Raw genomic sequence first — 144,179 nt, 5'->3', positions numbered from 1 at the left:
GGCCAGGGAATGAGCAGCTAGTCAATATTTTATCAGCCTTAATTTGGCATTTCCTAACTTCTGGGTGCTTGATTTTGCAACCTTATATTCTTTTAACATAGTGGGGTTTTTTTTACTGTAATTGATGTGTAAAGTAGTAATTACTCCAAAAGACGGGACAGATCCTGACGTGCTCCAACTGCTTTCTGCCACTCTGGTCATTCACAGAAGCCAACACTTTAACTGGCCAATATGAGTGCTGCAAAGCACCCTGAGCATACTGGTAAACTGGTGAAAATAAAACATTTTCATTTGTGTATATAGAATGATATATGTGAATTGATTACATTTTGAGTCAATGGGCCAGATTCATCGGCAGGGTAAAGCTAGGTAAGGAAGGTTCATTCAGATTTCTAGCTGTTCTGTGTCATGGGAACCTTCTGGTGAATATATTTGTAATAATAACTTTTCATTGTGTAGGAGAATATTTTCTCTGTATTATGCCAGGATGTGGCAATTATAACATTGTGAGATGCCAACGTAGGACACAGGAAGCAAAGGTATCAAGGCTGCCTCTCAAATCAATTATTTCATGCAGTTTTCAACTAGCTTTTTGTTTTCTTCTTTTCCTTTAAAAAACAGAATCAGCCAGCACTGCTTAATTGCAAGACCAGGACTTCACTTGTCACCTTGACCTGTGTTCTTGTCAGGTCATAGAAGATCAGCAGAGGAAGGCGTGGTCAATGCCTGAATGGGACCTACGTGGAAAAACCCAAATGCTATCTATAGGTGTTTCTGGTGCCTCAGTAGTTAAAATTCCTCTCTTAGCTGCTGTCTCTTAGAGGGGAGTAAAACAGACGTTTTAACCATCTCAGATTAACAAAAATTCCATGGCACTCTTTTTTCCCTAAATTCCCTACCCAAGTTCTCCCTTGGATAATCATTTCAGAGTAGGGAGGACAGTCTAGTGGGTAGGCCACTGGCCAGCACTGAAGAAACCTAGGTTTAGTTTCCGGCTTGGTCACATAAAACTAGTGTGTCCTAGGGAAAGTCCGGTAATCTCTCTGTGCCTTGGTTTCTTATGTGTAAAAATGGGGACAATATTGCCATAGCTTGCAGGGATATTTGTGAGGATAAATCCATTCATGATAGCGTGGCGCTGAGGACTATATACAAACTTAGCTACATCCTATCTGTCAAAAATTCCACCTGTGGCTTTAAATAGGCAAGTTGCTTTTTGTGTCTCTTAAAATTGACTGTGTTCAGCAGACCCCCATTTTGGCCTGCCAATGACTGTGCCAGTGGTACGGGAAGCAAAGTGCTTTCGAGGAACAGGACTATATCAATAAAAAGTATCAGCTGAACAATAGATACACACTTCTAATTCCTTAATTTTGATGGCTGTCTCCACTTAAATAGGACTATTACGAATGTGTATTCTGGCTAGGGGAGCACTTCATAGGTTTGCACTTCAGAAACTCTGACTCGGTTTTTGACTGTGAACTCAGTTTTGTGTGTGTGTGTGTGTGTGTGTGTGTGTGTGTGTGTGTGTGTGTGTGTGTGTGTAAAAAGTATCTGCTTTCTGTGGGGAAAATGTTGATCCTTTTCATCACAAAAACAGTGTCCCAAAATAGAAATTTTTCACTTTGGAAATCCTGCTATGGAGTGTCATAGAGGTTTCCCCATGTCCCCATTTATCCTGTATGGGTTGGGCTCCCCACCAAGGCTACGTCTTCCATGATGAACCATGACCAGGGACTCCCATGATGCACTGCCTCCCCTCAAACAGGAGAGATGATGATGCATCATGACAACTGTAGTCTGACCTATGGAAGCTTGAGGCACCGAAACTACAACGCCCATGAGATACTGGGGCAACATTTTGGAATAGAATTTTTTTCAGTCTTTGGCTGACATTTTTGGGGGGTCAGTATTCAAATTTCCACCATGAATCACAATTTTCTGGGACCTTTCCCCCCATTTTTCAATCAGCTGTACCAAGGAGTCTTGTTTTTGGTCAACAAAATGCAAAGCTCTGAGAGACAGAAATGGAGCAGGAGCAGTTTTTGCTGCACGTGACCTGTATGTAACTCAAATAAAAAAGGCATCACCTTGTTCCATGTTCTGGCTTAACTGCTCCTCTGCCACAAACAAAAAGCAATGGTCCTGCAAGGTGCTGAGTGCCCTTATCTACCAAGCTGAGCACCCTCTCTGCTCGAGTCCCAGCTGTGCGATCTGCTTCCTACTGCTTCAGCAACACATGCAGGGCAGTTGGTCATTCAGGGATAATGGGACTAAGGCCAATACACTCAACTGCAGCGCTGTAAGATCGCTCGTGTAGCCGCTCTGTGCCAAGGAGAGAGAGCTCTTCGGACGACATAGAACTGTGCACACTGGCGCTTCTGAAGAGCAGCCATCGCTCAAACACGTGGTGCATACTACCACCCTGACTAGTGATAAGCAAAATCCTGTAGGGAATCTTGAATTAGCCAGATTTCTCCTCAAGAAGAGAAGGAATCATACTCAGAACCTTGGAGGATTGTTTTGTGTCAAAACACAAAATGGGGGAGAGAGGCCTGCAAGTTTTTCCTTATGTAACCAAAGAAGGGATAGGAAAACTAATCAGTTTGTGAACAGGAAAAAAGGAGGGTTATGTGCTTGATGAATTATTCAGCCAGAGCCCTTTGTATTGAGTAGGCAACTTTGGGAAGAGGTGATGCTGTTGCAAACAGGCATATCTCCAGTGATGGCAGCACAGCTCTGCCGACATACCAGCTGAGGATCTGGCCCCATAGTTTTAAACTATTAGCATAAACATTCTCCTTGCGAAAGTGTCTCTGTTCTGGGGCTTTGCTCATTGCACTCCTTTATTTCTTTCCCTATCCAGGTATTTGTGTACAAGAAATTCTTTCTGATCTATTTTTTGGTTTTTTGCCACTTTTAATTTCTCTATTGACTTTAAGCTCTCCTTATGCTCACCAGCTTTTAACACTTTGTCAGTCGCAGGTGCTTGCCTGGCTCACTTTGTTCTAGAACTTTGGTTCATCTTTTGACTTGAACCATAGAAGCTGGTTTGATTTGGACTACTATCTATGAATGTCAGCCCATCATTCTGTGTATGTGGGATGAGAGTGGTACAGAAACAGCCTCCTCCAAAATTCCACACTGATTCTTCCCACCAAATAGCTATCCCCTTCCCCTAAGCTGTGGGTTCAACACCCCTGAAGACAAATAGGGTCCATTCCCCTTTGAAGCAAACAACAAAACTCCCACTGATTTCAATGAGATCAGGATCTGGCCCCGTAGGGCCAGGCAAGGTTGGGACAGAGAGAAACCAGCATGTTCCCTTCAGAAGTTCAAGTTCATCAAACTCAAACCCCTAAGAGAAGCTGCAGGTGTTGATGCACTATCAGTTCCGTGACCCAGACTGTAGGATTAGTTGAGTGAACTCAGCCCTGCAGGGGTCAATCAGCTGCTGAGTTTTCCAAGCTATCAGAGCTATAGCTGTGAAACTCAGAAAGCATCATAATAAAGGCAACCTGCTGTATCTCGGTAAAACAGAGATCAAGGCTGTTCCAGCAATATGCAGGAAAGCTTGCCAATGACTCATTCAGAAAGAGCATGAGGGGGTGTGTCCATTGACTCTCACACACGCACGCACAAGTTCTGGCTTGGTATAGCGCAGGTGCAAGAATTGTACCTTTGAAGGCAATGAACAAGGAATGGACTGAAGCTTTTGAAAAGGCTGATGCTATCGCAGAGTTCCTGAGAGAGTGCTGGATACAAAGGGAGCCCAATGAATGGCAGCTGTGGCAGTGCACAAGGAAAGGATTGTTGTTAAGAGAGGAGGATGAAGAGAAGAATAACGCTGTACATGGCCAGAAAAAAAAAGACAGGTTACATGAAACCCATGCTATCACTGGTATTAAATGAATGAAGGGGAGACTGGAGATGGTGTGTCTCGGCTTTTAGAATGTACTTTTTATTGTTCGGCTTTATTAAACTGCTTATAGTCAGAAGTATGACTGGCTCAGATTTCCCTCCCGTGAGAGCAGGGGCTCCTGGCAGGCAATTGCACTGTTTTCCTACCCTTAGGTAAACTGCTTTGGGAAGAGGGGACCTCGGCCCTGGGAAGGACAGCTTAGAATTCCAGCCAGGATTCTCTGCTGGGGAAGGTTGCCTGAGGAGTGTGCTATTTTTTAAGATTGTTATAGGCCCAATCGATATCGAGTCCACTGACCTGAGATGGAGCTATTCTGATTTACATCTGCTGAAGATCTGCCTCTTTTTGTCTTAGGACTCTTTAATTGTCCTTGCTATTGATTTCTGTACAGTTTTCAGGATTCATAAGTGCTTTTAATTTACAAATAAATAGTTAATCAAGCAGAAGTGCTTGTGTCAAACTGTCTCACTCTGTACATCTGCTCCCCACGTGTTACAGTAACATCTGCCTACTTTCCTAACACAAGCAGGTCTTTCTTCAGCCTTGTGAACAAACTAAAGTCAACATAACTATGGGAGGATCAGCTGGATGCCACTCAACTTCGTGCAGCAGCAGTAAAGAATGTTCAGTTCTGGTGGCCGAATCTTCATCAGCAGTGATGACAGAAGAGGCAGGAAGATCACGGCCTGCTCTTCCGCTCTGACCTGAGTTGGCACGAGCTGGCAGCGGGAATAAAAAAAACAAATAAAACTTCTGACTTGGGAACAGAGTAGATCTGGCAGGGGGCTCACTGAAAAGAATAAATTAACTCCACACTGTTACTTTCACCAAGTTATTTTTCAGAGCATCTGTTGGAGACGTTGGCCTCCAGGGGAGCCATGTTGAGATAGTTTAAACAGGGCAAACCGCAAAGAATGGGGTAGGCAAAGCCCTAAATACTGGTGGCTTTTCTTCCATAAGATAGACAAAGCCAGCAACAAACAGCTTCTGATCACCTCACTGGTCATTCAGAAGACAAAACACAGTTCTCTTAAAACGATCCAACCCTTTGGCTATCACCCAGACAGCCAAGTCAAATATGATGGGGATTACTGAAAATCTTTATCCATCATATGTAAAAAAGTTCTACCAATCTCAAAGAATCAGACACATTACCAAACAAGTCAATGAATAGTTCAGATCTTACCCAAATACACGCTTAAAGCCAATGCTTATTAACTAAACTTTTTTTTTTTTTTTTTTTTTTTTTTTTTAAAAGAAGAGAGTAATGGTTGAAAGATCACGACACATACACAGATGAAAATAAAGCTCTTAGGTCAGTTTCAAAGTAGAGATGATAACTGAGATACAAAGTTCTTAAATTGCAAAGTCTCTGAAATTACTTAAACAGCTTGGGGGTCATCAGTCCTTGTTTAGAGTGTCTTTGTTAGAAATCCAGTCCAGAGAAATGAAGACTAGATAGTCCATGTGCAGAGTTTGTACAAATTCTGTCATGAGAATTAGCAGGGTGATTCCAGACTGGTGCTGGGATCCCAATCTTGTGACCCAAACTTTTCTGGACAAGCTTGGACAGATTTGAGATAAAAAGAATCAGTCCACTAGAGGCTTTTATAGACCCATGCAGGCTGACCGATATTTTCTTGACAGCAGGTACCTCTTCGAACAATTAATACATGATTACTTGGGACTCTGAAGTACCATCTCCTATGTCCTGTGCACACCAGTACATTAGCACAAGATAATTGACCATTTACAACCATTCACAGGTATTTACCTCTTAAACTTCAAAGAGAAATAAAAACAATAGTATTGTTACATTCAAGTTCCAGCTAAATGTTCATATGTTCCTTTTGAACTCTCACGCAATAAAACAGTGATAGACAGGAAAGCAGTTTATCTACTTTGTTAACTTCTAACAAGATATACGCAAACTACATCAAATAACCACCAACAATACACTTACATATCAAAGCTCTAGTCTACTTGTAAGGAATGACCCTCACTATCATTTTTATTTTCCTTTAGTATGTCTTTAAATGTCAGATTTGGGACATGCAACTTGGAAAGTCGCTTAGTTTTTTGTGGCCCAGCATCACAGCATCACATCAGTTTGTGGTGTCTATGTCCTCCATTGTCAAAGAAGATAAAAGAATTCAAACAGGAGTGCTGAATCCTCAGTTGGTGTAAATCAGCATAGCTCCATCCATGGTCTTTTAGTAGGTGCCAATTTAAACCAGCTGATGCTCAGCTAGACTATTTTGGACACAAAGTATTAAAGTCATCATGGGGGGAGGGTCGGGGGGTGGGAAGCACTGGGCAACTCCTGCCAATCTCAGTCAGTGCTAAGAATGGGCAGAGCGGTACTGCAGGAATTGGCTCATTGCAGCTGGCATTACTAAATATCCCTTCTGATAGCTGATAAGTAAGTAAGGTGTAGTTGCAGTGTCCTCCTACCCATTTGAGAAAATCAGCTCTGGGAAATTTGTTAGACCAGGGGAAGGGCTTACTTTCAGTCAGGTGTGCTACAGACATAACCTTTATATCTTCAATTGCACTATCTTCTGATCCCTGACTTCATGGATGAAGGGGTTTACTCTGGACAGTTGCTAATTCCTTCCACGTTATCTTGAGCTGTGCAGTATAATAATGTCAATGCAACTGGCTTCATAGGTATCTTGATTCTTTTTAGCACCATATATACAAGATAACAATCACTTTGTGTAATCTATTAACGAGTGTGTTACAGATCTCCAGAGAGGATATGATATGTTACAGCACCCAGCTGTATAGCCTTGGCTTTTCAGTACTTTTGCAGTAGCTCATGTTTTTAGGTCCAGAGGTCCCCATTTCAATGCTTGGTTCAGTCACCCGAGATGGCAGCTGTCACGATCACAGTCTCAGATGCACATTCTGATGCAAGTGGTTGTGTCGTACGAAATTTGATCACGTGGTCCTGGTATATACTATGATCACTGATATCTGCCTGTCCATGAGATCAGTAACTCTCGGTTAACAACACACGCACAAAATACTCTCTCAACTCATTTATGTCTCTGTTAAAATTACATACAAAGGGATATGACAAGATCCAAACTTGTAGAGACGTATTTTTCAGCAGGTCTGACATCATTTGATCACTCCTGCCCTGGCAGTGACAATGCAAGATGGACTGATGACACTCTAAGTATTTTCAGGGCAGGCCAGCATAGTGCAGTCTTGTGAACTGTTAGGTTATCTAACAGCAAATAGGCTAGAGAGAGGCCGGGGGATGGGCAGTGTGACAGGGTTCTCTGTTTCAAAGGCAAAATCTAGTTTCTTCCTTCATGCTGTTCATGTCCGTTTTTAAATAAAAGCATTCACTAAGATGTGCTGATTGCTCAGAAATGCTACTCTGACAAATTAATACCGGCCTTTCATCTGTATATGGTCCCTAATGGACTTTTCTGTGTCTTCGCATGCAATAATTAGTAAAACTTAGCTATTGAACCTCATACCTGGGGGGGAATTATCTTAAAATAAAAATTAATCTGCAATCACTTCAACAATGAAACGAGACATTCTACCTTGAAACTAGGCTTACATAATTTGACTTTCCATGAATACAACAAGGTCATTGCCCTGTCAAAGCTCTTCTCACTGACCAGGCATGCGCAGCAGCAACTGCGTGCTATCTAGAGGTGAACCTTGGGTTTTCAGATGCCCTGCTCAGAAGGAAAGTCAATGAGTTGTGGTGCTTCCTCTTAGTTTTGGTGTGCTGTAGGCACAGCCCCATCTGCTGTTTCAAGCTGTGGCTTGTAAGGTCAGATCCTCACCTGTTGTCCAACTGAGAGGCTGGCCCTGGAGTGCTGAACCTCTTCCAGAATTTAGGCCTAACACACAATAAGGGCCACAGTGTGTGATTTAACCTATCCATCAGTTGCATGATGCACTCACTGCCCCGTGGGAGCTCTGTGCTGTAGGATGCACTTTTTCTGCAGGTAGACAGAACAGGAGACAGTGTCAAGACGCTGTGCCAGGGCTGAAAGAGGAGGCAGGCTCCCTGTGAACCTCCCTACACGTTCTAGCTTTATGTGCATAGTCCATGTAAAATACTGCATTAATCTGGTGATGGCAGGCATCACAAGGTGCTGCTGCTACTGGTTTTCAAGTTTTTTTTCTTAGCATGTCTCATGTCTCAGTCTTTGAAGCAATGCTCCCTTGTTAGTTGTGATGCAGTTATTTTTCAGGGAAGCTGCTGCAAACAGCCAGGGAGTTTTATCTCTGCATTAAGCTCTCTAAGTAGAGTTAGTTCTTCTGACAGAGTAGCTTCCTGGGAACCAGACATTGGTATGTTAGCTGAGAGTACTGAAAGGGGAGCGGGGGGAATTTCCTTTTTGCTGTCTGACTATCCCTGCTCAGGGATTGGCACAGAGTATAAATAAACCGTATCACTGATTTCTCCTTCCACGGGAAACGGGGCTGCAAAACTCTAAAACCCACTGCTGCTCGGCAGAAGAGTGACAGTTCTTTGATCCTGCTGTGCCATGCAGTTGTGGTAAAATGAAGGAGTTGTAAAAATGAAGCTGTATAAACTAAAGGGTATGATGTTCCCTTCGCACAGCAATGCCGCACACTAAACTCTCCAGCTGTCCTCCTCTCCATCTCCTGCCTCTCTTTCCCTGGCAAATCCAGCGAATAATGTAATAAATAGAATTTAAAGTTGCCTTGACAATAAATAGTCCTTTCGATAAGGCTGAGCTTCTGCCATGCTGCTTTCACATTTCCAGTTTATCAATAATTTGAAAATATTCCACCTTTGATATAGGAATTTTCTTTAAGAGTTCGGGCATCTTGAACATTTCATTTTTAAATTGGTCTTTGACTGAGAGTTCCACGACTGAGATTACAGGCTCTAAAATGGATTGTGCAATCACGAGACAGAAGTTAACCACTTCTGAACCATGTGCGTGCTCACTCTCTTTCTCTCTCTCTCTTTATATATATAATTCCAAACACATACACACAATGGTCAGCCATGAATTTGGGATGTGAACCAACAAATTATTCACTAGTGATGAGTATGTTGTGAATTTGCCTTATGTTTTATAGCATAATCATTTTCAATGTATTTTAGAGTTTTAACCAAAGTCATTGGGAACATTTCTTGATCTGTCTGCCTGTAACATTAAGTGTTTAAGCAGTCATGAATCTAAGCATTCAGGACTCTGAGGGAGACAAAAATTAAAGCTAATAGATATACTTTAAAGTCCAATATCCTACAGTCTTCCAGAGCTAGAAGCAAATGCTGTGTGACCTATTGAGAGACTACAGATCACCTTTTCTGATAATGTAAAGCTCCCACACAAGATTGTTTTCTCAAAATGACATCCTAAACTTAGATTCCTAAGTCCATATTTAGGCACATAAATGAATGGCCTGATTCTCAAAAGTACTCAATACCCAGCACCAGCCATGAAAATCAATAGATCCAGAGCCTTAGTCACAAACTAATCCTGGTGTAAATTCACCCTGAAGTCAATGGCCCTACACTAATTTACTAAGCTAAGAATCAGACCCTATCTTTCTAAGCCTTATGGTTGAGAAGAAAACCTTCCAAAAATAAACCCAGGGTAAAGGAATGCAGAGCTCTTTTACTGATCATGAAGACAATCCGACGCAATAGCTCAAAGAGAAATGTCAGTTGCTCCCCTTCAGCTCAGCGTGTGTTAACTCTGAAACCTGATGATGGAATCCCCAGCAGCTACCAAAACAGTCAGTACCCCCTCAGCAACACTGCAATTACATGATTTTCTGTACACAATTCTGTGAGAGAATGAACATTTGTGAGGCAGTTTTAAGTTATAATGAATCTGACATAAAATAAATAACACAAAATATACTGTACTCATTATCTTATTCATTTCCATATTTAGTTAAATAAAAGCCTCCAATTCTTTTAATTTCTCTGGTGTCTGCTGCAGTATTTGTACTCTGCTGAAATTAGGTACAACTGGGAAAAACAAAATGGGCTCAGCGCAGAATTTAGCTGCAGCTCCTCATGTATTTTCCGTGGCCTGTGTTATGCAGAAGCTTAGACTAGATGATCATAATAGTCCCTTTCTGGCCTTGAAATCAATGAATCCTGACCTTTGCCCACACAAAACATCCACCCCTTTAAGCAACAGAACCACAGACTGCAAATCTGAACTTGGCAGCCAGTTCATGATCGAATCTTAAGTTAGCTGTACCAACAGCATTAGAGTGAACAGAACTGAACATAGTCTTTTTGCTGGGGTTCACCACCAGGAACCTACACCCCCAGTGTGAGCAATAGGGCTCAGCCTGAAGCCCAGGTTCTAGGGCCCTGCGGGGTGGGAGGCTCCCAGAGCTTGGACTACAGCCCTGCTTCTCAAGCCCAGCTGGCACAGGCCAGCTGCAGGGGTCTAACTGCAGTGTAGACTAGACCCTAATTCTCGATGCTGGTTGATTTGCATGTAGGCTGTGAGAGGTCTTTGGTGTTCCCAAGGGCATTTTCCTGCCTTTACCCATTGGGAACGCTTCTTTCGGCTTTTTTAGGCTGTCCCCGGCTGCTGTGTTCTGTTGCCCTGTGTGACATCTGACACACAGCCAGGCAGTGGTTTCTAAAGTAAAGCATAGCAACCATTTCTTTGGATGCTTTTAGGATGCGTCGCCACCATAGTCCTCCATGTACCAGCTGCTGCAGAGATCAGTTACCGAGGATGAGTGTGTGGCAGTACTGGAACGGGTAAGCCTCATGGCTGCTTTTTAGAGACTTGGGAAGTTATTGATCTCCCTCTAGTCTTGGCCACAGAACAGAGTCAGTTAGCTCAGACAGTAGAGATTGATACTTTTAGAGTCAGAAGTCCCAGGGGTTCAGCATTACAAATGATGACCCATATGGGGATCAAACCCCTAACCTTGGCATGATCAATGCCACTTTTAATGATGTGCCCCTGGAACCTCTGAATCTAAAAGCCGGAGCCTCCTACTCATGGCTGTAGCAGGCTCATCAACCTCTCTTGGTGGCCTAGTCAGCACTACAGGGGGCAGAGAGTGGATGGGTTACACTCACAGCTGACATAAAAAAAAAATCCCTTGTATATCTGTGTGGCCAGGAGATCTTTTCCTGGCATCAGGAGCCTCATTCCCCAGCTCAGACTCTGCTGAAATTCCACATGATGTAGGCTGGCGCCATCATTTTAAATAACTCACATGCAGATATGGCTGGTAACGCCTTACCCATGGCATAGAATTGGCTTCGAATAGGCAACAGAATATGGAGTAGATCTGTGTGGGTCTGACCCCTGCTCCTGTTCCTGCCTCTCTCGGTCTCTCATGAGAAGTGTCCTATGTACTTACCCACACCATAGTCTCACGTGCAGATCAGAGATCAGAAATTACCCTCATGTGGGTGACTCTGACCCCTGGCTCAATACGATGTTCCCCGGTCTGAGATGCCACTAGCAATAGCTCTTCCTGGGATAGGCTTGCCTTCTTATTGGAAATGTATTGTTTGAAGAAAAAGTACAGTGCAGTGGCCCTTGATCTGTTGAAGGCACATTATTTTTCTGCAGCATTTCCCTGGCAGCTAGCCAGAGCAGACGTGATATGAGGGATTGCCCGGCCCCTACTCGTCTGAAGTCTTGTGTGTTTCCTGTTTTTTGTGTGTGTGCTTCCCAGGAGTCATTGCGGGGACCCTGCCTGACTTCCTATGCAACGCTTGGGGCCTAGAGCAGCAGAGGGATGTTTCTGCATGTAGCAACCACTCAGCCTAGCCATAACTGGGTGCCATTAATTACTGTGAGAGCTGCCTGGTGACTAGACTGCATTAGTCAAGCATTGAGGCCATTGGACACTCATATGAAGATTTCCCAAAGCCTCAGCGTAACCAACTCTCAGTTTTGAAAATTCTTCTGAATTCTGGAGCACGCAAACCTGACCCGTCACATTCCTGGCAGCGTGTCCAAATACCCCATTCCTTTGGAAGTCCCCCTGCACATGTCGTCTAATTGCTGTCCTGCATGCCGGCAGCCACTTGTGCCTGCAAAACTGTGGGTAAGAAATAAGAGACTGAGTATTCAGCTTATCTGATTTTTTTTCCAGAGCTCATCCAGTTTGCCTCGACTGCAATAGAAATTATGGGTGTTCATGACCTGTGAAAACCAGGCCATCCATCCGGTTTCAAAGCAGGGGGAAAGATTCTTTGCACAGTCCCATGTAGGGGCAAATCACCATCCGACCCATATCAAGTTTGTCTTTACGATCTGCTGTCCTGACACTAACTGCTTTTCTGTTAGCACTGGATCCTTCACAGGAAAAATCACTCATTAATTTTCTCTGGGTTATGTTTTAACCTGGAAAGACTGGTGTGATGGATAAAAAGAAACACTAGAAATGGCTAGTGAATCCTGGGGAGAGGGGACCCAAAATACTATGTCTCATGTCAATTGTCACTCAGGAGACCCCCAGCCAGAACCCTCACCCCTTCACAAACTGCACTCAGCTGTTTTTCTCAGTGCTGGAAGAGTGAGTCAAGTTCCTGATGCTCAACACTGCACTAAAGGGAAGGACAGACAAAGCGAGATCAGTGTCGCATGTGCCAAGTCAGTGCTGCAATGAATCGATTCGGCCACGCAGCAGTGATTTGTTAAGCCCTGTGCTGTGTGGGTCACGGTTTCATTGCAGCAACCAACTCGGCTGTGATTTGTTATCTGCGATTTACCGTGTGGCGCAGATCATAGCAGCTGTAAACATTTTACTTCCTTATTCATATGGGTTTATCAGAACAAGGTGATGGAACAAATGCATGCAGGTCCTGGGCACGTTCATTCGAGCAAGTTTCTTTCATTGCTGGAGCACATTGTCCACTTCAGCTGCATTTTTCAAAGGCATCCCCTGTTGTTTAGGCACTTATAAAGAGAAGCGGATTGCAAAATGTTTTGAGTGGGTGTCCCTGTGGAGATAGAAATTCCAACTCTGAAGGCAGTTTTAGTTTGCAATGGTAAACAGAAGGATCTGCTAATGATACTACCCAGCATCCTAAGGCAGGTGTGTTGGTTCTTTTTGCAACTTCAGTGGGGAAAAATGGAGTCTCACTCCCTCGTAGCTACTGAAAAACAATCAATAGTTGCCAGCATGGCTTTTCACCACCCTGCCAGGACAGCTCCTCTGAAACTGGGGAAGGGATTCCTAGGGGTAGAAAGGAAAGAAAAGCTTATCTCCCACAAGCAAATATAACTGCATATTAAGGGAAAAAATGAGAATAGCTTAAAAAAAGTTGACTGCAGCCTAATACTTCCACCAAATGCCCATGAGACACCACTGCTATTGATCCTCTCTGCATTATGGGGGAAATTCACCCTGTGCAGAGGGCCAGCATGAGACTTATGAACCACTTTAAAGCCCACATAGGCCTCAAAATAGGGCTCATTTGAGAGTGAGTCATAAATCTTATGCTAAATTTCACCAGACAGGAGTAGTCTGCATAAGGATTGTTTTTAGCCAATATCTCCATTGCCATCACAGGCAATCTGATAGTGTAATGGCCTTCTGCTCCATTATCTCTGCATATTGGTCATTGTTGTACATTTTCCTCATCTCTGGTATGAGAACAACTTTGAGAAGCAGAGGCCCCGATGCTCTGGTGTGGCCAAGGTGTACGTAGCATAAGTGTTGAAGTAGGGCGGTTGGATGTCTACAAGATCAGCCAGAGAGGTGCTTTTACTACCTTTGTACCCACCCCGCTGCTGGAGCCATCCAGCCACCAGGTCAATCCCTGACATTAATTAGAACAGCCTGAAGGCTGCTCTAACCTATGCTCACTGCCAGTGACAGACCTGCAAAGCATTTTAGCTGCTGCAGATTGCGCGATGTGAGGGTGCCCCAGCCATACCTCTCTTCTCCTGCTATGGCCTCTGCACTGATGGCTGGGAGGAGGTGATGAAGAATCATTGCAGTGACTCTCTGCCACTTGAAGACTCCGTCATGCTGGTGCAATTTTCTAATGGTCTCCTGGATAGGCTGGTGTTCAAGGCAGGATCTGGCCTGATGTGAGCAGACTGTCAATACAACGAGACCAAGTGGGGCATGCAATCAACTGACCCCTGTGTACTGTACATTGAGAGTGGCTCTTCCCGCCCCCTCCCCCCCCCCACTTTATTTCTTTAATGCTGCTTCCAGTGTAAAGTGTGCAACCACCGTGTGAAATCCCCTTTAAGTGGCATAAGGCTTTCCCAATTGTATGTCTCCGCGTAAAACAAATTGTACGGTCACCTAAATCCCTCGCAGGCAGCGGGCATCCATTCGCAGAGCCTCAAGATACCAGTTACCTGTCTTGCCTTCTAAAAGCAGCAGAAGATGACAAATATTTCTGATACAAGTTCATTAGGTCTGACTTCAGCCCTTGGGCTAGCTGGTGCGAATCGGCATAGCAGCACTGATGCTAACTGAGCTACACTCAGGTACATCAGCCGAGGATCTATCCCGCTGTGTTTATTCTAGTTGTACGATAGGGTGACAGTATCATATACAAATGGCAGTGTTGTGGAGAGGGAAATGAGTACGGAGATATGGATACTTTCACCTCTAGGTCAGTGCTTCAAACTGTCCCAGGTCAGTAAATGACCAAAAGTCATTTTCATTTGATGGCTGCTCAGTGGCTGATGTGAAATGGATTGCTGGCCTCATCTAGTTCCAAAAGGCAAAGTATTCACATACATCATCCCAGTTGGCATCCTAAGGGCAATCTCATTGGTGAGGCCAAGGACTGAATGGACATAAAGACCAAGCTGCCTTCTCACATCTAGCGATGGCCATACCAAAGCAAGGATGAGACGTTGGGGCAGGGCAGGGCGGGGAAGCTGGCATTATACTTCTCCTGTGGAGAGGCAGAGAGCTTCTTTCCAGGGCTGTCAATCTGCCACCTTTCTTCAGTGCTAAATTCTCTTGAAGACATTTCCAGGCTAAAAGGATCAGTTTGTTTGTTTTTAAGAAAGAACAAAACATCTGGCTAGTGTAAACTGTGAAGACTAAGTGGGTTATGCAAGTTAAGCTAGCAGATTGCACTGACTAAATACAGATAATACTGGTTTCCACAGAATGTAGACAGTTCTCCATCTGAAAGCTACATTAAAGCACTGCATAGAGAAACACCGCAGAAACAGTGGGAGTTATAAATAAACATGTCCTTCTCGGGGACTCCCCATAGACAAGAAGCTCACTGGCATCTCTGCCACTGCATCAGTGGCAGCCAATGGATTTTCCCCTACAGCTCAGTTAGGGTCTGATTCTGCCAGGACTTTACAGGAGGCTGTAGCGGTGGGTAAAAAAAGAGTATATGGATCCCTTCTCCCCTGTGCATTGCCCACCTAAGACCCCAGCAGCACTCCAGTCCCTGCAACCTGGGCATGCCTGGGAACCCAGAAGGGGCAGCAGGCAAGAGATGAGCCATGACACCCACTGTGCCCACCACACCAGCTGATGGAGTAGGACGAGCATGCAGGAAGGAGCAGGCTGGCGTCTTGTTCATCTCTGCAGTAATACACTCCTCTTGGGTCAGCAGTCCAAGTCTGTAGCCACAGGGCAGTCCTGAAGAGATCCTTGGCTAACATCAGCTGACTTCAGTGGAGCAGTGACAGCTTACACCAGCTGAGGATCAACCCCAACACCTCTCAGCCCCTCTTTTTCTCCCTGTTACTCCAGCTTGTTCCGAGACATGGTTATAACTGGAGATGTACAATAACTGCAGGATCAGATGTGCCATGGCTAGAGGCCTGTGACTAGGCTAGACATGGCTAGAGGGTTCAATCTGGACTGTTGAAAAGCCGTGTCCCCTCAATTCTCCGACCGAGGGTGCCTTATACACTGTTTCACTGTGAGAGCAGCCACTCCTGGTCTGCCCACATGCAGCCTCCAGCATGTAAGCCGCTCCAAGCTATACAGTACGAGTGCTATGGCCAGCCACACGCTTGAATTACGCTGCAGAGCATCACCAGCAAATTCCCATTCCCAGATGTGCCCCCAGAAAGGTGCACCTTGTACTGCCCAGCCCTCTCCTGGACAGCACAAGCTCATATAAAATCTGCTTCGATTTGCAAAAAATAAACTCCAAATGACGAATTTTCCTATCCTCAATGGGGTAAAGGCCAGGAATATTGGAGATCTGTTCTGGTTCTGAACCGCCCATTAATAGCACTGGGCAAAATTTCCCAGATGAATAGTTTGCTGAAAAATACACTTCAGGCTTGACCAAAACTATTCGCAAACTTGAGTTAAATTTAGCAAATGGTTTTTTCAAGAAATAAATGGAAAAAAATTGAAAAAGTCAGACTATTTTCTTTTGTCATTTCTGAAATGAAATGTTTCAGCTTTTCATTTAGAGATGATATTTCGTTTCTAAATTTAGCTGGTTTAAAAAAAAAAACATTAAAAACACCTAAAAAAATGGAAACAAAATAAAAAAGAAATTGTTTCAGATTGAACAAAACATTTTGTTTGCTCTGAAGCTGGTGTGTGGTGTTTGTGTGTGTGTGTATGGTTTTGCCCAGCTCTACCCATTGATTTTGACTGCAAGTTTCTCAGGAAATCCTTTTCCTTAAAAAGATAAGTGGCACAGTGGGTAACGTCCACTGCTAAGGACCAGAGTGAACAATTGATTAAAGATCTTACACTGAATGAATGTCTGATTACAGGTCTCAGTCCAAAATGGAGTGGATGATGTTAGTCTACTCAACAATCAATCTTGTCCATCTCAATGTGTTTCCCAGCTAAAAAAACCAAAGTTATAATTATCTGATCACATCTTTGCCTCTTTGTAGCAGTCAAACAGCTTGTATGCTAGGGCCCAGTTCTGCACACACTGAAAGCAGTGGGAGTTTTGCTGCTGACTCCTGCAGAGACAGGGTGTGTGGAAGATTGTCTGAAGTGCTATCTATACTAAAAGCACAAGAAGCCCTGGAAATGATACACTGACGAAAGCCAGAGATCTCTTTTCCTGCCTGGAGCTTGAGCCCCATAATGCAACTGTCCTGATGAAAATAAAATGCAAATAAAGGGGAAGGGGCACTCTGTTACAGTTAAAAAAAGTTTTCTTCTTTCACCCTATCCCACAACATCTGCACTTTTTTATTTGCCTGGCTTTCTGAAGCTGTTTACTGATCTGTCACCAATTAGCACTCATACAGAACTAGCTACTTGCTCATAGGACTTGACAGAATCCTAAGAACAGTTCTGAAGTATATGTTTTGTTACAGAGCAGCAGTCCTGTGCCTTGCATCCCTTACACACATGTTCCAAAGTGAAAGGGGGAGCAGCATCTTCTCTTGCTTTGTTTCTTTGATTTATTTTTCACTCCCTTGCTGCCTTTCTTCCTTCAGCGCTCCAAGGAGCGGCTCTTGCACATCCCTGTCAATTCTGAGTCTCATCCCCCCCAGTGCATTTCTCATTCCTGTGATGTTTCAAGTATCCCTTGATGCAGATGTCAAGCCCGATGATTTTATTCAGCTCGATCCTAGTATCTAGCATTTTTATGTTTGCTCATCTCCAGGAAAGTATTTTTCTTTTTGTAGTTTTCCTGTAAAGAACAAGAACCCCCCAGTTTTCCAGCAATATGCCCTTCTCTGGGTCCTATTTCTTCTTACCAGAGATTCATTGCTGGTTTGATCAGCCTCCCAATTGTAAAGATTCCACAGCTGGTACTGAGCTCCCCAGATTCAAACAAACCAACCATTCTAGGGCTCGCTGCACCAATGAGGGATCAGATTCTTGTGCCAACCACCTCTTCCAATAGACAAATGACTTCTTGACGTTGTGGGGATCAAGGGAGAGTGGTGGGAGAGTTCAGAGAAAAGCATCTCCAGCCTGTGGGCCTCCTGCCAGGTGCTGAGGGCCTCTGGGGAAATGCTGGTAAGCACCCTGACATTTCAGATAAGCCACTGGGAGCCCAGCACTCCTTGGGAAGCCCTTGGCACCTCAGAGTCGGGTTTTACATCCTTCACTCACAAAGGAGAGACGTGGATTTCAGAGCCAAAACAGATGAGTGGTTAAATTGGAGGAAATCAAGTGAGAACAACAAGGGCCACCTACATGGACTGTAGGAAAGGCAAGAAAATGCAGCTGCACAGTACAATGATCTAAACGCAGAAGGGTACCAGGATATGTGAAGGGCCTCAGCCAAGTATGGACGAGACATGTAGAAGACAAGGTGGCATCCTGTGGCACACTAAAGGACAGCAAACATGGCTGAAGGTAACTGATTGTCCATTAGAAACATTTTAACCCCTCCACCTTCATTGCCCAATCCCTAAATAGTCTACCTATTGCATATAATGATCCCAGGGAAGTTTCTGAACTTGAGTATTTAAAGTAGGACTGGAGATTAAGGGACTCTACAATGGTTGAGGGATGGAGTAGATGATCTATTTATTATTATTGTTACAGTTGCACCTGAGGCCCCAGCCAATGTCAGAGCCTTACGGACATTTCCCTCTCTAATTTCTATTCTATGTATTCCATCATCATAAATCTGATTTTCCAGAATATCTGGCCACCCTGAGCTCTCCCTTGAACAGCGACTTTTGTTAATAGCCAGGATCCCTCCAGGAGTCCCGCCACTGGAGGTGGCTGAGGGGTTTGCTGAATCAGCACATCCTTGGCCAGGCCTCCGGCAGTAGATGTCATTCCATCCTGTGCCTCTAGTACTCCTATGTTTTGTGCTCTGAGCTTTGAACCAGAAAAGTGTGAAGGGAGGGATCTGAATAAACACAGGGTGTGATGCCATAGCTCAGCCGTGGTCTCCATTATTGACCTTGCCCGACCTTTGCAACCAGACATTGTTGACCACACACTCTGCCCTCTCTTTCCATCAAGAACCACTCATTCTCTGAGCTGACTGGCCCTCTACATGGCCACCACACAGCACTTTCTACCCCATGACTTCCCGTGGTGGAGTTGACACCTTCAGGGATCGCGACTACATTTTATGCCTTCATGAGCCAGCCTAAAACCCAAGGGAATTGAGCCCATTTTCTTCTAAATCTTTCACTTGACCAGTAAGTTGTTGACATCGTTAGAATGGGTGATACTCTTTTATCAGAGCAGTCTCCTGCTATCACAGTGTGGCCAGCTCTCACAATTTTATCATGAGTCTCACACAATCTGAAATTTGTTTTAAAGCCCCAAGTGCTGGGATGATGAGAGTGCCTGCGAATCTCAGTATTCATTTAAAATCAAAAGGGAGTTTCTCACCTACCCAGCTGTGGAGAGCAGCTTGAAAACACGAAGCGAGTGCACCCCGAAGGTCAGAAACCAGCAGACGATTGAGAAGAACCCAACGTTTATTATTTACTTTCAAAATCTCATGGTTTTTGAGCCGATCTCATGAGTTTTGGGACCTGGCTCATGACTTGTGAACACTTGGGGTTGGTGATGCTGCTGTTTGTGCTGATTTTGTCTTCCCTGTGATGTGGGACAGCAAACAGCCAGGCAAAACTCCCATTGACTTCAGCAGAAGCCGGATCAAGACCACAGGGGCAACACTGTAGAGTCAGAGGCTGTTGTCCTTGGTATCCTGTGTTGGCCAAAATCTTGTTTTTGAAATATATGTAAGAACAGAGCCACAAACACGCCCCCCTTCCTGCCAAAAGGCACATCAGTCTGAATCAAAAGCTAAAACCTCAAACTGACTCTTACTGTTCTACCCTTTTAAATGTTAATTCAAGTCTGTCTGCACTTTGTATAATTTTAAGATTGTTTGTAAATGTCTGTACTATGTCCACTGGCCAGTTTATCTGTTAATTTTACCTGCTTCCAATATATTTGTAAAAATCCTATTCTAAGTACAAAAGCCACACTGTGCAATGTAATGTATCTATCTAATTGTGAAAGACACTGTCAAAAATGAAATAAGGTTTGCTCTAAAAATAATATGTAAGTTCTTCAGCTAGGAGTTGGCCCTGAGTGATTGAAGTGTGAATGGCCGAGCAATTGAGTTGGGTGTAGACAAAAAGAGTGATTGATCAATTGGTCTGAGTAAGGGATATCGAAACAGACATGAAGAAAACACCAGCCTCACCTAAAACGCTTGAGGGAAGAAGAAAGAAGCAAAGATGATCAAATGGCCTAAGAGGAGCCCACCCTGATAACTTTGGAGCCAGCCCATTTCAAAGGACAAAATCTGATCAGGCTTGCAAGAATGTGGGTGATTGAGAATCACACCAAGAATGCAGTTGCAGCATGACAATGCAAAACCCATAGACTGACATGGGGTCCTTTCCCTATAAAATGGGACAAGAAGATGAAGGCTGGAGGTTCGGGTCTACAACATCACATCAGTCAGGAGTACCGATGCGCATCGGCAGAACCTTGCCCCACATCCTCATGCTCTAATCACCTGGCCAGTGACTATCATGAGTACCAAGAAGCTGGTAACTATGACATCTGGAAGATCCCTGTGTATGTTTGTCTGTCTCCCTGTCTGTGTATGCCTGTCAGTCTGTGAGAGTGTGAATGAAAGCATCAATTGAAACATGTGTCTCTGTAATTGTAGTATTAATATAATGTTAATACTGTTTTCCCTAGTGTTTACATTATTATTAATGCTATTTCACTAAGTAAAGCACAATATTAATGTTATTACAGTGTTGATACTTTTCTTTTCTTTAATACTATTTACCAAGTTTCTGTGTTCACAATAAATGTGGCTTGTTGCCTTATCCCCTAATAAGATCATGTAATGTTTGTTATTTGGGTAACACCTGCACATGCCTCACATAAGCTTTCCCCTGATTTCAACCCATCTTCATTCTGGCCAGCACTTCTGAAAGAGAGTGGCTGCCATTTGCAGTCAGTTCTGGTGCATGGGAGCAGGACAGGTGAGGGATAACATAGCTGTGGTGGGCAATGCGCTCTGTCTGAAATGCTGCCCTCTGTCTCTGAATCTGGGGGACACAGGTCTTTTCACCATGATTCAAAATAGGAAAAGCTACAAACAGTATTGATCCTAGGCAACCTGCTCCTCCCCTGCCTTCTGATTAGATTCTGATGACATCCTCTAACCCCATAAAGTGCATCACAGCACGTTCAGTCTCTCATAATTGTTTTGTTGCATCTGAAAATATTCTTGTCCTCCGAATGCGGTTTTTCTGCTCAGCCTCTGATGAAGATTAAGCAAATGGAAGGAAAATCGTATTGAGCTGAAACTCATTCATGTTGTGTACTTTGTTGCTGCTGCTTTTCTGTGCAAACGGACTGAGCTCTTATCCTGATGTGAAACAGGACATTTAACTCCATGCAAGCTAAAGGCTGCTCAGCCCAAAGTTTCAGTTACTCCCTTGCCGTCTACCTGGTTGCAAATGTAACCCAGGCCTGCTTGGTGTGCTGCTATGTCCCCCTCTAGTGGCACCTAGACCATCAGATATTGATGAGTCTGCTCCAGAGCCATGTGGCTTTAGGCCATGCAGTAGAAGCTCATACATTAAGCTTCAGAAGCTCCAGGTTCCATCCCCCTCAGCGACGACTGGGATCTGTCAGTGTTACGCAAGGTCCATGAAGATCTTTCTATGTGGCCCTTTTCCCCACCTCACCCCACTTGAAAATAACTTGTAAGCAGGCCCCGCTCTGCTACCGTCGTGGCACAATGAGGGTGGGATCTGCTCACGAATCCCCTGCTGTTACATAGAAGAGCCCCTGGCAGCCTTGATTCCCTCTCCACAGCCCTGCGCTGAGGGGCAGGAGAGGAGAGCAGTTGAAGTGTGACATACTCTGGCTATTCCAGCTGCTCAGACTTGAGTCCAGGGGGACATGCAGTGAACTAGGGAAACATCACTGGCTTGCTGAGAACCCCATCCTCTGCTGCATGCAGCGGAAGCTGAGCACAGTAGAGAATCCGGCTCAATGCTCTTAAAACTTGAATTAAAATAACAAATTGCTAGCAACCCAGCTGTCATGGAGCATCCTGCAGTAACAAACTAGTGGGCTTGCCCAAGTAAAGGAATGGCTTGGTAAGGACAAAGGTTTCCATTTCCAAGGCCAGTGATTTTATTACCTAATGCTGGGAGAGCTATTTTTGGGGCAGAGGGTCCCAGACTCACTCACTTTAACCAAAAGAGTTTCAGATATTTGTTTCCTTTCATGAATGAGCAAATGATCCATTGTAAAAGATTTATTACACTGGATCTGTATGCTGCACTACACTAAATAAGTTGGCCTGATCCTCTGGCCACGCCATGTACGGGTCCCACTTGTGGTAAAACCATCTCCAGGTGTGGGCAATCTGACCAAATTAGCTGTTTGTTTTGAAACTTGCTAGTTTGTGGAAAACTGATAAGAAGATTGAAATGAGGAAAACCTGTCGCTGTAGCCCTGGTATGTGTGTGTCATGGGCAGCACGGGATCCCTGCCTTTGGGGAGGCTGGGCGGGGGAGGGGGACTCAAGTGCCCATATTGTAGCCCTGTTCCCTACTTCATCCTCTCTGCCTCCTCTCCCCATGGCCCTGCTCATGCTCCACCTCCATTCCGCCCCAGGCCCTGTTCCCACTAAGCCCTCTCCCCTGAGGCTTTCTTGCCCGCTGCTCCCAACTCTTCACCCCCTCCCCCGAGATCCCCCTCACCCGCTGCTCACCTCTCTTCACCCCCCACCACCACCATTTGTGCCCCTCGGGAAAAGGGCGAAGAGGAGCGAGCGGCGGGTAGAGAGGCCTTGGGCAAGGGGGCCGAGAAGGGATGGAGCATGGGCGGAGTGTCAGGGGGAAGCGGTGGAGGTGGGGTGGGCAAAGGAGCAGCGCGGGTGAGGCCATGGGGAGTGAGAGCTTCCCGGCGGCGACTATCTGTGGAGGCTAAGCCTTTGTACCTGCTGCCCATGTGTGTTGATAGAGTCATATATTTTAAAGTCAGAAGAGACCATTCGGTCATTTAGCCTGACCTCCTGTTTCACACAGGACACAGAATTTCACCCAGTTACTCTTGTCCTGAGAGCAATAACTCGTGTTTGACTAAAGCGTCTTCTAGAATGGCATCCCATGTGCTTTCCTTGGGCCAGCTACCTAGGCCCCAGCTCAGCAATGCATTCCTTTCCATGTTTCACTGGGTCAGGGCCCTTGCTAGCCTTGAAGTCACTGTTGCTCACTTTGGATCTGCGTTGGTTCTTTGGAAAAGCAGATTATGGGTGCCCTGTGCCACCAGAACCAACACACTAAGCATCCTTTCCATTGCTGCAGCTTTGCAGCCTGAGATACATTGGTAGAAGTCCCTGAATCAAGACTGAACATCACATGCATATAATAATACTGACTTATATATCACCTTCCATCTGAGGATCTCATCCCATGAGTTCTTCACACACATTAAATTATTTAGCCTCCTACCGTCCGTGGGGAAATCAAGGCACAGATAGATCAACTTGCCCAAAGTCACATACTGGAAGTCTGAGACAGAGCCAAGAACATCATGGTCTCTTCCCAGTTCTTTTCTTCCCGTCCAAGATAGGCTGATTAGTTTGGAAGAACATCGTGAACTGACTTACTGGCCTGGGATGAGGGCCATTAGGAAGTTGGGAATGTTCTATGCATTCACTTCGGTAAGCACTGTGTGTTTGTGTGAATAGAAATAGAAGTCAAGCTGAAGCTGCAGATAGGTAGCTTAAATTTAGCCATTTTTTTCCCCGCTTCTGCAAATTGCCTATTTGATCATCCCAGTTTTCCAGCTAGACCAATTCCACTTTTATGTAAACTAATTGGGAAAGTGTTGGAAGGATCCTGAAAACTACCTATGAAAGTTTGCAAAGCAAGACAATTCTTTAGTTTGTCTCAAAGAATACTACTATTCTAGATAGATTCTAAACCTTTGTTTTTAAATCCACTTATATTAGGGGAGTAAACACAGTAAGAAAAAAGTTTTCTCTCTAACAAATAATCCTTAGAGTTCTACATACTCTTAGTGATATAGTAAAAGATGTTTATGTTTTGAGGGGATGAGGGAAAAGGTGGCAAGAGAAGCACTTTCCGCTGGATTTCCTTCTGCATCAGGAGCAAAGAAAATTCTTGGCAAAGGACAAAATTAATTAGGAAAAAGCAACATTACTTTTAAACTTTTAAGATCATATGATAATGAAGTATAAACAACAAGGCTGGATTATTCAAAGGGGCCTAAGGTGGCCAGTTCTCACTGAAATGGGCTGGGTACCTAATTCCCTTGGGCTCTTTTGAAAATCCCTCCCCTGATATTGTAAGGAAAATACTTGAGTGGCAATACTCGTATTAAAAATCAGAGGCCCAGTTGTGAACGCCCATATTCCTATGAGTGGTACCAGTAACGTGACTGGGGTTACCCATGTGAGTGAAGGCTGAGCATACCCATGAGGGCTGACTGGATAGCAGAGGGCTGTCTCCATATAAATAGACAGCACTTCTACTCACTCTTTTTAAATCAGTATATGCTTGTTGTGTGTGCAAGGCAAGGCTGCTCTGCAGTGTCCCCTTCAGGGCCAGATGCGGTGCTTGGGGAAGGGTAGCCTGAGCTGGGAGCTACGAATCAGTCTCTAAACAGTCAAGTAACAAAACAGCAAATCAAGATTCAGCTCTCTGTATCTTGAAACAAAGAGGGGAAAAAAGCTTCCAAATGCGAGCACTTAATTGCAGTACTTAGAATAAGGCCCTGGGCTGGTTTTGGGTTATCCCCTGTGACCTTCCCCCGCTGCAATCTGGACTGGTATGCAGCTGTGTCACCCCGATTCCTCACTCCTGGACCCTGACTCACTCTGCTTTGCTGTGTGAACCACCCACTCCTGGATTGGCCCACACACAGCCTCCTGTGAGTAATCGGTCCCTGGCCCAGTGAAGGAGCGCTTCTGGCCAGCTGCTCATGGGATTGACCCCCAGCAAACACCCCCAGTCCCAGATGCAACCCTGGGCACTGCTGTCTTACAGGGTTCAGTGCTGTACACTGCACCCTGCAGCTCGTTTATATGTGTCCGTCAATTCATCAAAGAAATTGATATGCATCAGCTCTGTCCCTCTAAGGGAGGTCTCTGCACACACTCAATCCACATGCGCTGTTTTAGATAAAAAAAAACAAATAAGTTTATTGACTACAGCAGAATTTTAAGTGATCATGTCAGATTAATATGAATCAAGAGATTAATATGAATCAAGAAGTTGGTCACAATTAACTAAAAGGTAACTCGCATCCTAAACTAGACTTAATATTTCAATAGCTTTTCAGTCTGTGATGTTAGTTTACCCACAGTCCAGCTGAGATGCCTCTTGCAGCCAGCCTTCCCCTCCTTCTCCCCCCGTGGGCAGGTGTCAGTGTCCTTGATGTTGCTATGTAGATGGATTCCAAGGGAGAGCTCCGGAGACAAAGATGACTCTCTCTTTTAACAAGTTTCCTCGACCCCCTGGAGTCAGGTGATCAGTCCTGTCCGGCAATGGGCATGATTTCTTCCACTTGAGCCAAAGAGCTCAAAGGTTCTCAGGCCAGTCCATTGTTCCTGTATGCATGCCTCTGTGAGGCGTGGACCCTCAGCTCTGTGTTTGTCCGCATATAGTCAAGCCATGTGAGATACATTTGGGGGTATGACATAGCAGAGTTTCATATCTGTACATATATATGACATTGCAGGAAATATGCTACCATAACAATAATATTCAGTATGTCATGAGCATTCCAAAAATACCTTACATGACATGCTTTGCATTAGACAATGCACAGTTACTCTATAAGGTTGAACATGAATGATACACAACTCACACCATAAGGGTATACATGGGTACAGTGTTTCACAGCCCCGAGGAACTCTTCCTCTGCCCCTGAGCACATGTAGGCAAACCTTTTTAACTAGCCTGCTGGTTCTTGATTGGTCAGTATTTCCTCCTGACCTTTCTAGGCCTCTGGAGGACTGTCTTGCTGGTCACTCGTCTGAGTGGATTTTCCTTGGATGGAAAGTGTCAGGCTACTTATATCTCCAGCAGGAGGCAGAAAAGGCCTGATAGACCCCATCACATTGTGCTGCATCAACAGACCTGGAGCACAATTGTACCTTGTGAATGGGCACACTGAAATGAGAGTGAAGTGCCTCGGTGCTTTTGAAAGTTAATGGGAGTTAGGTACCTATCTGCATCTTTAGGAGCCTGAATACCTTTAAAAATCTGGGTCTTATTCTCGCTGTGCCTCAGCTCTCCATCCACCACAGGGGGATACTAGCACACCCCTACCTCAGAGTGGTGGTGTGAGGGTCAGTACATCTCTGTTTATTGTGACACTATGCTAATGGGGTGCTATATAAGCACCTAAGACCGATTCTGCAAGGACATTTTATGCACATATGCATTGCCATTGACAAAGGGTGGGGGAAAGGAGCTGAGACTACTCCTGCATGTAAAGTCAAATACATGTGTATGCTTCTTTGCATAATCTTTCACTAGCTACAGTAAAACTGTTTCAAAGAAGTAAGACACTGAGTTCCTACATGCACAGAGGAGCAATCATTAGTGTATATTCCAGAGTCTCCTTATCATCATTATTGTTATTTCTTATTATTAAAATCAGGCATTTGTCATAGCACTCCCTACCTCACAGGGGTGTTATGAGGGTAACTACATTCAAGACTGTGAGGTGCTCAGTTACTGTGGTATTGGGGGCAGATAATTCTTAAGATAGAGAGAGAATAACAAAAACTCAGCATCTCTCTATTCATTGGGGAAGGGGGCCTTTTGGGGACATCCCAGGGTTCTTGCACCTAGGCTGAGGTGCATTTCTAAGCTGGATCTCTTGCCTCCTCACCCCCCTTTTCTAATGAAGATAGATTGCCATGCTGAACCTCCACACTCAGGTGTAAACTTGTAGCCCATTGGGCGAGGTCTGTCGGGTTTCTCCATCTGTTGTTGGGGTCAGTGATAGGCATTTGGTGACACAATCCTTGCACTGGACTATTTTGTGTGCCTCATTTGCATATGTTCTGTTATCATTTAATAAAGTTTCAGCCCATTTGCGTAGACCATAAATCATGCGTGGAGTCTATTCAATTGACCTCTGAGGGACAATGTCACAATGGAGGCTGATTTATTATTTATTTGATATTGCTGTGTACTCTACAAGAGACTTAACCAGCAGACTGGCAACTTGTATCATGTGGAGTTACCCTACTGCTGCACACACCACCAGAAACTAACATGCAAATATAGGAATCGCCATAATGGATCAGAGCAGCGTCCTTCTAGCCCAGTATCTTCTCTGACAATGTCAGTACCAGCTGTTTCAGAGAAAGGTGGAAAAAACCCTGCAGTAGGTATTTATGGGATAACCTACCCCAGGAAAAGTCTCTTCCTGGCCTCCATTACTTAGAAGTTAGTTTATGTCCTGAAGCATGAGGGCTTATATCCCTCCTAAAACTGCTAACTTTTTAAAAATCCTGACTCTTACATTTGAAAGTCAATCCACATTCGGACCAGGATGATTACTCCCTTTCAGCCTTGTCTATTTAGACTGTAAACTCTATGGGACAGGGATTGACTCATTCTATGCATATGTGCAGCATCCAGCACAATGGATCCCAATCTTGGCCTAGGTACCACGCTAATACAAGTAATACAGAATGATGATATGATATTACATTCAGATTGTGGTTAATGTTTTGTTTTAGAAACCTAAGGGTGCCCCTATGGGCACTCCTATGGGCAACTCCAATTGAATATAAGAACATAATAACCTTCTTATGGAGTTTTTAAAGCAACCTATAAGGTTTTATAGCGGGGTTATAATTCTCTAAGGCCCAGATGGTTGCAGTCTAATGATCCTGTACATGGGAGAAAGGGGTCACTGAGGGCTGGTTCACACTGACCGCGCGATTCAGCGGCAGTTGACGGGAGTTACGCAGACTACGCAGAGTAGTTTGCGTAACTGACGTCGACTGCTCAGCTTCCCTTCTGCACACTGTTCACACTGTGCTGCGCCGACGGGAACAGCATTCCCGTCGACGCAGCGCTACGCTACTTGAGGGGGTTGACTTACTCAGTCGACTTCCTGATCGATTGAGCAGGTCTCACTAACCGCTCAATCGATCCTGAAAAATCGATCTGGCGGCAGCAATTTTGCCACCATCAGTGTAAACATAGCCTTAGTCACAATCAGCTTCCCATTCTGTTTCACAGGTGCTGCCCTCATACACGGGTCTTGTGGCAAGCTGCAGTTTGGCCTTACTGCCATAGGCTGCTTTAAAGAGAAAGAGGGAAGTTATCATTTGTCATTACATTTTGATTTTTGTAGTGCACTCTTCTGTATTAGTTTGGGGTTCCAACCAGTGTGTTGCGTTTTCCTGACATACAGTAGTTTGTTGTTTTTGTACAGGATTTGTTTAAATGTGCGGGGCTAGCAGAATTTAATGAATTAAGGGATCCTAGGACTGTTCCTAACAGATCAGCCTTGAATCAGATCTAATACAACCTCAGCACAGAAAGACAAAACTCATTTGATCACAAAATGGGCCAGGTGACGAGACTATTTTCAAAAATACTGTTAATATTCTCTTTGGATCTCTTCCCCCCCCTCCCTTCTGCACAGAAATCTAATGGTGATATATTCTTAGCTGTCTTGGAAAAAAGATTAAAATGCAGAAGCTTTTTTTTTTTTTTTTAAACCACGTTAAATCAGCACCTTGGTAGGCATTGGGCAGTAAATCTGTTCTTTGCTGGTGCATGGGAGAATTCCTTTCTATTATAGATTCATACTCAGTACCATGCAAGACTATTGTATCTGCCAGATAAGCAATAGAACTGGTGCATAGCATGGCAGTAACCCCAGAGGCTCCATGCAGAAAGAAAGCAATACCAGTGGTGCAAACCCAAGCAGTTTTTCATACAGGGAAACTAGATCCATCTCTTTTTCAATAGGAGAGTTGTATGCAGTATACACAGGGTGCTGCTGCCTTCAACGGCTGCCTACGCTGTGGTGTTTTCTGCACATGTGTGAGAAACTAAACAGCAAAAACAATCTAATCTCATCAGATGCAAATTAGTTGCAAAAGAGCCAGATATTAATGCTGAGTTCCACCTCCAGCGCTTGATTTCAGTGGGACCACTCGAAGAGCAAGGGCCTTTTCATTGTAAGTAAAAGGACAGGATAAGCTGGCCAAATAGTGGCTAAATAGGAGACAGAGTTACTGGCAGTCTAAAGCAGTTAGGCACATTGCACATTGCAGTGTTGACTCATAGCCTGCCTGCTACCTTGTCTAGAATACTGCAGTCCTTTTAATAATCACAGCAAAGGAAGATTCTAGGCACTGAAAGGCTGGACCCTTTGCCCTTACGGCAAAGCCCATGGCAAGGGACATGGCAAAGCTGTAGTGCCTGGGCCTAGGGAGAGCACCAGGAGTTCTAGAGCTTCCCGGCATGCAAGGACTACGACTCCCAACTGGCCTTTATGTGAGGCATAGGGTGCGGGGGGAAAAGGTCCTTGTCTCCTCCCTCTCCATTGCAGACCCGTGTAAGACACAAGCCCTCTTCAGGTAGAGAATCTAGGGCATGATCCTGCACCCCTTGAAGTCAATGGCAAAAATCTCCAGTGTTGCTGTCTTTCATGAATCTCCTGGTATCTGGTGTTTTTCCAAAAGCTCCAGCTCACAGAGCAGACACGAGAGCCCCCTGGTGAACACCCCTAGGGCAGAGACTCATGAGTAGAGCCAGCTCTGCCAGCTGTATGCTACCTCCACAGTAGCCCTAGGCACAGGGGGTGTTCCTAGGGTGGCTGGGGGAAGGGCAGAGGTGTGCCACGGGTGGGCCAGAGTAGGGAAGAGGCATGTCAGGATGGGAGGGGATGTGGCCAGGACATTCTCCCTCCCTGGTTCTTCTGCTATTGAAACAGAAACACAAATTAGGGCAGCCCCCAGGGACATCCACCTGTGAAACTGGCTCCCCTCTGTTCCTGAACTGATGAATACACCAGTGCAGGCCTGAATCTGGCTAATGATGTTCTCTTGATAAGGAGTCCTGAGAAGTGCTGAACAACCAGGGCGTCCACCCAAGGGAATGGGCGTTGCAGATGCTCAGGACCAATCAGGAGCAAGCCATCAAGCCATCACTCTTCTGACAATGAAAACAAATCAGACCGAATTAGGGGGCCAGGGATGATCCTGCCCTGTAAAATAAGTCACACCCTATCATGTTTCCAGTGGGAGGAGCTGACACTTCAATTTATGCGCCTAGCCATCCATAGAAACAAGGCAAGAGGAAAAAAAAAAAAAAGTAAAAGATTTGCTTTGCAATATTTATTATAGAGGCTTGACACACTTGAACTATTATAATAGTCAAATCTAAACATAATCATAGCTTAATGCTGTTTGTACGGCCACAGTGGAGTAAAATACTACATGGGAAGGAATGAATCACCTCAAGGAATGCAGGAGAAACTGCATGCTTTGGATCCACAGTTATGTAAGCACTATCGGTATTTGCAAAAAAGCAAATCCTGAGGCATGCCAAATGCTAACTAGTTTGAAATGCTAGACATGTTTCTGGGTAGTGCTAGGTGGAATTCAGAAGCCCTAGATTTAGATCTCTGGGCCTAGCATCATGGATTAAATAAAATGAGATGGAACCGGTACAGCATGCTCAGTGTGTCTGTGGTGTCTTCTCCAGAATAACTATAGTAGTCCGAAGTCCGCTATCAGTTACACTGTTACAAATCTGCAGTAATACAGGTGACTTCTAAGGGAGTTACTCCAGTATTATGCTGTTCTCTATTACGTTAGTCTTATGGCAATGCTCCTCCATTGTCTTAAGTCAAAACACTCCTGATTTATGCCCTAAGAGGGGAGCATCAGGCCAATTTTCACTTGTTTCTTCCCTGTGTTCAACGCAGAGAGCAGGGGAAGAGAACATGTTGCAAAAGTGGCTTTAGTCCTCCTCTGTGCTCCCTCTATTTTGGGGCAGTCCAAGGGCCAGCATAGCCTCTCTCAACAATCAGAGGAGTCACAGGGCTGTTCTAACATACACTTTGCTTCCTGTGGCCATCTAAGGAAGCAGAGAATAGCTGGGATGTAATGTACTGATATCACAACGCCTGCTGCTTTGCAGAACTGTTGCTACAACCCGGGACAAAACGTGCTATATTGGGACAAGGCTTTGGTCATGAGGCACCAAATCATGGATGTCCCTTTAAAATGAAGAATTACGGACACCCTACTTGCAAGGATGAATTCACATTTAGGAGCTGAAAACTAAACCCTCTTTGAGATCCTGGTTAGGAAACAAACATCCAAGCCACTCAGATTAGATAATTTGTTGTGGAGCAGCTGCATATTCTACATTACCTGGATCTTGGACAAGATAGCAGAGGCCATTTTGGAAGAGGAAGGAGTCTTGAATAACCAGCATGCTTGATATCTGAGATGTGTCTGATAGCTGGGGAAATGTACTTCCAGAAGAAATCTTCCACAGGAGTTGGATCTAGATGGCTTCTATTACCACAATCTTTAATGGCGGCATCCTCACAACAGCCACGGGGTAGAGAAGTGAGGCACAGAGAGGCTAAGTGACCTGCTCAAGATCACACAGTAAGCCAGGGCAGAGCATGGAATTGAACTCAAATCTCTTGAGGGCTCGGGGCATGCACTGGCCACTGGACCATCCTTCCTCCTACTAGTTGAGGCCTACTGGAAAAGTGGGAGAAGCCCAGGCCTTTTTGCCAGTTCTAGGCAGAGCGGGTGAGGGGAAGGAAGGCAAAGATTGTGGTTGGCAAAACCTACAGAGCTCTGTAAGTGCTAAGGAGGTTTTGGGGGATACCATTTTATTTATGTATTGTAGGGTGGTATTTTGAGGTGTTTTTTATTACTGTGAAATCTTGTGCCTTGTCTCTCTCATTAGCATGTGGAAGTTCTCATCATGCCTTAGTTTTGCTGACTGTAGGCTAGGCTTTTGCCATAGGCACCTGAGCGAGGGGTGGCGAGCGAGCTCTCGTGCTGCCCCAAGAGGCACTGGGACTCCGACACACCCCTCCAACGCACAACTGCTTCCTCCTTGCTCCCAAGGGGTAGTCATTTACTGCTCCTCTACACCAACCATAAATGCTTACTCCAGGCTGGCTAGGCTGCTCTGGGACACGTGTGGGGAGGATGGAGCTAGGAGTTTACCCACTGCTCGCCTGCTCTGGAGATAGAGTAAGTGAGAGATGACCCGGCGGGTTGGTGGAGAGTGGGTTTGGGTAGGCAGCTGGAATGGCAGGTGGACTAGTCTAGAAGCTGAGCAGGCTGCAAGACATAGAAGGGTTGCTAACCAGCAGACATGCCGTTAGTGTCCACCGCTATGCTGGATGGATGAAGAAGAGGTGGTGGTAGGAGTGGTGGGAAGAGATATAGGACTATTGGAGAGGGCCATGTCTTTGCTGTGACCTCTGATCTGCGTTTAACATGGTGCATCAGAACTAAAGGACCATGTGCAATTTTATCTGTAGATTATTTACTGCCCCTTTTATGTCAGGTCTGCGTCTGCCAAGATAGTGCTGGTCAGAGTGTCGGAAAGCCTCTTCTGTTATTCTAAAGCTCCTCTGAGCTTTCTATACACTTAAAACCATTATAAAGATTAAACCACAAATCCTCACATGTTAATTCCAGTTTAAAAACCAGATACACACCTCGCTGTTGTTAACCCTTTCAACGCAGAGTTGTGGCCATTTGTTGCCTCAGATCTTGCTTTTATTCCCAGCAGGTGTTCAGACCTACTCCCAGGTGTTGGTTTCTCCTCTACTGTCAGCAGATTCCCTTTTTTCCTACCTTGATGTGAATGCCAGCAGCCTGCTTCCCATCTCCAGGTTCATGTTGGTCCCTCTAACCAGCCTGTTTCACTGAACAGTCAGTCAGAAATCAGCAGCAGAAACCCAGACCACATGGATAGAGCACGACAGGTATCCAGGAGGTTTTCAAGTAGTTGTGAGGCAGTTCAAGGCTGCTTAACCCAAAAATCTTGACTATTCATCATTGGCATAGTCAGTCCTGGTTCAGGGGTAGCTAGGAAATCAAAACCTAAGAGTTAACATTCTCATCCTCCGGGATCAAAGGAAAAGATTGCTAGTGTCACATTGTGACTTTAGGCACAGGCTTGAGTAAGGAGTGGGATGGAAGCTGTACCACCCCTCTCAGTCACAATGCTTCTCAACGTCCTCGTGGCTCCCAGGAGCACAGTAATGTGCTATTCGCCTATACCAGCAAAAAAATGTTACATTCCCTCTGTGCCAGCTCTGCTTCTGGAGCCAGGAAACGGGTGGGATGGCACCAAGGGTTCACCCATTCCCTGCCCACTTCCAGCCCAGTTGCTCCGGGTAGAGTAAGTGCACAAAGGAGTGCCTCTCATTCTTGTGAAGCTGGATCCAAGGCCCAAGGGGCGTGGGTAGGGGCACACGAGAAGGCTCTGGTTCTTTTGCACAGGCACAGAGTTCAAGTGACAATCAAGCCCTGAGTGTGGTTACATCAACTTAAAATCACAATGAAATAACAATGAACCAAATATAGTATGACTTCCTTGCCAGTTGTCTTTGGGCTCCCCAGCCCCATCTTCATAAGTTAGGAATGATGGCTGTGAGCTGGGCTAAGGTAGGCCGCCCCAGGGCTATGACCATTTTGTCTTGTAGTGGTTACTGGATGCCCGCACAAATATCATCGCAGAATATAGCTTTCAGTCTCTCCAAAGGAGTATTGCCAGAAATAAGGCCCTCCCATTGGAGAGAAGTCTAGCAGGGAGGCAGCCATCTCAACGCTAGGCCTCCAAAGCGAGGCTTCTAGAATTACAGGCAGAGCCCAGACAGCCAACGGGTGAACTCCATCTCCCTATCACTCCACTCCTGTTAGGCTCAGCAAGATCCCTTGTGAAAGTAGATCCAGTTGTTCCCACAGGGCCTGAACTAAAGCTCACCGGAGTCAATGGGAATCTTTCTGTTGCCATCAATGGGCTTGGGATCAGGCCCTTGGATCGCAGGTGGCTGTTCCGTCACAGTAGCCAAGCAATAAGAGAATTTCTGATAATAAATCCTGTAGCTTTAAACAAACTATTTCACGTAACAACCCAAAGCATCCTTCAAATGTATATTGCTGCCTTAGGGCTTGAGGCAAAGCTCATGGAAATCAATGAAAAGACTCCCATGGACTTTGAATCAGGCCCCGAACTCATTTTCTTCATCTCAATTTTCTTGTTTTCTTCATCTTGGAAAGCACGTAAGACAATGCAATCAGGCACTGTCAAAGCTTTCTCCTTACTCCACTAATGAACTAAAAGCCTAACCTTCAACATTCCCTGCTAGGCCAGTTCAGGGCTTCTCATTGGCACCCATTGTCAAATACAATTACATTGAAGTGTTTGGTACTTGTGACGTAAAAAATGAAGCTAAGGCGTTAAGATGAGACCTCCTAAATTAATCTCTTTATTAAGCATTGCTGTTGCATGAACCGAATGAATATCAAAGTTATGCAACAAGAGTTTGTTTTATGCACACTGGATAGAGAGTTGGTCTTTGGTCAAAACATTTTTCATGGAATTTTTTTTATGGGAAAATGGGACTTTGGTTAAATGAAATTTTTCACAGAAAAGTGTGTTAGCTCCTCAACATTTTTTGATTTTCCATTGGAAAGTTAAAAACCTGAAAACTGGAGGGAGGGAAGTCAGTTTTCTGCAGTTTTTGACAGAAATATTTTCAGTATCCAGCTGTTTTCAAAAAGTTTGATTTTCATTTGCTGAACCCTGAAAAAATTTGTTTTCTGACAAAAAGTCAAAATATTCTGCTGGAAATTTTAACTAAAACAAAAATGTTGCATGTAAATTTTCCACAGGAAAAAAAAAGCACACTTTTTTCTCTCCCACTCACTTCACACTCCTAGCGCTACTGGAGAGACATGGGAAAAGCTTCATGCATAAAGCAAAACTGTTAGAATGTGCCTTTTTGAAAAACAGGTATAAAAATGTACTTTTTCCCCAGTGCAGGCTGGAAAATACTGTCATGATTATACTCAGCTTCAGATTTTAGTACAGATGTGGAGGAACCACAAGCTGTAAGATCCTATTCAAAATCACTGACATTCATAAAGCCAAATTCTTCTCTCATGTGCAGCACTGTAAATCCAGAGCAACTCCCTCGAAATCATTTGGATTATTTTGGATTTATACCCATGTAAACTGAGATTAGAAATTAGGTCACAACAGAAGAGTCCTCTGCTTTCTCCCTTTTTTAACTTTTCTCTCTCTTCTGGACTGATAGAGGGAACAGTGAGTTTACATAATTAACATTTTAAAATAAGAATGTTTCCATTTTTTTTAATAAAAAGAAACCTCCCCCTTGTCAATCTTAGAATCAGTTTTTGTGTCTTGGAAAATGGGCATGTGCTGTTGTCTTGCACGTATGGGCAAGAGGAAGCATTCTTTGTCAGCTCCCAGTCAAACAAAATGGGGATCACTGAAATGTGAGCAATATGAAGGCTGTCTTGACTTTAATCTCTGAGCATCCCCCCCAAAAAACAGTAGCTTTGTTTCCAACCCCTGCATCACTCTTACACCCTAATTACATTTCCTTTCCATTGTGCTTATTTTGTTAGTAATCAAAGAAACAATATCATCATATTTACAGAGGAAATAAAATACTTTTCAGCATATGAAGGAGGAAACAAATTGTAAAAATGTAATGCACATATGCAATGAAGGAGCGACTCACCATACTGTGTGGGCAACCTCCATTGTGGCCTTTCCTGACTTTTGAGTGCTTAATCATGCAACCTGAACATGGTTTTTAATGCCATATTACTATACTAGTAATATTTTAACATATAGCGTCTACTGCATTCTTCGTTCCCAATTTTCAATTGTATTTTTCTAAGTTGCCATTTTGTGTTATGCCTGTTTTCCTGAAGAGACAAACAATAAAACTCAGGAACAGCTTACATGATATGTTGCTATTATTTGTGTTAGAGAAGTGCCCAGAGGCACCAACCAAGTCTCATTGCTAAGCACCCTACAAGATGCAGTAAAGACAGTCAATATCTGAAGAGGTTACAATCTAAATAGAAAAGAAAAAAAAAAGATGAAAAGGGAAACCAAGAGGTGACTTGCTCAAAGTCACCCAACAGCTCAGTGGCAAAGCTGGGAATAGAAGCCAGGTCTCCTGAGCCCCAATCCACTTCCTAGTCCACTCTGCCTCTCCATGCAGCAAGTGAGACGAGAATTTGAGTCTCTCAAACACTGACAGGGAAAAGTACCATATTTAGTATGATGCATTAAAATCAAAGCAAGAGGTTAAGTTCAAATTAATAACAGAGTACTCCTGACAGCTATTTGACAACTTTTACTAATGTATGGTGGGCTCTGTGAAGAGGACAGGAGATTTTTAGTTCTTTTGGGGGAGTGTTACAAGCATAACACAACTTTCTTTTTGAGAAAAAGTTAATAAAATCTTGTCTGGCATATTGGCTAGGAATATTCACCACTTCCTTCTGAACTGCATATTCTGGATCTAAGAATGTTGCTTGGGCATGATCCAAAGTTTCTAGCTGGATTTTGATCTGTCCATCACCCAAAGTCTAGAGGTGTTTTGATTTCGGGTTTGGCCCAGTGAAAATATACAGGCAAGGCATGAAACACACATCTAGATCTAAGCCTGGATTGCAGCTCTCCCCACAGTTCAGATCCAGGATTGTGATTCATAGGATTATATTATATTATATTTATTATATACTTTTATTTTCTTTATCCTGTTGATTAGGACGCATCCCACCAAATCACAAACCTCACTGAAGTCTCTGAGACTATTCACACACTTATGAGCAAGCACATGTACTGCTAGACTGATGGGGTCTCTTGAGTTTTTCAGGCACTGAGCCTGGCAATCAGATGGGGAGCCATAGCCCTGTTATGTGGTGAGCAATAAGACCCAGATATTGGCTTATAGTAAGTTGGAAATCTTCACCTCTTTTCCTTGGTAGTTGCTAAAATCCCTGATACCACAGTCAACACTGTATCTAGAATATAATATCTCTCCTTTATTTTTGTATGTATGTATGATCCCTCCCCATTGCAATAATTTGTAAGCTCCAGTGAACCAAAATTTTTAAAAAGCCCACACAACTACCTTGCTTTCAGCTTGCTGAGTCACTTAGCCTCAAACTGAATTTTAACGACATGATCAGAGAGCAGCAATTGCTGTTTCAGCAGGGAGATTTTTGGAAGAGATGGGAAAGGAGGAAATTATGCCAACCAAGGAGTACAGTGAAGAAAACAACAGATTAGAATAGGGGGATACTTTCCCATTTGTTCTATTAAATGCTTCCAGGTTCTTCTAGAATAGGAAGAACAAACCATGAAATTATCTATTTCACCCTGTATGGTACCAAGGGAAGAGTGGGGAGTGTTGGAGAAGGAATGGTATGTGAGAGCAGCTGTAAGGAGAAAAATCCTACAACATGGTAGAAGGCTAGGAACAGGATAAATAAGGGTGACCCAGTTTAAGGAAGAGAACACGAAATGCACTCCGATCCACAGCCAGCATCCACCCAGCCTCCCACACACATTCACTCAGATTCCTCTGTAAAAAGGAAACAGCAAGGAAGAGGAGAAGGAGCAAACACAGCAAGTATAGCACTTCTTTGTGCTATTATCTCATCTCTTCAGGTCAAAGACGGCAAATGATCAGCACCACAGTGGAACAGGTTGCCTCTCTTGCTGGCCTGCTGATTCCCAGCGTGCTGAGGCAGAGTTGGTGGAGAGGACAGCCAGCAGGCCTGGGTGCATGACACAGCTGCACACCAAGGCAGAGGTGGATAAAAATGAGGGCCAGGGCCTCAGCTGGGGTAAACGGGTAGAGACTCATTGAAGTCAGTGGCATTAAGCCAGTTTTCACCACCTGCAGATCTGTTGCTCAGACATTTTAGTGAAAGCCATTCAGGGGCTTCTGCTCCTTCATCTGACAATGAGGAGGCATACAAGCAAAGAGAAGATAATGCTTTTTGTAGGCAGCCTGTGATCAACTTGTGGAACTCACTTCAGGGGGGAAGTTACTGAGGCTAAAAACTGAGCAGTATTTCAGAACAGTTAGATATTTTCAGAAACAACAACTATACCACCTCTATCCATAATATTAACCCTTAAAAATGCACTAAGCTACTACAGCAGAATGAATTTGTCCCTAGTGTGGCCTGTTCATATCTGATCTCTACTCACGCTCTCCCGGCTTATCCCCCTTGTTTCCCAATAGAAACAGGGGCCTAACCCAGCTCCCATTGGAGTTGGACCTCCATTGACTTCAGTGGAAGTTGCGGTGGTGCTTGAGAGGGGGTTATTTGCCTGCTTCTGAAGTATTGTCCGTGTGTATTATAACAATTCCTAGCAGCTGCCCAATTCTTTTCATCTTCAAAGCACTTTACAAATAGTAACTGACTAATTAATTATACATGCCAGTGCCACAGGAAGTATACTGGATTTGGGGCCCTACTCTGATATGGCAACTGCAATCTTCCTACCAATATTGGTTGAGGTCCTGAAGGGAGGTTTGTTTGGTGTTGTTTATAACAGCAATCTGACTACTGAATTCATACCTCTGTGAAGGAACCACAGGTTTTATCTTCTAGTCTCAATAGGAGAGTTATATTTATTTCCTGTATCTTTTTGTCCCTGAAATTTTTTTCTGAGCCCAATGTTCAGCTGATCTATATCAGCATGGCTCCATTGAAGTCAATGGAGTGGTTCCAATTCACACCAGTTGAAGATCTGCCCCGCATATAAGTTGCAATTATAAATGGAGGGGTATCCACATTGCAGTGTTAATTTGTTGTTCTTTGTTAGTTCAAAATCACAGGCCAGAACCTCAGCTTGGGTAAATCATTATCCCTCCCTTGACTTCAAAATGACAAGCCTGCAAACCTGGAACTAATTGGATGCTTCAGTTCTTGAAACCCTCTCACAGTTTTAAATGTCAGACATTCTAATAATTTTCTGTAAACTGTATCCATATAGACAATATGTATCCATAGCTGTAACCATATTTTAAGCAAAGACAGGCAAAAATGTTAATTTTTACTTGCTGAAGACTTAGGGCTTGTCTTCACTTACTTCCGAGATTTGGCGGCAGTCAACTGGAGTTACGCAAGCTATGCAAAAAACTTGCATAACTCCCGTCGACTTCTCTGCTTCACTGCACTGAGCCAACGGGAACCATGTGCCCGTGGACGCAGCGCTATGCCACTTGAGAAGGTGGTCTTAATAAGTCGATTTCTGAGTCATCTGAGCAGGTCTTCATTGACTGCTCAGTCGATCCAGAGAAATCGATCTGACGGCGGCGAATTAGCCTTAGTGGCAAAATTGGGCATTTGGTTGAAGATTGTGTTTTTTTACAAATATTTTTGCATTGCACTGCTGTCTTTTCATTGTTATAGTTATGCACAAGAAAGCAAATGGGAGAATATAACAGCTAATCGTGTGCATTATTACTCAATACACTATGAAATACAACAGAAAAGTAAAGAAGCCATAAAAGGACTAATTTGTATAGAACTGCCTTGAACTATTGTCCTGCATCTTGTCTTTGTCTTATCTATTGTAAACTCCTGTTAGAAGGAAATGTCTCTTAATGTTTGTAGTACACTATCAATTTCCAAAGGCGTTTAGGAGGGGCCAGATCCTCAGCTAGGGTGTAGCTCCATTTTCATCTCAGAGTTTGCAAATCCAAAATAACCCTACTGAAGTCAGTTGAGTCGGAATCTGGTCCTCTGTGTTAATGAATGTCATTATCAGCTTTTTAAAGGCAGCATTCTCAAGGAGAAATGAGTCTAAAGACACAGAAAATGATTATTTATTTGTGATAAGCCAATCAGAAAGTGGGTATTAGCATATTCAGTCAGATTAACCACAGACTAATCCAAGAGATAGTTTTATTTGCTGCAGAGATATGAATCAGGATACAGTCATTGGATAGGTAATCTCATTAGTTAGCATTGTACTAGGCCACATAGTTGACTATTTTCAGACCAGCATGAGGCAAGATTTTATTTTTTCCTATGTAAAAATGTTAGTTGGCAGACCCTATGACATCATCTCTAGGAATATCTTTTTATTCAGTGATGATAAACATCTGTTGCCTCCAGAAATTCAAGTTCAGATGTGACCTACGGTAAACTTCCATTGAAGTCAATGGGACCTGCATCATCTTTTGAGTGAGTACCCAAAGAAACTCAAAGGTTATACATTATACCTTGATGAAAATGGCTACATATGAGCTAGGTGGTGGTGTTATTATTTATTAGTGCCTGAGAAGTAAAACTCCCATTGAGGTCAATGGACGTCAAATCTATACAGTTTGCTTTTGCAAATCCCACCCTCTGGGCTATCAAAATGAAGAAATGCTCAGCTCTTGCACCCTTCCATGTTGTTTTACAAATCACAGCTGGAAAAATCACAGCTCTATTCTTCTAATTGGTATTTATATTAAAGTTGCTTTTCTGAGGTACAGCACTATCTCTTATGAAAAGCACTAAAATATTTAGGTTCTGGGATAGAAATGGATTGCTATTTATTATTAAGTTACTTTCTGATGCCTTTGAAAAAGCATGGAATTACGCGATCTGTTTCCCAGGGAGCTTGCAACCTACATTCTAGTTATGACACAGCAAGCCAGGGTAACTGTTACAGGAGTGCTGTATGTTTGTATATATGTAAATAGGTAATTTATAGGTAAAGTTCCAGAAGATGGCAGTCAAGAATACTTAATATAGTTCCTAGGTCTTGTAGGGCCAATAAAAATTGTGCACTGCAAATGGCTTCCTTTGTGCAACCTTTAAATGAGTTTTTTACAATGACAAACTGTAAAGGAATGGTGTGAGAAAGGGCAAAGGTTACAGTCATATGGTCACGTGATTACTCAGTTTAGACATATGAAATAAAATTTTAGTTTTACTGCCCTCTTTATATTCTCTAGGAAATCCATGATGAAATTGATTCACAATAACATCCCACCATTACTTCTTTAGGTTTCAGCTTATCAGAATTTCAAGCCTTGGACGGTCTGTTTATTAGGGTTGGGGCCTTCCTAATCCATCACTAAAAGATGGTTACTGATTAAGAGAAACATTTTTAAAGCATCTATCAATTTAGGAGCCTAAATCTCTTTGGCTATCAATGGGACTGAAGCGGCTAAGTCACTCAGGCATTTCAGGAAATGTTGCCCCATGTTAAAGCAACTATACGTAAGAGGAGAAGAATTTATAACAAACTATTATTTCTTTTATCATGAACAGTAGATTTTTAACCCCCCACCTCTTTTCACAGCTTCTTCTGTCATAAAACAGAGAGAAATAGAGATCCTGTTGCCTTCCCTCATTTATCAGTGTACTTTATGCTATATTTGATATATGTAATTCCCTTAATAGCTAGTGGGATTTGTCACAAGCCCACTTTTTATGTTAGTAATGAATGATGAGGGTATTATTTGTCTTGATGGTGCTCCAGCATTGCTTTGATTGCATTATGGTTATTTCTTTTTTATGTGTTTATTTGTGTTTAAGAAATGTTGAATAACATATGCTGAAGTTCATCATAATTGGAAAGATCCAAATTAAATCTGCCATCGTGCCCTGATTTCATTGACAATTATTCCATCAGCAATCCTATATTACAAAGATTGACTTGCTGAGTGATAGCCACTCTAGTCCTGCACAGATCCCGTGTATTCAGACTCTGGGCAGGATGAGTGCAGAGTAGCTGGAAATCTGAAATCCATTCCCAGCCCAGGGCTGCACCCCCACATCTGCTGTTCTTGCTAGTTGGACAAGTTACTTGGGCCAATGGCTAAATGTAATTGTCCCTGCCAGTGAAATCCCCATGCAGTAGCTTTGTGAGACATGACAGCAGATCACTTTGTGCTGACTTCTTTCCACATCACAAGCAAATTTTGCCATTTGTGAACTAACACCACTCTCACCTATAATAAAAGATATTGCCATCCCACCTTGTCACTCTCATCTATAGTCTTCCATATCGAAATTATGTTAGCAGTGGCGTTGTTTTTTAAGGTCCTAATCCTACAGTTCTTTTGGGCACATATCTCCCTCAAGTCTTTGGACACTTTGCCTGAGTACGGATGGCGAGACTAGGGACCGAGGACCAAAGCTATCTGTCTATTTTCAGGATTTATGTAGTCCTTATTACCATAGTATCTGAACCCCTCACAATCTTCAATGTACTCTCACAACACTCCTGTGAGGGCGGGCAGTGTTATTAACCCAGGGCTCGACAAACCCCAGGCACAAGGTGGCCATGGTGCCTAGAAATTGAAGTCTGGCACCTAGTGTGTCTCCAGGGGGAGCTGCTGCGCTCCAGCCAGGGCTGAGCCCACGTTGTCTGGCTCCTTAATTTTTGGGCTGGCTCCTAGCTCCAAAACAAATTTGTCAAGCCCTGTATTAACCCCATTCTACAGATGGAGAACTGAGGCACAGAGAGGATAAGTGACTTGACCAAGGTCACACAAGAAGTCTATGGCAGAGCAGGCACTTGAATCCTGGTTTTCCAAGACCTAAGCTAGTGCACTGTCTACTTGAGCATCCTTCCTCTCTTTATCTAGTGCCCGGAGAAGTCAATGGAAATGTCTTTACTGATTTCAGGGGGCATTAGATCAGGCACCAAGTTAGAATGTTCATTTTAAATCTCTGTTATATCTATCTTCACCAAATAAAGGTGGATTGAATCTGAGTTTACAGTCACAGATTCACTCTTTTAAAATATGGTTTTACTATATTGTTCTATATCTGTATATCCAAATGGTGTAAAAACAGTGCAGCTCAGATCTAGTCAGTGCTGCAATTTTTATCAAATGGAGCCTGAAGTAGGTAGATGCCTCTCTCATTTTTGTTTCTGGGCCAAATTTAGTGTACAATACAAAGCAGCTATAAGATGGATATAAAGGTTTTGATCCTGAGATGTGCTGATCACTCACATCTCCCTAGGTAATGCTCAGCTCCTTTAATAATCAGGCACAAAACAAGTGTAAGTGGCAAAGTAGTTCATCATATTGATGAGACAGTCAAAAAAAAGGGGAGTTGAATGGCTATTCTTTCAAAAACGTTATTTAATGTAGGCAAAATGTTCAAATTTGGATGTATAAAGTTAAGCACCTAAGGCAGCATCTGGGCAACTAAATAAAAATGGCTCAATTTTCAGAGCACTCCCAGCTCCCATTGCTCTTAGCAGCTCTGAAAACTAGGTCACTTCTATATAGGTGCCAAAATCTGTATTTAGTTGCATAATTTTATGCACCCAGGTTTGGAACTTGGCAGCCTGTGTGTCTTCAAACATTCAAATACTCTGTGAAAATTCACATTCCAAAAGAGGAAAACTCTCTCTCTCTCTTGGTAAGCAAGTCAGGAGAATCTATTATCAGCCTACATATTTTCAAGCACAAATGAATAAATCACTAAACAGAATATTTGTTTCTGTCATTTAAAAAATTCCTAGGCTTGGAAAATGTGGAAGTCTATAGCTGAATACCTTTGCAGCACACAAGCATTTTTGAGGCTGCAGATGAGGAGAGAGATTATTTGTTTTTTTACCAGCTAAATAGCTTTCACTATCTGAGACCAGAAATCTTTCTGATTTTTTAAATGATGTTTGAAACAGAAGCTTTGTGATTTTCACATTATCAATGTGCTACAGGCTCTGCATTCAATATCCTCAGTAGACTCTTTGACAATAATGTAGGAATCCTGTTAATATGATGTACATTTGCATCCAGCAAAGCATGTTAATTTTCTCATTACTCATGGATTGTGCCTGCATGTACTAGCTGTTCGGCTTGTTGAATATTTTCCTGAATAATTACGAGGAAGCTGAGTCATTCTTAGACCAGATTTCAGTTCCTATCTTCTGTCTCTCCTGCTACCTTGTTTTTAGGCCTTGTTTCCATCAGTTCTCATACTTAAAGAGATGATAAATTGGTATGCACTCCACTGGTTCATTTTTTTTTTAAACCAAGTTTCATCATATTAAGAGTGCTACCAAATCAGCTACAATTTGCTTAGTAGCATTTCTTTCAACAGAATTCTTAGTGCTTGGCTGCAAAAGGCTGCATCCTTGTATCTCTCAGAACAGATTATTCCATTTTTGGAAACAACAGATAACATATCCCTTTTCCATATAATTTAGACATATACACAAGATAGATAGCTATCCTCATTAGCACTACTGGTCATTGTTCATTATCTGTTTAATCATTCTCTCCCACTTGGTTTTATTAAAATATGTGGGTGGTTCAATGGGGCTTGTAAACCCATTTTATACCCCTAATCAAGTTTTCCTACAGTTGATCTTGTAATAATTTTTTTTGTCTGCATAATTTTTCCCCTTCCTTTTCCCTATGTCACAAAGTCTGCTCTTGGAGTTTCTTAGTTTTTATAACACTGAATTTTATGTTGCCATCAGCACTGTTTCCCCCTCCCTCCCTCCCTATTTTGTATATAATGGACCAAATTCATCCCTGGTTTAATTCCAATAGGCTGAAACTCTCCCCAAAGGCGTTTTTTGGAATGAAACCAAAACCAAGCAGGATTTTGCAGTGCTGCTGACTTAATCAAAGCAGCAGTTTATAACTTGTCTTTTGTTTCATTTCTTTATTGTTAATTATTGTGCATTATTAATAATGATTAGCGTTGCTCTATTGGAAATCAAACTTCATTTCAAAGTGCCTGCCAAATAGGCTAATTATTATTATTAGTTTTTTTACTTTAGATTTGTATTGCGAATTTACAAACTATAACAATGCACATAAAGACTCGGGTTTTTGATATTCTGGATTTTATCTAGACATCTGGAATCTTTACCTAATCAAAACAATGGGTAATATTAATACCTATACAATCTGGATGGAAATTGCTTGCTTTTCACAACTGGCATTTATGTTAATAAATCTTCTTATTAATTAGCTTTAAGAGGGATATTTTTCCAAATGTCTTAACTGGATACTTGAGATCTATACAGTCAGAATATATTTATATTATATTTTTACAGACCTTAAACCCGACAGGTTGTTTCTTTTCCTGAGTCTTTTGTGTGCATAGACTCTAGCATTGGATACTCTAATGTTTCAGAGATCCTCTCTTGTATGAGAAAATTTTAATGGTATAATTAGCAAACTTTTGAGTATCTTATTCTAAATGAGACTCAAGGACATATTTCCGTGGGAGAGGGTGCAAGCTGCGTGTGCTTGCCAGTCACGATCGACAATCACGTTTTTCTGTGGGGCACCACAAAGCACGGGAGGGGGAAATCACCCGCATTTCTCTCTGTTCTCCCACTCACTCCACCAGACAACCATAACAGGAGATGCAAATACAGCTGCTTAGCATTTAATCTCAATCCCGGTTTTCCCTGCCATGCCAGATGAATTTGACTAGGCTAAAATTATCCCTAACCGGGGAATAGCATTTTGACTCAGGGTTATCCATACTTTGCTTGAGAAAGCCTGTAAATTTAGTGTCAGGATTTAAGGTGTGCACTGATCAGTTACCAGATCGTTTCTGGTAACAAGAACGTCTGAGACTGGGAAATGAATGAAGCATCTTGGCTTATATTTGTTTTAATTGTAGGTCTGCATGGTTCTATAAGAGAACACACAAATCTGTATAGAATAAAGTGGGCACTGTAGTAGACCCTAATACTTTATTTAAAAACATACAACATTTTGTATGCAACCAAAGGACTCTCCTCCACATTTTAATTTCCACTTTTAAAATTCAAATTAAATAAGAGACAGCTCTATTTGTTCCAGATAGGACCTGCTCTGAAAGGATCATTCAATGAATTAGTAATAAAAAATACCGTGTTTCTCTTGGAACGGATTAACCTTTTTTTTTTTTTTTTTTTTTTTAAATCCCTGCTGGGGTGGGTTTGTTTTAATTGACGCTGTTTCCCCCAGACTGTCAGGCATGTGGTGTATCTTTAAATCTGGGGTATCTTTTGTTGGGTTGGTTTTGCTTCGAGGCGAAAAAAAATAAAAAAGATCCGATTGATACACATAGACCCTCTGACATGATGCTGTGGGGAAGGAGGGGGGAGGATGAAGAAGAAATCACACACAGCAATAGCAGCCCACGTAGATTGGCCATATATGGAGTACCAGAGACTTCACAGGGATACCCTCTTCGGCCCACCCCTTTGGCGAAAACAAATCGCTGCTACATTTTCTCCCTCTCCCCCTCAAACAAAAACGATTAAAGCAAAACTTCGCTCAGCAACCCCCCCCCCCCCCACACACACACATAATCACTCCCCCCCCCCCCCAGCTTCCCATCGGCACCCTGGATGAGCACAGCCCTCCCAATATGTTTGCACTCTGCTGAGATTTTCCCGGGGCTGGTTGGCTCTGGCGGATCTGGTTAGATGCTGGAGCGGGAGGCAAAGGGAGGGATCGCAGCGCCTGGTGCTACCGCAGCAGCAGCAGCAGCAGCTGACAACTCCAGGCTCCCACAGACTCCCCTCCCCCCCACCCCCGGACACCGCCGCTCGCTCGCTCCCCCCCCCTCCCCCCAAGGATGTCTATTAAAAGCTGCTGACGTGAGAGGCGGCGGCCATCTTTGATGAGGGCACAGCTCCCGGTTCCATTGAAGAAGGAGGCTCCGGGAGGTCAGGAGCGACTGTCCTTCCCTCCCCTCCGCAGCCGCAGCCGCACGCGGGGCCGCAGCAGCCCAGGTAAGGGAACGCGGCTGCACAGAGCCCCGGGGCGCGCGCAGGGGGCAGCGCGGCTGCAGGCTGGGCGGGGGAGCCCTCCCCACCCCCGGGTGGTCTCTGCCCCAGGCAGGGGGGCAGCTGCGCTGGGGTTGCTCGGGGCGCGCCCTCCCGCCCCAGGGGCTGCGGAGCGGAGCGGCGCGCGGGGGGGATAAACAGCCTCTGTTTCCCCAGGGGTCAGCAGCCTCCTCCCCCCTCCTCCTCCTCCCCGGGGCCCGCCGCAGTCCGAGGTTCAGCACCGCGGAGAGCGCGGCGGGCAGGCGCGGCGCCGGCTCCAGCTCAGCACCCGGGACAGCGGCGCTGGAGGGAGGGAGGGAGGGGAGCGGCGGGGCCGCGCCGGCTGGGGGCAGAAGGAGCAAGCGCCCAGCTGCAAAGGGCTGGTCCCGGGCTGGGGGGAGAGGGGGAGGCACCCAGCCGCCCACCCGCAGCCTCTGCCATCCAGCCGCAGGCTTCGGGGAACCTGCCCGCCCGGCTCGCATTGATCGCTGCCCGCTGGCGCACCCGCGCTCCGGGTGTTGGTTTGCACCAGCCGCTTGCTCTCCCCGCCCCGCTCCCGAAGGCCAGCAGTCCCCGCATTGCCTCCCCCCCATCCGGCCTGGAGGGAGTCTTGGAGAAGCCTTTCCCCACCTGCGTGCTGCTGACCGCCCCCACCCCTCCCGCGTGTGTGCGCGTGTGCACGCGCGTGCTCCCCCACGCCTGGGGCTCCGGGCTGCTCGCTCGTCCTTGGGGAAGGGCTGCCATTCTGGAGATTAATTAGCCACCCGGGCTTTAAAGCGGCGGCGCTGGGGGGGGGGCTCCAGGGCGATCGCTGCGGTGTGAAGACGCGCTCCCCCGGGATGGGCTGGTTTTCCCCCGCGGGGGAGGGGGGGAACCTCCCGGTCCCAGCTGCGATGTTCCCTGGCACTTTTGCTCCGCTCTAATAAATGAGGAGGCGTGTCGGAAGGAGGGGAGGGGGGCGCTCGCTGCAGTTGCAATGGCAGGGTCCATGGGGAGGGGGCGGGTTTCCACTGCTGGGGCGGAGCGGGGCCAGCCCCATTCCCGCGTGGGAGGCGAGCCTGCAGGGTGGCTCGGGCCCGTTGACGTGCGAGGTAACCCCACCGCCGAGAGGGGGAGCGGGGACCGAGCCTGCAACCTGCAACCCGCCCCCCTGCTGCCCACACACTGCGGAGCGCTAGTGGAGCGCGCATCTTATGCAACCCCTTTGCTGGCCCCCACCCTGCCTGCCTGCCTCTCCCGGAGCCGAGCCTAATGGCAAGGGGGAGCTGGGGACTTTGAGAGGGCGAATAAAGCGTGGCAGCTGCTCCAGCGGGGCCGGGGGCGGGGATGGGCTGCCCAGAAACTTCCCCGGGCCGCTCTCGGGCGGCACGTCCAACCCGCCCGCTCTCCTGCGTAGCTGCGTCAAAGGCCACTTTCTGGAGCGGCCGGATTGACGCGCTTGGGCATTAGGAGAGGGAGGAGGCAGTGCTGCTGGTTTGGCCCCCAAGGCAGCGAGTGGGAGGGACGGACGGAGAAGAGCGGGGGGAGGGGAGATCTGCAGTGGAGCCCATGGGGTGGGGGGGGGGAAGAGACGTTCCCGTTTTTAAGGGCGCGTTTGGGCTCGGAGGAGAAGCTGGGCGAATTGCGCACGTCCCTTGGCTCCCTGCTCCTGTAGGGGAATGAATGACAGCTCCGGGGGGGAGAAGGGGGCGCTTTCCCCGGGAGAGGAGAGTCAGGGCAGGTTAGGGCCTGGCGGAGACGCCCACGGGCTACCAGGGAAAAGCCACCATCCATCCATCCCCTGTTCACCGCTGGCCAGGCTCCCTGCATTCATTTGCGTCTTCCAGGCCGGCTCACCTGGACACGTGGAAGATCAACTAGCGCTGCTGAGCAGCTGGGGGGAGGAAGTGGGGCAGCTTCTCCTCTGCCGCCGGGCTTTCAGCTCCAGCCTTTGGACACGCTCAGGATCTGGCTAGAAGCTGCCGGTGTCCGCGCTGGGTTCACGTCCGGAGAGCGGCAGTAGCAGGACGGGTTTGCTCTCCTCCCCTCCGGGCTGGCTTTACGCACAGCAGGCAGGGCTTGGAAATGTACCTAGCAAAAGGCGGGCAACGGAGGTGCAGCGGCGGGGGAGAGGGTGAAGGTAATTTCCCCTTGCTGCTGGCCAGCGCCAGGGGCGCAAAATGCGGCTCAGAGTGGCCGGGAACTGCGGCTGGCCGGGTAGAAAGGCACGGAGTCAGTGCGGGCGGCCGTGGGGTGTGTGTGACTGCAGAGGGAGGACCGACCGCAGAGTGCTTGGAGGGGAACGCGCCGATCGAGAGAGAGAAGCAGAGAGCGAAAGGGAGCGAAAGAAGGAGAGCGGGGAAGGAAAAAGGAGAAGGGAGAAAGGAAAGTGTTGCCCCTCTGAAGAGCATCAGGAATCCCGGCTCGTGCTGGGTTAACTCCTGAAGTCCACAGACTGGTTCTAACACACTTCTGAAGTGTCCCCGTCCCCCTCTCGGCTGCTTTGACTGTCTTTTTGTGCCCGGTTCGTATTTCAAAATATTTTGCCAGGTGCTATAAAAAACACGGCAGGAAAATCCCTCAGTCGCGTTGCGAATCTTTAAAGCAACCCCCCAGACTCTTAGGCTCAATAGCATTAAGCGAGAAGGAAGAACATTCAGTAGAAATGTGTGTGTAAGACAGAGATAGGGGAGGGGACAATCTCTCCTTCTGCTTGGCCCCAAATCTTTGGCAACTTCTTTTTGTGACATTAGAGGTAGGAATTTCTTCAGTACGCAAAACACCAGCATCAGTGCAGAGCTAAACAGAACTGGGAGATTGTGAGGTTGGTACCTTAAACAGACACAAGGGAGAATCATTTCTGGAGTTTCAAGGGACTGTTGCAGTCCACCTTTAAAAGACAGAGCTGCCAAGATAGAGTTCCACAATGTCCCATCTGATTGCCAAAAGATACAAGCTGTGAAAAATAGAATGCAGTTATCTTTCTTTGTTTCTCTGCATAGTGCATACAAAGGTCAGCCAGGAGGACATTCCCTGCCTGTTTAATGACTGAGATGACTCACGAAAATCAGATGCAAAGGGATGACAGACACCCATCCAATCCAAAAGAAATAGCTAGCCAGATTTTCAAAGGTGCTGAACGCTGCAGCTCCCACTGAACTCAGTGAGAACTCTAGGGGCCTAGCACCTTGGAGAAACTAGATCAATATTATTTAACTTTCTTTGCCAATTGGAATGAATGTAAGGGTGGGTTTTTCAAGAGTGCTTAGTATTGGCCTAAGGCTGTTGCCACTGTACTCCTTGGGAGTTTTACCATTAATTTAAATGGGGGCAGAGTTAGTCCAATGCTGAGCCCTCTCAAAAATCTCAGCCTCAGGCCTTTCTCTTTAATGAGACAGGGAGGCGTTGCTGGAATTGAAAGCCAATATGCAGCGATAGCCTTAAGCAGTAAGGACCTGATCCAAAGCCTTTTGAAGTCAATGGAAAGTGTCCTACTGACTGAAATGGGTTTTGGATCCAGCCTTAACATTGTATTGTCCGGGCAACGTAAGCCTGGTCTGCATGCAGTTTTTGTGCTGCTTTAATAAGCTATGCCATTATAGGCACCTTTATACTAATATAACTGCATCCACACTAAAGGGTTGTATTGCTTTAACTGTTTCTTAACCAATTTAGTTAAAGTGGTTAAAAAAAACTGGTGTATAGACCAGACTTTAGAAAATAAAATCTATCCACCACAAAAAAAAAAAAGGAAAAATAAATTACAATAGAGTTTAGAGTTCAAAATTATATTTTATGTTTACTGATAAGATGCAGCCAATGTACAGTAACTAGGAATGTGACTTCTTTTTAATTAAAACCTAATTTAGGGTCTTATCCGGCACCATGAGGGTCAATGGGAAGTTTGCCAGGGTCAGATTCTTCTAGAACTAAATTAAGATTGGGAATTTTTTTTAACAGTTTGTTAATCATTTCTTTTCCCTTTGAGCCCAGGAACATAAGAAATTTCAGAGAAAGAAGAAGCTCTGAAGCTAATTAGGTTTGCCCACTCTTTTTACTGAGCAATTGTACCCGACTGCATATTTTCTGTTGAATTTCTGCCTTACTTCACTGTAATAGTATTTAAAATAGTTGCTCCTTGATCATTTAATCCCTGATTTAGCAAAACATTTAAGCACATTATTAACTTCAAGCATGTCTTTAAATCCTGTGAACTCCGAGTATACTAAAATTAAGCATGTGCTTAAGTGTTTTGCTGAAATGGTCCCTTATTTCTGTATTTTGTAACTTATTCCCTTTGGGCCTGATGATGCTGCAATGTTTGCTTGGGCACAATTCCCATTCAGTTCAGTGAATTGTTGACCGCCTAGAAGTGCACAGCTAGATACTTTATTCACTAGTTTTCCTGAGGAGCGAGATCACCAAAATTCTTTTATCATCTGACTCTTCTTTATCTTAAACTAAAATCTTTTAAAATGAACACCTTAACAACAACCTAACAAAATCAATAATACCAATACTACCCCATTTTAAAGATCTCTGTACTGCTCTAAAGACAGTGGGCTAGGTACCTCCCATTCAGTCACTCCAGATTCTCATTAGGGTACTTCCACTGATGTCAGTCCAGTGACTCTGGATCTACACTAAGAATAGAACAACCTACACTAAGCATATAACTTTATGTACAAGACCCATTGCTGAAATGCAGACTCCACTGGGGGAGAAATAAATCAGGCAATTCGTGACAACACCACTGCTCAAGTGTAGGGAGGTTAATGGAGACTGAATGATTGATTGTAAACAACAGGCAGAATTTAGGTAGGCAGAACATAATTTCCTATGGTGAGATGGAATTTGACTAGGGACACTACAGCAAACATGCCCACTTTTAGGGAAAGTCAGATGTGATCCTCCAGGGCCATAAATTGTCAGACATGTAGTTCAGCAAAGCACCTATCCATTTGCACCCACCTTCCTTTCATTTCTAGTTGATATCATCCCAAAGAGCCCCCAAGTCTGACAACCTTCTGTTTCTTACTTAGTGGCCTTGCAGATGAGGTTGCTGCATTGTACTGCAGCAAACGCTTTCCCAAAGTCCACATAAATTATATTCATGGCTTTATCCCATCAAGGCCATTTCTTCTTTCTGTGAAGCCTACTCTTAATCAAATCCTAACTTTCAATACCTTGCCCTCTCCTGTCTCATTGTTTCTAGCATTTTCCTCCATAGCTAAAGTCAAATTTACACAATTGGAAGTGACTGGTCGTCTCCTGATTTTGGATGATGGTAGTGATTCTCCACAGCTGAGATTTCAGGAGCCCTTACTTTATAAGTGCTATTTTTGTCTTCTTTCTTATCCTAAAGCATTTTTAAATGTCTGTGTTAAAAGTTTTCCTTTGTCTTTTGCCACTTTGTTTTAGCATTTTGGAATGGAAATCCATTTTGGCCTGAAGAATGTGATTGTGTTAATTTCTTAATAACCTTTTCAGTCATGATCATGGTTGTCTGCAACAATAATCAAATAGGAATCAATGGACATTATAATGAAATGTCAAATATGAGTTCAAATTTTAAGAAAGCTTTAAGATTATGGTTTAAAGAGAGAGGAGCACAGCTTTCTGATTTCGCAGTCTATGAAGGGCCTGATCCAAAGCATATTGCAATAATTGGAAAGACTACCACTGACTTCAGTGGACTTTGGACGAGGTCCTAAATGATAAGGCCATCAAGATTTTAAATCTTAATGATGAGAGCAAGCTAACAAAAAGATACCTTTCCCAAGAGCAGCATTTACTGACTGAATATATTATCCAAATGGTAACTGTACACACCATTCATCTTTATAGCAGGGCTTTGTTGCAAATATTAGCAATTTAAATTTTAAAAGGGCCAACAGAATGATCTGTGTATGCCTCATCTGAAATGTATTGTTATGCTGTAGTCCTAAAGAGCATAGCATTTATTATGGCTTTTTAGCTTTTCTTCATTGGTAATGATAGATACGGTATCTCATCTTATGCAGGAACGGTGGTCGGAGTCTAATCCAAATGGAAAAGAGAGGCACAAAATAATTAATCATAGGTGCTTTACTGTGCCTTTGGAAGCTGAATGCTGATCTGGCATTGACTAAACTGGCTGTTATGGCCATGTACTTGAGGAGCATTTAGGTTTTCGGTTGTTTTTATTATCGTTACAAGCGGTGATTAGAGTTATTGGGCTAGATCCTGAGCTAGTGTTGCTCAAATTGATGGATAGTCTGGCCTGTTGTGTATACACAACATTATTTTTTCAGGCAATATCTGCTGTTGAGTTTTAAATGAATTGGCAGTTTAGTCATAGGCTCTGAGACCCAGACTTTTAAAGGTATTTACTTGGGAACTGGGCACCTAAGTACCTTTAAAAGTCTGGTCCTAAAATCCTGCTCTTTTTTTTTTTTTTTTTTTTTTTTTTTGCATTAACGGTTTCATGAACTTGAAGTTTAAAACATTGATTCTTTAACACGAAGACTTGAAAAAGATTTTATTTCTTATAAATGGTGATGATTATGAAGATTGATGATGATGGTTAACAGCACTGAGTCAGGTGCAGTTATACTGATGTGAATCCATCTGTTTCAGCTGATACAGCTGGATTTACCCAAGTGTTCAGAAGGTCAGAATCACTGACCAGGATTTGGCCCTGGCCCTCTATAAATACATGCATACACAAGTAAATCTGTTCTTCTATAAAGGATAATGCATTTTAATTTCTTATAATTTCCTTCCATGTCAGTTTATTAGTCCTGTTTAATTCTTCAGTTTTGTCTTTTTTCTTTATCAAGGAGATTTGAAAAATATCTTATAAATGGCAATCCATATCACTGCCACATCATCAGATCTTTTACAAAAATGCATTAACCCTTTAACTCCCACCATTTCCTCATTCTACCAGTAGTTTGACTCAGCTATCGGTGGGCTAAAGTATAAGAAAATGTATCAATGAATGGCAAATCTTGCATTAATGTCAAAAATTGCATATGTTTTGAGCAGGGGGTTGGACTAGATGACCTCCTGAGGTCCCTTCCAACTCTAATATTCTATGATTCTATGATTTCTAACAGGAAGCAATTTTATACATTTTTTATAATTATAGTTTTCCTTGTGCTTTTAATATGGCAAAATTATTGTGCCCAAAATATACTGGTAGAAACTGTGGGCAATATTATAATTATCATAGTTCTGTGTAATTGCTAATAACAAAAATGTGTTTGCTAAACCATGATTACAGAAGGACACTTCACATATGCAATTTTTGACATTAATGCAAGATTTGCCATTTCTTGCTCAAAAACCTACCAATTAACAGGGAGGTGCATATTACAGCTAAAAACAATACAGAAGCACTGCATATATTTTACCAGTATTATACAAAGCATTTGCTAGGGCATATTTGTGATTCTATGTTGATTGCTTTCATCTAATACAGTAATAGCCTGATTCTGCAAAGTGCTGAGTGCTTCGTGAGGGATGGTGCACACCTTCAGTTCTCACAGAGCCTGACCCAAAGCCCATTGAAGTCAACAGAAACATTCCCATTGACTTCAATGGGCTTTGGATCAGGTCCATAGATATCAGAGTGGGATATGTTCTATAGGCTTTCAGCACTTCACAGCCTCAGCTGCTGACATTCTTTATAATATCTGTGGATTTGAAATACTTATAAATTAGAGGAAATTCTGGGCGATGTTTTTAATGGGTTGTGATATGAGTATACCTAAACGCCATTTTTTTCTTATACAAATAAATCAGTCATTTGTAGAATATGATAATTGCTTTTTAAATTTTTTTTCCCGAGGAAATCACTGTTTATAATGATGCCAATACACCAGCTAATTTATCACTCTGCTTATAATACATATTTGCTTGACCTACAGTAGAAATTTGTTTGAACAACAGAACTGATCTGTCAAAAACTGAATTACTATTCATAGAGGGATGTTTTAAAACAAAAAATGAACTCTATAGATTTTTATTCTTATTTAAACAAATGCATGCCTTTTCACTTGCTATATATTATGTGTATCCCAATAGACTCAAGGGTTAAGATACATCACATGCAAATGTTGCTCATATACTTAGCCTCTTTAAAAGGAAAGATACTGCAAACTGTTTCCTGCCAAATGTTTTAGTTGCATCTATCGGATTAATTTGTATTCTGCTTTGCCTTGTTTTTTGTCAGTATTAATATTTTAGGTCCAATCCTGCTTTCATTCATATCAATAGGAATTTTGCCTGTTACTTTAAAGGCAAATAGGACGAGATCCTTTCTCCAGGAACCAGGGTATTGGACTTGATCAGCTGGTGAGGGTGCTTCACAAATATATCCTACATTTCTCAAAGTTCAGGGTTTGGTTCTTGGACTATCCAATATATTATAAATCATATAAACAGTGAAATTTTGTTTCTTAGACATAAACATTTCTCTTTGCAATAGTTTGTTCTTGAAGGAAATGCAAGCAGTAAAGCTGCTATTAAAATACATTTGAGCCCATGCATACCAAGTATAATAGTCATTTTGTTATAGGAACCATAGTCTAGTGATTAAAGCATAAGATTGGGCCAGGAAACCTAAATTCAGATCCTGGATCTGCCATATGGTACCTGTGTGTGACCTTGGACAAGTTATTTTGCCTCTCTGTGCCTCTTTGTCTCCATCTGTAAAAATGAGAAAAATGGCCTACATTTTCAAAAAGTGATTTTGTTTTGGGTGCCTCAATTTTTGGCACCCTACTTGAGACATTTTAAAGGGGGCTGATTTTCAGAAAGTACAGAGCATGTCCTCTGAAAATCTGGTTCCTTTAAATTGTCTCAAGTTGGGCACTCAGAATATTTAGCCACTTTTGAAAATGCTTTCTGATGTTGGAAGGAAGGTTCAACAGCAGGACAAAGTACTATTATTGAACATTGCTATGAATGTATTGTATTTATAGTAGCATAAGAAAAAAACTAATGGGGGATGGGAAAAATGGGACGAAATATTTATGGGTCTGACTCTGATCTTACTCTGGTGTATATTAGGAGTAATGCCACTAATGTCATTGGAGTTAAAGAGGTGTTAAACCCATGTACATGAAAACAGAATTATGGATCCAGCCCTGACTAACTGACATAGTGCAAATTCCAAATTGAGAACATTGCAGTTGAATATACAACTTGAAATTTTCTTTGTGAATATTTGAGCATCTGAGCTTAACATTTGCTTTGTGCAAGTATTCATCCACATGACATGCTTGAAGGCTCTCAGAAAGCAAACCTAAAAGGTGCCTGAACACAATCAACTCAAAATCCACTATTGAATTGCAGCAAATATCCACCAAAAAGAGTACCCACTATTTGGTCACCTATATGAAAAAGATTGAAATATACAAATTGTCTCTGCACAGCTTTTTTATGAATTTCTTTAAAATCTTTAGCAGGAAGAAGTTGATCCAATGAAAGATATCACCTCCCCCCATTTTTCTCTTTAAGAAATGTTTTCTTGGCTTCTGCCACTCGCTTCTGCACTGGCTAAAAACATTTCTGTCTCCTAACGTAAGAGGGTGTTTTAAAGACAGACTGGATGTCTCTCAGATGTGGTAACTTTTGTTGTGGAGGCCTGTCAGTTTAGTGCGTTTTTGAGATGAGTACATCAGGGAAAAAACAGTGGGGAAAAAAAAACCTTACTGCTTTAAGAATATGCTGAGTATAATTCAAAGTGCTATATAGGCAACTTCTTTAATGTAACACAGCAGGGACAGTTAATCTTTAAAAATATATTCTTTATTAGCAAGGGATTTTGCAGTCATCAGATATTCTATACGTTCATTTCTTGATGATTAAATGTTATTATTATTAGGTGGTTGTTCTGGGAACAGGTAGCTAACTTGCACAGGTCATGCATCTCTTCTGAGAATCATTTGCTGAATGTGATAACACTGCACAAAGCTACTTAACAGGTTAATGAATAAGAATGCAAAAGGGCTGCATGGACAGTGAAATGGATGGTCATTACTGTAGTACCTGCATGGACACATTAGTGCGCAGGACATGTAATGCTAGTGTTTTAAGCAGTTTGGCAAATGGTAGTGTTATAGAACAGGCTAGTAGCACTCCAGGTTCTCAGAGGGCATCATCTCTGCAGCCTTTTTGTTTCTTGAAAATGTAAGGCAAAAAGCTACCCTCTCTTCCACAGTGCTTTACCCCTATTGATGTCAATGGGGGAGCCACACACGTAAGAGAAGGACTCATACGGATCCAAGATGAGAAATTTTAACAATAATACACTACATTTTTATATGATCAAAGCACTGTTCAAACATTAACCAACTAATTCTTCCAACAGCCGTATGAGGTGGGTAGGTTACTAGGATTGTCCCTATTTACAGATAGGGACACTGAGACAGAGAGGTGAAGTGACTTGCCAAGGCCATTAAGTGGCAGAACCTGTAGTACAACTCAGGATTGCCTGAACTCCAACCCTGTACTCATTTTTCCAGTAGTAAATGTTGATGTTGTTGTAGCACCCAGTGGTTCCAATCAGGATCAGGACCCCACTCTGTTTGGTGCTGTATACAGAAAAGACCATCACTGCTCTGAGGGCCTTACAGTACAAAGACACAAGCAAGATGCAGGGTGCAGATGGGAACACACCATACAACCAAATGAGTCTGGTGACTAATCGGCTCAGCTTTGTTCATTCTGTGAATTGCAGTCATTCTTTTGGTTTGCTTTGGTTTGGATATGACCCCTGCCTTCCAGTTTTACCCAGAGGTTTAAAAGTCCATAACAACGTCATCATGGATTACAGTAAATTGTGTTACATTGTATGTCATGATACTATTTTGTAATTTTAATAAAAATTGTTACCTACATTAGATCATCAAGGATATTAGACATGGGTGTGGGCAGTGGAAAAATGGTGTTTGGTAGTCTGGATTTTTTTTTAAAAAATCTACCTGTGGAGGAGGGAATGAAGCTGTTTCTTTGATGCTGCTCCTTTTCAGATGGCTTGAAAAAGTACTCTCCTGAGTCTCTTCCAAAATATACTCCTTATGCCAAATCACACCTCCCACCTCCTCTGGTAGACGGTGGACTTTCATGTTCTACTTGAGAGCCGGCTACTGGACTTTCCTTCTCTCTTGGCTAGCTGTTTGATGTACTGGCTCTCTCCTCTAACACACTGGACTTCAGCAATTCATTCCCCTTCTGTCTTGATTACTCTATTTCTCTATAACATCCTCTCTGCTAATTTCTCACCTTTAGAAGATCCTTTTGTCATGGTTCCTTTGTTCCATGGATCAGGCACTGCACTATGGTGCTGCCCCAAGATTCATTCTTTGATGTTAACTTCCACGACTGCTTCAGATCCACTCCTATGCTCTATCTGACACCACAACTCTTCTCTACACCATCCATTGCCTTGATCATTTCACTCTTCCTTGCCAAGTTGATTCTGGAGTCCTGTTATTCTTTGGTGTTTCTCAATATGTCCTCCTGAGCCTTTTCTTGTATTGCCCAGTTCTCCTTAAAAAAGTAGCTTTCAGAAGCTCTCTTTAACTGAGGTATCTCATTGCACAGCACTATGGGACAGAGAGAGAAAGAACATGGGCAGAATTTCTGCTATAGTCATTAAAAATGAGATTTTCAAAGCACTCAGTATTGGTCCATTGCAGTTAAATTCCTTGGATTTAACAGGAGCAGAATTAGGTCAGCGCTGAGAAATTCTAAAAATCCACCTCGAAGTCATATTGTTCCCTACTGCTATTTTGGGATATTACTTTTTCACCAATTGCAGGCATTAAAAAAAAAAATCAAGACCTAATTTTGGTCAAAATGAGAAGTTTCAGAATAATTTAAATGTTCGGAATCCTGAACAGGGGAATTAAACTGGGAGTGATCTGAGATAATTGGCTATGGCCACCCATTACCCTGGACAGACAGAGCTGCTCCTTCAGCTCCCAGTCATCTAACAAGGCATCCAGATTGTACACAGCAAGAGACAAGGACAGAGAAATCTTCTTGTGCTGGCTGTATCTTTACATGCGAATTGTTCCAACTACATATGGTATGTGCAATGACGATTGTTAGTTGTATGTTATGAATATTGTTTCTCAAAGGCTAGTGTTTCATTGATTGCTAGTAAACTTGATTCTGTGGTGAAATTACTTTGGGGCCTGTGGTTAAACAAGGAGTAGTGTTTAGGTTATAAATTTCCCAGGTTATTGTGGTTAAACTGTGTATATTGTTTTGCTTGCTAGGTATTTTTTAAATCATTCATTCCGGCTTTTTTTCCTTCTAGACAAATTTCCCATATATCCTGAGTAAAAATTGTTAGCCAAATTTTCAGCCAACACCAAACCCACCTCTGAATTTGCTTGCCCAAGTCTTGCATGCAAAATTAGACATGCACCCCATTTGGATCCTCAAAACCTGGATCTGGACATGCAGAATGAGCAGCTGAAAGCCCATCTAGCTAGTTTGCTTTTGCATGTGATTGTATGCAGACCCAAAACTGTGCGTGCCCATTTTTACAGATATCTGCTGGATGCACAAATTTGGAGGCTGGAGCTTTCCTGTTGCTTGATGCATGCATGTTCCATTTGACACAAAAATATTCCAGGGAAAGTTTCCCAAACCTTTGTTTTTGGACCTAAGCATATAATCTGTCCACCACTCAGAATTCCCATGGACTTCACAAGGAGTTCCATGGTTTGCAGGAATTGGTACTTCATATCAGATAATGTACATATATAAGCTGCTGATTTTTATACAATTCTCTCCTCCTTTTCTGATTTTGATACATTTCCTGAGTGCCTTGTTCAGGGAGTTGCCAGGGCACCATAATCCAACCCTGATCCTGTGTACTGAAGTTGCAACACTATACCCTACAATTTAATATTCTTCTAATAGGGCCCAGGATAATTTGCTTTAGTAAACTGATATTGTTCCAAGAAATTAGGTGTTACCTGTGCTTAGTAAAAATAACCGTTAGTACTTGAATTTCTGGCAATGGAGCCTCCAAAAGGTATTAATCTATTAGCGTATACAGGGCTCTCTCCCATTGGGTCTGATTTTAGCTTCAGTGCTGGTTTAATCAGAGTCCTCTACTTCAGCTCAGTATCATAATCTGGGGTCATCATTACTCACCCATATTCCTAATAATATCTACTCTCTCTTCATGTGGGCATGATCCAATTCCCACTAGTGTCAATAGGATTCCCACTGATTTCAGCCAGCATTGTTTTAGGCATTAGGCAATGAGTTTTGCAAAGCTTTTTTGTGGCCTGGAGAGGAGGAAACTGACGTCCCTTGAGACTGCTTCCTAAACTGGCCTGTGCATTGACCATCAGGGAGTGCTAATTTGGCAGAGATTCATAAATTCTCACTGCTTCCAGAATTTCTCTTCTTTACCCTTACACCTTACAGAGTCTACCAGGCAGAGTCCCAAGGCCTTTCTGCTAATGGTGATCTCTAGAGGGGGCTATGCATCCTGGCAACACAAAGATTCCCAGCTGCTCCATTATCTTTGATCAAAGAATTCATTATATTTATGAAAATACTATAATTGTCCAACCTGTTTGCTCATAGCTGGCCAGAAAATCATGTTACCAGAAAATTATAGGGCCAGATCATGCCCTCGTCAAGCAGGGCAGTAAAGCCACCCCATCCCCATTTTGCCCAGTCTATTTAGCTCCTGGTTCCAGGTCTAGTGCAGAATGCAGCTCTAACTAGCCACACTGCCCCCTGCAAGCAGGGGGCCAGAAGGTGCAGCAAGGGCTGGGGAAATGGGTTGAGCCTTGTCTGCAGCACCCCACACTTGCTGGCCAGAGTAGCTGGTCAGACATGAGGAAGGAAATAATCTGCACCCTTTCAAAGGCTGCAGTAGGTTAATTCCCTCCTGGAACAGGAAAGGAATTGTGTGTCTGAACCACAGTGCCTCCTGAGGCTACTTGTGTGGTGCTGCAGCTTATTGATCACCCCTACCTAGTCCATGGGTGGCAGATTCAAACAAAATACATGCACACTACTGCATGACAATCAAGTTTCCCATCTGTGAATTAGCCCCTTGTGCCATTAGTTTTTGGCACAGCTAGAACCAACTTACATATACATGGATGTCTGCAGGAAGCCCACGTTTGCAGAGTACAGCCATTGTATAACAGCAACTCAATTGTTTCCTTAACAGAGGGAGACCTGTGAATGAAGTGGTAAATATTGCCATCTATTCACTGGAAATGCACATTTCCTATGCAGCTCTCAGTCAGGAAATCAAAGCAGGCCACCATTTGTAATTGTCACAAGGTAGCGATTGGACTTTTTCTTTAACTGAAAAAGCAAATGAGTTGGGACAAAATATTTTTTTTAGGAAAAATAACTGTATTTCAAAGGATCATAGAACCATAGAGTTACAAGGGACAGCAAGGGTCATCTGGTCTAACTCCCTGCCAAGATGCAGGATTTGTTGTGTCTAAACCGTCCAAGACAGATGGCTATCCAGCCTCCTTTTGAAAATGACCAGTGAAGGAGCTTCCTCAACCCCCTTAGGCAGTCTGGTCCATTGTCCTACTGTTCTTACAGTTAGGAAGTTTTTCCTGAGATTTAATCTAAATCTGCTGTGCTGTAGTTTGGACCCATTGCCTCTTGCCCTGCCCCTGTGGCAAGAGAGAACAACTTTTCTCCATCTTTTTATGGCAGCTTTTCAAGTATCTGAAGACTGCTATCATGTCCCCCCTCAATCTTCTCTTTTTCAACTAAACATACCCAGTTCCTTCAGCCTTTGCTCATATGGCTTGCATTCCATTCCTTTGATCATCTTTGTCACTTGCTTCTGGATCCTTTCCAGTTTCTCCATATCCTTTCTATACATTAATGACCAAAATTGGACACAGTACTCTAGCTGAGGCCTAACCAGCGCCAGGTAGAGTGGTACTATCACCTCCTGTGACTTGCATGCTATGCCTCTGTTAATGCAACCTGAAATTGTATTTGCTTTTTTTGCAACAGCATCGCATTGTTGACTCATGCTGAGTTGTGATCAACCACAACTCCCAGTTTCTTCTCAGCAGTACTGCTGCTAAGCTAGTTATGCCCCATTCTGTATTTGTGCATTTTGTTTTTCTTCCCTAAGTGTAGCACGTTACATTTGACTTTGTTGAATTTCATTTTGTTGTCTATGTCCCAGTTCTCCAATTTATCAAGATCCCGCTGAATTTTAGCTGTATCCTCCAAAGTGTTGGCAACCCCCCCTCCCCAGCTTTGTGTCTTCTGCAAATGTGATCAGTATGCTCTCTACTCCTACATCTAGGTCATTAATAAAGATGTTAAACAACACTGGACCTAGAACAGATCCCTGTGGAAACCCAGCTGAGATCCATACATAGATATCTATGCAGAATACTGGAAGTATTTTGGGAAGAGGTTATGAATTAAAGTGTTGCTACAGTGGAAACTATGATACAGAATGAAAATAGTAGAGAATAAAAAGTGCATATAACAGAAGTGACAACGTAAAGCCGCAGAGTCAGACTGAAAGCATTACTTCCGCTGGTAAGCAGTTACAGTGCAGTTCCATTAGAGAAGGTGATAGCTATTTGGAAGATCATGTTTAGTAGAGACCTTGTGACTCTGACTTCCAGGCTATTATAGGACTACTTGTGTGACTAATGGCTTAACAGTATGAGTAACGGATTGGCAGTATGGTCCTTCATTTGTAGCTGTAAACAATCTTCCAATGCTGGTTCCTTTTCAGCCTTTAAGTTGCTCAGCTATGATAAGGAAGATCACTTGGGATGCTTGCACCAAATCTGTTAGTAAGGTGTCTCACCAAGAATTAATCTCACAGCAACTGGGACTGGGTGCAGGAGGCAAGAGCAATTGGTTAGCAGTGATCACACTAATTAGAGCAGGCTGAAAAAAGGCAAATATTTCATGAAAATTTTCAAAATTTTTTTTGTTTCATTTACATTTTTTCATGAAATTGTTTTTTTTCAATGAAAAATTCAAAAGGGCTTTTTCCATTGTTTCCTGAAAAATTCCAAAATATTTCATTTTGGCAAGAGAAATAATATTTTCTCTCACCTTTTTTACTTTTTTGTCTTGTTTTCAGTGGAAAAAAAATTAAAAGTAAGAGAAAGTGGGGAGTGGGAGAACTCTAGTCATTTATTTTCCATTGGTAAAGGGGGAAAAATTGTATTTTTCTCAAAACAGAGACATTTTGAAGAAGCTGAAATAGTTTCACAGAACAATTTGATTTTGTCAAGGCCGAATTTTCTGTGATTTCATTTAGTTTAAAAATTTTGACCCGCTCTAATAGTAACTAGATGATTCACCATAATGATTATGGGTCAGATTATGATGACTTTACTCATATTGAATAATATATCTCCATTGAGTAGTTAATGAGTGGAGCTACCTGTGGAGTTAAATGCCACCTGATATGATTAAGTATATTAGAATCTGGCTCTATAATAAGAACTAGGATTGAAGTACTATGTGTGACTTATAATAAAATGGATTATATTTACATAATAGGTTTACTCCTATCTATAAGAGATCATAGATGTTCTTTTCCCCCTTAGTGGTGACACAAAGCATCATATACCTTGTCAGTTCCAAAAAGCTATGCCAATGTACCAAGAGCACTTGCATTGTGCTCTGGCTTTGGCGGTTGGAAGACTGAGAACATCAGTCCTATATTGTACCCATTTTCCATCTGCCAGAAGTATATCCCCAAATCTGCTCTCACAGCCAGGTGACCTCCTCCATGTATTAACGAGACTGGACTGGCACTTTGTCAGAACGTACACACACAACTAAAAAAAAGCAGTAAATATTTTGTCATTATGACCAGGTATTTATGGCCAGCTGGTGTAATTCAGTGTAGTTACGTTGCAGTCAAAGAAGCGACACCAATTTATACCAGCTGAAGATCTGGCCCATTTAATTTACAAACAAAAACCAAAAAACACATACTGATAAAAGAAAAGGAAAATCTTACAGCTGATGATTTAACAGTTTTAACTCAAGATACAAGCACAAAAGACAGGCTGTGGAGTTGCTCCTCCTTTATAAAGGAAGATCAGTATGTACCTGGGATGTGTACTGTAAAGGTGATTACAAGTGCATTGAAAATAATTTTACTTACACACACACACAGGGCCAGATCTCAGCACTGGCATATATCAGTGCAGAACCACGGAAGTCAATGATGCTATCCTGGGGAACACCAGCTGAGGATGTGGCATAAATACATACATACATTGGTCTGGAGGAGGCAGGGAAAAAAAGTTTGATTACACACTTCATGTGAAATCCTGACTCAGTTGAAGTCAATGGGGGGTTGCCATTGACTTCAGTGACGCCAGGATTTCAGCCTTCATGTCGGAGTGAGAATTTGCTCAGGACATCATTCTGAAATGGCTGGATGTGAATGAATCACTCCTGATTAATCAGCTGTTGAGAAGAACTATTAAGCACAGGGTGCCATAGCCAATTTACTCATCAGCAACTCACATGACCATGTGAAGAGAGATACTTAAGGCGTGACTCAGCTGTAGAAGTGGGAGAATAATTTGCAGTGAAATGTTTCTATGGTGAATTTTCCCCTCTATTCTGGTTCATGAATTGCCTGCCACCAGATCATGATTTTCTCAGACTTACTTGTTATTTAAAGTTATTTGCTGAGTAATTTCTGCAAATAATTTTTGGTCCTCACATTGTTTGGTGCACATATTAAAAATTATGGCTGGGTTGCCTACTTTTAATAGTACATGAAGGTCACATGATATGTTTCTGTTCCCTGATTGGATGACTGTAACTCTTAGAATCAGATCACGAGTGCAAAAGCTCCTTGTTACTGTCACAAGGTTGCCTACAACCTTGAGGGGCCTGGAGGACTGGGGCCAGCTCAGTCCTGTTCACTCAGACCCACTGATGCCATAATTAACTGTATCCCTGCCTGAGGAGGAGGAATTAAGGAAGACAGGTGTTAGGATGGTGAGCACCAGGGCCTCTTAATAAAAAAGGCTTCAGAGAACACAGAAGGAAACCCAGGAGGAACCACAAGGAGCAGCTTGGGATCCTGTGGAAGGCCTTGGAGCAGGATGTGGAAGTGGGGCTGAGACCAGGAGGGACTCTGGGGAAGGAGCCTGGGAGTCAGGGCTCTGTCCCAGAGCCAGAAAGAGATTTAAAGATAATCCAGAAGGGGCTGGGAACAGAACCTGGCAGTGGCTGAAAAGGAGTTCAAGGGGGTGAAAGGTTCTTTTATTTGTGTGAACTGTTGTTTGGACTTCAGTTACCTGGAAGGGAGTTAGAGCTAGACATGATTTAGCTGGAGGTTAATTCATGGACAGAAACAGGCCATCAGAGGCCAAAGAGGCACTCAACAGGGGTGCTAGAGGCTAAAACCCCTGCAATGCCATGCCCTACTGCCGGGTGGGGGGTTGAGGCTATGAGTGGAACCACTTACAGTTACAAATTCAAAATATGCTTTCCAGGAATATTCTCCAATGGTCACGGAAAATTTTCTGTTTCTACAAACATTCCTGCCAACAAACTTACTCACTAGAACTTTCATTGGAAGCAAAAACACAAGGGAGGCGACTCTAACATTATTTAGAGTCATCCCATGATGCCATTCAAAATAATATTGCCATGGCACTGAAGTATTTTGGTCACATTCTCCCATAGGAGGATATCAAGCCCTATTCTGCAAAAATAGCAATAGTCACTTGCAATGCAGCCATCCCGAGCAAGAAAAGATATCAAGGATGATGATTCACCTGTTGAGATTATACCATGTCTTGCAGGAGTTTTAGCATCACCAAGAGATCTCCTAAAGGAAGATCACAGCACAAAGAGGCCTGGTCTACACTTAAAATTTAGGTCGATTGGATTAATATCTAATTAAAATTTGCTAATAGCTCAAAAACCACCCAGCTAATCAAGAGCATGTTAACTATAAAAGATATTATTGACAAGACAGTTTTAGCCTCTTTCACATATCTTTGTGATAAATACCAGCTACCAACATAGCCAGGTCCTTTCTACAATAAGCTTTGACTCAGAATTATGAAGGAGCTGGGGAATTGTTGGCAGGCCACAAATAACATTCCACTTGAAGTACACCTTAAAAAGTATGGTAGCCAGAAACATTTTGTGGATAACACATGCAAATGGCTGAACTCCTTAATTTATCCTGTTGACTATACACTAAAAGAAAAATGGGAGAAGAAGCTAAAATTCTTCATTTCCTCTGACAGGTGGGATAATATCTGTCCCAGTATATACAGAACATCCAGTTCTCTGTTTCTGCGTTTCTGTCAGAACAAAATTCTAAATAGATATCCCTGGACTCCTGCAGGAAGCTGGACTCATTCCCCACATAGAAAATGTTAGACATATGACAGCCCCAATGAAAACCTGTCTCATGTAGTCTTTGAATGTCAAAGTATATCCACATTTTGGAAGGGAGTGTGTGCTGCTCTATCTAAGGAGTCTGGGGTAGGGATTTCCCTTATGCTTGTGTTTTGGGCATTGTAGAAGATCTGTTCTGTTTGAGTAACACCAAGAAATTCATTGCTGCAGGACTTATAGTGGCCCAAAGAGTCATTTTATGAAAATGGAAATCTGCTATTCCTCCCACATTGTTCAGTTGGCTAACTAAGCTGACCAGCATCGCTCTCATGGAAAAACTGACATTAACCTATAGAAGCACAAGATCCAGCTACGAAGACACTTGGTCTTTCATGAAAGCATTACAAACTGACTCCGGGTAGATTGGGCTTCTGATGCTTCTCCCTTTTTTCTTTTGATGGGGGTTGTTAGGGAATTATATCTTAACGCTCAGGAGTTTTTAATCTAAGAATATTTCATACAGCGTAATTGCTAAATCTGTACTCCTTCTGCGTTTTCTATGTCCTTATATTTGAATATGTCTGCATAGATATGTTAAAACTTCTGAAAAATAAAATTCAAAAACTGTCACTATATCCACAGAACTACCCTTTCTGTCAGGGTAGGCTATGTCTCCACTACAGAGTTATGCTGGCATAGCAACGGTGCAGGCCTATTGATATACTATGGTGCAAACGGAGGTGGACAAAAAATGAAAAACTACTTGATTGAAAAAATTCAAATTCTGAAGTTCTTTTCATTTTGGAAGGTTCAAAGAAGACATTTATTAATCTTTTAGCATTTTTTTCAATATCTTTTCATAATTTTAACCAAAAAAATATTACTGAAAACATTATAAAAATTTAGAATACTTGGGGTGGGGGGGATTTTGGCAAACAAAAAAAAGTCAAATTTTTATAGCTATTTTAATTTACAAAATTATGAAAAAAAATATTGGGTAAAAAGCATGCATTGTTTCTTAAAAAAAAAAAAAAAAGTTGACATTGGTGATTTTTTTTAACAAAAAGTCGGATTTTGGAAAACAAGGCCATTTTTTTCAGTGATGAAACTTTTTGTTTGAAAAATTTCCACCAGTTCAGATGGATGGATCCCATCTAGGACTGGAGGTGGGAGGTGCTACTGCTAGGACAGCCAGTGGTTAATGCATCCAAGTATCTATGCATAAATCGCAAGAGATATGTTCAGCTATGCACACTTTTTTTCAGTAGGCGGGAAATTTACAGAGGAATCTGACCATATGGGCTTTGGTAGCAATCATGGAAAAAAAAAATTGTGGCAGATTCCACAAAGCTACCAAGAATGATGGAGAAATACAATACTGTAATTAAACACCGACCAGGAAAGGATTATCAGTTGCTGATATCTTAAGTAGATTGTCTCTAACAGGGCAGGACAATATGGAGAAGTCATTGAGGAACTAATTAATTTGTCTGTGTCCAGGTTATTTGTGCTGGACCAGAAACTGATAATATTATGGAGTGCAAGTAAGCAAGACCCCATTGCTGGAAAATATCCTTGGTGGCCAAATGGAAAACAATAAATGCCATGGCTTTTGAACTTGGGGGTTGTAAACAAGTCAAGGGGGGTTATAATCACCTTTCATATCTCTACGGCTAAATATGGGGGGAGTCCCAAAACTTATTCTGTTGTAACATGTGAGGGGAATGGTATGGAAAAGGCTGAGAACCGCTGATGATTTCCACAGTGACAGAGTACTGGACTTCCGAAAAAAGTAGTTTTGGAAAAGAAAGAAAATAAAAAAGACATTTCTGATAAAAGTTTAAAAGAGATAAAAACAATTAATATAAATATATACTTGTTTTCTTTCATTTTGTGCTTGGCTCCCATTTCCCTGAAGAATTAGAGTTTGAATTCTCTTCCTGAGTTTCATGATCGCTATTTAATGAGTATATACAAATTAGTAGTGTCGGATGTTTGTAATGATGACAAACTCTCTTCGATTTTTGTGCTTCTTTCTATATATAAGGCTCTCATTATGGTACCCCAAATTCCAAACAAAAAGCTTGTACCAGGGAATGGCATTTATTTAGTGATTGTAATCCAACAACCCAAAGCACTCAACAAATTGATTATAGACTTTGTGGTCAAGGAATGCCCCTTATATAGAGTGAAAAAATAAAGTCCTAGGGTTGGGTTGTGGAGAGGTGCAAAAGAAAGCTCTTCTAACCTCCACTGTTGCATCCATTAATTCCTGTCCAGGGTTGCTGACAGTTTCATTAATGTTGTCTATCTTTACTTGGAAAGAGAGTCATACTTTCCTTGTTGCGAAATGTTTACATCTAATTTGTGGAGAAGATCAAGCAGATTCATCCTAGAAGGGCCATGTTCCTAGTGGTTGATATGTATTAGGAGGAAAATAAATACACTATCTGGAAGTACTGGGGAGCTTTGGTTGGCAACCTGCAACATGGACTCTTGTCTCTCTTGCTGGGTAATAACCAGCAGAGAGGTCCAGTCAGTCCCGAGTCTGCTGTTGGCTGGGATTCTAATGCCTCAATATGGGTGAAAAGGGGGCTCTCTTTCTTTAAACAAGCAGCTGAAGAAGCCATCTCTCTATATTCATATATGATATTCAGAGGGAATGAACAGAACGGGCAATCATCTAGTGATCCTTCCCCTGTTGTCCACTCCCAGCTTCTGGCAGTCAGAGGCTAGAGACTCCCAGAGCATGTGGTTGCATCTCAGACCATTTTGGCTAATATGCCATTGATAGATCTATCCTCCATGAACTTATCTAATCCTTTTTTGAATCCAGTTATCGTTTTGGCCTTCACAACATCCCCTGGCAATGAGTTTCAGAGGTCGACTGTGCTTTGTTTGAAGAAGTACTTCCTTTTGTTTGTTTTAAAACTGCTGACTGTTAATTTCATTGGGTGGCCCCTGGTTCTTGTGTTATGTGAAGGAGTAAATAACACTTCCTTAGGCACTTTTTCCATTCCATTCATGATTTTATAGACCTCCATCATATCCTCCCTTAGTTCTCTCTGTTTTCCATGTTGAAAAGTCCCAGTCTTTTTAATCTCTCTTTATAAAATTCCCTGCTTTTAAGGAATAATTAATATTAATACAATATTGATAAAATGCATAATTATAATAAGCTATTATATGTTATTAGTTAATATAAATATGAGCTATTAATAATAATCAGTAGCACTATTTGACCCCGATTCAGCTACAACTTAAGCCAATAACAAAAAACCCCACTGGTATCAATAGAAGCAGAATCAGCCCCTATAAGAATTGGTTTAATAGAGTTTCATGCTCACCTTAGCATGACAAGAGGGAGGAGAATGCTTCATGGCTAGTAACAAAAATGAGAATGACTTGCTCCAGGCTCTTGAGCCAGATCCACAGCTGGTGTAAATCAGCATAGCTCCATTGCTGTCAAACAATTCCTTTGGGGTAAATTTCAATTTACAATCAATGACATCCATGCAGCTACGCCAGCTTATACCAGCCAAGGATATGCCCTTCTGTATTTTACATGACTGAAAAGAAAAAGGTGCAGGGCTATTCTTCTGCAGTCAGCATCAGCTTTCTTAAATGATGATCTCACTTTAAGTTAATTTTCTGCATTTTTAAAATTATACGCCACAGCCTTTGCAGCCTGAGCATAACAAGCCAAATAGTTCAAGGATGGCCTCTGATTTTGGTGTGTCTCAGCTTTTGGGCATCAAGGTGAGACAATACGAGTCTACTCTGTAGAATTCATGGATGGCGGGTGCACCATCCCTTCAGGGAGGCTAGCCCTCTGCCCCACCCCTTCTGCCCAAGGCCCCTTCCATTCCACTCTCATAAGCCAGCCCGCCAGCGCAGCCCCGAGCCCTGGCACCCAGCACTTGGCCCTAGCAGAGCCGAACCACAGCCCTGGCCAACCTCCGGCACCTGGACCAGTCCAGAGGAGCCCCAAACCCCAGCTGATCAGAAGAGCTCTGAGTCCCACTACGACCTGGCCCCCCAGCCTCCATTACCCACCCATGATGGGAAGAGGCGGGGCCACCACAGCTCAGGCATCTGGTGGCTTCGCGTCCCCAGCCTATTATATCCGCCGTCCATGGCAGATCTGCTGAACTCAGAACTCCATCTGAAGTCACCTTTGAAAATCAGACTTGAAAGTGTCTCAAGTTGGGCACCCAAAATAGAGCACACCAAAATCTGAAGCCTCTTTTAAAAATACTGAGCACAGTTGGTATTTATCTCCCGTATTTAGAGGGCCCCCATTACCACAGCATCTGAGCACTTCAGTGCAATGCACTGTGAGGTGGGAAAGTGCTACTGTTCTCATTTTACAGATGGGAAACTGAGGCACAGAGGTCACACAGGAAGTGTGCAGTGGAGCAGGAACTTGAATCAAGTCTCCCAAGTCCTCGGCTATTGCTTTAACCCCTAGACCCTCTTTTCTGTGCCGTCTCCTCTTGTATAATGGATGTTGTGGTGTTCTTTTGACTCAGCACAGCAACGAGAGGGCACTGTAAACTGCAGCCAGTCATAGTCTGTATGCTCCCTGCTATCCAGAGCCCTACATTCCAAAATGGACAATGACCTTTGGTCTCTGCAGCCACAACCCTCATCCTTAGGTAACAATAGCAGCTGCTCCACACCGACATGTTGCCACTTAAGGCCCTGATCCAAAGCCTATTGGAGTGAATGAAAAAAACTCCAGTTGTTCTCATTAGGCTTTGGATGGGACCTCTAATTAAATTAACCTATGGAAAACAAAACTTTTGACCCATATAAGATTTATTTCTATTTTAGAAAGACAATTTACTGCATTATAACAACACCTCGCTCGTATATATCACACTTCATCGGCAGATATCAAAGCACTTCATAGCCTGTAATGTACTTGCCCTTACAACCCCCTGTGAGGTAGATCGTGCTATAATCCTCATACAGATGGGGAACCAAGGCACAGACTTGCCCAAGATCACTCAGAAAGTCTGTGGCAGAGTAGGGACTTGAAGTTCCAGGCTCGTGACCTCATTGCTCAATGTATTGTCCCGAAACAGCTTTCTGTTAGCTTCATTCTAATGTACTGGAGCTCAATTTTTAGAGTTTTGCCTATTTTGTGTCTTTATTACATAACTATATTCTAAGTCGCTTCTCTCTTGCTGCTACTTGACCTGGGATCTCTTAGGTAAAAGAAATTCTAATCTCACTGGCGCCTCCAAGTACAATAGCAATTTGATTTTAAAGAGCCATAATGTTACTGAAAACCTCATATACATTTTGGGAGCAAGAGGGAGAATTCACAATAGATGTCCATAAATCCAGGGAAGTGTGTGCTGTGTTTTCAGGACACTTCTGTCTAGGGAGATTGAAGGTTTCCATCCAGTAAAGGAGACTGACAGGCTGCATGACATTTTAAAAGAGTTTTTTTAAAAATTCTTTGTCATCAATCTTTAATCAAATAAAACAATGCCACTTGCTTTCATGGCAGCAAATTATAGATGGATCTCTGCATCTTTCAGTACAATACTCCACAAAAGAAAGGCTAACAGTGGGCTCTGGGATCAGTGGGAACTACTTGCAGAGGAAAGTACTAATCAGCGTGAGCAAGTGGGGTGGAATCCAACCCTCCCTGAGTTAAACAATATGACAGTATGTGCAGCTATTTTGCATTACACTGAACAGGGCTCAGCCACCTTTCCTCCCTCACCCCCTTCTTTCTAACCACCGCCTTCCTCTGCTGCTCTCACTCATGTGCTCCTCTTTGCTCCTCAGGAAAGTTTGCCACCACACAGCATGTTTGTAGCTCTGAAGTGGTAGGAGCGAGGGGCAGTGTTTAGAGCACCAGGGTCTAGATAGGAAGGACTGCCTTAGGGTGAAGACAAGACAAGACACTGCTCAGGAGCTCTACCACTTAGGTCCTGGGGGACACACATGTAGTCAGCCTCTCAGCTGGTGAACATGGGTGAAGTCCCAGTGAGAAGATACGTTGATTTGTACCAGTTGAGGATCTGGCCTTTAATAACATTGACAGGACTGTGTGATTGCATAGCCCTGAAAAGGGTGCAGAACCAGCTTCTGCCATGGAGTTCAAAGGCCTCTGAGAGCAAACCTTTCCTTTCTCTCCTTGGCAGCTTTACAGCATGCCTCTGGCCAGAGCAAGAGAAGTGTGCCGATTGGCACTCCAACTACAATTCCCTGCATGGCCCCTCACTGCTTCTGGACAGGAGAGAAACAAAGGGCTGCCGAGGCTGGAGGCCCTGCTTCCCCGAAGCCTGCTGGAAGGCCCACATGAACTCACCAAGGCAGGTTGGAAGAAACATCGTAACACAAAACACACAGCATGTGGGAGGAGAAATTCAGAGAAGAAAATGGTTCTGTTTTGTTTTCCACACACACAGAGAGCAAGCCTGCACTTCAATCTGAGCAATTTTCATTTCAGATTACTAAGGAAAAACACATTGAAACAACAAAGAACAAACGAAAGTCACCATGAGAGAGGGCCCAGTGTGTGTGTGTCTTGTCTGAAACCTGCTGTATTACCCCTCTGCACAAAATGGCAGTCCTAGAAACAAGGAGATATAGGAATAGGGTCGTATCCTTTTAAAGCATTTGTGAGCTGCCTGGTAATGCTCACTGTATTCTATCTTTTAGAAGCTGCCAGAAACCAGTCAGAGCAGCAGTATGTATGCAGCTAGGCCTGGCATGTTTGTGTAGATTTAGTAAACACAGTGATCTGGGCCCTTCTGATTTCTTCATTTTGCTTCTGTTGTGTAAAGAGCAAAACCACAAGCCACGTAAAGGTGCAGTATGCAGAAAAGTAAATGCTAACAGTTACACAGCTTCATACAGGAGAGGAAGAACAAGAGTGAGTAGATTCTACCTCCTCCTTCATAAGGAGCCCAGTTTGCATCCCTTTCCCTCCCTCCCGCACCCTTCCTACCAGAGAAAGAAGCTTGGACTGTCCTCAGGGCTTGGAGTGTGAAGCAAGGCACTCGAATTTCTCCAGCACTGGATCCTGCAGCAAACTACACCATCTACTGTAGCTAAGAACAAATTCCAAAGCAAAGTGTTTTGTTGCATTAAACTTCTATGGCTATCAGTGGCTGTATCCACGATGGTTATGCCCCGTCAGAGTTAATACAACAGACACCTCTGTTTCTGAATCTGTTCTCTGCTGCTGCAGAAAATGCAGTCACCACTGCAGCATTTAGCACAGGCGCCCTAGCAGGGGGGTCGTAACTGCAGAATTTAGACCCAGATTGACACACACAAATGAGTCCTTGAATATTTAACTAGCAATAATACTCATGGGTGCTTAGCAGCTCAGGCCCAGCTCATCCTCTCCAGTGGAAAAAACCTCTTTAAGAGTGCAGGGGGGGAAAGGAGGGGGAGAGGAAATCTCTTTGACGGTTGACAGAAGCCAGGCTACTAGTGATTCCACCTGACAGCAGCCACCCACGGCCTCCCCAGAAACCTACAGGAGGATCCCAATGAAACCTCCAGATGGAAAGGGTTGTATCCCCAGCAACCCATCCACTTTCTCCACGGCTCCCTTAACTCTCTGCCTCCTCCCTAGCACAGCACCCAGACTTACAGAGGAGCCTCCCTGCAGTAGGCGGAAGGTCGGAGAAGGTGTTAGGAAGGCAGCTCACCCTCCTCCCTCTCCATTTTCCATGTGGGAGGTCATGCTGTGAGAAGAGTCTGAGCCTCAGAGCAGCTGATTGCAAGGGAGAATCAGGGAAAACAGCAGAAGAAAAAGGCAATATATTGTATTCAGTACTGTATATTGAATCTGAACTGGCACTAGGGGCAGAGAGATACTGCTGAGTTCTAAGGCTCATCTGGGAGGAGGGGCCCATGATGGTTTGCAATATACTTATATTTACAGGTAGGGGATATGCCATTTCCCCTGGCAATATCCCAGTTCCCTTACTGCAATACATTCATGAACAGGATTATTTTATTTAAAAATTGAGCGTGCATTCCCACCTTCACCGCTCTTTTTCCCTAAATAAATCACACGACCCCTATTCTGTTCAGCTCAAGGTAATCTGGAAGTGCAGCTTGTTCATTTGTCTCCAGATATTTCATGATTCCATTGGACAAGGCTTTGAGAGGCATTAGGCTTATAATTACAAACATGCTTGTTTTGTTTAGATTATTGCATAAAGTGATGGGTTTAGGTTGGTATGTTTCAGGACATGGTCCTGCCTTCATACTGGTAGAGTGCTGTGAAATGTGTGTCAAACCACTGACACTTGGCTGTGTTAAGCCTTTAATGACTTTAACTGACATGAATATTCTTATTTTTCTGGCAATGAGAATTTTTTATATGCTTAAAACAAGAGGTTTGTAATCTACCAGATGCTCCAAGGTCAAATGTCCTTGAGAATACCCTGTAGATGTATTTGTGAAGTTTAGGAGAATAGCATCACTTAGAGATGCAGTCCTTAATTCATCCTAAGGTCAGGTGTGGAGGAGCCTGCTTTACTATAAGATCTTTAACATTGCTTGGATTTTCTGCAGCGTGCCGCCAGGGACTCTGATCTCAAAGGGAGGAGGTAGTCGTTTATTTTTTCCTACTGAAAAATAAATATCATTGTGAAAACAGTCCGGCCTAAAACATCTGAAATAAATACTATATGCTTGTGAGGGTGATGTTAGCTACCGAGAGCATGTTCTATCTGAGATATAGAATTGTTCTTGCAATTCAGATTGTTCTCCTGAACTGATTCTTTCCATAGGAATTTAGATTATGTAACATTTGAGGAAAAGGAATGTCTGCTTTAGATTTAAATTGTTGCAATAGACATTTAGGGTCTGATTCTGCTGCCATTGCATGTGTGAGTTCAACAGAAGTCAACAGTACAGGTGATCAATATTATTTGGTCCTAACGTATTTTTTCATAAAAAAAGCCTTTATTTGTGGGAAAATGTGTTGTTTCTTCCAAAATTTTCCAGTTTTTTTGACCAAAACCAAAACCCTCAAATATTTTTTGGTTTTCAAAAACCAGAAACAAAGAAAAAACAATTTTTTACTATTGTTGAAAACCCTGAACATTTCTGCCAATAATGTAAAATTAGGTTTCCTTACACATTTTTTACAGAAAACACCATTTTCCAACTATCTCTAATTAATAGGAATCCATTTGAAGACAATGGGATTTCTTGAGTAAGTAAGAATATGTACAGTAGTTGAGTGGCAAAGAATCATGGGTTTGGGCCTGTAAATTGGAATTTTCAAGGAGTACAAGGGAGTTTGCTGCTCAAATCCCACTGACTTTCCTTTGAAAATCCCAGCTATTATTTGTAAGCTTTCCACAGAGCTTGTATAACTTGACCAGACAATGTATCAATGTACTGCATTTAATCTATTCACAACTCCTAACACATTGCTATTGTTATCTTTTCAATACAACAAAATGTGTATCTATCTATTATGTAGATACAATAGTGTGGATTTACATGGAGAGTTGCAAAAAGAAAGACAAAAGAAAATTATATGCAAAATATGAAATAAATGAAGTTTGAGATTTAATCCTACAAAGGTAAGGAAATTCAGAGTTAAGGTTCCCACTGCAATCTTTTAACTCGGCCTCTTTGTTTGCATGCATTACAAACAAGGTCTTTCATCACATGACATATATTCAGCAAAATGCTATACAGAGCATATGTACAGCTGTTCATCTTATTCCTACCCACAGCAATTTATTAATGCAAAAAATAGATTAAACAATTAATTGCATTCATAAAAACTAAAAGCAAGGTAATATCACGTGCAAGGGCCGCTCCAGGGAAGGGACTTGGTACTTAACCGTGTTGCAAGATTGCGCACTAAGGTTGTTGAGTCAATGTTAACTTGGCTGCTTTGCATATCCTATATATTTTATGGTGCTATATTCATTGATAACCCCTAGTCTGTTTATCAGTGCTGGTTGCCAGGAGCACATCACCCCAGTGTTCCACTTTCTGCACTGGTTCCTTAATAAATACAGAGTCCAAGTCTAAGTCTCTGCCCTGATATTCAAAGCCCTCCATGGGACTGGCCCTAGCCACATTAGAGTTTGCCTCTCCCTCAGCAACCATAACTTCCCACAACAGCTATGCTCCACCAGGACAATGAAACTGGCCAATAGGGAGAGACTTGGGAGAACAGGAGCCAGAACTTTCCCAGGAGCAGGACCTAAGCTATGGATCTCACTCCCACAAGAGATCAGAACTTCCCCAGTTTCAGAACATTTCTTTGATTCAGCATTCCACTCACCTACAGCCAATATAAAACAGCCAATCAACAACAAAGAAACCTCTGAACTGATCGACGACCACTGGGGAGAGAGAGATTGTTATTGTAATTTAATTACTTGCTAGGCCCTCAGATTCTATGGCGATGGGGGTTGATGGGGCTATTTACATACCTAACTAGTGAGCTAGATCAAAGAGTAATATGCTAGGGCAGCGGTTCCCAACTGAGGCTACTACAGGGGGTCCACGGAAAAGAAAAATAATAACATTCTCACCAAGGAAATGTACAACGTCAAATAAAACTAATAGCATGTGGTAGTCCACAAAATGTTTGGAGTCTGCACACTCGAGAAGGTTGGGAACCGCTGTGCTAGGATTTAAATTTTGCAAGTGAAAGAGAACTGAATAATGCCATGTATGTGCTACTTAGCCTGTTTATTGGTACTGGAGCATTTGCCTTTTAGAATTTCCTTACTACTGAGTGCTTGATGTCACAGCTTCAACTTTACATAGATTTTCTTTCTTTCATTAATACATACAATATATGCTTAATAGCAATATCTAGGGTAGCTTTTCTGCTGCCACCCTATTTACTGATTGGAGCGTCTATCTGTTACCATTCCTATACCTAGCATTTCCTTAGTGGTGTTGTCATGTTCTTTTCCTGGCCAGACATGCAGTGTGGTATGAGCTGTGCACTCTCAGCTCTGCTTTGTCCTGGACTTTGTCCTGTGGTCTCTATCTCTCTAAGCTTTGTAAGCAAGGATGCCTGTTTTATTCCCAGTAGGACTCCTCACCAGTCAGGTTTTACACCACGCTGGAGACCGTTTTATTGACAGCCTTCTGTCCTTGGGCCAGATTCTGCTCTCATTTATACTTAGGGTATGATTTTATCGGTAAATGTCAGTAAACATTAATTTCACCAAACGTGCAAACCGATCAAAAAAATTTCCATTGATAATCAAAATTGACAGATAGGCAAAGTATGAATAATGCCGCTTCAGAACTTAGAGTTTAATTAAAGAATATTTACTTTGTATATTTTGACATGCATTGCTGACAATTTGTGTTTCGGTTATAAAGCTTTACATGTTCAAATCTCAGTGTCTACTGTCATTAAATAATCATTGTTTGACCATCCATAACTTTGCACAACTGTGAAAATTTAAATAAATCAACATTTTAAAATTGCTTATAATTAAACGTCAATATTATCTGTCAAAATATTTTTTCAAAAAAATCAAATTCTGCCAAGTCTATTTGTACTTCTGTAAATCTAGAATAACTCCATTGAAATCCAGACTCACTCTGGGGTTATATCAGTGGAAATGAGAGCAAATTTGGTGTAATAATTAGGAATCTGGAGGTCTTTTAGGGGTATGTGGGCTTGTAAAACAAGCACTGTTCCAATGCTTAAAAAAGTCAAAATAGATGTTACTATGAATCTAACACAAGATATGCTTTATTCCTTCATTTTTGCATCACTCCTTATCATGCCTCTGGTTTGAAAGGCTCAAATTCTGCCATCACTTACATCCATGTAACTTCCACTGACTTCAGAGAGAGTTTTAAGGGTTTAAATGAGCAAAGAATTTGATCTTTCCTTTATAGTCAGTGAAGCAAACATTCTTTGTCCTCAGATGTCCAAGGCGCATTTTGCTCTCCAGGCTGAAAATGCTACGTGTAGGTCATTAGCACTGACAGTGTCTTCAGTGGCTAATTTATAGGAACACTTAGGCAAAGAATAATCATTTACTTGATGGATTTTGACACTTTTTGCAAACTGTCCATGAGATGGTCACAGTTTTCTCAGACTTAATTGAAAGTATTTGCTGAATTAGTTCTTCGAATAATTCTGTAGATTGTTCATGAGCTACTTTGCTGCTAGCATTCACTGTCCGACAGCTGAGGTGAGCTGGTTAGTTTGATTGGACAAATGCTGGAAATCACAAGGTATTTTATCTGTTCCCTGACTAGGCAAATGTATCTCAGAATGAGGTTTCCTGCCATTTTCACATCTCTGTCTTTTCATCTCAGCTAGAGGAGCCATTTGGTCATGCCATGCTCATACCTTCCTGCATGTCCTCTTCTGAGTAACTCCCTTGCCTGGGGATGCTGCTCTCTCTGCACCATTTAACCATATTGGCTAGTGTTTTGGGGGGAGCTCCCCATTTCTTTTGGTTGGTAAAAAAGCTTGGTGTGCTATCAATATGAATGAACCTGGGATCCCCTTCCGATGCCAACAGCTGTTGTACCTGCATTTCTCAGGGCAAACTTAGGCCCTGAGAGTTTATAGGGTTTTATTGGGATTCCTGCTTCATCTTTGTCCTTTGGAGTACTTCACCATCCGCTTTTGTCACACTGCCAGGATTAGAAGTCAGTCAGTCCTTATTTAGCATATATAGGTACATGATCTAAATTAACCCCATCGCCAACTGTTAAACTGACCTCAGAGAGCCTGAGCAGCCCATATAGGTACAGTCCATGCGCCTGGTTTTCCCCGGAAGATTTCATCACTGCCTGTTTTCATTTTTTCATCTCAGTCATTAATGAATATAGACTTTGTCAGGGAAAGAAAAGCAGCCACGAAAACTTTTACTCTTTTTCTTTCAAGGCAACATCTGCAGTTTGATTAGACCTCAGTGCAATATGTCAACTGTAGTGCAATTATGAAGGTTAAGGAAGGGGCAAAATTCCCAGGAAGAATTTGGCAAACATTACACTAACAAATAAAATAATTAGGCTGCTTTATTGAGAGAGAAGGACAGCACTATTCTGGATCACTTGTGCATGTCTTTGTGGTTTTTAATTCCCACAAGAACATGTGCAAAATGATATAAAAGCAACTGCAAAAAAAAAAAAAAAAAAGCCCTACATGCGGATGGAAAGATTTTGCTTCTCTGTTAAAACAATTTGAGCAGAAATGACTTTGCAGCCTCTCAGTTAATCTACTGATCATGTGATTGAAAGTGATGCCCGTGAGGCACAATCCAGCCGGTTGTTTAGCTGATTGGTTAACACAAAACAAAAAAAACCAACCCCGACAAACACCCAAAACCCCAGAGTACAAGTTGTGCTTTTATATTAATACAGACTAAATTCTCTCATGCAAGTCTGTGTAATCTTTGGCATACTAAAGCTTGTGCTTTGGACTCTCCATCAGCCTATGAAAGCTGAAAATGTAATTCAGTGGAAGGAGAGGTTTCTAAATCAACCTTATGAGCCAGTAATAAAAAATGACAAGTTCTCATATGCTGCAGCAGGGAAAGCCAATGTGTATGTTTTTGGCCTATTCATAGTTATGTTACTGAGTACTGAGAAGTAACTGATAGCTAGGAATTAGTCACAGGTGTGAATCAGATAGCAGCAGTGAGCTTTGGAAATGACTGAATAAGTATCACAAGTCCGTGGGGTACTATTAAATATTCCTATGATTAATATAATTTGTTACTCAGTCTGGAAATGCCAGATGCTTTCAATATTTGACTTCTGTATGTATATGGAAATCTACATTATTAAACAGTCATCAACCTGGGGTCTAATGTTACAAGATCAATTCTTACCCCCACAATTAATTGTGCTTCTGGATTTATACCTGCAATAAACTGAGTGTGAGTGCTAGGAGGTAGCCATCTAATAACCACATCACACCTCCCCCCCCCCAGTGAGATAGCTGGGCAGCTACATTCTATCACTTGCTCCCATGATCACTTGCTGCCATGATCAACTGAGCTAAAATCAGAACTGTATTTCAGAATGAGCTCCAGAGCGCTTAGGGCCCAGAGTGTGAACCTCTCAGTCACCCTGGTAAACAGCTACTCACATGTGTAGTGCCACTGACTTTGATGGAGCTAAGCCGATTGACAGCAGCTGGAGATCTGACCTGGAATCTTTAGTGCTCTGTAGCTCTGCAGTGAGGTTTTAATAGGATAGACCACACTTTAAAACAGAGATTTTCTTGTGTAGTTTCTCCCTTCTGATATCTGTCTGTCTGTCTGTCTATGTGGATAAATGAAGATATATAGACAGATTTCCAGGAGGTATGGTATGATATAAAGGTTATAAGAGCACGAGTTCAGGATGCCCACATTACCTCTAATGACTGATGAAGGCATAAATGAGTTAGGCATTTCAAAAGCATAAATGATAGTCAATTAATCCTTTATACCTGTACACCACTGTGTATCCTAAGTAGGCTCAATCCACAGTCCAATGAAATTGATGGGAGTCTTTCCATTAAATTCAGTGGGCTTTGGATTAGGCCCTGTATACAGTATATTTAAAGAAAAGCTATTTCAGAAATGCTGTTGATATTTTGCAGGGTTTTTTGAAGAAGAGGCACTGCTTGTCATATCCCAACACTTCCTGCAGTTTTAACTTGCACTTCTGATGTAAATTCCCTGAGTGACCTTATGCCACTGGCAAATCAGGCCTAGCAGAATCCAACTCCACCATGTTCTCCGTCCGCCTCTCCCCTTATGCTGGTGGGAAGGTTCCCATGGCAGGAGGCAGCAGAACCAGTAGCTTACCTGATCCAGAGGCAGTGCAAAGTGAACTTTCAGATGGGAGAATCCAGCCCTTAGTCTTCTAAAATGAAAGACATTTAATGGGGCATGTTGGAGTGTTCTGGAAAGGAGCATCTTAGATCAAATTCACCATCCTGGGAGAAACTAGTAGGTGCCGCTAGGCTGCAGACAAAACCATGTGCTTCTGTTTGGCTACCCATGGGCCTACTTGGGGACATGAACCTCTCCTGGGTACATTTAGAAAGGGCTTACATTGACTTAAATGGGCTTAATCTCTTTTGCCCATTCTCTTCCCCATGTTGCACAAGATGGTGCACGGCACTATCACCAGATAGTCTATGTATACAATGTCCCAGGTAGGTTCAAATCCCAGCTCAGGAAGATGTACACATGCTAGCTCTAATCAGGCTAGCACCTAAATATAGTAGGGTGGCCATAGCTGCATGGGTGGCAACCTGGGCTAGGCTACCATGTTCAATTGCATCTGAGATCCTAGGTCAGTGCTTGATCCACCACCCATGCTGCTATTACAGTGTGCTCACTTGAACAGAGAGAGTACATGTATATCTACCTCAGCTGGGAATTACACCTCCCAGTTGCAGTGTAGACATGTCCATACTGTCTAGACGTGGACAGGCACTAAATCTGAGGTGCTCTTTCTCTTATTGTGGTCTACTTCAACTACTGTATGATAGATAGATTATACATATGGGGAGGGAGGGATGGATTGATAGACAGATATTGAACTCAGTGGCACTACAGTGATTTACAATAGGTGAGGATCTGTCCCTCTAAATCCAATGGGTAATCCATTAGTAAAATATTCATCTTCACCGAATATCGCAAGGACTAAGAACATAAGAACGGCCATACTGGGTCAGACCAATGTTCCATCCAGCCCAGTATTTTGTTTTCCGACAGTGGCCAATGCCAGGAGCTTCAGAGGGAATGAATAGAACAGGTAATCATCAAGTGATCCATCCCATCAGCCATTCCCAGCCTCTGGCAAACATCAATCCCTGCCCATCCTGGCTAATAGCCATTGATGGACCAATCCTCCATAAACTTCTCTAGTTCTTTTTTGAATCCTGTTATAGTCTTGGCCTTCACAACATCCTCTGGCAAGGAGTTCCACAGGTTGACTGTGCATTGTGTGAAGTAATACTTCCTTTTGTTCGTTTTAAACCTGCTGCCTATTAATTTCATTTGGTGACCCTTGGTTTTTGTGTTATGAGAAGGAATAAACAACACTTATTTACTTTCTCCACATGAGTCATGATTTTATAGACCTCTATCATATCTCCCCTTAGTCAACTCTTTTCCAAGCTGAAAAGTCTCAGTCTTATTAATCTTGCCTTTTATGTGTAGCCTGATTTTAAGTGTATTAGTTATTTAATAGGGTTATTTAATCCAATTGCTTGGATTAGAAGGTTCTTGTCCTAAATCAGGCTCCAGAAGAATTTTATAAGGACCCCCGGGTGTACAACAGGAAGTTTCTTAGTGATAACCAAATTTGTATAATTTTATAAGTTTTATTAAGATAACATAAAATGATTGACAAATAACTGATATAGCAAACAAACAATTAAATGGATAATGGATAATACAATCTTAAATTTAGAGACTCATATGATATATATATTTCTATGATATGCTTTGGATTCTTATACTCACGCACTTCCCTGGTTGAGAGAGATGTTTGATTCCTCAACTCTTGAGCAGAGGGATGGAATAAGCACTGCTAGAGAGCTAAGAGCTATAAACTAAGACTATAAATAAGACTATAAAATGAAGAAGGAAAAATCTTAACACAAACTAAAAGAAGCTTCAAGCAAGAGTAGATGACGATCGCACCAAAATAGCACGATCTTCCCCTTCTTATACCCCAAGAATATGGGTCCTCCTTCTAAGTTCATATTTGGAATTTCCACTCCCAAATTATTGAGGTATGCATACTTTATAGGCTGGTAGGTTCATGAATATTAAGGATATCCATGACATTTTACTTCCCATTTCAAAGATTCCATTACCTCACCTTTTATGCCTGACATCATTACTTTCAACACTTATCTAGGCCAAAGGTCCCAAGTATGTCTGCTAACTGCTAACTCATTTAGGACAAACTTGACCATATATGTCTTGTTTTTGTTATACCATCAACACTTTCAACACTAGTTCCCGAATATGTGTATAAGAATAATAACGTAGCTGTCATTTAGGATGTCCTGTAAGGTACCTTGCATTACAGCAAAATATATATAAATGTATAACTCTATTATAATCACACAATCATACTTCAATCTATAAGAAAAGATACATATCTAAATAATGCAAGCAAGCAGGCTAGTTCTATAGGCTACATATGGAAGCTTTTCCATATCCCTAGTTATTTTAGTTGCGCTTTTCTATGCCTTTTCCAATTCCAATATAAACTTTTTGAGATGCGGTGACCAGATGGGATCTTCCCTTCACCCCCACCCTCCAAAAAACCTTCTTCAGTTGAAAATTATATTGTAAAAATAATATCAAGCATCCCGTTTTATAATGTCTATATTTTGTCAGGAGCTGATTTGAGTCTGACTACTTAGCAGGAAGAACAAATCTTCTTTAACTAAAATATATATCGGGTCTCTAGTTAAAATATGTACACATATTTACCAGCTAGCAAAAATGAGGGGATAAATATTAGAAATTAACTTGAAATGATTTTGATCCTCCCCTTACTTATTTCGGTTGGTTAAAATCTACTTGCATTTCTAATACTGTCATCACTGGAGTATCTAGATGCCACATTCCTAAGCAAATGATTGACTTCTGTTCATAATAAGACCAACACTCTCTATCTCTCACTCATTTCTGCCGCCATCCAAAGTATCCCTTTGGCATTTTTCTTCCAGAAGGATGGTGCTAGGCCATAATGTACTGTAGCTTTCTTTTTAGGAGAAAAGCCTGAACAAAGAGATGAATCTTGCCTTGTAACCTGAAAGTGACAAGACTCAGACTTGTTCTCTTTCTGTGATGGTAGGGGAATCTAGAGCACTTCATCAAGGATGTCCTGCCCCTAGTACCTGATAACACCATGCTCAGGACCTGACACAGTGTTCCCTCCTGAATTAACTGTTGTAGCAGAGGCCCTATGGAAAGAAGGAGTAAGGGACCAAAGAGTAGGTGGTCTTGCCTAGTGGTTACAGCCGGGCTGAAGTCCACACACCAGGGCTGGTAGTCACTGAACAGGAGTTGGAATAATTGCAAGAGCCCGGTCCCGTAAGCAAGAGTCAAGGTCAGAGTCAGGCTTCGGTTGGAGACCAGAGGTCAGAGATAGAATCAGGAGGCAGGAATCAGGGTTAGAATCAGGCTGGAGTTGGCGGCCGGAGATCAAGGAAGTTTGGCACTGCAGCAGGCTGAATTTTTGGCCACTGTTGCTTATTAAGGTGTTCAGGATCAGAAGACCCCAAGGATTCACACAGTTGACCCTCAGAAGCAGATCTCTGCAGTACCGAGTCAGATCCTAGTTCATCCCAATTCACCAACATTGTTTCTCTTCCTATTAGCACCATCTCCAGGTTTCCCAAAGTTAGACTGAACCTAGTTTCCTTTCACCCAGCTTCCATTTTCCCTTAGACACTGGGACAACTGGGAATCAGCATGATTTCTGCTGGATGGACAGAAATTATTTGCTTAGTGTTGCCAGCATATTGAAAGTGCATCTCATGATCTCCACTGCCAATGTAACATGCATGCTGGGCAAGAGAGGCGAAAGGACTGGGCTTCTTCCTCACTTATTCCAACAAATACATGGCTATCAAATGATCTCCAGAACATGCAAAGCCAGGTTCCTAGAAGTGTCTATTTGTGCCATACTCTGTGTGTGTGCATTTTCTAGCCCTTTATTGTTGCAAAGAGAACCTTGTAAATATGAACCAAGCGCAAACCAATGCATTGCCATCTTCCGGAGTCCATAGAGAGTTTGATACAATAGCTCGGAGAGGTGTGGTTTGCCTTATACGTCTTAGTGAGCCTGAAATCTAAGAAATGACCATTTAAATGGCAACATTGCCAATCATACTGCCCATCATAATGGCAATACTGCCAATCATTTTAGCACAAATATCTAGCTATTGTGCATATCACACAAATCCAAACTTCTTCCCATGTTTCCCTATGTACCCAAATCTCCAGCCACCTCACATTAAGTCACACCCAAGTAACACTAGACTCATCCTGACAGCTTCTCTGATGCAATTATGCATCATCAGGATTGAAAATGAAGGGACAGAACAAAATTAAGTGACTTTATTATCAAAATAAACAACACAAGGGCTACTGTACTGACTGTATTACTGTGATGTTACCCAGAGTACAGTCTGGACAGTTGAACAGATGTGTGCCCTCAGTTCTTCAAACTGGGGTACCTTTTACACTGCTTCACTGTGAGACCAACCACTCCTGGTCTGCTCACGCACAGCTCCAGCATGCAAATTACTCCCAGTTATAATGTATGAGTAGTATGGTCAGCCACTCTTGAATTACACTGCAGAGCAACATCATCAAATTTCCAGTCCCAGACTTGCCCCCAGAAATGTGCGCCTTGTACTGCCCAACCCTTTCCTGGACAACACAAGCTCATATAATGTCTGTCATTTTTGTTAATAGAAAATGATATGCACAAATCCTGTTATCTCAAATGGAGTTTCCCAAACACATTCCAACCACACTGGTTTAAATAAAACAATAAAACAAGTTTATTAACTATAGGAAGACAGATTTAAGTGATTACAAGTAATGAGGCATAAGATTCAGGATTGGTTACAAGAAAATAAAAGTAAAACGCCACCAATACCTAACTTAACAAGAGAAGTGAATTCAAAGCAAAAGTCTCTCTCACCACATGTTCTCGCAGTCTGACTGGCAGAATTCCTTTCACTAAGGCTCCCTCCCCAGTCCAGTGATGATTCCTTTGTCTTTCAAGTGTTGTCAATGCCGTGGGTAGAGATAAAGGGAGAGATGATTTGGGGCATCAGTTCCCCATTCTTTACACTTTTTCTTCTCCTTTGAGAATCATCTCCAGCTGGAGTTCAGGAGACAGAAAGTCTGTGGGGACAGGAACCTCTAGCGATTTCTTTACCAAGACATAAATTTCTCGCTCACATCCTTTTCCCTGCCAAAGAATGTCTGCTTAACCAACGCTGGTCCATTTGATTTTGTTGACACATGGCTAAGGAGTCAGTTTGCCTTTTGTCTTTGAGGTATTGGTTTGTGGCTGCTTCCACAGATTTGGAATATATCTTAGGGCACGTCTACACTACAGCTTAAATCAATCTCTCACTGACATAGCTTCCGCCTCTCACAGAAGTGGATAATTATAGCATCTTCACCAGACGTGCTACAGCAATGCAGCTGCACTGGTGAACCTGTGCTGATGTAGCGCTTCTATTGTAGACCCGCCCTTAGTAACAGGGTAGAGTCTAATAACTTTACATAAATGTTGCCACACATATTTTACCAGGACAATAATGATCAGCAAATCATGCGTTTTCAAATGATACCTCAGAAGGCATACTTTGAACAATATTTATCATAGCTCTATAGAAGTGGTAGACATATAGATACAGACAGTCACAATTATTCATTTTCCTATTTAATTAATTAAAAACCTCATCTTTTAATTAAAATGAAACTGCCAAAGAATTTCCAGTTGGCCTTATCAATAGATTATAGAACATTAGGTCTAGCTTGCAACAGAAATCAATGCAAACAAACTCTCTGGCCTCCCTGTAACATTGGTTAGTTTCCCCTTATATCAGTCATGCAGTTGGCTGATGTAATACAGAATCTTTCTTCAGTTTCATGGATGTCTTGGACCACACTAAAAGATTTGGGATCTGCTTGGTCATTGCCTGGCACCTGGTATCATTGTTTACACCTGGCAAAGATAAAATGCTACCATTCTGCTCTGCTAGTGTTTTGCACCAACTTTGCACAGGCCTGATGACTATGCAAGGTTAGGGTCTCCTTTGAACAATTGCTGATGTTTAATGTCCTTCTGCTGAAGCACAGTTTTCTTCTGATTCATCAGTTGCCAGTGGGCCTTCTCGTCTTGTTTTACAAAGATGCAGAAGGGGACCCTTAACCTGAGAGTGTGGAGTGACATCAGCAACTCTGGCTCTTAGGACATTGGGCATGAAGGCATCCAGACTGGCAGCATTACGAGCAAAAAAAATGAGCCAACTTTGTTGAGACACAGTAATTCTCTCATGCTACATTATACGATGTGTATCCAAAGTGCTCCTGACTCTCAGACACTGCCTGAAGCTACTTTGGGGGACTGAGTAATCATTAGCGCAGTTAATTTTGGGTATATAACAATTATCGTATGGGGTTGAATCAAGGAATTCCTTCTGCTTGCATTTGAGAAATCTGCCTGAATAGGTGGTTGGACATAATCTACTTGCTCCTCCATTACCTGAGTTTCTTGTTGACTGACGCCATGCATATCACACTGACTGCACTGAACAGTGATGATAACATGGGCATAGCTGAACCAGTTATTAAAAAAAAAAAAAAAAGAAAGCATGGTTTAATGCTAACTGGTGCTGAGCCCTTTCTGGGATGGGACAGATGCCATGAGCCCCCACCGATTTCACAGGTTTGATTTTGACCCATACATTATTCTGCAAGGTGCTATCTCTATTCAAGCTGCATGACATAAATGAAGATTGTCATCCCCTTTGAGATGTACTCTCCTTCACATGGAACAGGCTCAGACACGTGTATGGTGCACAGTTCCTTCACTAAGTGGAAATGATTCCACTCTCTTGTTTGTATTCTTCAGCCATTGCATACATTCAGCTCTGTCACTTATTTTCATTTTTGCACAACCAGAAGAGATTCACTGCATTATGCCAAAGATATGTGATCCACATGTTTTGCATAACAAAGATATAAAAGACATGAGAATATTTGGACTTCAGCACATCTCAGAACTAATATATGCACTCCAGAACATCAGCCACATGAACAGTTGTATATAAAGGACTTGCTTGGGTCTGTTTGAGTACCATCCTATGTTGGGGTGCAGAATACACATGCATTGCTCCAGAGAGCACTCCAGGAGATGTTATGCCTTCTGGAACTTCCAGAAATGTGATGGAACTTGGCTGCTGCTTCATCTCTTTTGCAGGATGCAGGGTTTGCTTGTTTGTTCTGCTGGCCAACATGGAGGTGGTCAATCCCATGACCTTTGAAGCGTCAGGCAGGTCATTTTGAAGCCCTTTGAAAGAGGCAGGATCATAACTTTTGCCTCATGGACCCCAGTCCTACCAATGGTGCCAGCCTTGCACCCAGAAAGTGCAAGAACTACCCATTCAGTGCACACACACACAACTACCTTGCAAATATTGCCAGAATCTCAACAGAATGTTGCCATCCAACAACCAGGGTGAAATCCTGCTTCACTGAAGTTAATGGCAAAGCTCCCAGCAATGGGGCCTGGATTTTATCCCTTTTTATTAGTACTCTCTAGTAACAAGGTTTAGTGATTCAGCAGTAGTAGTCTGAACGAGCCATGACTCCTCCTAGAGAAAATAAAATCAAAAGGAGAGAAAGAGAGTCTTCCTGAAGCCAGGCATGTTTCTTTTTGTTTGCTCAAGCAATTGGGGTAGAGGTTTTCAAAAACACCTATGTGACTTAGGAGCACAAGTCCCATAGAATCATAGGGCTGGAAGGAACCTCGAGAGGTCATCTAGTCCAGTTCCCTGCACTCATGGCAGAACTAAGCATTATCTAGACCATCCCTGACAGGTGTTTGTCTAACCTGCTCTTAAAAATCTCCAATGATGGAGATTCCACAACCTTCTTAGGCAATTTATTCCAGTGATTAACCACCCTGACAGTTAGGAAGTTTTTCCTAATGTCCACCCTAAACTGCCCTTGCTGCAATTTAAGCCAATTGCTTCTTGTCCTGTCCTCAGAGGTTAAGAACAGTTTTTCTCCCTCCTCCTTGTAACCTTTTATGTATTTGAAAGCTGTTGTCATGTCCCCTCTCAGTCTTCTTTTCTCCAAGCTAAACAAACCCAGTTCTTTCATTCAGTCTTGCCTCATAGGTCATGTTTTCTAGACATTTAATCATTTTTGTTGCTCTTCTCTGGACTCTCTCCAGTTTGTCCACATCTTTCCTGAAATGTGGCACCCACAACTGGACACAATACTCCAGCTGAGGCCTAATCAGTGTGGAGTACAGCAGAAGAATTACTACTCCTCTCTTACTTACAACACTCCTAATAATACATCCCAGAATCATGTTCACTTTTTTTGCAACAGCATTACACTGTTGACTCATATTTAGCTTGTGGTCCACTATGACCCCCAGATCCCTTTCCGCAGTACTTCTTCCTCGGCAGTCATTTCCCATTTTTTACATGTGCAACTGATTGTTCCTTTCTAAGTGGAGCACTTTACATTTGTCCATATTAAATTTCATCTTATTTATCTCAGACCCATTTTCCAGTTTGTCCAAGGGACTTATATTACAACGTCACTTAAGGTACTTTTGAAAATCTCATCCTCCAGATGGGGAAATTTAATTCGCTGCCAGGTTAGATTTTGGCTAAGGAAAGCAAACGAACTTTGTTCATTGGAAGAAAGGGTCAAGCCATTTTCTTTAATCATCCACTGTCTGGAAATAACCATTTGAATGTCCCACCCCCTGTGACGTTTCTTTTGTTTACCATCCACCATTACGGTAGGCCGGTCTCTTTCAGTCCATAGGAACACATGTTTCACTTGTGATATCATTTTGTTGCTGGGAGGAAAAAAAGGAGTGGGTAAATAGTTGCAAGAAATGGCTGTAAAGAGGTAAAATGTTGAAAGGTTTACTTTCAAAAGGTTTTGATTAACAGAAAAATATGTAGAAAGCAAATCAATTCTTTGAGGTGAAAGAATGACAAAATGGTTGCCATCAGCTTTCTTCTCTTCGGTATTGAAACCAGCTGAAGAAAACTAGTATGTGAATTGCAGCACATCACCCACATGCACTGTTGTTTAATCCTTATAAAACACAAGTGTTGTCAGCCCACTGGCAGAACAACAATGAATTGCTTTGTCATTTGGGGGACATGGCTCCAGGCATACATTTCAGATCCTATTGTTAAGCTCTGAGATGTCAAAGGCAAATTTTTTCACCTGTCACTTCTATCCTAGTTCAGTGCCTGGGGGAAAAAGGCGTGGGATGTGTTACTCATTGGCCCCTCTGTTTGCAGGTCCCAGGAGCAAAAAGCATTTGTGTCAACATTACTTGCATACTCCACAGCAACCACGCATATACAAAACAGTTATCTGAGGTAGCTGATGATTCTTGTTATGCCTTGCACATCTCAGGTTTCAGCATCATGTCGGGTTTCAGTCCGAGATAATACCGAGTGATTATGGCATAATCTATTTAGCTCCATTTCAATCTATTTCATCTATTTAGCTCCAAAGAACCCCCAGACAGGTCAACCTCCACTACAGGTTGTAGCAGCCTCATGATTTTGGAGATTGACAATGCCTATGACATCACTTTCTCCTCTGTCTTTCTTCGTGCAGAAGTCAATATAAGAAGTCTCTCTGTCAGTGTGTGGAAGTATCTGTTGTTGGTATATATTATTTGTATTATCATAGCACCTAGGATCCATGTTCATGGACCATGATCCCTTTGTGCTAACCATGGTACAAACACAGAACAAAAAGACGGCTTATGCTCAAATGTGCTTACAATCTAAGTATAAGACAAGAGATAACAGATGGATACAGGCAGTCAGAGAAGTATAAGGAAGCATCAGCATGATAGAAAGTGGTCTCAGCACACCAGCAGCCTAACCATTGCCAAGTTTTTTGTAGGCAGGATGGTTGTTCTCTCCCTTAGATTTTGGGAGAACTCTTGTGATTTTATTACTAGGCCCGCAGTATTTGGTACTACATTCTCACACAGGGCTACACATTTTTTTGTCCAGCTATAACTGTCAGTTTAGAAACCAATATAGTTAAAGCACAACCCTCTCCTGTGGATGCAGTTGCATCAGTACATTCCTATATGAGAGTAAGCTGTGCCAATGTAAGTACATTTCGACCAGTATAATTATGTCTACACCAGGGTTGTCTCACTTTATCAGTTTTGAGATAGTTATAGTGTTAACTACCAAAACTCGGTAGGGACCAAGCCATAGGAAAACAGGTTTTGGATTATTTTTCAAACACTTTGGGTATGGTTTCATGATTCCATCTACTTATACTTCAACAAACATCTTTGTTTTGGCCTTTAAAGTAAGCGTGCTCTTCCCAGTTAGATTTGCGCTCTCTTGTGCTCCTCTGACAGTAACTCAGGGAAGGATGTAGCATGGGGTCATATCACACCCCTGATATTATTTAAAATTTATATTACAATAGCATCTAGAGGCGTCAATCAAGATTAGGGCCACATAATGCTAGATGCTGTATTTACACCTAGTGAGAGATCATCCCTGAGCCAGTGCTTACAAGCTGTGTGGGCAGGCTAGAGAAAGGATGAGAGAAAAACATTATCATCATCTCCATGTTACAGAAGGGGAACTAAGGCACAAAGAGATTTAGTGACTTGCTCAAGATCACACAGGAAGATTGTGGTCAAACTCGGAATTACACCTAGGTCTCCTGAACTCCAATCTGCAAGATCATTCTTCCTTTCTTTTCCAATATGATTCCTTTTGAGGCTTCACTGGTAGTGGTGATTTACTCTTTACTATTTTCTAAGGCAAACCGAGATTAATTATGCACATACTTTGTTGGCCTGTGCAGATCCAGACCAGGTTTATATTGGCACAAATTGCAAAAATGTAGATGCTGCAGCTCTGAATTAATCTGAAATGCATTAGTGGTAAACCCACTTTCTTTAGAATTGCTGGATAATAACACTTTCCCTAAAAAAAATAGCAAGATTGTAGACAATCCAGGAAATAAGCATGGCACAGTTTTTACATAACACAGATTTTACCCAAAATTTTGAAATCACATATCTCTTTATTTAAATATCATATCTAAATAACCTTGTGATGTTCCCCTCTGCAATCTGGACTGCTGAATCGCTGTGTCACCCCAATCCCCTATTCCTGGAGCCCGTCTTATTCTGTTTTGTTGTGTGAACTCCCACTCCTGGGTAGATCACGCACCGCTTCCAGAAAGCAAGTTGCTCCCAACTCAGTGAGTGAGTGCCTCTAGCCAGCCACTCATGGGATTATGCAATGGTATGACCCCCAGCCACTATCCCCAGTCCCAGATGCAACCCTAGGAACTGCGTCTTACAATGTTCAGTGTTGCCCATTGAACACTGCAAGCTCGTATGTTCATCATTTTATCAAAGAAATTGATATGCACCAGCCTTGTCACTTCAAATGGACTCTCTAACACACCTTAAATTAAATACACTGCTTTAGATAAAACAAACAAACAAATTTATTAAGTACAGAAAGATTTTAAGTGATTATAAGTTAGAGGAAAGCAGGTCAGATTTGATCAAAAGAATATAAAAGGCAAATCACATTCTAAACTAAGCTTCACACTTTCAGCAATCTTACCAAGTCAGATGATTCTCAACATAGGCTGGCTGGTCTGCCTCCAACCAGGCCCTGTCCCTGTGACCAACACTTCAGTTGCTTGGTGGTGTTTGTAGATGGAGGTAGAAGAGAGAGAGAGATTGCAAAATATCTCTCCTTTTTAAAATGTTTTTTCTCCCACTCAGACCTCACCCTCTCCCTTCAGGGTCAGGTGACACACAGTGTCCATGTATGGTTCCCTTCATGCCCTGAGTCACTGTGGTCCTTTGTGGATTCGTTTGTTGATGTCTCGGACAGTCCTTTGTTCCTGGAATGCTGAGCTGGGTTGTATTATACAAGTCCTAATGAGGTGCGACTTGCTTCTCAGCTCTGTAGAGTTTTGCCTAGATCTATCTCAAGCCATGAGACAGATATTTGGGAATATTACATAGCGAAGCCTCATAACCATACACATGACCTTGTAACAAACATATTACTATAACAATAATGTTCAGTATGCCATGAGCATTCCAAAAACATCTTACATGACATACTTTGCATTAAACAATGCACAATTACACTATAAGGGTGAACATAAATGATACACAATTACACCGTAAGAGTGTACATAGGGGTGCAGTGTGTCACAAACCTATCTATGTATAATGCTTCACAGCAATACCATAAAGTCTTTAGATGGGGTTTTTCATTACAAAACAGACTGGATAGTTTTCAAAAGTGCTTTTAGATCAATTAAAATACATTAAGGACATATCTGGTCAATAGTTTAATTATAGGCAATATTAACTGCTATAAGTGCTCTATAAACAAAATGTATAGTGCTAGAGTAGTGTGATGGTGTGTACAAACTCCACATTGGGCCCAAAGGGATGAAAGGACAATACTGGGTCCAGTTAGCTCTGCCCCTCCAGGCTTGCAATTCATGCTCCAATTGGAGAGGAAGCTTAAAAGGGAGCCACTCAGCTCAGAGCAGAGCTTTGAGGACAAGGAAGGACAGGTCTATAAGGTGAAGCCTGGTGCAGTAGCATTATTCTTCCTTGACTTAATGGGGTCTCCCAACACAGGAAAAGGAGGATCAGGGAATGCTCGGCAGCGCGTGGAGATACTGGAGTCCGAAGGACTTTTCCCAACAGCTCTACACTCCTGAAGACTCAAAACAGTCTTTCTTTGCAAGGGGTTGGTGGACAGTCTCTGGGCTAGATTTTAGCACCAGGTTTATGCTGGCTTCCGCTAATATAACCTAGGACTCACAGTTACAGAAGGTCTGCCTAGCGAGGGATGGCAGTAGTACAAAGCATTCCCAACCTGCCAGTCAGCAGAGCTCCAAAAGTGGGCAGCGGTAGCTGAGGAGGAGACAATAATTGCATAGCAGGTGGGTGGATGCACCAATTTAGCATGTCACCAGAACAACCCCAACAGATGAAGCCCCAGTTGCAATTTACAGCTGCCTTGTTCCAAGGATAGAAACCTCCTCATTGCAGCTATGAGGGTTGTCAATTGCAAACAAACAGCTCAGCACCAGAGAGGAAGAGAAAAAGATCTCTATGGTCTATAGTTTCACTTCTCTGCTGTTTCTCTTTCTTATCTGATATTCTGTGTGTCACCCTCTGTGACAGAATGCAGGGAGTGAACACCTATTGAAGCCCTGGGGAGATGCCTTTGCGCTAGGGTGACCATATCTTCCCAAAGTGAAAATGGGACGTCATGTGGGACTGGCCCAAGCCAATCATCCCTGCCGCCCACCCACATAAGGCTGGGACAGCCCAAGTCGCTCCCCCCAGTGTGGGGCTGGCGTTGCCACTTGCCCCCCTGCACATTCCTCCATGCCCTGCTAGGGGTCGCACCCCACTTTTTTGGCAAAACTGGACATTTGTCCCATTTGCTTTTGACAATTGATCACAGTTGCATAAGGGTTGTTGTGGAAATGGTGGGGGGAACTTAAAATGAAAGGATATGGCAAAGGCACAGCCAAGGGAGATTGCGCAGTTTCTTCAGGGAGAAGACAGGAGAGGAGCTGCACCCTGTGACATGTGGAGGCTTGTCCGGGAGCTGGACTCCCCCAGTGGCGGTGATTGAGAGACATACAAGGGAGGCCTCTGAGAGTATTTGGTGCCCAGATGATGGAGCAGATTCTGCAGAGGTTGGTGGACCAGCAGAAGACGCTGCCTCAGAGCATGCAATCTTTCCAACAGTCACACCAGCTGGAGAGAGAATCTCCGCTGGCTTGGCTAGCGGAGCAATAGAGGAGCTGGCAGGAATTTATCAGGGAACAAGCACAAGTGCAACAGTTACTTGCAAGACGGGTGAGTCCCAGTATGGAGAATGGTAAGCGGAGCCCGGGGGCCAGCCTGTGTAAAATGGGGCCTACCGAGGACTCCAATGCTTTTCTAGTGACATTAGCTGGCTGGAACAGAGGGTAGGTAGCAGCCTATTTTGTGAGGGTTCTATTCTTGGCTTCTTCATTGACTTGCTCTGTAACTTTGGAACAGTCATTCAATCTCTTTGTGCTTCAGTTTTCCCCTCTGTAAAATAGGGATAATAATGCTTACCCATCATTGCGAGGCTCTGTGAAATCTACAGAAGAAAAGCCTCTAGATGAAGTATTGTTATTAGCAGTCTCATTTTTTTTTTATATATTTTTTGTACAGAATATGCCAGTGCAGTCATCCTTTGGCTAAGAATATCCAGGGGAAAAATAGATCTGCACTTTAATGCAGTGAGAGCGCTTGAAAAGAAACAGTTGCTTTATTGCAGTGTTGACTTTGCCAGGGTAAATTGCTGCATTTTCATTTTCCTATATTTATTGCGTTGAAGAGTTTACATCCTGGTAAAGTAAATATTTCCTTTTAAAGGTCGCCCATTGTATTTCTCCCTCTACAGGGATATATGAAGGTTCACTCTGAGCTTCAGAATAACTCCACATAAATAATACATTCTAGCTACCTGATTCCTTATTGCATCTGATCTTTACAGAAATAAACCTGTAATATAATAAATGCAGCATTCAATGTAAAGTAGACAATCTGTTCTCCTCAGCCAGTTTCTTTATTACTTTCTCTTTAACCCTCAGTTTCCAACTGTTCTTCTGTATCTATATCAGTATAATCTACAAATTCTGTTCCTAGTTCCAGTGACGTAAATGTACTGAGTTTCACTGGGTTTACACTATATGACAGAGCACAGTTTGGCCCATGAGGTTTACAGTCAATTTTCTGTAATAATATTTGTATTTTCTGCTGTATAGAAAAGGATACTCTGTGCAGGAGCTCAAGGGCCCCTGTTTTTGAAGAAAGAAGCCTGAGGTCTGCATACAATGTACACACAATTACTGTAACTATTCATACAAACTGATTAAATGTGCATGCAAATGGCTAAAAAGCCAAGCAGGTTTTTGTGCCAGTAGTCCAAGCTCAGAAAAGCTTAGCATATTACTTTTATAACCATGGCTGGCTGATTTGGCAGCCCTGAAATGATTACAGACAAAGAACACATGGTTTGTATGGGCACAGCATTGTGAAATAAAAGAGAACCTATGAGAGAGGCACTCTCAAGTTATGTAAGAAGTCTCCAAAGACAGCTAGGGGATTTGGATGATCAGTTGAAATGGGAACTGTGCATCCAAATCCCTTAGCTGGCTTTGAAAAGCTGAAATACCAAGCATATCTAAAACCACAAATACTTCATGGAGGGGTTTTCCAAAAGTGCCACAGCCTGTTCCCAGTCAAATCAATAGCAAAACCCCCCCACTGACTTAGGCTAATGCGGAGTGCTTTGGAAAATCCCATCCAATAAATTACAAGCAGAAGGCCAACCCCCTTAACATTAACCATTTTCATTGGCTATTATGAGTGCCAACAAGTGGCCATACAGTTGCAGAAGCTTCAGTGGAATTACATGGGTGACACTGAGACTGGAATTTGCCTCCAAGTTTGTGTTTCTAAGAGAAACGCTTTGTTTTGTTAACAGAGGTACTTTTAAACTTACTTCGAAATACAGTATCTGATATCAGTGGGCAAAATATTAATCTAGATTGAAGGAGAATAATTGCTTCCATAAATCAAATCTACAATGCCTAGTAAAGTTGAAGAGATTTTACCTATCAGTGTTTATTTTAATTTAAAGTGGGATAAACACCCGACTCGCTTTGAGTTTCAGTGGGTGTTGGATATCTAACTAGAGAATTCCATCTTCAATGTATACTATTCCCCATTCCTAAGGAAGATTATTGCAAAGATATGAACAGTAACCAGTATCAACTGCAAAATCTACACAATTTCAGCCTGCCTCCAGACATACGCCATTTACGATATTGTGTGCCAGTGAGTAACCTGTACTGATTATTGTGCATGGTTTTCTATAAATGAAGTTGAATCAGCATCGCAGTAGGGCGCTTTTGTTTATGACTAAAACATGATCCAAAATGGCTTATCTGTAAGAGTGCTTTGTGTTGTTTCTCAATCCATTCTAATTGCTTTACAAAAAAAAAAAAAAAACATTTTAATCAGCCTGGCAACAAAATGCCTCTCTAGTTGTAACCTCTGACATTTTGTAGGTTGATGTAAAATGGGATGGATTGATCACTAAATGTAAACAGGGTGGGATTTATTAATCAGAAACTATAATTCTAAGGATAAGTCATAAGAGCTCCATATCTTTCTCCTTCTCATTACCATCCAAACTTACTTCATGATCCTGATGTGCTGTAATCAAGAGCCAGGATGGTTGGAGAAAGGTTGACTGGAGAACTAATTTACCTGTGCAATGTTTTAAAACTATGGTGATGCATGGATGGTATCATTATTTTTTTATTAATCACACAAGAACTCAGCTCAGCATCGGTCTGCTCAGGCTTCACTTACAACCTAGTTTACATTGGGTATGCTCAGAGGCTTAAAACCGGTCCCATATTAGCATTGCATCACCTCATTTATATAGCATCTTCCATGCTAGGAACACAATGCCTAGCATAGAATCATAGCAATGTAGGCCTGGAAGGGACCTTGATAGGTCATCTAGTCCAGCTCCCTGTGCTGAGACAGGACTAAGTATTATCTAGACCATCCCTTAGCCCCTTATTATTTAGGCTATCCTTACACCAAATCGGTAGAAATCAGATGATAGTTTCTTCTTCACCCACTCATATGAACATTCAAGTCACATCACCTCCGAGGCTGTGTCCAAATTAACCTTGTTTTTTCTAAAATTCACTCTTGCAACTCCACCAATGCTAGTCTAGAGGGAGATGCAGGCAGCTGTCAGTATCTTAAGCACTGGGTCATTTCAGAGCAGTGTAGACAACACGGTGGCTAGAACTCCAGCTCCTTGTCTCCACTAGTGCTCCCCCCATGGCTAACACTCGTAGCAATGGTGAGATATGTTAGAGAAGGGATCCTAGAGCAAGCAAGGCTCTGATGTGATCCAGTTTCAGCCACTGAAAAAAGCCCAGGAACTCTCTGATGTCCACGCATCATGGGGTGGTGATTCTCCAGAGCTGATTGGCAGCAAGCCAGCCACTGACAAGCTACAAAGAGCTGTAAAGAACAGTACGTGTCTTGAAAGCAATATGAGTTGAGGGTGCATTGCCCTTAATCAGGAGTGAAGGCTCTCCCTGCATTACCTCGCTTCTGGCGGTACAGGGTGAGGTTTTTAAAAATGCTAAAACAAACAGTGGTCCAGATATTCCACTAATGTAAATTGGCATATCTCCTCTGAAGTCAATGGAACCAGCGCTGATGGATGGGAAGTGCGGGGACAGTTGTACCAGGGAACCCCAAAACATCTGTGTAAATAAAGTAAAATAGGAGTGTGGGGCCGTAGGAACATGACATATCAGGGCCCCAAATTTCTCTCAACAGGCATGGAACCAAGCCAACTCACCCCAGCTGAGGACCTGGCCCCAAGTTTTTAAAGAATTTTTCACAACTATATAGCAGCTGAATAAATCAGACAGAAAAAATAATGTGCAGCTGTAAGTGAGCATTGGAACTTCCCCAAGTTCCCCTGTTGTATTATCCCTTACGGAGACCCATACATAATGGAGAGAAAAGCTTGCAGTCCATGTTCAGGTCATTCTTAGGGCCAACAAGCCAGTTAAAGAAATGCTATTCCAAGCCTTCTGTGTCACTGAAAATCCCAGAAGCACTTTCTGGCTTTTGTACCCCAGATTGTTATACAGATATAGGGTCCAATCCAATGGCCCATTCACTTCAGTGGCTGTAGGTCACATCTTTAGTGCATCCAGCTTGTTGGAAAATTTTTGATGGAACAGTTTTCCATCAGGAAATGCAGTTTCATCAAAATCAAAATGTTTAGCAGGAACTGTGTTTCAAAGAAATGGTCAATGGGAAAAGTAGAAATGAATCATTCTAACTTTTTCATTTCATTCCTGTAATGTTGAAACATTTTGACTGTCATTTTGATTCATTTAGACTTTTACATTGTATAAAATCTGACATTTAATTCTGTATTATATGTATATATTTTAATATCTATCACATTTAATATTTTACATTACATTAGTGTTTCCATATGATCAAAATAACGTATTTACCATTCCAAAACACACAATTCAATGGTTCTGAATTGAAATGTTCATTCCATGGAAAACTTCAAAACTTTGGCTTTTCGTTCTGGACGAGAACAAATACTGACATGCTGGAATTCCCCACGGGATGCAAATTCCATTCTCCGACCAGCTCTAGTGCCAAGCCAAATAGTGAGTCCTCATCTGCCCAAGCCTACCCTTCCTCACTACCATGTAACCCCTGCACGTGGCTGTTCAAGAAGTGACTCCTCATGGAATCGCATTCTAGGCACACAGCCCATCTGAATCCCGTGCAGTGGAATCACAGTGGTTCTGCCACCAGGGGAACCTGTGTGGGCTGTGGTTGGTTTAGCCCCTGGAAGAACAGAATTACTTCATTCACTCCCACAGCATTCTTCTTTGGAAGCAGAAAGATCCCTGATGTGTCCCTTCTATGGAGCTCCTAAACCCTGGAGTGCTCCATTTTTTTGGGTGAAACCCGTTTACTGCTGACAGCGACCATCCCAAAAGTGTCAGACTGAATATTCACCAGGACATTAAGCCAGGCGTTTTCATCAGTTGGGCCCCCAGATGAATTTCTTGTAGTCTGTCCTTAATGCCCAGCCATCCAAAACATCAGGTGGCACATCCCACCCCGCCACTACTCCAGGATATATTGGAACGTCTACATTTTATGTGACCTATCACAAGATGTTAGCCTCCCTCAGGCAGAGATGTTGTGATGTGTTCTGTGTTTGAGACGGATATAAATAGAACGCTGTGCCAGCTGCTTGGGGGCTGGCTCTTTAGTCTCCTCTGTGCGATGGATTTCTTCCTGTTTTACAATGAAAAAGCAAGAGCAACCTCAAGTGAAAGCATAGCTAATGTAAAAGCATGAAGGTCATACATTTTCCCTTATATAACAGAAGCAACAATCCTTTGCAGAAGCTGCAGAGGATACGCAAGCAGCTGTCTGATTTTTCTTACATATTTGTAAGCAGATAGCGCTTGATCCAGCGGCAAATATCCATGACCTTCTGATTCCCCAGAAGGCGATGGATCCTGGCTCTGTGGAAGTTGATTTATGCAGAGGAAAGGTCGGCCCACTGCAGAAGAGTCCCTGGGGCAGGAAAGAAAAGGACTAGTTAGATTAGAATAATATGAAACGTTACATGGAAGGATGTCTAATCCAAACCATAGTTTAACTCACTGCCATATATTGGCTGGTTGCTACTTAGTTTTGGTGGGTTGGTTTGTTGTGTTCTGCTGAAATGGGAGCCAACAGTTGTGTCAGCATCTAACCAACTTTCTTCTGTTCAGCTTTGATTAATCAATATATGTTAGCAAAGCAAACACAAGCATTGCCATCCGTGGGACGTTGCTATTGTTGTTCAGAGCTCCTTTCACCAAATGCTAATTCGTACACCTGGCTGGCTGATGTCCCATATATATGAAGCAAATGCTGACCCTCCCTGCTCTGTGCAGTGGAAGTGGTGTGGTTTTTCTGAGTAGTGGGCAGAGCGCAGAATGCAGGGAGCTCTCCGGAGGAGGGGTCTGTGCCCCCATGTGCCCTGAAGGTGCTCAGCCTGTGTGAGCATGGAGGAGTTTGCAAGGGGGGAACTTATCCTTGTTTCTGTGAATCAAGCAGGCATATATCCTCCTCTCAGCAGTGTGAAAAAGTGCATTTCTAGCATGGGCTCATGACCTGGGAAGGAGGTGAGTATCCCATCCACTCCATTGCTCACCGGAGTGCCCCTGTTTGCAGACAGTGTGATCAGATGCCTTATGGCCCACTCCTGCAGTCCTTCGCAGTCTGTACTCCTATTGGCTGCAGTGGGAGTATTGTCAGAGCAAGGATTGAGTCTTAAATACATAATGGCTAGTTTTTATAGGCAGATGTTATGGCTTATTTGCTGTCCAACTCCTTGGGCCAAAGGCTGCCCTGACATCTTGTTTCATTAGAGCTGCACAGCGTGTAAAGTCAGGGCAGAAATTGGTCCCCAAGGATTTTCTTGCTTGACACTGCAGGACAGAACAGCTCCTTTCTGTCAAGCGCTGCTGTTGTAAGGAGCTAGCAAACAGGAGCAGCAAATGGGGGTTTTGCGAGGGATTTCACCAAGTGAAGGCATGACGCTTGGGGTGAGTTTGTGGTTTGCCAGTTTGTTCTCTGCCTGTGACTTGCCGTGTGCCTGCTTGATGGAAGTATAGAGTGGGGACTGTTTGGGGAGCTGTGTGCTGAGCGTGGCTAGAGCAAGGCTGAGAACTTCCAAATGAGGCGCCAGCCTGCTGTCCTTTGATCCCCAATCCCTTTAGGATCCCTTGACAAGGTGATGAGGCTAATTCAGGGAGGACAGGGTTTAAAAAGCCAGGTTGTAAGCAACCAGAGGAGCTAGTGAACAGGGGAGTTTTGCGAGGCCACACCCAAATAAACTTTTTCTAAACTTAGGCCAATAATCACCCCCTTCCTCCCCCATACCCAATCTCACACATAAAGAACAAACAAAAACCCCTGCAGGAGTAAAAAGACTGGAGGCAAAAGTCCAGCAGCAGAGTGGGAGCTATCCAGTTTATTGCACTGAATGCAGCATGTATGATTACCTGTCGAGTGGACAGGTGGTGCATGTGTGCATTCGGTGAAAGCAACTTATGGCTCTCAGACCGAGTACGGGCTCCTAAGACCAGAGTGACCAAAGAGAGACAGAGAGGGACATAGATGAGATTTTCTAGGATACAGGAGAGCAGTTCCCTGTTCTCCCCCCCCAGTCTGACAGCCTCCATGCTGCTGAGGAGGATGGAAGTCTTAGGGGAAGGAGAACATCAAACTGGAGCAGAGGGAAATGATATCATAGTTGGGACCTTCCTTCCAGATGATGTCATGGGGTCCTCTCCCCCTGAGGATATGCCTCTGGGAGACAGGACCCCTGTCCTTAGTAAGAGACAGGTAATAGTAATGGTGGATTTGGTCATTAGAAATATAGATAGCTGGGTTTTTGGTGACTGGGAGGATCACATGGTCAATTGCCAGTGCGGTGCGAAGGTTGCAGACCTCTCAAGACTTCTAGACAGACTTATGAGCAGTGCTGGGGAGCAGACAGTGGTCATGATACATATAGGTACCAATGACCTAGTGAAAGGTAAGAGTGAGGTGTGTAGGCCAAATTTAGATTATTTGCTAGATAAGAGATTAAAGTCCAGGACCTCCATTCTCTGAAATGCTTCCAGTTCCGTGCTCAGGGCCAGTTAGACAGATCAATGGGTGAATGAGATGATGGTGTTCAGAGGAGGGATTTAGGTTTATTAGTGACTGGGGAACCTTTTGGGAAAAGAGGAGCCTACAAAGGAAGGATGGGCTCCACTTAAACCAAAATAGAACCAGATTGCTGGTATGTAAAACTGAAAAGTTTGTAGAGGAGTTTTTTTAAACTAAGGCCTGGGGAAAGCCAACAGGTGCAGAGGAGCGCATGGTTTGGGCAAACACATCCTCTAGGAGAGGATTTATTAAAGGGGATACTCTGTAGCCAAGTAAATAGGAGAAGGTAGACATTGATAAAGTACAGGTAGGAACTGAAAAGAAACAGTCAAACAAAACAGTCCCATTCAGTTACATCACATGACGGCAGACAATTAAATATTGACAAATTTTTATAGTTCTTGTATACAAATGCAGGAAGTCTAAATACTAACATAGGTGAACCTGAGTGCCTGGTATTAAATGAGGATATCAATATAATAGGCATCACAGAAACTTGGTGGGACAATGATAATCAATGGGACATGGTAAAACCAAGGTATTGAAATATATAGGAATGGAAGAATAGATCACGCTGATGGGGGAGTTGCAATATATGTGAAAGCAAGCATAGAGTCAAATATAATAAAAATCTTTAGTAAATCAAACAGTACGATAGACTCTCTATGCCATAGAAATTCCATGCCTGACTAATAAGAGTATAGCAGTAGGAATATACTACCGACCACGTGACCAGAATGGTGACTGGGAAATGCTCAGGGAGATTAAAGAGACTCCAAAGACCCAATAATAATAGGGGATCTCAGCTGTCCCCATATTGATGGGAACATGTCATCTCAGAATGAGAAGCAGAGATACATTTTCTAGACACCATTAATGACTGCTTTTTGGAGCAACTAGTCCTAGAACTCATGAGGGGAGAGGCAATTCTTGATTTAGTCCTAAGTGGCGCATAGAATCTGGTCCAAGAGGTGAATATACATGAACCACTAGGTAATAGCAACCACAATGTAATAACATTTAACATCCTTGGGGGCAGGAGGGAGGGGGGGGAGAATACCAAAGAAACCCACCAGAGTAGCATTTAACTTAAAAAAGGGAACTACACAAAAATGAGGAGGCTAGTTAAATGTGAATTAAAAGAAAGTCACGAGACTGAAATGCCTGCAAGCTGTATGGAAACTTCTTAAAAACACCATAATAGAGATTCAAACTATATGTATACCCCAAATAAAAAAAACAGTAAGAGGACAAAAAAGGCCACCTTAGCTAAACAACAGAATAAAAGAGATAGTTAGAGACAAAAAGACATCCTTTAAAAATTGAAAGCGAACTCCTACTGAGGAAAATAGAAAGGAGCATAACCTCTGGCACATCAAATGTAAGAGTATAACTAGGCAGGTCAAAAAAGAATTTGAAGAGCAGCTAGCAAAAGACACAAAAACTGACAGCAAATTTTAAGTATATCAGATGCAGGAAGCTTTCCAATCAGTGGGGCCACTGGGTCTTTGAGGTGCTAAAGGAGCACTTAAGGAGGACAAGGCTGTTGCGGAGAAGCTAAATGAATTCTTTGCATTGGTCTTCATTGCAGAGGATATAAGGGGGATTACCACACTTGAGCCATTTTTTTAGGTGACAAGTCAGGAACTGTCCCAGATTGAAGTGTCAGTAGAGGAGGTTTTGGAACTAATTAAACAGTAATATGTCATCCAAAACTTCTGAAGGAACTCAAATATGAAATTGGAGAACCACTAACTGTGGTATGCAACCTATTGCTTAAATCAGCCTTTGTACCTGATGCCTTGTGGATAATTAATGTGAAACTGATTTTTAAAAATATCTCCAGGGGCGATCCTGGCAACTACAGGCCAGTAAGTCTAACTTCAGTACCTGGCAAATTGGTTGAAACTATAGTAAAGAACAGAATTATTAGACACATAGATAAACATGATATGTTGGGGAAGAATAAACATGGCTTTTGTAAAAGGAAATCATATCTCACCAATCTCTTAAGATTCATTCAGGGGGTCAACAACATGTGGACCAGGTGATTCAGTGGATATAGTGTACTTGGACTTTCAGAAAGCCTCTGACAATGTCCCTTGCCAAAGGATCTTAAGCCAAGTAAGCGGTCATGGGATAAGAGGAATTGTCATCTCCTGGATCAGTAACTGGTTAAAAGACAGGAAACATAGGATAGGAATAAATGGTCAGTTTTCAGAATGGAGAAAGGAAAATAGCAGGGTCCCCCAAGGATCTGTACTGGGATCTGTGTTCAAAATATTCATAAATTTTCTGGAAAAAAGGTTAAAGAGTGAGGTGGCAAAGTTTGCAGATGATACAAAAATATTCAAGATAGTTAAGTCCAAAGTAGACTGCAAACAGTTACAAAGAATCTCACAAAACTGGGTGACTGGGCAACAAAATGGCAGATGAAAGTCAATGTTGATAAATGAAAAGTAATGCACATTGAGAAACATCATCCCAACTATCTGTACAAATGATGGGGTCTAAATTATCTGTTCCTACTCAAGAAAGAGATCTTGGAGTCATTGTGGATAATTCCCTGAAAACATCTGCTCAATGTGCACCAGCAGTCAAAAAGCTAATAAAATGTTAGGAACCATTAGGAAAGGAATATATAATAAGACAGGAAATATCATAATGCCACTATATAAATCCATGGTATGCCCACACCTTGAATACTTTTTGCAGTTCTGGTCACCGTGTCTCAAAAAAGATATATTAGAATTGGAAAAAGCACAGAGAAGGGCAACAAAAATGATTAAAGGTATGGAACAGCTTCCATCTGAGGAGAGATTAAAAAGACTGGGACAGTTCGTCTTAGAAAAGAGATGACTGAGGGGAGATATGATAGTGTTGTGTAGAGAAAGTGAATATGGAAGTGTTATTACCCTTTCACATAACACACGGACCAGGGGTCACCCCATGAAATTAATAGGCAGCAGGTTTCAAACAAACTTCTTCACACAACACACAGTAAACTTGTGGAACTCCTTGCCAGAGGATGTTGTGCAGGCCAAAAGAATAATGGAGTTCAAAAGAGAATTAGGTAAGTTCATGGACGATAGGTCCATCAATGGCTATTAGCCAAGATGGTCAGGGATGCAACACCATGCTCTGCGTGTCTCTAAACTTCTGATTGCTAGAAGTTGGGACTGAATGAAAAGGAATGGATAACTCGATAAATTGCCATGTTGTTTGCTTCCTGTGAAGCATCTGGCACCAGCCACTGTTGGAAGATAGGATACTGGTCTAGATGGACCATTGGTCTGACCCAGTATGGCCATCTTTATGTTCTGATGTAATTGAGTAAAATGGACAGTGCTTTAGGACTGTTATTTGCAGCCCTCTGCCTCTCCTTCAAGCTGGATTAGTGCTTCCTTTGAGTGATAAATCCTACACTTGCTGAGCACAAATTTGCAATGTGTCATGCTTGAATCAGGCAGAGAAATAAGACAGTGATGTTCTACAGACTTGACAGGTGGTAGGAGGCCCCACCTTTCCTTATCAAATCAGCAATAGAAGCCAAACTGTGTCTTTTGGTTGTTAATAGACGTTAATACCTTACTAAGTTAGACTCAATGGACAGGGGGCTGATCTCAGGTACAGGTGAGCTCAATGGATTTACTCTGGATTTAGACAAGGGTAATCAGGATCAGAATCTGGCCCCATGTCTAGTTGCAAGTCACCATAAATGTTCGGTGCTTAGTGGCCGTTGAAACGGGTCGTGTAGAAAATACAAATGAATTAATCTTTCTTTAGGGAAAGCAGCAAGGATTCATCCAGGCTCCTATTCAAGAGAGTATTTAATAGCCCAGGAATAGAACATCACCTTGAACAATCCACGAGCACTTTATAGTTTGTAAGAGTCACCAGCCTTGATGAAAGACTGTTGACGACAGCACTAATATAAAAACATTTCTGAGGGGACTGACATTTAAGCACAAATCTGCAGAGTGCAGCAAGTTTAACCCCAGTATTTTCCCCCTATTTGCTATATTGCAGGCTCGCAGGCAGAACAAACACACATCCTTGATCCAAAGCCTCTATAAACACACTCACAGCTAAAATGGCAGAAGAACTTGATATGCGCAATGAGTTGGAAGAAATGCAGCGGCGTGCTGACCAGCTGGCAGATGAGGTAAAACCAACGGCAAACGAGAAGGATGAGAAACTGGAGGTTCTTCTTGCTGTATGCAGGCTACACCCAGAAATGTGCACAGCTTTAGCAAAACGCTACAGGGGATGATTCTGCTTTACACTGGTGTAATTTCACTGGACTGAATTCTGCTGTCACTGACTCTAGCATCAATCCAGAGTAACTCTGCTGAAATCAGTGGAATTATTCTGGATTTACACCAGTGTTGTAATTACACTGGAATCACAGCTGAATTAGGCCCATGTCTACACTAGTACTTATGTCAGAAAAACTTTTGTTGCTCGGTGTGAAAAAACACACCCGAGTGGCACAAGTTTTGCCGGCATAAGTGCTCGTGTGCACAGCACTATGTCAGCGGGAGACGCTATCCCATCAACATAGCTATCACTGCTTGCTGACCTGGCTTTATTATGTCGATGGCAGAGCTCTCTCCCATCAGCATGATGCGGCTACTATGTGAGCTCTCTTACAGTGGCACAGCTGGGTCAGTCCAGCTGTGGTGCTGTAAGCTTGTAAGTGTAGATACGGCCTTAGCCATTTTGAGCTGTGACCTCTGTGGAAAGGAGAGGAAAGGGGTAACTTGGAATAAAAATTAATGAGTCATGGTCAGTCTGGAGCAGGTAGGTGCAACAACCATGGGCCTGGGTATCAAACTCCAACCCTATCTGTCCAAGAGTGATTTAGAGCTTTAGGTAGCATTAGAGGCCAGTGATCACAGATGTTTGTTTATCAGTGTCAGTCTTTGCCCATCATAATTATCTTCCTTGGATGAGTTTGTCTCTGACACTGGGATCAATAGCAGTTAAAATGATCTTAGGGAGACAAACTGCATTTAATTCCTCTGGAGGCTCTTCTAATCTGCCAAACCTAAATATAAGCAAAAACTAGCAAATCAGCTATCTAGGAAATTTCAGCTGGAAACCACAGAAGCTATTTTTAAGGTAGTGCAGCAGCTGTTCCAAGCATTGTTTCTGCACAACATGAGCAAGGTTAGGGCAGAATTTTTTCAGAAACCCATAGGCAGGAAGAACCTGCACAGTGAAGTGGTCAATGAGTCAATCTGCCCTTCTTTAAACCACGGGCCTGTTGGTGCAAGTGCTCCTGCTGGTCTGAAGTGCCATGGTGGAAAAAATGGGAGCAGTACTTCAGGGAGTTAAAGCAGAATTAGGCTTTAAAGGTATGTCTACACTGAAAAGTCATATGGCGCTGAGTCTCGGAGCCTGGGTCAACTGACTCAGGCTCAGAGGGCTCGGGCTGGGGGCTAAACATAGCCACGTAGATGTTTGGGCTCAGGCTGAAGCCCAGGTTTTGAAACCAGGCAAGGGGGGAGGGTTTTGGGGCTCAGGCCACACCTTTAGATGGGGAAAGAGGGCAAGGCCAGGGCTATACTCCCCTTTTGGGAACATTCATCACTGCCAACCGCGCTAGCGCTGGAGAGTGCTAGCAGCAGAATTCTGGCTACCTCCCATGCCCCAGTGCCTGGAGAAATGCCGTCTTCCCTCCTAGCATTCCCACAGCTGGCTATTAAAGCCTGCAAAGACTTCACAGAGGATATTCATGTCATTTATACAAGCCTGCACACTAGTGATGGAAACTGCATTAAGCCAATTTAACTTGCTTTTCTCTCATTTTTTTTTTTCAGTCACTTGAAAGTACTCGTCGTATGCTGCAGCTTGTTGAAGAGGTAAGAACTTACAGGTTACCCTCCCTTGCTGTGTAGATAGCAAGACTGAAAAGCATGACAACTGGTTGTTTGGAAGCCATTAGAAGCCACCTGCTAACGCTTTATACACCAAGGGCATCTCCCTAGGTTTCAGTGATAATCTAAAATCTGGCATTTGCCAAAGAGTATCTCAATTTCTTTCCCAGTGTTCCTGGAATTAGGTCCATACAAGATGTGGTATCTCTGTTGATAAATCTAGTCAAGCAGTCAAAAGACTCAACTTAATGGCAGGTTAACTACTGTGGTCAACAGGGAACTGTGTTCCATCCATATTTTAAATTGTAGTTGAATTGAAAATATTCAAGATAGAGCAAGGAAACCTCCTTTGGACACTACCTGAGATCAGTCGTTATGGGCCTGTTACACAGCTGACTCCCTGCAACTTCGTGCCAGTGTAACTCCAAGGAAGCCAATGGAAAGAAATGCAGTGGTGTGGCTGGCTCCTTATCTATCTGTTCATCCATTTTAGGTCTTTATAGAGCCCCAGTCACCTCAGAATCTTCTTTATCATCTCTTTAGAATGTTAATAGGGTTTATGGAAGATGGCAGATTGACGGCCCTGGAGACAGAAGACCCCTGTTCATCCACAGCCCTCAGAGTGGCAGTGCAAGCCTGCTCAATCTGCCCGGCTAATTCACCTTAGTCCTCACCTGGAGGGGCTCTTCTGGGAGTGAGAGGGTAGTTCAGTCAGGTGCCAATTCATCCTAATCATGGTGGAGGGTTTTATAAATCTGGACCTTGGATTCATACCACCAAACTCATTTCTCATAGGTCACCAATCAGCCATCAGGTCCCCTGTCCACCTGACATATGATTTCAAATAAGGCTAGTAGGTTTTGTTTGGGGGGTGATGACATGTTTAATAAGTCATCAACCCTGACAGGCTTTGTATTGCAGGGCCCATTTGACGCTCATCCCATTGCATTGACAACAATGGGAGATCCAAGCAAAGACAGAAGGAAGGAAATAGTCTTGAGTCACACATTTATAAATTGGCATAAGCCCCAGCCTTCATTTCCTACCCTCATTGAACTCAGTGACAGTTTGGCCTTTGACTTCAGCTGAAATGGAGTTGGGCCTTGTATTGTGAAGTCATGCATCTATTGATCAGTAAAGACAACTGTCATTCTCCTCCTACTTACTTCATCTCTCTCTCTCTATCTCCTGGCTAGTTCCCTCACAATTCAAGACTGCTTTTGTCTCCCCCATCCTGAAACAGCCCTGCCTTAACCCACCTGTCTCTCCCTCTACCACCCCCTCTGTTCATCCTTCCACCACTTACCCAATGAAAGTGCCATATACAATCCATGCTGCTCATTCCTCTTCTCTACTTCTACCCCTGATTAGTCTGAAACATCAGGAGAAATATCTTACAGTGATCTGAACATCATTTCCATTACAGTGACTACAACAGGCCTTTCAGATTTTCTTCTGCAGTCTAAACAATTGGTTGATTACCCTGACCCCATTTCCAGACATTTTAAAAATATTGCAGTATTTTAGCAAGTGAAATATGCTACATTGAATAGATGTAGGGCAAGTGCATTTGAACTCAAACTTGCACTGCTCTGATTTAATAAGAGACAAAAATCCAATTAGAATCACTTTCTTAGTTGAATTTGTCTAGTGTTTAGGAATGAGAAACATATTATGGTGTCCAATGAAAAAATAATCTTGATTACATTCTCTTGATATGGTACATCTGATATTCTTTACTCAGGAAAATGAATCCATCTGTATTTTAGTATTAGTAGTAATATACTTTATTTCTGTTATGGTAGCGCCTAGCGACCCCAGTCATGGGCCCTCCTGTGCTAGGCATTGTATAAACATGTAACAAAAAGACAGTACTTGCCCCCCCCCCATGCATCAGTCAGGGCAGCTGAGCTAGAGTGGAACACAGACGTGACACGTGGGGGGATGCATGTGAGGTCACGTCCCCCCCCAGATTTCCTGCTTGGCTTGTACTGAGCATGTTCACACCAGCTGCCCTCACCCTACCCTACCCCCACCCCCCACCAGCAGGCACGGGTCATCACTGGTGGAACAGAAAGGTGGTCTATATTTTATAACCCTCTTTGCCAGGAGCAGATTGCTACCCACCCTGGGGCCTGTGAGTGACTCTGAGACACCATTCATTCCATGCTTTGTTCCTAGGACACGCCAGCTACACTCTGGGGGACCCTGAGCAAACCATGTAGTATATCTAACAACCAGTGATTATTTGTGCTAAGTCTGAGCCACTCAGTTGTTGTAATAACATGCTATAAATGTACATTTTTTATAGTGCTACTGCCCAGGGTTTGTGCCAAAGAAAGGCAATGAATTAGGGCAGAAGGAGTGGGACTAAGCTATAGTCATGCAGAATTTGGAGACAGGAATCCTTCCTATTTTCCAGTTCACACTTTTCACCCCTGGGCTGATTAAATAATTAAATACAGTATAAACCAGTAGGGAAAATGCAATGTATCTCCCGTGGTTTCCATATGAAACCAGCTTGGCCTTTAGATAAAATCAATTATTTTTTTGGGGGGGTTGGGGAGGAATGGAAAGATATGGTTTCCAGCTGTGAACCAGAGAGTGGAAAATAAATCAACAAGATCAGTATTGCAGAAATCCCTGCAAGAAAGCACTGAGCAGCTTGTACTGACATCAGAGCAGTTTTGTAAGCCTCAAACCAAACGGGGCTATTTTCTCGTAGTATGAGATGGGGGTTTACATTTACATTCATTGACCTTTCAGAACTGAAACTGTAGGGCTTAAATGTTTACGGATAAATCCTTTGATGCCATTTCATGCTGGATGCTTAATGTAGGGTCACTGTTTTGACTGACTTTTAGATACATTAACATGCCTTCATCTGCAATGTTTCCCCATGATAACACTTTTGTTCCAAATGTACCTTAATGATAGCCTAATGAGCACCAATAATATGTTTTGGACCTCTTAGAGCCTAATCCAAAGCCCTCTGAAGTCCATTGCAAGAATTCCTTTGATTTCACTGGACTTTGAATTGGGACCCTAGTCAAGAAAGAGTATTATTTCGTTAACTTGCTTCCGCAGAAATACATTATCTGACAAAAAATGAAGGGAGATCTTAAAGGATTAGGTAGCATGCCTTCTAGAGAAAGACTCAAGGAGCTCCATCTATTTAGCTTAGCAAAGACAATGTTAAGAGAAGTGATTTGTTTACAGCTTAAGAGAACCTACATTGGGAACAAATATTGAATAATGGGCTCCTCGGTCTATCAGAGAAAGGGATAACATGACCCAGTGGCAGGAAGCTGAAGCTAACCAAATTCAGACTAGAAATAAGGTGTCAATGTTTTTAATGGTGAGTAATTAACCACTGGAGCAACTTACCAAGGGTCATGGTGGATTCTCTACCACTGATAATTTGTAACTCAGAATTGGACATTTTTCTAAAAGATCTACTCTAGGAATTCTTTTGGGGAAGTTCTATAGCCTGTGTTACACAAGGGGTCAAACTAGATTATTACAATGGTCCCTTCTGGCCTTGAAATCTATTAATTTTGGTGTCAATTGTAAGTGTGCATGGCCAAATCCTTAAGTGGTGTAAATTGGCAAAGCTGCGTTGAAGTCACTGGAGCTATGTCTGCTTCTGCCAGCTGAGGATCCAGCCCATCTTCCATCAATGGAACTAAGTTGATTTACACCAGCTGATGATCTGGACTATTAGATGAATTCCAGTAGTGAGAGAATGGATTAATTCCTTTAATTTGACCTGGAGAGACGTCACTGCACTGCACTGAGCTGAGCTACTGCTAATTCAGAAAAAGGAGCTGAGGAAATATACTAGAATGCATGATTACAAAATGCTTCTTTGGCCAGACTTTTGTCTTTAGGGTATTGACACTTCTCTTTAGTGTCTTTGTGAACTGCTAGCAATGTCAGCCTGTCCTGGTAGATAATTGTCTGCATTCATTTATTCAGAACAAAAAGTCTATAAGCCATATTGACTGAAGTAGAATTCTTTATTTAACTGGGTGTTTGTCTGCTATAGCATTTGATCAAGCATATATTTGTTTTTCAGTATGCCTAATGAAACATGGAAAACATTTACTGTCTTTCTGATTCATTAGCTGTGCAAAGGACAGGTGTATGTATAACTCCACTATATCAGAAAAGGTGCGTTTTGCAGCCACTTTGCACAGGTGTGAATATCTGCACAAGGTGCAGAGCAGGGGAGAATCAGGGCCACTCTGTTTCTGAAATGATTGATGTGGCTTTTGAGAAGTTATTCCATTGTCCCTTTCCAGTTTCATTCCCTCCTTGAGAAATTAAGCCATATAATAATACTTAGCAGTTATATAGCAATGCATTTCATCTCCAGAGTCCTCTAGAAACTTCAGTGGGAGTCTTTCCCTTGATTTCAATGGGCTTTGAATCAGACTGTAATAAAAAACCCTATATTGCTGCCCTCAATTTTCTGTAATGTTAATGTATGTTATAGACACTGACAGAGGGCCAAATTCTGCTCTTGGCTGTGTTGGTATCATTGAAGTTATGCCAGGTTTACAATGATATATGTAAGGCTTGGTCTACCCTGCCGGTGGATTTCGGCGGCAGTCGACACGCAAGCTACATAGAGTAGCTTCTGTATCTCCTGTCAACTTCCTAACTTCTATTTACCACGACGTCTCCACTGCGCTGCACTGACGGGCAATACCCTCCAGTCGACACAGAACTGTTCTTCCTGTGGGGGTGGATTAACGGTGTCAACTTCCAGGTTTGACTGAGTAAGTCTCCACTGCTGCTCAATCGATCCCGCAGAATTGATCCTGCGCTGCCGACAATGCCACTGGCAGTGTAGACATACCCTAAGAGTGGAATTTCACCCATAGGTTTTAAAATCATACACCACTCCAGGTTCTGGCTTTCTAATCAGGAAATAGATCATTTTGACCCTGATACAGCAAAGCATTTAAGCATGTGCCTCACTTTAATTAATGGCACTGCAATGGGTTGACTCACATGCTTAAAGTTAAACACATGCTTAAATTCTTTGCTGGACACAGGCCTTTATGAAAAGGCTATTTTATTAGTACTTAGAATGCTGGAGCTTGGTAATACTGAATAATGGAAGAATAAGAACTTCTTGCTCTTATACATCTTTTGTTTTATATTAAGTTTTCTATTCTGTTAATGCAGTCACCGGTTCAAATTCAGTTCAAGTGCTTGATGACAGTCCTATCATTCAAAAAACTCCAGCTGGCTTCCAAAGAAGTTCCATTTGTGAAAGGGACTTTGGTCAATTCCATCTGATGGCTGTTCAGTGGTTTATATGAAATGTGTTGGTGGTATCAGTCCAGTCCTTAGTGGATCTATGTCCACATCACAAAAAACACTTTTTTGCACTAATTGACATCTATCTTGGCATTCCCAGCAGAGGCCAAAGACTGAATGGTCATGGAGACTGAACTACTCATTCCTAGAGTCAGGGTTGAGAAATGTATTGAAGAGATAGCACTTCTATTGCCCATGATGTACCTGTCCTGTGGATTAACAAAGGACTGCAGCCTCCAGAATCACCAGTTCAATACCTTACAAAAGCCCTAGAGTCCATGATTTTTACTCTGAAGACCAGACATATATGCTGTTCAGGTTTTACTAATGCTATGGCAAAGCATGTTGGTCCAAATGCTCTTCTTAGATACAATGGGAAAACAAAGGTAGTCTAAGTATAACTGAGAAAAGACTGTTGCATGTTTTGATTAGTTAAAACAAGGTTTTCCAAATGTGGGTTATGCTACTTCAACAAAAGGAGATCCATGCACATTGTAGTGTCGTGGGTATAGGGTTCATCTCTTGTCTGAGCTAGTCCAAGACTCTGATCCTGCATTTATTAAGAAATTAAATTTCCTATTGCCCTGAATGGGAGCTTCAGTATGCAAGAAATATAGAATTGAGCCCTGAGTCTTTATAAATGCATCCATTACACAAGTACAAATTAAGGGCTATTTCATGATCTTAAGCCACAAGACAATTTCACCACTAGCATAAATGGGTGCAACTCAATGGATATTGATGGAGTTCCATCCTCTTAGCACTGTAATGAATTTTGGCTTGTGTGGGATTCTCATGATTGTTAATGAGAATGTGTGTGCATGGAGGGCATTTTCTGGTCCTGAACCGTAAGTGGAATTACAGGGGTGTCACTTTCCCACTACAGTGTTAGCAGCACCTTCCATTATAAAACCTGTATTCAAGGTTTATGACCCACTTGTTATAATATTCTTCTGGGTTAAAACTTGGCAAGGACAGACTCATCCTAGAAGGAAATGGTTTTGTTTGTTACTTCCTTTCACACATTTTCTAACCACCAAAATACCATTTGCCCTTTATTTTTAGGGCGGGATTTTCAACAGCATTCCACACTGGCTGACCTCTGCTCCCGCTGACATGAATGCTAGTCTGGCACCTGTGTTGTATTCTTATAAATCAAATGAATCCTTAGTTTGCTGATATTGAGGGCCAGATTTTCAAAGGAGCTCATCTGCATTTAGGTACCAAAATCAATGAGCACATTTCTAAAAAAGCTCAGCCCCTTGGGTACATATCGGATGTTGAGCTGTTCAGACAGTCTGGCCAGAGATGTCTGTAACAAACCTACATTGTCATAGGGTCTGTCTGTGCTGCCAGAGGGAGGTGTGATTGCAGCACATGTAGCCATCTTGTAGCTAGGGCTCACATACTGTAGCAGCATGGGCTCCAGCACAGGCTATCTCCAGGACCTGGGGTGATTACTGACGCCTGTGCTACTATTAGTATATGAGCTAGCTAGATTAAAGGGAGCTCACTGATGACTACATGTGCTGCAATCACACCCTGCACTGTAGATACACCCACAGCATCACAGTGGGCTGCTGGGTGCCAAGCGCTACTGGAAATCTGGCTCTTTACGTTCGTGTAAGGAAGCTGAGCTCTTCTGAGAACGAGGGCCTCCCGATTTAGCCGTTTGTGAAAAACAGCTGAAAATGAATGATTAAAAGAACGTTGGGCTACGAGCAAATTATCTCCTCACGCCTGGTCCAACTCCCATCAAAACCCAGGGAGGGGGATCCTTCCTATTAGTTCCAGTGGGCTTTGGATCCAGCCTGGAATGCACAGAAGTCTACTTGCTTTGCAATCCTTTCATAATGTCCTGGATTTTAACATCTGTATTGACACTGTGGCAACCTGTGGAACAGGCCTCCTTGGTGATAAATACAGAATTGCTTGATAAACTGAAATGGCAGCTACGGTCATGTTGGAAGAAGACAGTGGCACCCATTTTCCTCTGTGCAAGGATTTGAACAGATGGACTTATCACCAGATGCAAATCAGGGGGTCCAATCATGGAGTCTTTCTCCAGGCAAAACTCCCATCCATATTAACGGATGTCTCACTGAATAGGTCAGGCCCTGCGGATGGTATCTGGCAATGAGGTTTTTAGCTGCATTGGGCATATCTATGTCTGGCAGTGGCTGTTTTTGCAGAAAACTGACAATACTTGTCATGATACAAAACAGCAGGATTTACAAGAGAACTTCAGGTCCTTGGGGTCCAGCATGTGGAGGGAACCCATGTCAGAGAGTATAAATTGCATCAATGAGCCAGAGAACAGGTGGATAGGGCAGCATCAAGAGTCCACCTCATTGCAGCCTGTGAAAGGACTTAAAATGGATAGCTGTAGGACTGCGGGGAGGATAGAGAATGGAGAAGAGGCATGTGGCTGGCCCCTCTCTCCATCCTCACTCTCTTGTTACGAAGGAAAAGGAGGAGGGGAGAGAAAAGTGGCTCACCGATCTGATTGCTCCCAGCCACCGGCTGGCTACCGTGGAGTGGACAGCAAGGGCCACAAACAGAAGTGGATCAGTAGAGGTACTCACATCACTTGTGAGGCGCCTGAGTGGAGAGGACAGGCCATGTCAACTGCACAGTCCCTGAGTGTCAGAAACTCAGCCACGCAGCTGAGCCAATGCGCTGAACGTGCTGCCAGACTGCCTCGGGTGCCCAGCATTGAGGGAGGGCGCACCAATTCGTTGACAGTCCAAGAGGCAGCAAAGACATCACTGTGACCAGCAGGGCCAAAGCATAATTTTTTCGGGCCCAGTACAAACTTGTAACATGGGACCCCACCCACATACATACCACAATCCCTCATCCCATACATACAATCTCATGAGCCATGAAAAGTTTTTTCCTCATGGTAATGGGGATTGCAGCCTGGGCCAGGTCCCCCAGGACCTCCAGTCCTTGGTAAAGTGTACCCTTTTCCCCCCACATGTGGGTACCCTGGTGACCAGACAAAGAGGCAGGAGCTGGTAGTGGCATAAAAGCAGCAGGGAAGAAGTATCTGGCTAGGGATATCAAATGTTGGTGGACTGAGCCCTTAGGTAGTCTTAGGGAGGGAGGATGGTCATGTGGCTAAGACACAAAACTAGGAATCAGAATCTATTCCTACCTCTGCTGCAGGAGTTCTTGGGCAAGGAATTCAGTCTCCCTGTACCTCTGCCCCAGGAAGGAAATAATCCTTATCTTCTTCACAGGGACATTGTGATACTCAGTTAATTGATATTGGTGAGGCATTTAAACTATTTCCTGCACAGTTACGTAGGGCCCCTTGCTGGCAGCCCTTATTTACCGGCAATGTGTCAATATTATATTGTAGACAGGGCCATAGAAAACTCGCTTCCTGAGCTCTTCAGATGCAACAGACCTGAGCATTTTCAGACCATCAGTTATTCACAATGACTATTATTGCATTGAGCAGAAAGAGTCTAGTTTTCCTTAATAACTAAAAAGAAGCCATTCTCGTCTATGATATAGATTAGTATTGAACAACCAGCAATATACTTTATATCCTTGCAAATCTATGACAATAATGGCAAAAAGCCATGTTGGTAAAGGGCACTTTGCCATTCATACACTGAAGTAGGATTTTAAAAGGGCTTAGCATTGGCTTAACTCCCATTGACTTCAGTGGGAGCAAAGTTAGGCTAACACTGAGCTGTTTTGAAAATCCCATCTCCAGACTGGACCCAAAGCCCACGAAGGTTAACAGGAGTCTTTCCATTGGCTCCAATAAGATTTGGATCAGATCCTACATCTACTAAACCTTTGTGCCAAAAAATGCTGCATGTTCATATTGAGCATTAGCCAGCTTTCAGACAGGTTTCCTAATATGTAGTGAAGGAAAGCAGTGTGTTTTGATGGCCTCATATAGTTGGTTACACTTTCCATACTTCACCAGTATTTATTCATGCGCAAGATGTTTTCCTTTGGAGGTTCTCCTGGGGAATGAATGCTCATTTGCAACATGTTCTTGGCCTTCTGTGAAGCCTGAAGATTAAAACTTCTTTTAAGGAAATGACTCTTGTCTAAAATGTTAGTTTCCAAATGCAGCCCTTGGATTTTCCATTTTTTATTGTATCTCAGTATCCCAATGAGTATTAAAGGGTTTTGTGGAGAATGCTCAGTTTCCATTATCGTATCCATTCACATGAAGGCTTCCAGTTAGTTATTCAACTAGCCCCTTGTGTGATACCTTTCACTGTTTTTTCTTTGTCTTCCTAAATCCCAAATCTAGGGCTAATTGTTCCCTCACTGATCTCTCTCTTTCTCTCTCTCTTTTTGTCTCTCTCTCTCTCTCTCTTCTGATCTTGCTTCCATTACTGGAATGTAGAGTAAAGATGCTGGTATCAGGACTTTGGTTATGTTGGATGAGCAAGGAGGTAAGTTCTGATTGCTTCAGTCAAAAAATAAAAGCACTGTCAAAGAAGTGTATTAATTATGTGCAATTATAAATAATCATTAGCATTCTTAATATACACTTGTGTGTATTTGTGCATGAGGTTAGATCTGTCATGATCTCATGGTCTCTTACCTCTTTGTGTAATAGAGTGACCTAAGAAAAGCATACAGGGGTCTATTTTGCCTTTGATCTGTGCGTATATGGCACCCATTAATGTAAAGGGACCTGTTCCAACACCCACTGAAGTCAGTGAAAATCTTTCAGTGGGCTTTGGATCAGACTCTAGCAACACACAAATGAGTGAGAACGGATCCCTGAATACTCTGTTTAAACTACAATATTATTTATGCAGGTACTGTGATTTTTCCCTTGTTTCTTTTAAGCTGTGATTTGAAAGCATGCAGCAATGCCAAGCCACAGAGAAAATAAAACAGGCACAGGAGATGCACCCTTCCATCATTCCGTGTGCAGAACTCTCAATGAAGTCAATGGGAGTTCTGCATTAAAAGTGATGGCAGAATATAGAATCATAGAAGATTCGGGTTTGAAGAGACCTCAGGAGGTCATCTAGTCCAACCTACTGCTCAAAGCAGGACCAATCCCAATTAAATCATCCCAGCCAGGGCTTTGTCAAGGTGGGCCTTGAAAACCTCTAAGGATGGAGACTCTACCACCTCCCTAGGTAACCCATTCCAGTGCCTCACTACCCTCCTAGTGACAAAGTTTTCCTTATATCCAACCTAGACCTCCCACACTGTAACTTGAGACCATTGCTTCTTGTTCTGTCATCTGCCACTACTGAGAACAGCTTAGCTCCATCCTCCTTAGAACCCCCCTTCAGGTAGTTGAAGGCCATTATCAAATCTCCCCTCACTCGTCTCGTATGCAGACTAAACAAGCCCCATTCCCTCAATCTCTCCTCAGAAGTCATGTCTCCAGCCCCCTAATCATTTTTATTGCCCTTTGCTGGAAATTCTCTAATTTGTCCACATCCTTTCTGTAGTGGGGGACCCAAAACTGGACACAATACTCCAAATGTGGCCTCACCAGTGCCAAATAGAGGGGAATAATCACTTTCCTCCATCTACTGGCAATGCTCCTAATAATGCAGTCCAATATGCCGTTAGCCTTTTTGACAACAAGGGCACACTGTTGACTCATAGCTAACTTTTTGTCCACTGTAACCTCCAGGTCCTTTTCTGCAGAACTGCTGCATAGCCAGTCGGTCCTCAGTCTATAGCAGTGCATGGGATTTTTCTATCCTAAGTGCAGTATTCTGCACTTGTCCTTGTTGAACCTCATCAGATTTCTTTTGGCCCAGTCCTCCAATTTGTCTAGGTCACTCTGTGTCCTCTCCCTACCCTCCAGCATATCTACCACTCCCCCCAGCTTAGTGTCATCCGTGAATTTGCTGAGGGTGCAATCCACCGCATCCACCAGATCATTAATGAAGATGTTGAACAAAACTGGCTCCAGGACCAACCCCTGGGGCACTCTGCTTGGTTCCGGCTGCCAACTGGACATCGAACTGTTGATCACTACCTGTTGAGCCCAATGGTCTAACCAGATTTCTATCCACCTAATAGCTCATCATGATGTACAGTATAGGAGCTTATAGGCTTAGAAGGGAGCTCAGTGTATGGATCTGATTGGGCAAACCAGAGTTGGATGTACGTAATATAAGCAGGGGAAAATGACACTTTTTGCTCATTGTTATTTTGATGACCAGTGACTGGAATGTTTTCAATAAAATTAAGAAGCATCCATTTTGCTACAGTCCCACAGCAGCAACAAAATGGTATCTCCAAAAAGAAATTCCCCAACAGACTGTTAATTCCTGCTGCCCTATCTCATACCAGCCTCCAACTTGAGGCTTCGGTACATGTTTGAATAGAACATAATATGAAACATTAATGGAGAATGTTTTCTAGACATTTAACAACACTATATTACAGGAAAAAGCACTAGGAACCATCTTGTATTACTAGGAAATGGAGTAGATAACATAATAGCCCTTTTCTTCTGTAATTTCTTTTCTTCTGTGATGTTAACGCGGATGCAAAATAAATTATGGAATCTAAATGGAAATTATTTTTCCCTCCTTGCTTTTTTTTCAAGAGCAAAACCTCATATGATCAGTGAGTTGCCATGAAATTACTCTTACTAAGATTAAGTATAAAAAGGGAGTTTTCAGTTCTGGGTCCCAATATATACAGTGCCACTTCAGTGTAACATTTCATTCATCTCCTTTTAATAATGCAGTTATTTCACTGTGGAATTTTGATGCATGGATAAACTGCTCTGTTTCACAAATGAAAGAAAGAAGGAGCTTCTTCACAGAGCTGCTGTCATAAGCACCAGTATTTCTCTTTAAGGGAAAAGTGGGAATGTGTTTATAATATTATGCCAAAGCTCACAAGGAGATGAAAGATTTGGGATCAGATCCTAATGAAGCTGGGCAAATTAACAGCAGCTGAAGTTGTTGCCTTGCGTCTCTTTTTGCCAAAAGTCTAACAAAAGCTTTAAAAAACATACTATAAACTTGTTTAAGATCCTCAGTTAATAATGAAGTATTTCTGATCATGCCTTCCCTGTGCATCAAAGAACTCTCAATTGAAGTTGAAGGGACTACGTGTGTGACCGTAGCAGGGGTTGGCACTGCAAATGCAAGTCTAGAGCCCGATACCACATTCCTGGGGTGCTGAAAACTCCCATTGGCATTACTTGCATAAGCAAAACAAGCAGGATTTGGCCCATAACTATTATGTACACCTGCTTGTCAAAGCCACAGTTCAGGCATTTCATGTTTGCCCTGCAATAGTTGATAAGTAGAGCAGCGTGAAATATCTGAAACCCCTTGAAACACATGCAGTTTTGTGGTTTATTACAAATGCCAAACCAGCTGTACTGGCAAGTGTGCTAAGGTTCGTGATCTTTTAGAGTGAACCTGAGCCTTTTGAAATAGTTTTTGCACCAAAACCAGGCATAGTTTTCATCTGCTTTGGGGTTTCACTAAACTTTACTTTAGACACCAGTAAACTCCAGAGTCATAAATTACAGAATCTAATTCTAGGAAAAATGTATTTCAAAGTAAAGGATACGTTCTCCTTTCCCACCATGCACAGAGCTCCCATCAACATTCATAGTGGGAGTGTCAGTAATGGATCAAAGAGAGAATATATCCTAAGCCTGTTTTCTTTTAGTACAAAATTCACCCCTCTGTACTGGGCAGCACAAAGTCTATGCCCCACTTAAATCCAAATTCAGCCAATTTTGAGGGCTTGAGTGGGACTTAAAAGGTGCATATGCCATATATAGGTTTTCTGCACAGGAGTGAGTTTCATCCTTAACGCATCAGATAAATCATTTTGTCACATACGATTTTATTGGAATCAAGTTTGTGCAGCTCTAACTTTTCATGAATAAAAACAGCAAAGGGACTTTCTTTGGGGTCTCAGATATCAAAGATTAGCTGTGTCAAAACAGAGATAATGTCTGCATACGATACATCCATGCAAATCTCATTCATGTCATCTGAGACTTTACTGCAATGCTAAAATATCCACATACTATTTAGGACGTTTACAGATGTTTTTTTCTCTTTCCATGAATGGATCTTAAATGTTGAAATGCAGTTAATTAAAGTTGTGCCATGCACACAAACCCAGACTAGAATCAGGCTGGGAATTTCAAAATAGCTTAAGGAAATTAGGTGCCTAACTCCCATTACATTTCAATAGGATTTTGGTGCCTAACAGCCTTCACCACCTTTGAAAACCCCAACCCCTGTCCAGAAGGGCCTGATCCAACAAGCCAGTGGGATTTTTCCATGATTCCAATAGGCATTGGGTCAGGCCCTAAAACAGCACATTGTCATCAAACTGCTATTTTTCATTCCCCATATTTTTATCTCTTGAATATTCTTTGTTCTCAGACCTCTGCCATCTAGGGTTTGATCCTGAAAAGCCTTATATATACAAGCAGTCCTTAGTCATGTGAGTAGTCCCACTGACTGCAAATGGACTACTCACCTGAGCAAGGATTACATACATAAGGGTAGAAGGACTGGGCCATCTGAGCACTTTATAATCCAGGAATCTCAGTACTAAATCCCTGCTGAACATAGCATATGGGCATTGCATGATCGGGTATGCAGCCAGTCAGTACAATTGGAAAGACTCAGACAACATAAAAGCTTCCTTAAAATGGTTATGGTCATGCCTTAAGTGCTTCAATAAATTACTCTAGTAATTATGATTACAGCTTCCTCAAGTGAGAGACTGATCCCATTGCAAAACCCCAGGAATATTGTAATCATTGTACTATGTTAAATGTATTTGAATGATGTTTATGTAATTTTTCGCAGTGTGCGGTTCTAATAGTAACTGCTGCAACTTGTTTTTTAAATTATAATTTACTTAGTATATGCAATTGGGCAAAATACACCTGTGATAACTCTTAAAACCCTACAGTGAGCGCAGTGTGTGTAACTCATGAATGTCTCAGCAGATTATCAGATGAATGAAGGCATTTGTTAACACAGCTGTGTGATCTTTTTTCAGCTGACCTGGAGGCACAAGTTACTTAAGATTATTAGGTGTCATATAGACAAAGAACATTACATTGATCTTTCCAATGGGTGGCTAATAGAATATCTAATCTTTCCAACCACTCAAAGCCCTTTGGGTTTTTCTGGTTGTAGGTTTTCAAAAGCAAGTGTTTGCTTTGATGATGCAGACACCTTACTAGATACATTCCTCTGAGCCACCTTCAGTAGCACAGAGCAGAACTCACTTTCTGGCATCAGTAAGCAAATGTCTTTCAGACCATCTCTGTAGAGGAAAGAGGCCAAGGCATCTTTTTAATAGTAGGTATTTAAAAGGTTTTCTGGGTAAACCTGTTTGGCTAGCTCCTCTTGGCTGAAAGAGTTCAGGCTAGTCTGCACAGTACATTGTATCCCTGTAGCCAGCCGCTGACAGGCGGGATTTCACGAGGCCCTTTGTTATCTAGGTCCCCCCAGGGAATGTGGCTGCCGTGAGAACTAGGGACCTGGTTCAATGCCTACTGAAGTCAGTGGGAATCTTTCCAATGATTTGAATGGCCTTTAGATCACACCCTAAGAGAGTCAGAGGGATACTTGGTACCCAGAACTCCTTAGCGGTCAGATATTCCCTCCAAAGCCACTGGGATTAGCCTCAGTAAGGAGTAAGTAGAAACTGTCCCTCCCAAGGGGAAATCCACTGAAAGATGCTCAGAGGGGGAGGAGGTTTTTCTTGCAGAGATTTCTCCCCAGTCACTCCAGTGCTGGGGTCAGGGTTCACCTCCCCTCGATGGAATATGCTGCAGGCCCCGGCCACAGGCCCTGAGGATCCTTAAAGATCCCTCAACCACCCACACACTGTGCCATGCTTTCACTGCAGCTCTGGGTCTCCCACAGCCCACCCACCTTGGATATGTGACCCCAATGGAGCTGCTTGACGGGGCTCCCACCACCAGTAATGACTTTTCACACCCTTAACAGGGCACACCCAGCATGAGAGGAGAAGGGTGGGATATAACATGGCCTGAGGTTACACCATCTTCTTCCCTGAGCTCTGAAGGGTTCATGGGGAATGAGGCACATTCCTTCCCTCACTCCTCCACCCTGCCCACTCTCCCCAGGCAGATCCTAATGCATTCTGCAAGGCCTGAGGGGCAGTGGACACTGCGGTAAAGAGGAATGGACCCCCTTTTCCCTATGTTGAGATCTCTGCATGTAGGGTTTCCTCTGTGCATAGGCCTAGGAGATGTGAGGACCTCCGTGTTTCACCCATTGACGTCAGTGAAAATTGCAGACTTTCCACACTTCCCAGGTCTACTACAGTAGACCCTGGCTATAACGCCCTTCGCAACAGCAAACCTTGGGCTACAGTGAACTGGGTCCCTGGATCCCACCTCCAGCCCCTCCCACTGTGGGGGGGGACTGAGAGTTCCTCTAGGCCAGGGCTGCAGCAGGGGACTGATGACTCTTGTGTTCTCCTGTTAGGGTGTTAAATACATGCTTAATAGCACTTAATATGATTCTTGAGATTTTGCTTTACAAACAAAACTCCATCAGAGAGTTACATCTGCAACCAATGGGAGTTAGGCACCTGAATACCACTGAGGAGCTGGGCTTAAGTGACTAAGCAACCTAAGGGCCATTTTCAGAAGTGACTTTGGGCCAGGTATTTAGGCAGATTGACGGCTAGTAAGATTTTCAAAAGCATCTAGGCACCTAATTCCACTGGGTCATGACTCATGAGTAAGCTACCAAGATTCTTTGGAAATTCCTCTTAGCACCTGTCTGAATCTTTGATACGTTTTAAAAACCTGGAAATGCTTTTGAAAATGTTATACTGCCCAACCCAGATCCCCAAACCCACAAAGGGAAGCTTCCTTGTTTGTCAAATCATTGAAATATTTTATGTACATCTTGAACTCCGAATCTGTGGTGCAACGATGGATTGTTTGTGCCATGACAATAGCGGTAATTCATTAATTATTTCTCCAACAGATGCTGACTTTAAAAAATATGTTAAAATTTAGCTGTGTTAATAGGGTGATTGTTCCAAAAGTAGTTTGACATCCCTTCTCACAGTTTAAGCTGACAGTGGGTGATGAGGATATGAAGTTAAACCTGGCCCTCACCCATCAGCCTAATGGGACGGTAAGGTTCCCGGAGCTGTAGTTCTCACCCTACAAGTGGAGAGAGTGCCCTATCTCACCCATGAGCACCACACTTGGATAGTATACTCAGACGGGGCTATCTCCTTGATGATGGATGCAGTGATGCACTTGCATGGTATGCTGCAGAGGGAAATAACAGGGTTGGTTCTGCTTCTGTTGAAACCAGGGAAAATTTTCCCATTGACATCAGTGAAAGCAGTATGGACCATTCATGAGGAAGGCCTGGCTTTCACACATAAGATTTCACCCAAGACAAGACAGAGGAATGCCTACAGCCACTAGGAATGTCAGCCACTAGGAATGCACTCCCCCTGGAAAGGAGGCCAAGAGAGCCTTCTCGGCCACTGCAACCACAAACGCACAGCCAGAAGAGCCATTGTACCAAGTAAGCAGGTTAATCAACCCACCTGCATAATGCAAACATCAAAGCAATGATGTAACGCTCTCTCCTACTCCACAAGTAAGATCACCCAGATGAACTCCACAAGGCAAAAACAAAAACAAAAAAATCTACATCAGAGCAGATGGCTTTAGCTACTCCACCATAACTGACTGTGTTTGGCCCTATCAGACCAGGTGAGATCCAAGAATCCTGGAGAAATACATATGTCACTACATGGAAAACAGATCCATGCCCCTCCTGTATGGTGGAAGCCATCAAAGAACAAACGTGCCCAGAGGCAAGCAGCACTCACCAACCCTTCAGAGAAGAGTACCCGCCAATGCCACTGAAAAATGCTACAGGCTTAGCAGGCCTCAAAAACCCAATCCCTGATGCAGACAACCTCTCCTCTCCTATTTGTAGGCAAAATCACTGAGAAAGCAGTGACCACCAAGCTCCAATAACCTGTGACATCTGCCACTGTCTTGGATACCTCACAACCGGGCTTCAGACCAAGTCACAGCCTGGAGGCAGCCCTACTAGATGACGTCCATATAGCAATGGACAGAGACAGTGCTCCTGCTACTTGACCTCCCTGCAGCGTTTGACACAGATGACCAAAAGGAACTGCTGGCCCATTTACAGGGCGGAGATGGAGAAGTTGTTTTGAAGTAAATGCAAAGTCTCCAATCAGTCCTCTCCAACAAGAAACAGACAATGGTGACAATTCCACCTCAGGAGATGGACAGGGATCTACATTGCCTCCATCCTCCTTGGTAGCTACTTGGAGAGGTAGTGAGAGACCAGGATTCTGCAGCCAACAATACTCCAGGAACACCCAGCTGCAGCTCATTTTCCACAGATGAAGCCAACACCATCACAGAGATGTCAACAGTTGGAAGAAGAACAACTGGCTCAAATTACTCCTTGGCAAGACACAATGATGGTAGCCAGGAGGGGGAAGTGCTTCAAAGAACTAGCCATGACACTGGCTGCCTTTCTATCTGTACCACATTTGTCACAGGGAAGCAAAGCCTCAAGGATCCTGTGGACTCATCCATGACGTTAACTGACCAAAGAGTGCCAGTGTTGAGAGCTGCCTTGTCTTCCACTTATTAGGAGACTGCACCCTTCTCTCTCAGATAAGGCTCTGGCCATGTTGATCTGTGTGCTGATCATCTCCAGACTGGATTACTGGAATTTATATCATTTATAGCCATTTGACATGAATAGTATGTTATACTAAACACCTTGGAGCAGCTGCTTTGCTAGTGCAAGTTGTCATAGCATCTGCCCCAGGTGATTTAGTACAATAGAGAAAAAAGTTAGATTGGGGAAGCCAGTTAAATATATATGACATTAACCTTTTGTTAGTCATCAAATTCTGTATCAATAAAAAAACTGTCTGGGCCACATTCTGATCCCAGAACATAATCCAGAGTTAACCCCACTTCACTTCTAGCCCACTGCAATGGTGATCAGGATCAAGAGTTTGTATATTCATCTTCCCTGTGGGCCAAACCTTCCACTCTTGTAAAATGACATCGCTTCATGGAAGCCAATGGAGCTATGCTGATTTAAATCAGCTAAGAATCTGGCCCATGGGGTTTAAATTAAACAAACAGTTTTAGAAAGAGCAGCCAGATGTCTAGACTGCTAGGCTACTAGTGCAATATAGGCTATTTGAATTGAATAGGTTTCCTTTAATGGAAGATAGATTGCCTGTGGGTCCCTTTGTTCCTCAGGAATAGCATAACCTCTGATGAAGGCTGCCATCAAGTGGAATCACAAAAAGCAGCACACTCACAAATACTGAAATATGATAAATTAAAACAGAGCTACAGTGAGAATTATAATTTAAGAATAAGTCCTTGAGCCATGTAAAATACCCCCTTCAATGAAATCTTGCCTAACCGGGACATTATGGGGAACATTACGGGGAACCAATTGGGAGTAACAGTTCAGAGGGTGTTTGCCTGCATGAGAAATGCAGGATCAGACTCAAGGTTCATCATTAATATTTGATCTGTGATTGACCCTTGCTGTCTTACGCCAGTGCTTTCTGCTGGCCAAATTATGTTGAGAACCTATATGCAGTTATCCTCTGAAAAGTAACTGCAAAAATTGCAGCACACGGTTCTGTATGTATTGCCTCTCTCAGTGACTGCCACTTTAAAAGTAAAAAGATGGTTCTTCTAACTGACAGCCCAGTCTGGGATCTGCACCAGTAATAAATCATTCATAATTGGGATTTAGCTAGCAATTCTCGTCATGATGCATGAGTCAGAGTAGAATCCGGCTCACTCTCCAAAAGCTGCATGGGCTGTTCAAAGCTAAAGAGTGTTAGCCAAAGAGTCACCAGCAGGTAGGACTTTGAATATACAAAGAGCAGAGCAGGTGAGCAGAAATGCCATTTTTACATCACATGGTCACTTTTCTGATGATAGTGCCACTTCAAGACAGAACTGATGCAAAGAACAACTAAGGTAGTTAACTTCAGTATGTGAGGACTCTAATGCTGATTGTCAGATCAAAGCATCTGTGTATCCTTAACATCAAAATGATATTGTTTCTCAAAACAAACCACCCATTTTATTTTTAGTTCTCCATTCAACAATTTTATTTGACAAAGCAGGTGAAATATGTTGCTCAGGTTTTCATATCAATGTTTAATTCTTGAACCCTGTAAAGTGTATTCCTTTTAAAGAACACAGTCAAATAATTTAGGCCCCAAAATGTAGGGTTTAACTTAGATTCAGACAGTCTCCCACAGCAATGGGAACGCATGAACCTCTGGATTAGAGATGAGACCAAGAGAAGTGAAACTAATGTGCAGCCTGCTGACACACCTACTTTCACTTTCAAATTGAAAAAATTAAATGGCATAAATACTGAATTGTAAATTCAATGTTTAGAATTCTTTCATCTTAAATAATTAGAGGTGAGATTTTCAAAGCCCGTCAGGGGTCAAATGCCCAACTCCCATTAAAATTAATTAAATTATGGGCATCCAAATACCATAGAAAGCTTTGAAAATCTTAATCTCAACGTGTTACCAGAAAACCAAGGAAGATATGAGGTCTGCTGCTATTCCCACCGAAGCCAATGGAAGATTTCCACTGACTTCAATGGAATTATGATTGAGCTCTTGTTTCTAAAATATATTATTTTTATCTTGACATGGTCCATTTAACTTCAGGCATTGCACTGCACTTCTATTACACTTTTGTGTTCTCTAGTCCTTTTTTTCTCAGTTCATCCCTCAGGCAGAGGGATCTCTGGAGAGATTTTCTGTATCCAGTGCAGGAAATGTGAATTTCACCAGTTTAAAAGATTGTTAATCATTCCTTATTTGTGTATAGCCAGGATTGCTTTACTTGAGCAAACGTTTTGAGCAATTAAAACAGCACCCCAAGTAATTTTTGTCCGATATGTGACATTTTTTTTCCTTCAAAACAAAGCTAAAGGCCAGAACGTCCACTGGTACAAAATGGCATAGCTCCGTTGAAGTCAAAGTTAAGATCCCTGATCTCAATGGAGGTATAACTGTTTACAGCACCTAAGGACCTGGGCCTGGGATTATGCATTACTGCATATTGATGCTTTGGACAATTTTTTTTCAGCTTTAGTTTCCATGAAGAAATTAATATATGAAATTATTCTCAGCCAGAGTCACCTGGAAAAATGTGCAGCAAATTCAGCTCTAAGAACAAGCCCAACCCCTCCCCTGGACATCGGTTAAGCAGCAGCAGTGTCTGTCTGAGCCCCATTATTGGGCTGAGTGCTTCACTCATTATTTCTAATGCAAATCAGGAGTAGCTCCATGAAAGTGAATGGAATTATAGTGGCATAACAAATTGTTGTGAACTTCATTGAAGTGCCTAATACAAAGTCCACTGAAGTCAACTGGAATCTTTCCATTATCTTCAGTGGGCATTGGCCCAAGTCTCTAGACTGGCATAACACTGACCTCAGTGGCATTCCTACAGACGTACTACAGAATCCCTGAGAGAAGAATCTTCTAATTAGAGATGGACCACAACTAGTCTTTTGGATCTCAACTCTCCCAGTCTCTGCAAAACTGTGTATCTGGGCATAGGTCTTACCTTGACAGCTCATACCCATCCCTAATCTCATTACTAACTGTTCCCTCTCTTACCCACCCACAAGTCAAACCAGTTACATTGTCAATCATCCAATTCAAAGGCATTTGTAAATGTAAATAATTAAGGTATTGTCCATTGAATGAGACTCTCTCTTTTATTAATGTGCATAAATGCAAGATAATAACCCTATCTCTTCCTTTCTCTTGGATATCATTGGTGTCTTAGTACGTGGATGTACTGTATTATGTTTCTGGACTTTAAGAATTATGAGCGTGTTTCCTTTCTACATCAATACATCTTGTTTAATATATTTCAAACATCTCTCTCTTTTTTGCTTTGTTTTGCTTTACTCAACCCATGTTAGTAAAAGGCATCTTACTTCAGCCTCTGTCCTGGCATACATCCGAGCAGCAATGCATCAGCTCAGATTAATGCATTGTTATATTGCTTTTAATTCAGTTTCCCATGATCATTTTTCATGTTCTGTTGAAGACAAACAAACAAGCAACAAAAATACAATTCATTCCATGCTGTCATCCCTTTGTCCTGACCAGAACAACTCGATCGTGTTGAAGAAGGCATGAACCATATCAACCAAGACATGAAGGAGGCTGAGAAAAATTTAAAAGATTTAGGGAAATGCTGTGGCCTTTTCATATGTCCTTGTAACAAGTAGGTACTGGGTACCGGCTCTGCTATGTGGTGTCCAGTTTTCTGTCACAGTGAATGTCTGAAGTTTTTTGTCTTTTTTTTCTTTGTCCTTTTCCATCTGCTTCATTCTGTGGGGATAAAATACTTGTGTTTAATCAGAACAACTGGAACGCATCGAAGAGGGAATGGACCAAATCAATAAGGACATGAAAGAAGCAGAAAAGAATTTGACGGATCTAGGAAAATTCTGTGGTCTTTGTGTCTGTCCATGTAACAAGTAGGTGCTGCCTGCCTGCCTGAATCTTTTTGAGCACTCAAGGCCGATCTTGAAAGCCTTGTGAAGCTCATCCTTGCTAGGCACATGGACAGGATGAGCATGTGGCATGCAGATAGAACGATTCTGGTTCCAATGTATTCATCTCATAGTGTAGACAATTCAGTGGGAATTACTGTAGATGTATTAAAATCAGGCATACTGCAGTGAAAGCTTTACTGTAAACACCTTTTAATGATAAAAGTTTCAACATTTTACAGAAAGTGTACGCTGTGGTACTACTACCTAGTTGACAAAAATTCATGGTAACATCGGGGCTGTTTTTTTCTGGAGACCCTAAATTTTAAAACACATGTTGTCATCATCAAGCTGAATAAAGTTTAAGAGTCATAGCTCAGAAGAGGTCATTTGGGACAAGCGTCTCTAAAAATTATGGAAGGGAAATCACTCTCTTTCCATTGCTCAGCAGATACTTCCCTTGACGTGATCTTGAAAGATATGTGACATTTTGCAATTTGATCCCAACCAACGGTACTTACCATCTTATTATAAAGAATCAAATTTTAGAACAACTGAACTGAGCATGCCAAATTTCTCTCTGTTGGGTAGAGCGTACACTAAGCAGAAATGTTGAAATGTGTCTAGTTTGCTTGCATGCCATCACACTCAAATGAAACTGTTCTCAGAATTCCACAAAGCTTGTTTCAAATGCAGCAGAAAAATGTGATATGTGGCTGTGTTGGTAAGGAAGTGAGGAAATACACTGGAAAAACCAGATTTCTCAATGGATAAAAGACCTTGCATGCAGTCAGGCAATGTGAAGGTTACTGAGAATAGAGGGTTATTGAGAATATATTTATAATTAACCAACCCAAAGGTTTCACTGAGGGTTGGGTGATTATACCATGTTACAGTCTTTTGGGGGGGCATAGCTGCTTGATTTAGTTCACAACTGGGGCCTGATCATGCTGCTATTCTTACTCAGGCAAAACTGGTGAAAACTCCCATATAATTAAATGGGAACATTTCCTGAGGAAGAACAGCAGAATTGGCCTCTTTGTCTTATCAATCACCATTTCTTTTCAATTTAATTTCTTGAGGGGAAATTTAATACTAGTATTTGTTTGGGAGAGGGGAAAGGGACATAAATACAATTGTTGAGCTTAAAAAGTCAATGTTCTTACTGTGATTTGCTGCATTAAGGTATAAATCCCCACTGTGGTATATATTTTGACCAAGAGAGCATCTAACCCTGCCTTGGTGCGCAAGATAGTGTTGGGGAGAGAACAGAAGGAGACTTTCATGCACACATGTGCCCTGTGCAGGGGCTACCTCCAACCTGAGCTCTAGCACTGGCTGCAGGGTGGTGTGAAGTCTAGGCTCTGTCCCTGCCTCCCCTCTGCCCTGGAGTGTGGAGCTGCAGGAAAGGAGCACATGCTGTTTCCTTTCACAGGATAGATCAGCAGCCACATTTCCCCAGCACTCAGAGTTATTGTACCTGAGATAGGAATAGTGCCTCCGGCAGTTCATGTTGGGGAGGGAATCCTCTGCAGCCCCTATGCCACAAGTTAGCATTTTAAATATATAAAATCCCATGGGATATTGCAGTAAATCTTGACTTTTTGAGTGTACTAATTGTCGGGAAAGCCATTAAAAACTCAGAGCCAGGTCATCAGCTGGTGTAATTCTGCTTAGCTCCATTGACATCCACACAGCTGTATCAGTTTACACAGTCTGAGAATTTGGCCCTCAAATATTTACCACTCCCCAGTGAGGGCAGCACCAAGGACTCTCCTGAGTGCATATAGAAAGGATCCTGCAGATATTTGGTGCGGCACGTATTAGTTTTTAAAGGTGTCACTGTATTACTAATTATTATTACTTTTTCAAAGTAACACTTTGAGCCAGACCTGAAGCCATGATATGAGTGGCTCAATAAGCAAGTGATACTGACCATTCAGTGGGGGTACTCACATTTAAAGGCTGCCAAATTAGGCACTTATTGCTTTTAGAGGCAGCAAGCCAGGAATCAACTGATTTAGAAAGGGCAACTGTTCTTAAAAGTGGTGTTCACCAGGACAAGAAATCCATCAGGGCCTAAATACCAACATCGCTAGAACATGTTCCCATAATTCCTTTTCCTAGGTAGCCATAAATAAGGATACACTTTCACATATAATGATTCTCGTGTAAGTAAAGTTAAACGAACTATGTGTTCTAATGGAGGGCCCATTTCTACATTCCTTCAGCAGCCAAATTTTTCATTGGGTGAGATCTTGGCCCCATTGAAGACAATGGCAAAATTTTCATTGGCTGCAGTTGGGCCAGGATTTCATCCATTGATTTAGGGTGGGAGGTTGACATGCACAAAAAATGTGGGATCAGGTTCTGGGTGGGATATAAAAACTCACTTGAGATATCTTACTCTCTGCATGTGGCAAAGGTCTAAAAGAAAATGCATAGCAATAACTACATGTGCAGCATTTGGGGTGATAATCACTAGCGCTGTTTAGAGACATTTCCCTAATTCATTTCCAGAAATGCCAAAGATGGTGTATAATACATTTAACATAGTTTAAAAACCCTCCAATTTCTTTTGTCTTACTAAATTCTAAGCTATAAAAGCAGCAGCATTGATGGCACTTGGAAAATCCCCTTAAATATTGTTTTATTGATATTCCTTTGGTGTGTAACTCATCTTTGCACAAAACAAATTGCTGGCAGCTGCAGGGAATTACACGATGGGAGTATCTAAAGCTTATTTCAGTAACCTCCCCAATTCATTTTAAAAAGTTTGTTTGCTCTCTCCACAAAACTGCAAGCTTGAGGGCTGTTTTTTATGCACAGTTATAGCCTTGTGCAGAACAGGGAAATTGGAATTTGCCATTCCCAAGAGTTTGGCTGAAACAGGCTCAGTTTCTGGAACAAAATGGAGTGCTGCGCTCACAGATCCAAAAAGCTCATAATTTCTACTATTTAAATCCTCTGATCACTTTTGTGTCAGAACAACCCTAAGTATGCTGCACATCTTAATATCTGCCACTGCAGGTATGCCTGGATTTTAATTTTTCTCATCATGGCGGCTCAGTCAAAAATGGCTCTTGGAAAGTTTGTGTAAGCTAGTGAAATGACCTGTTGGAAGGCTATTTTTTAAGTCCTGAGGTTTCAGGTTCCCCTTGAAAGCCAAGATCCATTTTTGCCTGTGTGTTGCTCATTGTGAAGGCTGTTACTGCTGGTGCATTAAGAGTATGACGAACCACTGGGGCAGCTGTGCTTAATGAGAATGCTTCACTTCTTATTCATGCCTGTAGCTGGTGCATGAAGAAAGTGTAGAGGAATTTCCCTTTCTGATGCTAGTTTGCTTGTATTTATTTTCTCCCGCACTCATCCCACTTCTGCCTATTTTACTTTTTGTCTCTGTGGACAAAGGTTTGTACATCAACTGTCGATGTATGGTTACTATTTTCAAGTACCGATATATTATTTAGAAATTCTAATGAAATTACACTCACTTTAGACTCAAAAGGCTAAAAACAACCCCCCACCTCTCACAAGGCTATGTACTTTAAAAAATATTGGGAAGGTTAGGGCCTTCGCTGCCCACTATGCCACAGATATTTTTTTTTTAAAAGGAATCTTTTGCATGATACTGTGTTAAACTCTAACCTAATCTGCTTTTCTCTAAGACAGTGTGTTGCTGTGATGTGATGTACACACTATATTTGGCCGTTTTGTTTTTATGTCTGTCTGCCAGTACGTTCTCTGTGTTTTATGTCGAAATACACACATGTTGCTGAAATACAACTGAATGTTATTCCAGTTATCGTTATTTTTATTCTTTTTTTTTTTTGTTCTTGGAAACCAAGCCAACAAACCAAAACCCAGTGTGGAATGGTGCAGACTTGACAATTGAAATTCAGTCTATTGGAAACGAAATCTTGGAGCACTGCAATTGTTGTGGCAGCAAAAAAAAAGAAAAAAAAAAAAGTTTTGTTGAGGTTTATGATATATCGGTATACGATAAATGCCCCCTCTATCTTAAAACTCATTTGCTTGATGTAGCTCTTAGCTTGGAGATGTAAAGATTTTTGCTCTTGTCTCTTTCCACTTGGTGCTTTGTTGCTCACCCTCTTTTTTGCATAGGCTTAAATCAAGTGATGCTTACAAAAAAGCCTGGGGCAATAATCAAGATGGGGTTGTAGCCAGCCAGCCTGCACGTGTTGTGGATGAACGGGAGCAGATGGCCATCAGTGGTGGCTTTATCCGCAGGTGAGCCTTGTTATTCACTGTTTTCTTTCTATTTTCCCTGGCACTGATATATTTATATTTCTCCCATATGGTCAGGAATCCTGTGTTCTTCATTAACTCACTCTGTGACATTGGGGAAGTTAGGCAGGACAACATTTTCCACTGATTAGCTGATGCTCATATCCACCTAGAGTGTGATTTTCGGAGGTGCTGAACACCAGCAGCTGCCGTGGACTTCAGCTGGACTTGTGGGTGCTGTGCTGATCTGAAAATCAGGCCCGAGTTACCCAGTTATTGGCCTCTTGAATCAGCGCCCATTAACATCTCTCCTTCAGTTTCCCCAGCTGTAAAATGGGATTAATAACAACACTTACTGACTATTTGGCCAAGGAGTTGCTAGAATTATGGCACTGACCCTGCGAAGTGTAGCACATGAGTGGACTTCCGGGTCCCCATTGACTTCAATGGGTCTCTGAGTGAGCCCAACACTATGCAAAATAAATAAATAAAGGGTCTATGTAGTGAATGATTGCAAAGTTCTTTGAAGATGAAAAGTGTTCTATAAATGCCAATTTATTATTGCTATTTCAGGATACCGAGTGGTTATCATTAAACATCAGCACTTGCCAACAGTGCATGCACCATCCAATTTAAAACCCCTTATTTTCTATCTAAGAGTACGTCTACACCCAAGTGTAGCCTGGGTGGACAGGCTTGGGTGAGCAGAGCTCACGCCAGCGCTGTAAAAATGGCTGTGCAGATAGCACTTGGAAGTCGTGGCTTGGGCTGGAGACCGGAGCATGAGCTCTGATGCCCACCCCGCTCTGTAGGCTCCAGAGCCCGGGCTGCAACACCTGCCCAGCTATCTTTAGGATGGTAGCGTGAGCCCACAAGGCTGAGTCTGTCCATCTGGGGTGGAAAGGTCACTGCTGCGGGCCATATAGGCCTCCACTCAACAAGGCACGTAAGCAAGGGAATAACAACGCACACAAATGGTGCCGTTGTCCTCAATGGAACTACCCAGAACTTATAGCTACGCACATCCTAATGTCCCTTGCTGAACTGGGGCCAAAGTGCAGTATCTGGGATATGACGGTGCACTGACTGCAGATAAATGTTGACGTTTTAATGGCAGCCCCTGGGTACATGGTGCTGGAATGAAATCCACTTATAACAGAAAAATGTACTGACATGGCTTCCCACCGGCGCTAACCTTCTCTTTTAGCTCAGGTAAGTAAATATTGCTAACAGTGTCTATAAACCAGATATGTAGGTGGCAATTCCATCCATTAAGTTCATAAAGATAGTTGACAGCAGCTGCTCCGCAGAAAGATCTACCAGTACGCAAAACTTTGCTCGACAAAGACTGAGGTAACTGGATTAATAGGTAAATATTCTTCTGTTAACTACTCATCGCTCACTTTTTGGATGCTATGATGAAGGGAGATGTGTATATTGTTATGGAACTGGAGGATGTTGACCAGAATGGGACCGAGCTGCCATTTAAGTACACCAAGACTGCCATTTACCTTTTCACCCTTAGAGGGAGCCCCTCCAAGTCAGGTATGTGGCACAATGGTGGAACATTACAGGGAAGCTTGCGCTGCTGTTGCCTGTGCAATATTTGTTCTGTGAAGACATCTGCCCCTTCGGGGGTTATTCATCTGGCACCTTTTGTGATCATTAAGAAATACAGGACATGGTGAAAAGCAGTGACTTTCCAAGCTTTTCCAAGTGGGCCAAGCTTTTTCCAGTGTTTGAATAACTGACTGGCCAACTATTAGAGCTGATGCATAATTCAAGACGCAACAGCTGAGTTCTTTTGCAGGGTCTGCTTACCACCAGCTAGAATTTTCTCTTTAAACTGCCAACATCAGATGGGATTAATAGGGACAACAGGGAATTTATACAGAAGCTGGTGAATCCAAGAGAAACTAATGCATTTGTTTATTTTTTTAACAACTTAAAATTTCAACATTAAAGCCAAAAGTTTCAGACATGAAGCTGCTCCCGTGTAGTGCTTTGACTAGTCTCAAATCTGCCAGATCAGAACGTTCATCATGAGTTAGGTACTGGTAACTCAAAGCAGACAGATGGGATCTCTGCCGGCAGCCCACAGGTAACTCCCAAATATTCTGTTCACTCACAGGCAAAACCTCAAGAACCACCACTAAAGACAACACTGCTGGTCATGAAAGCACAGACTAAACTTGTGAGCACTGACAGCAGTACTTCTGGCAGTGGCAGGATTAGATTTGTTGGTGGTGAATGGCCCAGAGGAAGGCTGAACAGCTCAAAAGTGGAGGGGAATGTAGGGTTGGGTACTAGCTGGTAGGGCTGTATGGATGAGGGCTGCTGGACAGCTGCATAGGTACCCAGACTGGCTGAATCCATCTGTACCCAAAAGAACTGTTTATTCACTCACAGGGTAACAAATGATGACCGAGAAGGTGAAATGGATGAAAACCTTGAGCAGGTCAGCGGCATCATTGGAAATCTCCGTCACATGGCCCTGGATATGGGCAATGAGATTGACACACAGAACCGCCAAATTGACAGGATCATGGAGAAGGTAAGGGCTGACCTGTTTCTTGGACTAACACCGTTTCCATACTAATCCACACAGAATGCCTCCCTATGCCTCTCTGCAAGCCTTCACCTGCGGCTTCTGGTGGGTGGTAGGAAGTGCACAGGGTGGAAGATCCACCTCTGCAGCATGCAGCCAATTCCCTACCTCAAACCCCACAGAGACCCTTTGGCAGTTGCTCTGCAGAGACCTATTCCTTTGGCAGTGGGAAGAGGGAGCTGGGCCAGGGAGCTGGCTGATCTCTGCCAGATTCTCCCCTCAAATGGCTTAGGACAAAACAGTGCACGCTGCTGAAGAGAGAGTCTCCAGTAACTTGCTGTGCTGGTCCTTCTGTGCTGTGGGCAGCAGCAGTCAGGGGACAGCACAGCTCAATAGGACTCCTGCAGGAGCTTGGGGATTGGGGGAGGAATGTGCACTGCAATGTAGAAGTCCCCAGGGATCTGCACATTTGCGGGCACTTCTGCACTTAAAACCCTCCCCCTTCCAATGGAAGAATTAGAAGGAAACTCCATGTGAGACCTAGAATTCCAATCCTCCTTCATGGGAATAGCTCCCACAAAGAAGAATGGGACCTCACATTGGCATAGCGATGGCACACATGCCTCTCATCCTAACCTTAGATTGTAAATTCTTCACCGCAGAAGCTGTCTTTTCATTGTGTGTGTAGACAGTGCCTGGCGCAGAGGATCCCTGATCAGTGATAGGGGCTTCTGGGCGCTACTACTCTACAGATAATAAATATTACATTTGAAATCACTATTAAAACCATGCCTGCTAAAAAGTCAGGGCCACCTGATCCATCGCAGCATTGCAGATCTTTGGAGTCTAGGTCTGTTTTTACATTCAAGGAGCTGACAGCAACTTCCATGATTAGCTGAGAATCCATTAGCACCCTCACAGCCTAAGGTGCACAAAGTTCCTGCATTTGTACTGGCAGATCTCCAGAAAGGAACTGAAAGGAAAATAAGGAGGCAGAATCTCCACTCATGTAAATGATTGTGGCTCTGTTGACATCAGTGGAAATTTACACTAGCTGAGGATCTGGCCCAAGGAGTTAATGCTCACCTTATCCAGAATAACTTGCACTATTGAGCCTACTCTCATGGGTAGCCAATAGGGAGTGGAGTGGCTACAGCGCTTTTCACATCCATTGGCTAAGTCAGAGAGCCCAGCGCAAAACATATGCGCGCTCAGGGACATATAGCTCTTTGTGACGTTCCTTGTCAGATTCCAGGCCTGTGAAGCAATGAATGAAGTGCCTGATGATTTGATGATAGTAACTGCACCTGTGACAGACATCAGGGTCAGGTTATGTAAAGAACACATTTGCTTCAGATCAGGAATTTAAACTTTATAAAGAAAAGGAGCTAGAATATGTTAGAAATGCGTGACCATTCTTGTGGCATCATCCCATAAAACTTCACACTTCTGGAGGGAGCAAAATTGACATGGGGTTTTATGTGACTGCTAATATTCAACTCAGTGTTGAATGAAAATTGCCTATCCACAATAGGAGAAGGGACTGCATTATTGCATGGCATGTGTCTTATCTGTCTTGGAAAGGAGAGGCATGGCACACATGTTCTTTTTTAGATGAAGTGCAAGAGTGCAGACTATGCCATGCTAGCAGCCAACAGTAGCATGACACAACCTTACTAATAGGTGGTTTACCACAAATGAAATTGTGGTGTGTGGCATGTGTTCCTACAGGACATAATGACTCAATGAATACTAAATAGGAATATCCCATTGCTGGGCTGGATCCAATTCTTGCTTAGAAAACATCCTGACTGATGTTGAAAACATGGACTAGGCACTTTGCGTAGGTAAAGCCTGTGCAGCAGATCTTTAGCTGGTATAAATTGGTGTAGCTCAGGCATTAATTCACCTACACTGATTTATATCAGCTGAGGATCTGGCCTCCTATGCAAATCTCTTACACAACTAGGTACACAACACTGTACATAGGCTGCAGCATAGCTTCTTTAAAGACAGATGTTTAAATCCAGCCTGAGATACAGCACTGACTTGGTAGGACTCTTGGTTTCTCAGTTTCTAAGAACACTGACCATGTGCTTCTGAGTGGCGGATCTGCACACCGTGCTCACAAGCAAGCTTCATCTCTTTGAAAGGGTAAAATTGAGGCAGTCTTCACTGTACACCAAGCTCTGCTAAATTCTTTGTGTAAAGACTTATTTCCCCCAAAAGGCATTATGGTACCAGTGGTCTGTGAGAAACCATTAACTGATTGCATCACCAGGGAACCCAGAATCAAGCAAAAACAGGTTGAGAGCTCATACTGAGAAAACTGTGTTGAGACACAAAAAAACATCTAAGGGATAGATCAATATTAAAACCCAAAATACAGACACTGGAATGAACACATCATTCCAGGCCTGCCACACTGAAACTGACTCAAAGCAGCCCACCCAACATCCTTCCTTAAAGTTTATTGTCACTACAAGCCATTTCCCATCGGTAGCATGTTCCTTCTTTCCAACCAAGCACCTGTAATACAGCCCAACACAGCAAATTATGCTACCACCCAGCTAACAAGGGCAAGTGCATCACACAAGAATATCACGTTATAGCCCTACTCCAGATCAAGGGAAAATAATGAATCCTTAAATTGACCAGTTCTTGGCTCATGAAAACAACCAAGGAACGGAATCAATATTATTCCCTGTAACGCTACTGACATTACTTCAAGCGACAAGCTCAGTAAATTTAAGGTCAGCAAAGTTTAATCAGATCAACCTGTAGGGAAACCCAGTTGCTCCTGGAAATGGTTATGGTAATTCAGTAGGAAAAACTCTTCCCCATAAGTCAGTAATGACTAATGGATGTCCTGATATATGGGGCAGTGTGTTGCTGGAGATGTCCTCATTCAGATCAGAGGGGAAGCTGGAGTCTTGATCACTTGTAGATTTTAAAAATCCCCCAGCTGCCACTCTTCATGCCAACTGTGAATGTTTACACAGCACTAGAGCCAAGCTGGATCTGTGAGCAGCATGGAGCTCCCTCAGAGGCTTGAGCTCTTGACTGGCCTATCCCATGTCAACTACAGAGAGTGGTAAATAAAAGCCTTTGCTCTTTCCCTCCCGTGAGTCAGAGAGCCAGATATAAAAACTCAGGAACAGTTGACACATTCTCCAGAGGACTTTGAGTTCCAGTGAGTCATAAACATGGGGTGGGGTTTTCAAAAGTGCTCTGCACTGGCCCACCTCTGTTCCTATTGAGGTCAATAGTAATGCTCCCACTGAGTTAGGTTACCCATAGCCTTTACCAAGTTCAAGTATACTGTCATGCTATCCTCTTTGGAAAAAAATGTAAACTTGCCCCAGTATTTTTCCTGTTACTTAATGGAAAACTGTTAGCGGTTTTCCAGCATTCTAAAATATCCAGAGAAGCACCTTTTGTCATGAACAAATGGAGACATGCAGAGGTATTCGGGGCTGAATCCCCATCTAGTACAAATGAGAATAGCATGGGCAGCACGTATAAGAGGCTGGGGGGGGGGGGGGGGCGCAAATGCCACAGGTGCAGCACAAGTCATTTCCCTTTGGAGGCATGCCGGCCCACCACGTTTGGAGAGCCAGAAGAGAAGCTCCCTAGAAGTGGGGACCCGGACCGTGGCCTTGCCTGCTCTCCACTCCTGCTCTGCCTCTTCCCACCCTGGCTCCACCTCTTCCACCGAGGCTCCGCCTCTTCCCACAGCCACCGTACCTCTTCCCCCGAGGCTACCATGCCCGCCTCCACAGCAGAGAGGAGCAAGCAGGAGGGCCTCGGGGGAGGGGTTGGAGAGGAGCAAGCAGCAGGTGGGGGGGCTTTGGGAGAAGAGGTGGAGAGGAGTGAGCAGGGAGGGCCTTGGGGGAGGAGGCAGAGAAGAGTGAGTGGGGGGCCCTCAGAGGAAGAGGCGGAGAGGAGAGGGCGGGGCATCTTTGGGGAAAGAGGTGGAGAGGAGCGAGCAGAGGGGCCTCGGGGGAGGGGCGAGAGGAGTGGGCGGGAGAGGCCACAGGGGCTGGAAGAGATGAGGTGAGGGAGGGACCTCGGGGGCGGGGCTACAGTCTGGGTACTGGCTTTTAGGGAGCTTCCAGCACTCGCGTGTAAGCCTCCCCAAACAAGGCTCACGTGCCCACTATGGAAAGTAGCTCCAGTGAATTCAAAGGAGCTGTGCTGATTTACACTTGCTGAGGAGCTGGGCCACAGATAAAGAAAGTGGTACTGCATTCATTACTATACTAAAATATCTTTCTGCGCAGCATTTGTCAAATCAATTATGGGACAAAAGCAGTGAACACTGAAGATTATTTTATCAGTTTTGCCACTTTTAAAAGAAACTTGAAAAGTTTGTGTCTGGGCAAGTCACTGTGCCTCAGTTTCCCCACCTGTAAAAAGGGGGTAACCATACTTACCTCTCCAATTCAATTAAACATGTTTTATATGCCATAGAAAATTGGAGACAGCAGTTGATGCTAACAAAGACAAACCACAGAAATACTAATGCATTTTCCAAAAAGATAGGTACAGTGTTCTCCATTAAAATCTTTGCAAATTACCTGAGCAAGGAATTACTGTATTCATGGCCTTCTCTAACCTATAGCATATAATGAATACTACAGTATCATTATCAGCTTGAAAAATAATTTAATAGTGATGAGTCTAATATTAATAGTTCAGCTTTATCAAAGCTGCAGAAACACAAACAATACCTAACTCTGATATAATGCTTTATAAAGGAGGTAAAATAATGCAACCTCACTCTTATACAGTGCTTTTTCATTTAGCTCTCTGGATTCTCCATATCCCCATTTTACAGCTCTGAAAACTGAGGCACAGAGAAGGGAAGTGACTTGCCCAAGGTCAGCCAGCAGGCTAGTGGTAGAGGCAGGCATAGAACCCTGGTCTCAGTACAGTGCTCTAGTCACTGAGCCACGCTGCCTCTGCCCAGGAGAATCACAACAGGAGAAGTGATTGGTTTGTTCAGCAGAGGTAAAATGTCTTTTCTCCATCATGTTCGTACCTGGGTATGAGCTACAAAGTGGCTCTGGAAAGACCCAGAATCCCCAGGCATTTTGAAAGGATCCATTATTTCGCTTCCCACCACAGGTGCAGCAAGTGCTTGTCTGGTCTGAGAATCCAGTCTGATGTATTTTCAAAGAAACTTGTCTTTTCTCAATGGCTTTATGTGAGAGCACAAGCTAGCTCTCTGTCCCAATGGGTTCTCCACTGCTTTGCCAATGAAACAAGAACAAAAGTGTTAGGCTCCCCTGGACAAGTTTTAAATCATCATTCAGCCATGGCAGAGCCCAGATCCATGACATCCCACAAGCTTCTAGAATACCGAAGATGAATGAATCCTTACGTCAGGAAAAATTGCTCATTTATTACAATTGTTGATGAATGAATTTCAAACTGGGTCAGATCCTCAGCATCAACTTCAATGGCACTATCTCAGTTCACCCCCACTGGGGATCTAGCCTAGCATTTGGAAGCTCAGAGAAAAACCATGAAATGTGGTGAGATGCTTACCCAAATCTTACCTGAATCTCTTGGGCTTGCTAATTGAGATGAGAATCCCATGCAAACAGTTGATTTCTATTAACCGCAGAATCACAGATTTTAAGGTCAAAAGGGACCAATATACAATCTAGTCTTACTTCCTGCTGAGCCCCAAAACCCTCAAGACCAGCCAATTTCATGGTATTTCTGAACTTCCCCTTTCTGACCTGGCTAGGAAACAAAGAGGTAGGTGCTCGCAAGGCCCCAATAAGTGGCCCCAACTACATATTTAGCAAAGCAGATCTTCTCTCTCTACTGTATAATCAGTTGTTTCTTTCTTTCTTCTCCCTAGGCTGACTCCAACAAAACCAGGATTGATGAAGCCAACCAACGTGCAACAAAGATGTTGGGCAGTGGTTAAATGCAATGTAGTGCATTTCCTTCTTAACACTGTCCTGGAGGGCAGTATCTTCATGCTTTTCTCATGGTATTTACCTACTAGGTTTGCACACATGCACATATCAGCCCCCATTGTAAATGTTGTCCTGTGTAGTTTGTCAGCTTTCCAAAAATGATACTTGTAATTATTTTTTTTCTAGATATCTTTCTTTCCAAAGGTTGTACATAGTGCTGATTTGATGGCTATAGCTCACTTTAAAGTTTTGGGGGGATTGTTAGGTTGGTTTTTTGTTTTTTTGTTTCAATTCTCTCTCTCTCTCTCTTTTGGGTTATTTTTTTTTTTTAATGATGTTTGCTGAATGACAACAATGTTGGAATGCTAACTGTGCTGTTAACCTTTAAATATACAGTATTGTTCTTGTAAAACTGTGACATTCCACAGAGCTACTGCCACACTCCTGTCTTTGGGTATCACTTAAACTTACTGTCTTCAGTTCTCCATTGCTGTCATCTGTTGTTATGATTTCATGATTAGACAATGTGGAATTATATAACTATAACAAGCATTGCACTAAAAAGTGATGTGGTTTATGCATTTATGCATGAGAAATAAATAGACTTCTAGACTCCTACTTAAACAAGATTTTTCCCATGGCAGTAGCACATCAGCAATGACAACAAAAAGCATGCTCGGTATTGGGATTGTGTTGGGACTATGTTATACCCGCAGGTTTGCAGTAGTGCCACTTTTTTCTTGTTGATATATATACAGTTCTTAACCATGATCGTTTTTTTAATTATGAAAAAAAAGATGGTTGGGCACTCACCATGTAATCATTGCCAGTAAATTAAACATTTGGCTGGAAATATGTCAAAGACAAAAAGAAATAGGTGTAATATATTGGGTTTGGCTTCTGCTTTTCAAGACTATCTTTCGGAGGAAACGACTACCATAAGAATCGATGCAAAGAAATGGAATTTTTATAAGGCTCTATCTTACTAGTCGCTATCCTCATGTGGGTTGTTATCAGTACAGTTCTCTGTTGCTTACCTAGAGCTATGCACACCAAATCGCTGACATGTTTAGTAGCTGACTTAATGAAAATAAAAAATAACCTACACGAATGAAATCTAGATAAAGTCTGAGATAATATCATTGCAGCATGTAATATGAAATTTTCTGTCTCCTGTCAGTTTGTGACGTGATTGACATTTTGTAGCTAGTTTTAAAATGATTAAAAATTATAGACCTCAAAATCTATGCTTCCTTTATCCGTTTGTTGACCTGTGCGTCAGTGATACCTGGTTATTTTCCACCCACATGGGAAAAGGGAGCCAAGGATGCCGTCCAAGGGCTCTTTGCAAATCAGTGGTATGTGACGGCTGGAAACAAAAGATTTCCATTTGGGATGCTAATTAAAGTGACAGGGAACTAGTCTGAACAAAAGCGGTTCACACCGAGCAAACTGTAATGTGATTATTGTTTTAAATTACCTGGTTTTGAAGAGCTAGCTGAATGCTGAAATGAAAATTTCC

The 144,179-nt window shown here is 42.7% G+C and overlaps 1 protein-coding gene across 2 annotated transcripts; it reads left to right on the top strand.

The window, feature by feature from the left end:
- The first annotated feature begins 46,436 nt into the window (after positions 1-46,436).
- On the top strand, positions 46,437-143,900 carry SNAP25 (synaptosome associated protein 25). Of its 2 annotated transcripts, none has more exons than XM_067565304.1 (8): positions 46,437-46,602; positions 106,153-106,288; positions 107,949-107,990; positions 117,718-117,766; positions 129,537-129,654; positions 134,051-134,176; positions 136,583-136,727; positions 142,597-143,900. In XM_067565304.1, exons 2-8 carry the CDS (start codon positions 106,217-106,219, stop codon positions 142,663-142,665), a joined length of 621 nt encoding a protein of 206 aa, XP_067421405.1. In that variant the 5' UTR covers positions 46,437-46,602; positions 106,153-106,216; the 3' UTR covers positions 142,666-143,900. The 2 variants fall into 2 exon arrangements, with proteins under 2 accessions (XP_067421405.1, XP_067421404.1); XM_067565303.1 differs by lacking the exon at positions 129,537-129,654 and adding an exon at positions 129,793-129,910 and having other exon boundaries at positions 46,456-46,602.
- The last annotated feature ends 279 nt before the right edge of the window (positions 143,901-144,179 follow it).

The sequence above is a fragment of the Emydura macquarii genome, unplaced genomic scaffold, assembly GCF_026122565.2.
Source record: "Emydura macquarii macquarii isolate MOO-44397 ecotype Brisbane River unplaced genomic scaffold, CSIRO-AGI_Emac_v2 contig_2676, whole genome shotgun sequence".
NCBI classification, from domain to species: domain Eukaryota; kingdom Metazoa; phylum Chordata; order Testudines; family Chelidae; genus Emydura; species Emydura macquarii.
Note: the sequence above shows the minus strand (reverse complement) of the source record. Positions and strands in the feature narration are given on the sequence as shown.

Excerpts from the sequence above, each read along its gene's own strand:
- SNAP25 (XM_067565304.1), top strand. The coding sequence starts at position 106,217 with ATGGCAGAAGAACTTGATATGCGCAATGAGTTGGAAGAAATGCAGCGG. Across the intron at positions 134,177-136,582 it reads AGTGGTGGCTTTATCCGCAG|GGTAACAAATGATGACCGAG; the intron begins GTGAGCCTTGTT and ends ATTCACTCACAG. Across the intron at positions 136,728-142,596 it reads TTGACAGGATCATGGAGAAG|GCTGACTCCAACAAAACCAG; the intron begins GTAAGGGCTGAC and ends TCTTCTCCCTAG.